General features: G+C 36.8%; 3 protein-coding genes and 1 long non-coding RNA gene across 14 annotated transcripts; 3 read left to right on the top strand and 1 right to left on the bottom strand.

The window, feature by feature from the left end:
- Positions 1-12,791: 12,791 nt before the first annotated feature.
- Positions 12,792-13,286, top strand: LOC145800206 (uncharacterized). Its single transcript, XM_082889855.1, has one exon. It carries the CDS (start codon positions 12,792-12,794, stop codon positions 13,284-13,286), a length of 495 nt encoding a protein of 164 aa, XP_082745981.1.
- An 8,407-nt stretch (positions 13,287-21,693) lies between these two features.
- LOC145801002 (uncharacterized) lies at positions 21,694-29,825 on the bottom strand. Of its 9 annotated transcripts, XR_014341771.1 has the most exons (7): positions 29,417-29,821; positions 28,765-29,276; positions 27,479-27,530; positions 26,202-26,323; positions 23,470-23,502; positions 23,172-23,315; positions 22,473-22,714 (listed from the first exon to the last, which is right to left on the bottom strand). It is a non-coding gene; the product is annotated as an uncharacterized LOC145801002 (long non-coding RNA). The 9 variants fall into 9 exon arrangements; XR_014341770.1 differs by having other exon boundaries at positions 28,765-29,820; XR_014341765.1 differs by having other exon boundaries at positions 23,470-26,323; positions 28,765-29,825.
- A 12,492-nt stretch (positions 29,826-42,317) lies between these two features.
- On the top strand, positions 42,318-45,755 carry LOC114274851 (disease resistance protein At4g27190-like). 2 transcript variants are annotated; one of them, XM_082891027.1, is made up of 2 exons: positions 42,318-42,525; positions 43,147-45,753. In XM_082891027.1, the coding sequence occupies exon 2, from the start codon at positions 43,165-43,167 to the stop codon at positions 45,655-45,657; it is 2,493 nt and encodes an 830-aa protein (XP_082747153.1). In that variant the 5' UTR covers positions 42,318-42,525; positions 43,147-43,164; the 3' UTR covers positions 45,658-45,753. The 2 variants fall into 2 exon arrangements, with proteins under 2 accessions (XP_082747153.1, XP_082747154.1); XM_082891028.1 differs by having other exon boundaries at positions 42,397-42,525; positions 43,193-45,755.
- Positions 45,756-48,628: 2,873 nt separating this feature from the next.
- Positions 48,629-103,760, top strand: LOC114274827 (uncharacterized). 2 transcript variants are annotated; one of them, XM_082891029.1, is made up of 6 exons: positions 48,629-49,379; positions 71,257-71,652; positions 93,245-93,979; positions 98,577-99,259; positions 101,595-101,663; positions 103,248-103,760. In XM_082891029.1, the coding sequence occupies exons 1-4, from the start codon at positions 48,765-48,767 to the stop codon at positions 99,126-99,128; spliced, it is 2,298 nt and encodes a 765-aa protein (XP_082747155.1). In that variant the 5' UTR covers positions 48,629-48,764; the 3' UTR covers positions 99,129-99,259; positions 101,595-101,663; positions 103,248-103,760. The 2 variants fall into 2 exon arrangements, with proteins under 2 accessions (XP_082747155.1, XP_082747156.1); XM_082891030.1 differs by lacking the exons at positions 98,577-99,259; positions 101,595-101,663; positions 103,248-103,760 and adding an exon at positions 95,362-95,888 and having other exon boundaries at positions 48,632-49,379.
- The last annotated feature ends 40,419 nt before the right edge of the window (positions 103,761-144,179 follow it).

Below are 144,179 nucleotides of genomic sequence, written 5' to 3' on the forward strand. Positions count from 1 at the left end.
TTTCATTTTCTTCTTGAGTCTTAGGACCCATATCAAGGCTTAGGCTCTTGCCTTTTGCAACAGGAGTGTCAATGGGTTTGCAGCTCTGCATCTGGAACCGCTCTAGAATAGTCTTAATGTAAGTCTCTTGAGACAAACCAAGAAGTCTCCTAGAGCGATCCCTAAGGATCTTAACACCGAGCACATAGCTCGCCTCACCCATGTCCTTCATTTCAAATGTAGAGAACAACCACATTTTAGTGGCGACAATCATCTCCTTGTCATTTCCAGCCAATAATATGTCATCTACATATAATGACAATATCAGAAAAATGTCATTGGACCGCTTAACATACACACAGTGATCTTCATCTGAGAGGGTGATTTATGATCTGGAGTTGGGCCGAGGTAGCGACCAAGCAGGTTGAGAGCCCAGCAGTGCATTGGGCCGAGATGATCGACTGTTCGCCCAGAGAAGGGCTGCCGGAACTTGAGCCGGGCAGAACTTGGGCCGAGTGCGTCCCGCCCCAGACCGTAAAGAAGCAGCTCGGTAAGACAGTGCTCGGTCGGACCATGATGCTCGGTCCGAGGTTAGTCGAAGCCAGACAAGCCGAGTGACCGGCGCCCGGAAAGGCGCGGTCGCCCGAGGTTACGTTTTGACCGGCATGAAAGCTGACCACGGGGTGCTTCGGGCTAGGCTTTGCCGAGATGCCGCCTAGCCCGATTCCCCCTTGGACTTTGCCAGGGAAGTGCTTGGGTATGAAGCACGGCACGGCGCAGCAACGCATAGGGCAGCTCGGCTGCCGAGCTCCAGCTGTGATGACAGGAAGTTGAGATTAGGTGATGATTGGCATGGTTTATGCTGACAGATGGGATAGCGGAGCCACGTGTCAAGAGATGACTGGGAGTGGATATGGGGCTCAGAAGGTATATAAGCATGTCTGCGCCCCCCATGCGCGACACACGAACATCTCTGTAAGGAATTCTTACACTCAAACACTCTCTCCCTTCTCTCTATCCATCCTAAGGTGTGCGCTAACTTGATCGTCGGAGGGTTTTTCCGGCCACACACCGCCGGGTAGCTCACCGTTACTTGCTCGCAGGTGATCGGACATCGACGGAGCTCGGAAGAAAGGAGTACGGGCTTGCCGGAATATTTGCTCCCCGTACATCATCAATCATCGTAAACCCATTTGAAACAATGGCTCAATGAAATCTCATATTCCACTGTCTGGATGATTGCTTTAAGCCATAAATAGATCGTTGAAGCTTGCAAACTTTGCGCTCCTGACCTACTGCCACAAAGCCTTCTGGTTGATCCATATAGATCTCTTCATCCAATTCTCCATTGAGAAATGCAGTTTTAACGTCCATCTGATATAGCTCTAAGTCCAACTGAGCTACTATGGCCAAGATTAGGCGAATAGAGGAAAACCTTACAACTGGTGAAAAAGTTTCCTCATAGTCCACACCCTCTCGTTGGGTGTAACCTTTCGCCACTAGGCGAGCCTTATACCTTTCTATGGAACCATCCGCCTTGCGCTTGATTTTGAGAACCCATTTGTTCCCAATAGTCTTGCGCCCTAGCGGCAAATCAACCAAGTCCCAGACATGATTTTTCTTCATAGACTCTATTTCTTCATCCATTGCAGTACTCCATTCTTTACTAGCAGGGGATGAGAGAGCCTCTTTGAGATTCTTAGGCTCCATCTCATCACTCGGAGCAATCATGAATGCTTCCCCTTCAATCTCAAAACGACGACGGGGTATAGCTCCACATTTGCTTCTACGTAGTTGAGAATCCTGAGAATCCTCATCCATTGGATCTAATCCATGGGTAGGTAGATCGCTCCCACTGTCCCTAGGAGCTTGAAGAATTATTTCCTCATTCTCTACTAAGCTACTAGGTGCGCCTTCAAGTAGATCCTCCATCTCGTAGAATTCTACTTCTCTAGTTACCTCACCTCTGATAGGGAAATCCTCCTCTAGGAAATCCACATCTCGCGACTCAATTTCAGTCACACTTCCATCCGGATGCTCCCCAACAAACACATAGCCCTTAGAATGCTTACTATAGCGAATGAAGATACACTTCTTTCCTCTAGGGCCCAACTTCCCAAACTTATGAGAAGCGTTGTGTATGTAAGCTGCCGAACCCCAAGGCCGCAAATTGCCCAAATCAGACTTTTTGCCAGTCCACATCTCATATGGGGTGGAAGGAACTGATTTGGAGGGCACACGGTTAAGGACGTAGGCAGCAGTCAACAAAGCATCTCCCCAATAAGAAATTGGAAGATTAGCTTGCGCCATCATTGATCTAACCATGTCAAGCAATGTGCGATTTCTTCTCTCCGCTACACCATTTTGTTGCGGAGTCCTAGGAATTGTCAATTGCCTGATAACTCCTTTTTTCTCACAGAGCACTTTAAATTGCTCAGATAGATACTCACGTGCTCGGTCAGTCCTTAGAGCTTTAATGCTCTTGTCTAATTGATTCTCAACCTCATTAACATACCGTCTAAAGCAATCCAATGCTTCTGACTTGTGAGAAATCAGATAGACATGACCAAAACGTATGCAATCATCTATAAATGTGATGAAATAAGGGGCTCCATGCCTTGCCCTCACATTCATTGGTCCACATATATCAGAATGAATAAGTTGCAATGGGATAGATGCCCTTATGGCTTTCCCAAATGGTTTTCTTATTGCCTTTCCAGCAAGACAGTGCTCACAAGTAGGCAAAGTGACTCTAGCGAGTGGGCCTAAAAGACCTTCTCTAGCCAATCTAGTCATCCTGTCATGCCCTATGAGGCCTAATCTAGCATGCCATCTCATAGAATCATTATCACAAAAAGATGCAATATTAGAAATAGAGCCATTGGCATTTTTATTAATACTAGAATCATCCACATCCAAAACTAAAAAACCATCTGAAAGATAACCAAAACCATAAAAAATTGTTCCCAAATAAATGCTAACACCATTATTCTCAAAACAAAAACTAAAACCAAGGCTCATCATGCTAATAACTGAAACTAAGTTTCGCCGAATATCCGGAGCATAAAGAACATCATGAAGATACAAGGTGCGCCCTCGTCGCATTTCCAGCTTGAATGTGCCAATGCCAAGCACCTTCACACTGGATTCGTTCCCCATGTAAACTTTTCTACTCCCAGCAGGTACTCGACGATACTCAACGAACCCTACTCTGTCCCTCGCGATGTGGTCTGTTGCTCTGGAGTCTACAACCTAAAAATGAGGAGAATGAGCAATTAATGCTTGACCAGACACAAAGCATTGAATGCGAGAAATTAAGTAAGGGAGTACCTTCTTCTGCTCAGGGCAATCCCGAGCGAAGTGTCCTTCTTTATTACAGTTAAAGCATGTCAATTTAGCCTTTGCCTTCTTACCACCTCTCTTGCCCCTACGCTTGAAATTTCTAGCACCATTGGGCTTAAGCGTAGCCGCTGCTTGCTTCTTAGGGGCACCTTTTGCTTTTCCACGTTTGAACTGAGAAGTCCTACGTGAGCTTGACTCAACCACCATAGCAGAACCATCAGACTTAGCCGCCTCAAGGCGCTCAGCCTCTAGCTCCAAATGACGAGATATGTCTTCGAATGTTTTCACACTCTCATTATGCATCATGTTCTGCTTCATCTGCTCCCAAGAATTTGGCAGAGAGCGTATCACAGCCTGTACTTGCTGCTCTTGAGTCAAATTATGCCCAGCAGCCGCAAGCTCACGTATCATGGCTGACATGACTCTCAAATGTTGCTTCATCGAGTGATGCGCCCTTTTCTGATATGAGTCAAACTTCATAGTCAGCCCATGTAGCTTTGCCAAAGAGGTAATACCAAACTTTTGCTTGAGAGCTTCCCACATCTCAAATGCAGTCAGGCAATGCTCAAACTCACTAATCAAGTCGTTGTGCATGCTGCTCAACATAGTAAAGCGCGCACACCGATCTTTGTTACGCCAAGTCTGAAAGGCTTCAAGATCACGACAATGTTGAGCTGTATTGCCCTGCTCTGGCTCAACCATCACTTGTTCAAGTGTGGTCAACACTTCTTGCTCATTGAGGAGGTATTGGATCTTACGGCGCCATATATCATAATTGTCGCCATCCAATTTCTCTCCCTTAGTTAAGTCTGCCACCACTGTCTCATGCTATATTTATTTAATGATGGAATTCAAATAAATAAATAATCATGCTTCTTTAATTGCAACATATTAAAAATCCAAAAAAAAAAAATGTTGTATTCAATATTCAGATTATGCCATAATTAAAGTGTACATCATTTCTGAAATTTTCTGAAATTTTCTGAAATTTTAAATAACTAATAAACACACATAAAATTAGAAATAAAAAATCCAGAAACTGATAAACAGAAACAATATTCAGATTATGCCATAATTAAAATGTACATCATTTTAAAATATTCTGAAATTTTTCTGAAATATTCTGGAATTTTAAATGACTAATAAATACACATAAAATTAGAAATAAAAAAAATTCAGAAACTGATAAAATGAGACAATATTACCAGTAAATAATAAAACCTTTCAGAAGTCTACAATAAATATTTCAACCCCAGAAAATTATTTATGCAATACCAGAAGTATTTTAAAGCATAAAACATGAATTATTAACACAGAAAAAATATTTTATATTTTCTGAAAATTTTCAAAATTTTACAGAATGTAGAAAAATTAATTCTGAGTCTAACAGTACAAGCCACGCATAAAACAAATATGTAATGAATTAATTATGACCATTTAACACGATTCAGAATTAAAAACAAAACAAACAGTGCCTAATACGCCAGCAGCCGAGCCGGCGGAGGAAAACGGCGCGGCTCAGAACGTGGCTCGGCGCGCGGCCCAGATCGCGGCTCAGCCCGCGGCTTAGAGCACGGCCCGCGTGCGTGGCGCGGAAGGCGCGCGCGTGGACAGCGCCGTTGACGCGCGCGTGAGGGCGCGTGCAGGCGCGTCGGTAGAGCATCTGGCGCGTGGGAGCGCGCGGCTGTGCGTGGGAGCGCATGGAAATGGCTCACGGCGTCAGGTGGCGCGTGCAGACCACGTGCCGCCTTCCAGGGTGTTTTCTGGTCCGATTTTTGTACTGTCGGACTCCTTTTTTCAAAATAAAACTATTTATGGTATGAAAAAAGACATTAAAGAACATAAAAATATTTATGCTCCTAATCTGATAAAAATAAATTCTTTTTCTTCTCTACAAATATTCATGTGTACAATGTATACATATACATATAAAAGTATACACATGATTAAAGGAAACACGAAAATATCCATTAACATGCTTTTATACCAATGTAAATCAAAGTACAAAACATGCAGCGGATAAAATGTTTAGATCATACCTTCTTGATGATAGAACCTCGTGGATAAATCACGTGCTTCCAGATATATAAACCAACGCAGCAGTGAAGTGATATCACAGATTGAATATCACCCACACAAATCACAGTGCAAAAGACTTGATCGTTGTTTTTGGAAGAGAGTCAGTATATGGGTAGAAACAGATCATACGTTGTTTCTCTCTTAATCACCCATAACCCATATTCCAGATATATAATAATGTTATTATTATCTATCCATATCAGTTAGAACTGATAATATCTGTATCCTGAGTGGTTATCCTAAATAGGTTTGAATTCAATTTCAAGACCTATTTGGATAAGGTTCAAATTCAAATTCAAATGGTCATGCCACATGGGTGCCCATTACTAACATCAACTGTTAGACATGTTGGACCTATCGAATAATTTCTATACTTATAATGTCTTGTAATTTAAAAATTATTATGCAGGCTAGGAAAACTATGTGACTGTGTGCCCATTCAATAATGTATTGTTATTTCTCTACCATTTTCTTATTTATAGGTTCATGTAATTGTTAGGCTCCTTATTATTAGTTGAGCACACCGCAATTTTGAAATTTTTGGAAGACAAAATCTAATATTATTTTTAGTAATTTTGCATTTGAAAAATAGACAAAAATAAAATTTAAATAAAAATATTGTAACGACATTAAGAATAAGAAAAAATGTAAAAGTTGTCATTCTCATTTATCAATATCGTTTGAATAATGATCTATGCACTAATTAATGTACTAACTAATATACCAATTGATGATGTGACATAATTTAAGAGATTTTTGATATTTATAATGTGATTAATGAGTGGAGTTAATAATAACGTCATGGAAAATGCTAGAAACCCCAAATAATACCAAATGTTTTATCAAACCTTTCACATGGGTGTGGGATCCACATGCATGTGAGTTTGTATGAGTTCCACACCCATGTGAAAGATTTGGTAAAACATTTAATAGATTATTTAGGGTCTCTAGCATTACTCTAATGTCATAACTAGTATTAATACATTAGGTAGTATATTAATTAGTGTTTGTAACACCACCGATATCATTTAAGTCTCTAATTATTTCGACCAACCACTGATTAATGAAAATGTCTGTGTGTTAGTCTTGCCATCCAAATCAAAATCGTAATTTAAAAATCTCCATATAAACGGTCAAAAAAATTAACACTAGTTAATATTTTTCACTATTCAAAAAAATCAAAATCGTATATCTTTAACACTATTTAATATTTTTCACCAAAACAAAGTGAGCCACTCACACCTCATAATGGACTTTTAAGAATGGCCCATGTGATGAAAACAAAATCAGCTACTCACATTGATTGGTATCTACAAATGTGATTGAAAATTCTAGGGCAAATTACATATACCTCATTCAAGATTTAGTTAAATTATAGATACTTTCTGAGATTTTAAAAATTACAGATATCTCCCTGAGATTTATATTTTCATAACAAATTATCCCTTGAAGTTTATATTTTCATAACAATTTGCCCCCTAATTTGTTATGCAAATAGTACATTCAGGGGGTATCTGTAATTTCTCAAATCTCAGGGGAGTATCTGTAATTTTGCTAAATCTCGAGAGGGTATATGTAATTTTCCCAAAATACTGCATAAATTAATAATTTTTTTTATATAATATGCAGCAATAAAAGCTTTGAATTATTGAACATGATATACATTAAATATAAATTAATAGTATGACAAGCAAGGCATAATAAAACATATTTATAAGATTTAAAAATATGATAGGGTCACTCACACATCATTGAGTTTAATAATTGACCAATGCGTAAACTGCAAAGTGGCCTATTCACATGGATTCGTGTCAGTAAAAATATCCCGTAGGAGGGATTTTTATTCAAAATTTTAATTAAAAGCATTAATATATTCATTTTGTATATAGATTTCACAATATATTAATTAAATCTCAATCATACTTCTTCATTCATAATAAAAAAAAAAAAAGTTAAAAAAAGATGGTAGGTAAAATGTGTTGAACCTTCTTCTATTACAAACCGGAGCACTGTTTAATGATTTGTAATTTTTGTGTTATTATAAATTTCATTTTCTTGAAAAAAATTAATTATGAATTTAAAATAAAAATATTGTAACGATATTAAAGGATAAGAAAAAATGTAAAAGTTGTCATTCCCGTTTATCAATATCGTTTAAGTCTCTAATTATTTCGACCAACCTCTGATATTAATGAAAATGTCTACGGGTTAGTCTTGCCATCCAAATCAAAATCGTAATTTAAAAATCTCCATATAATCATTAACGCTATTTAATATCTTTCACCAAAACAAAGTGGGCCACTCACACCTCATAATAGACTTTTAAGAATGGCCCATGCAATGAAAACAAAATGAGCCACTCATAGTGATTGGTATCGACAAAATGTGATTGAAAATATTATATAAATTAGCAATTTTTTTTAAAAAAAAAATTATATAATATGCGACAATAAAAGCTTTGAATTATTGAACAAGATATACATTAAATATGGATTAATAGTATGACAAACATGGCATAATAAAACATATTTATAAGATTTAAAAATATAATGGAGTCACTCACACGTCATCAAATTTAATAATTGACCCATGCGTAACTCATGCCTAGACTGCAAAGCGGTCTATTTACATGGGTTAGTATCGGCAAAATTATCCCATAGGAGGGGTTTTTATTCAGAATTTTAATTAAAAGCATTAATATGTGACATGGATAGGCCCACGAGGCATACGGCCCACAGCAAACCACCCCAAACCCATCGCTTGGGACCAATGGCATAACCCGGTTGGCAAAGCCCAGGACAGCTGGAGGCCATCTAGACATGGAGGGCCAATGGCATTTGGGCACATGGCAGGTGGGACACGGGCCACATCAGCAGACAAAGATCTGCAGAGTTATTATCACAACACATCACCATTAATGCATCCCATCACAGCATTTATTACGACAACACCCCCCGCCGGAACAGAGCCCCATCACCCTGAACAAGGTAAGCTACGGCACAGGCTTTCGGCGAAAGGAAGCACGTCACAAGAGACAGGGAAATGATGACCAAAGGATATAAGCAAGGATAGAAAGACAAGAACAAGGTTAAGTTATCTCTCTCTCGATCCCTCTCTCTACATTCCCTACTTCTTCCTCTACTAATTCTCACGCCGGAGGGTTCACTGGGGGACTGTCCCGTTCCCCTTTGGGCTTGCATGCAGGTCATTTGATGGAATCATCACCCTGAACCGGAACCTGAAGAGCCTGGACCAGTCCGACCCATCCACCCGGGAAGAAGAACATTATCAGTTGGCGCCGTCTGTGGGAAACTTAGTGTTTTATTCGTGCGCTAGTTGTGTTCACTACCACCGAAGCCCTCCCTTCTCACCATCACCTTTCCCTCTTGCCCGTCCAGGTGTATGGTCACGACTAGGTCCATGGCTTCACACCACAACGCCGCCGATCACCAAACAGATCCTTCCCACCCAACCAACCCACCACAATACATCATCGAGCTCACCAACAGCATTAACTGCATGGCCGAGCAAAACCAGGCCCTGATCAATGCGTTACTCCAAAGAAACCCCCCCGTCCCACCTCCAAATATCCCACCCAACCAAGGAACAACCCCAGGCCATACTGCTCCACAACCCCTTCCTCCGCCTAACCCAGAAGGTTCGCAGCTCCTTCCTCCCCAACATGAAAACCTACCACCTCCACCTCCACGCCCGCCAGTCGCAGCACTGGCTCCTGAGGGGGAAGCTAGCAGTGTCCAGCCTCCATTGACCGACCATGGCGACAACATTCCCCTCTGGGACGCTGAAATCCGAGCTATGAAACTCCAACTACAAGGGGTCATGCAGAACATTCAGCACAAGCCCTCAGTCACCACCAACTCGCCTTTTGTTGCCTCCATCCGCGACAAACCATTGCCTGCCAAGTTCAAGATGCCTACCGTTGACTCCTTCGATGGCACGACGGACCCAGTCGACCATCTGGAAAGCTACCGCACCCTCATGATCCTCCATGCCTTCCCTGACGAGATCATGTGCCGAGCTTTTCCAGTGACACTGAAGGGATCAGCTCGGCTGTGGTTTAGCCAGCTACCGGCGGACTCCGTCTCCACCTTTCAACACCTCAGTGACTCCTTCCTGAGCCATTTTATTGGAGCCCATCGTCAGAGACGCCCAGCCACCCAGCTCCTTAACATTCGTCAGACCGAGGGGGAGTCGCTCCGCAGCTTTGTCACCCGCTTCAACACCGAAGCCCTTCAAGTAGCGGAGAATGACGACAAGGTCATCCTCACCGCTTTCATGGCCGGCCTGCGGTCGTCTGATTTCCTTTTCTCCCTCTCCAAAAACCCTCCAACCACCATGGCAGCTCTACTATCCAAAACCCAGAAATACATGAATGCTGAAGATTCCCTGGCCGCTCGGCAAGAGTCGACCCCTAAAAATCCGACCCCCAGAGAAAAGAGGAAAGACTCCGAGCCCAGAACCGCCCAGTATAATAGCCAAACACCCCACTATAATGACCGACCCCCCCGAACCGACCGGTCGACTCCGACCAGACCGCCCGGTCGGTTTGAGCGGTACACACCTCTCAACTCCCCCATGGAGCACATCCTCAATCAAATCCAGCGGGACTACCCCCTCAAGTGGCCCCTACTGTCCCAAAACTCTTCCACCCGGAAAGATCAGTCCAAATACTGCCGCTTCCACCAAGACCATGGCCATACCACCGACGAGTGCATTAACCTCAAAGACCAGATCGAGACCTTCATACGCCGGGGCCGCCTCAGCCGATTCACAGACCCCCGCCCCCCACAGAGGCAAAGAATTGACCTTCCCAGGAACAATTGCCGACACACACCACCCCGCAATCAAGCCCCACCAAACGAAGGCCACGATCGCCCGCCACCACAACCTTGGCCTCCGGGCAATCCCCCGCCACCAGTCGGAGAAATCAGAGTCATTTCGGGGGGCCTTGCTTGCGGGGGGCCATCCCGCTCGGCTCAGAAGGCAGAACTCAGAAAAATCAGGCAAGGCTCAGACAAAACAGTGGCGACGGTGGACCGACCTCCCAAATAGTCAAAACAATGGATCGAACCCATCACCTTCACCGACACCGACTGTGCAGGAGTCCGTTACCCACATGATGACCCCCTTGTCATTTCCGCCATCCTCTCCAACTACAAGGTCAGACGAGTCCTCATAGACAACGGCAGCTCTTCAGACATCATTTTCCTCAATTGCTTCCGCCAACTCAAGATCGGGGAGGAGAGCTTGTCCCCTCTCCAAACCCCTCTGGTCGGCTTCACCGGCGACCGAGTGACCTCCATCGGCTCCATCGATCTGCTTATCACCATCGGCGAGCACCCGCGGCAGACCACTAAGTTGCTCACCTTCCTTGTGGTCGACTGCCCCTCCGCTTACAACATTATCCTTGGCCGCACAGCCCTAAATGCCTTTCAAGCCATCACATCCACATATCATCTGGCCATGAAATTTCCTACCGATCTCGTTGTCGGAACTATCAAAGGAGAACAAACCGTGGCCAGGGAGTGTTATGTCGCCTCACTCAAGGAAGTCAAGCTAAAAGAGGCCATAATCATCGAAGGGCTTGACGTTCGAGACGAGGACGAGCTGGTCAGAGGTGAACCTGTAGAGGAACTTGTTGAAGTCAACATCGACCCCACCAACCCAATCAGAACCGCCAAGATCGGCAGCCAATTACCTGCCCAAGCCAAGGCCAACCTTACTGCTCTCTTAACCGAGCACAGAGATGTATTCGCCTGGACCCATTCTGACATGCCAGGCATCGACCCCTCCTTCATAACCCATCGCCTCAGCATCGAACCCCACTTTCGACCCCACCGCCAGAAGCAACGCATTTTCCATCCGGAGCGCAACACCCTTATAGCCACCAAAGTTGACAAACTCCTCGAGGCCCAATTCATCAAAAATGTGGACTATCCTAGGTGGTTGTCCAATGTGGTCCTCGTCCGCAAACACAATGGCAAATGGCGGCTCTGTGTCGACTACTCTGACCTGAACCGAGCTTGTCCCAAAGACAGCTACCCCCTTCCTCGCATAGATCTGCTGGTCGACGCCACAGCCGGTCATCAAATGCTCAGCTTCATGGATGCCTTCTCTGGGTACAACCAAATCCTGATGCACACATCTGACCAGGAGCACACATCATTTATTACCGACCGAGGAACCTACCACTACTGTGTAATGCTGTTCGGATTGAAGAATGCTGGGGCCACTTATCAGCGGCTGGTTAACACCGTTTTCCATCACCAAATAGGCCGGAATATGGAAGTCTACATCGACGACATGCTAGTCAAAAGCAAATACTCCTCCGATCACCTTACTGATTTACGTGAGACCTTCGCCACCTTGCGCAAGTACCAGATGAAGCTCAACCCAGAGAAGTGCGCCTTCGGCGTAGAGTCTGGCAAATTTTTGGGCTTTATGGTCAGCCAGCGCGGCATCGAAGCTAACCCTGAGAAGATCAAGGCCTTGGTTGAGATGCAGTCGCCTAGGACAGTAAAAGAGGTTCAGAGACTTACCGGCCGAGTGGCGGCCCTCAACCGCTTCATCTCCCGTGCGACAGATAAGTGCTTGCCCTTCTTCAAAGTTCTTCGGCAGACTTTTGAATGGACAACTGAATCCGAAGAGGCCTTCTAACAGTTAAAGCAATGCATGGCCAACCCCCCCTTCTCTCCCAAGCTATCACGGGCGAACCCTTCTTCCTCTACCTAGCAGTATCGGGAACCGCAGTCAGCGCAACTCTCCTCAGAGAAGATGGCTCAATCCAACGGCCGGTCTATTACATCAGTCGGGCTCTCAGGGGCGCGAAGCAGAACTACCCTCTACTGGAAAAACTGTCCCTGGCCTTGGTCATTGCCTCCAGACGACTCCGCCCATACTTCCAAGCCCACTCCATAGTGGTCCTCACCGACCAGCCCCTGAAGAAGGTCATGCAGCAACCAGAACTCTCAGGTAGACTGATGCAGTGGTCCGTAGAACTCAGCCAGTTCGACATCTCTTACCGCCCTCGGACAGCAATCAAAGGGCAAGCTGTAGATGATTTCATCATGGAGTTCACCAAGCCGACCCCGACCACTACACCCCCGCTCCTACCAACTCCAACAGAGCCAGAAGATCCCCATTCTTGGACTCTTAACGTCGGCGGTTCGTCCCGAAGAGAAGGAAACGGTGCCGGCCTCATCCCCACCTCCCCTGAGGGCGGCTACTTCAAATGTGCCCTCCGTTTCTTGTTTGAAGCAAGCAACTATGAAGCCGAGTATGAGGCATTAATAGCAGGACTCCACCTTGCCAAGGACATAGGGGTCAGCCACCTCCGAGTATCCAGCGACTCCCAACTCGTCGTCGGCCAGATGACGGGGGACTTTGATGCCAAGGACGACATGATGCGAGCTTACAGAGATCTGGCACTCCCCCTTGCTCGCCTCTTCAATACTTTCCACATCAGGCACATTCCTCGGGGGGAAAACTCCAAAGCAGATGAGATGGCTCAGTTGGCCTCTGCTGACCACCCTACTCTCAGCCATGATGTCCGCGTCGAATATCTACACCACCCAGCCATCTCACCAGCTCTGCAAGCCGTACAATACATCCAAAATGAACCCATCCCTTGGGCATCCGACATTCTCCTATTCTTGACCACAGGAGCCCTCCCAGATGACCAGCAGCAGGCTGCCAAAGTCCGATCCCGAGCGTCCAATTACGTCATTCTGGACGGTATATTGTACAAGCGCGGTTTCTCCCGGCCGTATCTACGGTGCCTCAACCCCGCCCAAGCAACTTATGTAATGCAGGAGATCCATGAAGGAATTTGTGGTAATCACTCAGGTGGCAGGTCCCTTGCCTAGAAGATACTCCGTACGGGGTATTTTTGGCCAACTCTTAATCAGGATGCGACCGACTTCGTACTCAAATGCGACAAATGTCAACGCTTTGCCAACATCCCCCACGCCCTCCCTACAGAGCTAATCACACTCTACAGCCCCTATCCATTTGCCAAGTGGGGGATCGACCTGGTTGGTCCACTTCCCACCAGTCGAGGCCAGACCAAGTTCGCGATTGTTGCCATTGATTACTTTACCAAGTGGGTCGAAGCTGAACCCCTTGCCACAATCACCGAGCGGAACACCACCAGGTTTATCTGGCAATCGATCATTTGCCGATTTGGCATCCCTCAGGCCATCATCTCTGACAATGGCAAACAATTCGATAACGCAAAGTACAGAAAATTTTGTGCCGACCTCCAGATTCAACCATGCTTCTCCTCCAACGGTCACCCTCAAGCAAACGGCCAAGTTGAGGTCACCAACCATTCCCTCCTGAAAATCATCAAAACCAAGCTCGAAGCTGCTAAAGGCCTTTGGGCTGAGGAACTACCAAACGTACTCTGGGCTTACCGAACCACTGCTCGCACTCTCACTGGAGAAACCCCTTTTCGCTTAACATATGGCGCTGAGGCAGTTATTCCGGCAGAAGTCGGCTTGCCTACTTCCAGGGTTTTACATCCGGACCTGGCCGCAGCCGAAGAACTCCATCGGACAGACTTGGACCTCGTTGAAGAGCTCAGAGAGACCGCTGCTGTCAGATTGGCTTCATACCAACAGAAAATGCGAACACACTACAACCGCCGAGTCCGACCACGAGAGTTCTCCGTAGGGGACCTTGTCTTACGAGAAATGACTTCTGCCACAAAGAATCCAACCGAGGGCAAACTGGCAGCCAAATGGGAGGGGCCCTACGTTGTGAAAACCCGACCACGACCAGGCATTTACCGACTTCAAGACATGGAAAGCCGAGACCTGCCCCATCCCTGGAATGCGGAACATTTGAAGCGTTACTATCAATAATTTGTACTTTTGTATTGACAATATCGTTGTATTTCCCTTTTTATACATAATGCAAACTCCGCCTGGTGATTTCGGCTTTCATAATTCAACTGTCTCTATGTCGCTCCCATAACTTTTTCACTTGCAGCACTCCAAAAGCCTCGGCCAGACTGAGCACTTCGAAAGCCTCAGCCAGACTGAGCACTTCAAAAGCCTCGGCCAGACCGAGCACTTCAAAGCCTCGGCCAGACCGAGCACTGCAAAAGCCTCGGCCAGATCGAGCACTTCGAAAGCCTCCGCCAGACTGAGCACTTCAAAAGCCTCGGCCAGACCGAGCACTTCAAAGCCTCGGCCAGACCGAGCACTTCAAAGCCTCGGCCAGACCGAGCACTTCAAAGCCTCAGCCAGACTGAGCACTTCAAAAGCCTCAGCCAGACCGAGCACTTCAAAGCCTCAGCCAGACTGAGCACTTCACACGCCTCGGCCAGACCGAGCACTTCAAAGCCTCGGCCAGACCGATCACTTCAACGCCAAGCAGAACCACATTTTCAACACTTAGTCACATTCTGAAGCTTCTTCACAGTTCCAAGACCACGTCTTTACCTAGTTAAATTCTCCACATACTCTCACGTATTTCATTTACTGATCAGATTATTTGCCAACTATTTAGTTACAATTTACAACCTGCCTCTTACTCCAATTTTTCCATTATCTTTTCAATTTTCATACAACTCCAATCGCACTTCGCAGGGAAGAACTTTTAACTTTCACGTTGCACGATATTTTTATTGACCCAATCTTTATGACCAGTTTTAATCACAACATTTCATTCATGTTGGCAACATAAGCAAAATAAACAAAATTCAACTGGCTATACATTCATCCATTACAATTAAATAATCTTTGTACACAACTTCATTACAGTTAAATTCTCCATACCTTCATTCATTCACTCATTCCTTTACAATGTGTTCACAAGTTCAACAAAAAAAAAAAAAAAAAAACACAGAGCACACCCAGTTTTTCTTCTCCTTGGTTACTCATCGCTAGATGCCAGATCCTCTTTTTCAACGCCTTCTTCCAGGGGGGTCTAGGCCACATCATCTTCGCCTATTGTCACACTACTAAGGTCCAAGTGTGGGAACAGCTCTTCAGCTCTGCGCTTGAACATTTTCCAACCGCTGTCCCAGAACTCGGCCATTTCGTGCTTATAGAAGTCTGACTGCTGGAAGCTTTCAATCACCTCTGCCTCTGTCCTACCTCCAGCAGTCTTCCTTGATGGGCCCACCCCCCCAGACTCTTGACCAGCCAGACTCCTGGCGACAGCAGCGTCCACCACCATCTGAAATTCGGGGGACCCTTTATATTGCTCCACTGCTGCGACGCATAGATCAGGGTAGGCCGCATTTTCAGACGCCGCCTTCGCCCTCTCCTCGTCCAGCTCCCTTTGCAGGGCCCCCCTTTCAGCAGCTGCCGTCGCTCTCTCCTCTTCCACCCCCTTCCTCAGACTCTCCAGCTCCGCCGCCGCCTTCGCCTTCTCTATCTCCCACTCCCTCAGAAGCCTCCTCTTCTCCTCCTCTGCTCTGGCGCGCTCCTCCCCCAACTCCTTCAACAAATCTCCAATTCTGGAATCCGTTTCATCCTTTTGCCTAACCAGCTCTTCATTGCTGGTCATGGCCTCTTCATGCCGCTCGATTGCCACGGCGCAGGCCCTCTCAAACTCTTCCAATTTTTTCTGTTCACCAGCCAGCTGGAACTTGAGCGACACAACCTTACGGCGTGCGTTCTCTAGTTCCAACTTGACTGCTGGCAGATCGGCATGGGCAGTCTTCCAGTCGGCACTGTCCTTCCTTAATTTGGCCAACTGGGCCCTGGCCTCCTCAGCCTTCAACTTGGCAGCCCCAGCCTTCCTAAGAAGGGCCCCCGCCAAGGTAGTTACCTCCATTTGGGCGGAGCATAACCCCCTCAGCAGGTCGGCCTCATTATACCCAGATGCCGCGCGCAGAGCTGTCTCCTCCACAATCTTCACCAGGCGGTCTGCCCCCGCCCTGGCTGGGCCTTCTTCTCCCTCCAACCTTCCAGCTATCGCGCGCGCATGATAAATCGCCGTAGCCAGACGAACCCCTCCTTTCTGGGGGTCAGGCCTCTTCTGGACCTGTTCCCTCCCGCTCGGCGCCGCCTTACTCACCCCAGCCTCCACTTGCACTGATGGAGCAATCTCCACAACCTCCACCGTTGGAATGATCTCCACCACTTCTGGGGCGTCCTTTGCCACAGGGACCTCCACCTCCGTTGGGGCCACCTTCGCCCTCTTGGCCCCAGACTCCTCTGCAGCTTCCTCTGGGGCACTCCTCTTCTTCTTCTTCTTCTTTTTCAGAGCCTCCACCCCCTTTCTGGCCTGTTCTTTTACAAGGTCTACAGGCGGCGATCGCGGCTCAAAGCTGCTTAAGTCTTTTTCCCCCAACGGCCTGGGGCGCGGTCGGATCCTCTCCCGCACGATCGGTTGAGGCGGTCGGTCCCTCTGCGCCTCCATCAACTTCGCGGCCTTGGCCATAACGGCTCGATCCTCTACCTCTTGCGCTCTTCCCATCTCCTCCAACTCCGCCCGGCCGAGGTCTCCACCTTTCGGCTGCGGTCCCTGCCCCGCCTCAAACAGTGCAGACGGTTGGACAAGATCGTCCCATTTGGCCTTCTCTCTCTCTTTCCACTCCTTCACTCTCTTCACCATCTCTTCCGCCACCGCCCCCAGTCTCGACTCCATCGACCAGGTTGGCACCTTCCAGATGGTGCGCACCCCCATCCCCCCATTAACTGACACGAAGAACCACCGTGGCCGCCACCCCTTGATCCACGTAGGCAGCCCCGCCACCAATCCCCTCCCCATCACCGCCTGTAGGGTGACCCAAGTTTCTTGTTGCCCCGACGCCTTGTAACATGAGAAGAACTCGTCTATCGTCATGGCCTCCCCCCCATTCGCCTTAGGCCACGCACTCGCACAGGCCAGCAGAATCTTCCACGCATTGGGTATCAATTGCCCCGGCGCTACCTCCAGGCGATTTAGCACGTCAACCACCACTTGAGGCAGTGGCAGCCTCAGCCCCCCTTTTAGCGCCTCCTCGTACAGGGAAAACTCCCCTGGCCTCACAGTAGACGGCCTTTCCCCTGATGTTGGCAGCCGTAACTCTACCTCCGCCGGAATCTGGTACCGTTCCCTAATCACCTCCAAATCCGCCGCCGTGAGTGTGGATTTATCCGCCTTAGTGTGCCACTGATCTGGCTCTACCTGGCTTAGTGGCTTTGGCGCCAATACCAGGACCGACGCCTGCGGTTCTCCCACCGTTTCCCCCACCATTCGCGCCTCCATCCTGTATCGCGCTGCTAACTCCTCCGCATCATCATCCCCCAGCGGGTCCACCCTCACATTGACTACTTCTTCTTGTGCCATTTCTAGGGTTTGCTTACAAAACACTTCTGACGCAGACGCAAGGAAGTTGAGAGAATGCTACACAGATATGTCGTACGCAGTGAAGGAATTAACACTTGGATATTTTGAGTTTTTGTAAAAAGGTACGTGAAACGCATTATACCAAAAACCCACGGTTTTACCCGTATTCTATGGATCCACATTAATTTTCGCCCGTTTCAAAACCTTTCAAATCAACCACCAAAACCACCTTTTCAAAACCCCCTCGTGACCTATCGTTTCATTTCTACTTCAACGCTTCATTCCCCCCACGATATTGCCACGTGTATGGCCACGATGCACTGTCCCCTCCCCTTACCCTGTCCTTTCCATTTCACATCATCACATTTTTGAGCCCCGCTCCATCCTGGTCGGCACGCCTCACGGTCGCCCCCTCGCGCTCGGCCACCCTCACGGTCGGCACGCCGAGCGGGAGGGTGCCTCACGGTCGCCCCTTCCCGCTCGGCCACCCTCGCGGTCGGCACGCCTCACGGTCGACCCCTCCCGCTCGGCCACCCTCGCGGTCGACCCCTCTCGCTCGGCCACCCTCATGGTCAGCTTCTCCCGTTCAGTCACCCTTGCGGTCGTCACGGCTTCCGGTCGGCCTCTCCACTCGGTTCACACTTCTCTTCCTTATTACTATTCCCTTCATTGGGCTAAAGCTGCACTCGAAAATGGGGGACTACTGACATGGATAGGCCCACGAGGCATACGGCCCACAGCAAACCACCCCAAACCCATCGCTTGGGACCAATGGCATAACCCGGTTGGCAAAGCCCAGGACAGCTGCAGGCCATCTAGACATGGAGGGCCAATGGCATTTGGGCACATGGCAGGTGGGACACGGGCCACATCAGCAGACAAAGATCTGCAGAGTTATTATCACAACACATCACCATTAATGCATCCCATCACAGTATTTATTACGACAACACCCCCCCGCCGGAACAGAGCCCCATCACCCTGAACAAGGTAAGCTACGGCACAGGCTTTCGGCGAAAGGAAGCACGTCACAAGAGACAGGGAAATGATGACCAAAGGATATAAGCAAGGATAGAAAGACAAGAACAAGGTTAAGTTATCTCTCTCTCGATCCCTCTCTCTACATTCCCTACTTCTTCCTCTACTAATTCTCACGTCGGAGGGTTCACTGGGGGACTGTCCCGTTCCCCTTTGGGCTTGCATGCAGGTCATTTGACGGAATCATCACCCTGAACTAGAACCTGAAGAGCCTGGACCAGTCCGACCCATCCACCCGGGAAGAAGAACATTATCAATATGTATTCTAAATTCGTTTTGTATATGGATCTCACAATATATTAATAACCTCAATCATACTTCTTCATTCATAATAAAAAAAAACTTTTTAATAAAAAAGGATGGTAGATAAAATGTGTTGAACCTTCTTGTATTACAAATCAGAGCACTGTTCAATGATTTGTAATTTTCGTGTTATTACAAATTTCATTTTTTTGAAAAAAATTGATTATGAATTTAAAATAAAGACTATCTAATGTAAATCATTCGCAAATGGTACTCTATTCTATAAGTCATAATGAATCCATTGCTTAAAAGTTTTTCCTCTTTTCATTTTTATTTCATTTCTTTTATGTACTTCTCTGTTCAACTTGGCTTACCAAAAAATATTTCAAACAAACGTGATGAAAAAAAATAAATGATTTTAAAAAGTAGTCAAAAAGTTATTCGAAAACAAAATGTGTGACATAATTAGTGTAATGTAAGTTACACCAAAATGAATACGAGCTGCACACTTTATTTTCGGATAATTTTTTGAATAATTTTTTCAAATTCCATAATATTGCTATTGATACTTCATTTTTATTACTGTCAAAAAATAAATAAACAAATAATTTTTTTATTATATTTTTACTATTGACAGTTTTATTTTAAATTTTAAAATAAAGTTAAGTTCTACTTTCATATTGCATACACAAATTTCTTATCTGCGGAAATAAAGACAGAAAAATAGAATAACAAAATACAAACTTATTAATTTTAAATTAAATTAGTACAATCTCTAATGAAATTTCTAATTAAAGAAATTTCTCTGATTCTTCTCAATAAATTGATTTGGGAGTTTGATAGCTCGTTTCCGAATTGAGCGGCGAAATCTCCTCCAAGTAAAGCAAAGAAGATGGCAAATTTATAGAACTTTGATTTGAATGCTTGATATAGTTTGTCCAAATCAGATTTGTAGAATTCTCTCCAATTTAATAGAAGAAACCAAATTTGATTTGTAGATTTTGACAACGAATTTTGATTTGAATCCCGAACTTTATATTTTATGGAGATTGATTAGCTTTGGTGAAGAGACCTCGGGGCTTAGGCTTGAATCTGATGGAACTTTCTCTTACTTGATAGAGATTTTGGTCTCTACAACTTGATTTATGTACGTAGAACTTTTTGTCTCTGCAACTTGATTTATGTATGTAGAATTGTATAAAATTCTAGTAGAGATCACACCTATTTATACAAATGGATACAAGAGAGTGTTTATAGATTTTAACTTCTTTGACAATCATCTTTGATTTATTTAAAGATATATATCAAAATATCACTTTAATGGTGTGTCATAATTTTATTGGCTTAACCACCTCAATGTGATAAATGGCTTAATTTAATTTGCCAAAAAATTATTTGTCACATCACTATGGCTTACCAAGCATCATTTTAACATGTGGTAATATTTAATTTGACCATTATATAATCTTGATTTGAGACCAATTGGACACGTGGCAGGATTTGATTTGTCAATAATTATACCATATTTTCTAGGCATTTGTAGTACGTGGTAATTTGTAATTGGTTAAATTTTTACATGCTTACACATATGTAATTAGAATGGGAAAAACTATGGTGTACACCCCTCAAAGAGTGTATATCATATACATCTTATAATTACAGAAGAAAATGTAATAATTTCATAATTTTTGAGTCATAACTAAAAAAAATAAAATTTATAACCAAACACAAAAAAGTCATAACTAAAATCTTAAAATAATATTATAACTTAAGAAGAAAATTGATCATAATTAAAGAAGAAAATGACTAACTAAAAGTACATATAATATGGAGGGTGCATAGTAGAATTCTGCAATTATAATTTGTGTTGTAAGTGACTTTCATTTTGTTTCATTATAATTGAGATATATTGTAATAAAAAAAAATAAAAAGAGCATGAAGGATGGAATTATAATTGATTGATAATTTGATCGTTATACAAAAATAAAGTAGAAACAATAATTTTATTGACAAAAACAAAAGTGATTTTTTCTTTTTTGCGATTTTGAAAAAGAAATGGATTGGTCAGATTTTTTAAATATGAGTTGGCAAACCAAACCACACGCACAATCAACGAAAACCTTGTCACTTTTTTTTTGCGACAATGCTACGTAGCTCAAATTTTGTGGCTCAAAAGTGGCTCAAATGGCCAAAACGACGTCGTTTTAAGTACAGAACAACATAAAAATGGCCAAAACGACGTCGTTTTGGCTATTTGAGCCACTTTTGAGCCACAAAATTTGAGCTACGAGACATTTTCCTTTTTTTTGTCCTAAAGCAAGCACTACTACGGGAATGTTTGAGAAGTTAATTTTAATTTTAATTTTTTTAAAATTTAAAAGAATATAAATTTAAATAGTTAATGAGATAAAATTTTATATCATATATATAACTAGCGTATGCCCGTGCCTGAAGGCACGGCGTAAATAATGTTCGGTGTATATAATGTTCGGATTAAAATGTAGTTATAATTTCTACGTATAATGTCAATTAATTAATTAATTTAATGCATCCTCAACATTTAATTAATCATGGAAAACATGAATATCTTAGAAACAGTGTATGCTGTCACCACACATAAGCTAATTTTGTTTGAATATTTGTAGGTATCATTAAAATTTAGGAAAAATTAACCAAAAAAAAAAAAAACTTAAAATTTAATACTTGTAACAAAATAAACTATTGAGTTTTTAATTTTATAAATTTAAATATTAAATTTCTAATTTATTTTCAATCTAAACTATTTGCATGTTTTCAATCTAAACAATCTGAAATCTTTTAGTTATTTTACTAAATAATAAATTATAAATAAATAACATTAACAATCCAAGCAATTTGTCGGTAGGAAGAAGTAGCCATCAGTCCTTTGCGGGGTCCGTCTTTCAGATATTTTTTTTGCATTCCTATTGAAAAAAATAATAATATATCAACACATTTTGCATTCCTATTGAAAAAAAAAATAATATATCAACACAATTTGAATAGCACATAAAATAAATAAAGATGTGATAGTGACCAAGCATTTGAATGCGCAACACAATTAAGAAAACCGACCACTATCTCTTTTCTTACTCTGTTTATTTTCAATTTCTTCACTATGTCTTCAACAGGGATGAAGAAATAGTCCATGAATTATGAGTGAAAATTTAAATTGGGTTATAGAAATAAAATAAAATGAAACAAAAATAATGACCCATGAGAGACATGCGGGTTGAAGAAAAAAAAATAAAAAATAAAATGTTAAGACCCAAACCAATGTCAACAGCCCCCACAAACCAATGTCAAGACCCTCGTCTGACAACACAAAAAAGAAAAACAAATATATATCAGTTTAAGGTTTAGAAACACCAACCCAAATACATAACATAACTTAACACCAACCCATATAAATTGAAAGATGCATAAATAAAAAAAAATGAAAAAAGAAACAGAACACAAAAAAAGAAAGAGAAATCCAAATACATATCAGTTTAAGGTTTAAAAACACAAATCCAACACAAACACATCAGTTTTAAGGTTTAGAAAAACAAATACAAATCCAAATCTTAGAAACATAAACCCAAATTGATGGGTCTCTTTTGCTTTGATTGAAAAGAAACATAATGATTATCAATGCTCTGTTCTAATGCTTTGTGTCTCTTAAGCTTTGTTTCCAACTTTTTCTGTGGTTCCATTGAATGCATACCTAATCATACAAAACCAAACAGAAATCTTAGAAACACAAACACAAATCGAAACCGAAATCTTAGAAACACAACCTAATCAACAAAAATATATAAAACTGTCTGAAACTCTATCTCAAACTGTCTGAAACTCTCCTATTCTCCCTACCATCATTGACCACCTATCTCAAACTGTCTAAAACTCTCCTATTCTCCCTACCAATAATTGCAACAAAGCTATAGAAAAATTCAATTCAAGATTGCAATTAGAGAAACGCAGTCAACATCATTAAGCATATCACAGAATCATAATAATTCCATTCCACCGAGGCAATACAATCAAGTATTGACATAATTACCATACATGTAAAACAACTACAGTTTTCACTACCCAACTAATCAATCAGCAAAAATTAACAAATAAAACACAACAAAACAACACCAAATCAACACAACCGATCGAACAAAACTCAAATTTACCTAGCTAAAGCCAGTCGCTTTCGCTCCAGTTGGTCATCATCACCGCCCTCTAAATTCCGCTTCCCTCTACTCATAGAGTTCATCCTCTCCATTTACCTGGTCTGCATTACCCTCAATTTGCAGAACCCCTCAAAATTCACAGATCTGCAACACAAATTCTCTCCAAAAAAATCTCAAAACCCCTAACAATCAAACACACAAGTTTCCTGTTCACGGATCTACAAATTCAGCTAGAAAATGAAGGAAAGTAAGAGTAAGCAATAGTAATTGAGGGATTGGTGATGATCCAAACACATACCTGTATATGCGTGATTGAGAGTTTATAGGGTGTCTTCAAAAAAAATTGAAACCAAAATGAAATTAAAAAAAAAATAAAATTATTCAACAACAAAGAATAAAGGATTATTAGCTAAAAATACAAATATAATACAGATTGTGAACTGTATTATATAATACAAATTAGGTTTTTTTTAATCCTTTGTTCTGGATTATTAGCTAAAAATAAAAACAATAGATCTCATGAATTAAACAATGGGATAAAGGATTATATAATCCCAAAAATGGGATTGTAGATCTCATGTTTTCAAACAAAAATGGGATCCCACAAATATGTTTAGGCAAAAACAATGGGATTATAGATCTCATGTATATAACAAAGGATTATATACAAACAAAAATGGGATTAAAAATACAAACAATGGGATTATATAATATAGATTATTCAACAACAAAGAATAAAGGATTAAGAAGAGTTTACAATTCATGACATAACTAATAAAATTAAAAGAAGGTACAAAATTTGATATGAGCACAGAGTAAATTGGGCCTTTGGATTAAACAGTCTGAGAGTAATTAAAAATGTTCTATTATCTATAAAAACAAATTATATACATCCATGTGTTTACAGAATGCAATCTATGTGTTTACAAATTATATACAGAATGCAATTTATGTGTTTACAGAATGCAATCTATAATCAAAAACTAATAAAAACAAAATGCAATCTATGTGTTTACAGATTATATACATCCATTCTATATTGATATAATTATAGCTCGTATATATCCATTATATATAAACAATAGATCGTATATATGCATTATATATCCATTATAGATCGTATTTATGCAGTACCTCAAAAAAATGAAATCTGTGAATCTGATTTACAGTGTGTTTCACACACATCAAAATTAAATTTATATCTTACAATTTGGCTATATTTGTTTGGAAGGATATGACTTTAGGACAATTTGGCCATCATTTTACGTTCGGCTAAGAAAATTGGGGTTTGGACTAACGGACCAGGATCCTCTGCTCTGATGGATGTCGCTGTGGTCTTGGTGTGGTTAAACCACGGCATGAAACATCAGTAATAACATAAACCAATGGTTCAGATCTACTTTTAAATTATATAACGCAAAAACCCATCAAAATCCAAATTTTTAGAACGAAAATTGGAATAATTTTTTTAAAAACAAAAGCAGTAATTAGAAGGGTAAGAAGCTAAGGCTTGTTTGCTTGGGCAGATTATAGCATATGATTGGGATAATTAATCCATGGGACTCACATTTCAGAGTTTACAATTCATGACATAACTAATAAAATTAAAAGAATGTACAAAATTTGATATGAGCATAGAGTAAATTGGGCCTTTGGATTAAACAGTCTGAGAGTAATCAAAAATGTTCTATTATCTATAAAAACAAATTATATACATCCATGTGTTTACAGAATGCAATCTATGTGTTTACAGATTATATACAGAATGCAATTTATGTGTTTACAGAATGCAATCTATAATAAAAAACTATGATTCCGATAGACATTCTATTCTATCCAATAAAATTGGCAAATTTTAAAAACTACAACTAATAATGTAAAACAAACATAAAATTGATATTACATATTTCTATATCCATAGCAAAACAAACATGAACACCAATCCTACACTAATCCCCTAGATTGTTAATTTTCTCACTATTGATCCTACAAATCAAACAGGGCCTTAGAGTATAAAATCAGTTGGAGATGCTATTGAAATAACATACAAATGAAACTTTCCTAAACAAAAACTGAGAGTATCCAAAATCAATAGAAAGTCTTGAATCAAAATGCAAAATTATAAGCTGTGAAGCAACCAATTAAAGTCTAACATACAAATCAAATTCTATGTGAGATTTAAAATACAAATTGAGATGAGAAAACAGAGAAACTCAAAACTCCACCCATTTGAAAAAAGAAGATTCCAGTATCAGGATAAATTGAAATTAACATGAGATAAATTTTATTTCAGATGATCTTTAAATAATACCCTCACTTAAAATTTTCAAATACCCTTCTCCCTTAAAGAGTGGCTTTGTTTTAAATAATACCATCACTTCGCAGCTAGAGAAAGATCATGAAAGATCATTCTGAAATTTTCTGAGTTACACCGTGTGTTCCATTGTGTTCAAATTGTTATTATTTTACTCTATGACTACAGGAAGTCAAATTTGATTTCAGAATTTGATGACTACAGGAAGTCAAATTTTATTTTGTGATTTCAGAATTTGATGACTACAGGAAGTCAAATTTGATTTTGTGATTTCAGAATTTGATGACTACAGGAAGTCAAATTCATTCAACAACACTTTCTTTGTCTTTCTCTTAGCATGAGTTATTAACATGAGTACTCTTTAATTTTTACTCAAGGCACGGTGTAAAAAACAGGAAATCAGTCAACTTGAAATTCATGAGTACTCTTTAATTTTTAACATGAGTTATTAACATGAGTATTCATGAGTTATTAGCATGAGTACTCTTTAATTTTTATTCTGAAATTCATCTCTGGAGTGATAAACTAACCCAGCAGAATTTTAAGGCACAAAGTCAGAATTCAAGGCAGCAGAGTTTTAAGGCACAAAGTCACAAATGTATGAGTTTTAACCCAGCGGAAATTCATTCAGCAAAGCAATTTTGTTATTAACATGAGTCTTAACCCAGCAGAATTTTAAGGCACAAAATCAGAATTCAAGCTACAAAAAAACTAACCAGGTGCCAAAGTGATAAACTAACCCAGCAGCTGAAGTGATGTCGAGCCGGAGTGAACAACGGTGAAGAGTGGAACGGTGTAAGCTCTGATGAAGTACGGTGAGAGTGGAACGGTGTAAGCTCTGATGAACGCATGGTAACAGTAATTAAAGTACAACCATCATGTACTACAATTTAAAAGGGCTATAGAGAGGTGGAAAAGGGGAAAGAAAAAAATAATCAACATATGAGGTATAAGTAACATTTGTATTTTTACAGTTTTTCTTTTACATTCCACTAAAAACACACTTGCATCCCATATGTGGATAATTTTTTTCTCTTCTACCACCTGTATGTTGTTCTCCTAAATTAAATTAAATTAAACTAAAAAAAGAAGAAGAAACAACTTCTTTTATTTTATGATAAATTAGTAGGTGACCCGTGTAATGTAAGAAAATTTATTTTTAAAATAAAAAATTAATTTTGACACTTAATACTTTATGTGTAGACAATTTTAACAATTGAAAGTCAAATACAAATAGATTTGCTAATAGCTGATGGGAATTTTTGTTATTGCATATGATCCTATGTAAAATAGGCTCATAAAAATAATTTCTTTTAAAGTTTTTTAAAAAATAAACGTGTATTTTCAACCTGAAATCAAATCCTCATTTGTGTTAATCAAATTTACCAAAAATCATGAATTCCACTTGACTACAAATCAAATCCTCATTTTCTTATTTGTATAATCAATTTTACTTCCCAAAATTACTATATGTGAGAAAGATTTCATATTTAAAAAGTATAAAAGATTTCATATCATAAACTGAGAAAGATTAATAATATTCTCTGGTTTCTCTTTTATATTATTAGATTTCATATTATAATGAATACATTATAATATACTTCCCAAAATTACTATATGTGAGAGAGAGATTTCATTATGAATACATTATAATTCAAGATTCAGAATTCAAGAGTGGGAGTTCGAAGGGAGCCGAAGACAGCAGAATTTAACTATCACCTAAATTTTGAATTCAAGCTACAAACATATATAATTTTAACAAATTTCGATTAGTAGTATGTATAATTTTAGAAGAAGAAGACGTATAGCTATCAGTCAGAAGAAGTATAGCTATCTATCTGCTAGTGTAATCAATCAATCTGGAATTTTCTATCCAGCCGAAGGGAGCAGAATTTAGGTGAATTTATGGCCAAAATTCAGGATTCAAAATTAAAAATATTCAAAATTCAGAATTCAAAAAGGGAAAAACACAACAGCGAGTTTGAAGTCTTACCTTGCGAGTGGGAGTTCGAAGGGAGCCGAAGACAGCCAAAAACAGACAGAACCTTGAGCCAAAAACAAACCCAGTAAAATGAGATCATATACAGAATGTAGAGGAATAAAGGAACACAATGTATTTGACTAAAGGAATAAAGGAACACAATAATAGAGGAAAACTCAATAATAGAGGAGATAACACATTGTATCTGACTAAAAAAAATACAACAAAGAGTAATCAAGATAATTCGGAAAAAAATTATGAAATCAACAAAGAGTCAATATATGTAGATGTCAATGAAGGTGAGAATAAGGAGATAGCTTCCAAGGACTCACATGAGTTATTGAAATTCTGAAATTAACATGAGATAACACATGAGTTATTGAAATTCTGTTTCCTTTATTTTAGCATGAGTTATTAACATGAGTTATTTTAGCACTATATAGGAAATCAAATTGTTATATATAACAGATCATGTGTAGCATTTGATGAGTCCTACACCAACCAGATCACTTTGCAGCTAGAGAAAGATCATGAAAGATCATTCTGAAATTTTCTGAGTTACATTGTGTGTTCCATTGTGTTCAAATTGTTATTATTTTACTCGATGGCTACAGGAAGTCAAATTTGATTTTGTGATTTCAGAATTTGATGACTACAGGAAGTCAAATTTGTTTTTGTGATTTCAGAATTTGATGACTATAGGAAGTCAAATTCATTCAACAACACTTTCTTTGTCTTTCTCTTAGCATGAGTTATTAACATGAGTACTCCTTAATTTTTACTCAAGGCACGGTGTAAAAAACAGGAAATCAGTCAACCTAAAATTCATGAATACTCTTTAATTTTTAACATGAGTACTCTTTAAACATGAGTTATTAACATGAGTATTCATGAGTTATTAGCATGAGTGCTCTTTAATTTTTATTCTGAAATTCATCTCTGGAGTGATAAACTAACCCAGCAGAATTTTAAGGCACAAAGTCAGAATTCAAGGCAGCAGAGTTTTAAGGAAAAAAAGTCAGTACACAAATTATGACAAACTGTTTTAAACTAAGATCAGAAGAAAAAAATTGTCATAAAGCACAATCAAAAGTTTGGCAATCAGAACAATCTAAGTGATACTTGAGTTAATGTATAATAGAAGTCAAAACAGGACACAGATCAATGTCTTGCTTCCCATAGAAGAATAAAGCAAAATAATTAAAAATTTTTTGTCAATAATACCACAAAAAACAACAAATTCCATTAATATACAACAATCCCCTAAACAAAAAATGCATGCTTTATTAAGGACTCACCCGGACCTCACATCTTCACTTTTGCACTTATGTGATTACATGAAGGCTAGCAACAGAGGCGACTTCTCAACAGCTCAGAGCACCAAGTTCCCTCCACTGCTCTGGTCTGTCAGGTGCACAGCCTTCTTTCGTATGCATAAAGGTTGTTTCCATACACAACCTATGTAAAAAGGCATAACCACCATAACCAATCTAAAAACTAATTGTGTTCTTGAGAATCTGAAATATAGTTTGTATATCTAGCCTACTAAAAGTATGAGACTAAGGAAGCTCATAAGAGTTGAAGATCCAAAACTCTTAAATGGAGTTGAGATGTTGCTATTGCACGCCACTCCATTTCGCCCAATCTACAAATTGCATTCCACCATAGATATTATTGGCAAATCGCACTCCCACAGTAAAAGCCATTGCAATAGGTGGGACCCGCTTTGCCAAAGAAGATGCTTCGACCAGATGCACCAGCCCATTTAGGATTTGATAGCGAGTGTTGGAAGACACCGCAAGAAAAACACCTGATAACAAAATAAAATAACTTTGCCAAGAACAACTAAAACCAAAGTAAAATCTTTTTCATTTGCTCCCTGGTAAAATAACAGAGCACGTAAAATGGGACTACGTCAGGGAATAAAGATAAAATGGGACTAAAATTGACCTGGTATTTCACAATCAACTGTTGTAATCCCTGTCCATCTGAAGGATTCTAAATCTCAAACAGAAATCTGATAAATCTGAATAAAAAGCAAATGCCCATCAAAATAGAAGGTATGGGGTGGGCATTGGAGTTTGAAATCTTATAAATCGGAAAGAATTTTGAATAAATCTGAAATCTGATAAATCAGAAATCAGAAATCTGAATAAATCTGAAATCTGATAAATCGGAAAGAATTTTAGGGTTTGGATGCATTGGAGTTTGACACACAGAGGAGAGGCGTCGCGATGGTCGGTGGTCGTCGCATGGGATGGGCTCCGATGCAGGTAAAGAGAGAGAGAGACAGAGAGAAACAAAGTTCAAAATTGAAATGAGAGAGAGAGAGAGAGAGAGAGAGGAGATGAGTACCGTTGATGCTCAATAGCATTTGGGGGAGAAATAAAGACATCTCAACCATTGAAGTTGAGATGAGACAATTTAGACCATTAGATCAAAATATATCTCACATACATTTTAAGACATTTTTAAAAAACTTCTTGTTTTATTATATAGATTATTTCACATTTTTTTCTCACAAATATCTTATTTAATTATAAAAAAATTTAATCCTTTTTTCAAATATAAATATTTTAATTTATTAAAAAATAACTAAAAATTAAAATAATCAACTTTCCTACAAGACCTACATATCTCTATTGTCTATCCCAACTTGAATAAAGTAATCACTAATTATTATAGTCCAACATGGAAATCATACTTCAAATCGTATATAAAAAAGACATCATAGTTGGTAAATATCTCTATTGTCGGACCCAATTCAAATAAAGTAATCGTCAATTATCATAATCCAACATTGAAATCATATATCAAATCATATATAATAAAAAAAGAAAAAATAGTGTTAATTAGGGGTGTTTATGGGGGCAACCAATCCATAATTGGGCTGAGTTGTATTTAGTGAGAGAGTCAAAAAATTAAATTAAAAGAGACATTTATTAATTATAATATCGAAAATTTTTACAAAAATATTACACGTAAATTTTTACAATTGATTTCGAAAAATATCAAAAAATTAATATTATTTGTAACTAGTGTGTCATCGACAATACAAAAAAATATATGGATATAAATCTTAAAATAAATTATATAATCATAAATTATTTTTTTTATACAAAATTTGATTAAAAATTTAATATAATGGTAATACCACGTCATCATTGGTATGTGATATCACCCACTAATAATAAATAAACATATACTGAATGAACCTTACATGTCAAACGTAACTAATAATTCAATAAATTTCATATCTTTATAGTAAGATTACTTATACTTGCTTGTCACTAATAATGACATCACCGTTATATTTAAAAATTTTCATAGATAATATGGTTTATAGTAGTCTCTTCATTTTCAATCAAAATAACTATTATTGTTCTTATAATTTTTAAAATGTTATTAACATTTCACTCTAATACTATTTTTGTAATTTTTTTTACTTAAAATATTTTCTTTTTGTTTAAAAAAAAAAATTTAATCCCAAAATCCAAGAGGCACGTGACCCGCCTGATACCTTACTCCCTCTGCCACTGGTTGTATTCTCCCTTATTTCTTCTGACCCATTATCAATTGTTAAAAGCTTTTAAACTGTCTTTAAATCATAAATTTCGATAAAAATTTATCAAAATATATATATATATATATATATATGTGAAAAATATGTGAAATATAATTATATTTTATTTATTTTTTTTTTTCTAAATTCTTATATAAACTTATAATCCAAATATTATTATAGAAAATGTTTGGTATCTCAAAATTTTGTGGCTCAAATGGTTCAAATTTGTCAAAACGACGTCGTTTTACACTCAAAATCTGTTAAAACGACGTCGTTTTGACAGATTTAAGCCATTTGAGCTACAAAATTTTGAGCTACCTAACATTGTCGTATTATTATTCTCTATACCTCAATATAAAATCATAAATTTCACTTTTTTTTTTTATTTGTTTATTTTTTGACAAGCTCGAAGCACCACTTGATCGAGATAAGTAACTTATTGATCCCACTCACTGTTCTGTAGAACCCAATACTTTTCTTTGTTGGGTTGGGAGCCCCTCTGCAGTGACGGGCAGTGTCTTGCACCTTTTTCACAGAAATTCAGATAAATATTAATATCGGGAAGTTATAGAAGTTATAAGGGTAAATTAGACTGACACCTCCATTAAGGTTTTTGTCTAATATAATTTTTTTTTCATATTTAAAAAAATATATATATTTTTATAACCGAGTATTCGGGCCAACACCTCTTAGGAGTGACACACCTCGACTAATCTCGAAAGTAAGTATCTTGGAGGAAGCTGTGTACCTTTTTTAAACTGCTGCGAAGCGTGCACCCCGCGGAGAATCGAACCTGAGACGTGCGCCTAACCCACACCTTCCAGACCCAATCCCCGAGAGGGAACCCACTGGGCTGCACCCCTTTTAATTTTTTCATATTTAAAAAATTATACTTTTTTCATTATTAAATTAAAATAATGTATTTATAACTTAGCCATTATGCATATCTAAAAATAACATATCTAAAAAATAATAAAATAATATTAATATTTTATTCATGTCATGTCAAGAGAAATAACAATCATTTTTTTTTTTGTTTAAGTTACACAAAAAATTAATTTTTTTTTTTATTTTTCATGTTTTTTATTTTTACTGATTTTTTAAAAATATTTTAAGTAATTTTTTAATTTTTTAGATACACCAAATCTAGATATATTTACGAAGTATAATTTTTTTTATTTTTTACAAAAAAAATAAAAAAATTCAATAATACTGTAATAAATGTGAATGACGGTATTTAGTAATACTGCAATAAATGTTGATGAATAAACCACAAAGAAAAATAATGGTGGAGATAAAAATAAAAATTTCTATTCATATATAAAAATTTATACAAAAACTATCATAAAAATGTTGTGATAGTGATATAATTGTAAATATAAGTCATGTTTATGTGTGTTTTATTTTCAAGTGAAATGTCACCATTAAACCATATCATTGTGTTTGAAAATTTTATATGAAATTTATATTTGTGTATCATCACTCAATAATAATATGTTTAGGTAGAATTTAATGATGAAAAGTTATAGAATATAATCATGATGATAGAAAGAAAAAATTGTAGGAAAAAGGACAAAATGGTCATTTAGAAAATTTTTAGATATGACATAAGCAATCCAATGGAGAATTCGTAATGAGATTATAAACCTTAGGGAGAGAAATATAATTTTTAAAATGTGAAGGTAGATCTAAATTAATCAAAAACCTCAGGAGGTGTCTGTATAATTTACCCTAAAAAAAAGTAGTGTTTGGTAGAGATGTTTATGGGGGCCCTAAATTTAGAATTAAACCAATCACGTATTAGAATCCACCCAACCCAACCCAACTCAATGTGTACGGTTAGATTGGATTGGAATCATGGTTTTACTAAATTAAAATAATTAAATCAATCAATAATAAATAATTAAAATAAACAAGTTTTTAACATTTAAATATAACACAAACAAAAAACAAATATTAGTTAATGTAAGCAAATACAAGTTAAATCCAACTCAAGCTTAAATATAATAAATACAAAATAAATCTATTTATACAACCAATACAAATTAAACCAATTGCCAAATCTTACTCAAGTTTCTAGTACATCATTCTTTACCTAATAGTTCTTAAATGAAAAATTATTAGATGTAATCAAGTCTATTGTAATTGAGCAATATGGTGAAAATATGTTAATATAAATAATATTTTAATATTATATATATATATATAGGTTCAGTTTTAAGGTTAGTTCAGTCTAAGTAAGGCCTAAACCAAGAACTAATCCAATCTTATTAGTTTAATGATTTGAGGACCTAGAATCAAACCAATAAACTCAAAAATCAAACCAACCTAACCCAAAGAAATGGGTTTGGTTTGGTTCACTTGAACACCTCTAGTGTTTGGGTGTGCAACCCTTCTTATGAGTTCACTTACAGGAAGTTTGTGTTAACTTACACATTTTTATGAGATCACTTACGTGAATTCATGAAAACTTAAGTGATTTTGTAATTTTGAAAACTTTTATGAGATAACTTACACTAATTTGCTTTAAATTATGTGTTTTTGTGAAATTATTTACGTGAATTCGTGAGAACTTGCGTTATTTTTTGATTAAAGTTTTTAAGAAAATGATATTTAAGCCATTGTTTAGACCCAAATTCTAGACTTAGTGATGTGTTAAGAAGATAATTAATTGATAATTAAATAATAAATGAGAGAGTGAGTTGACTAGATATTTTAATAGAGTGCCACGTAATAGGCCAAACTTTTTTTTTTTTTTGATCAGAAAGGGGAAAATATATTAAGATGTAGGTATAATTACATCATTGTAAATCAAACAACTCAACTCATAGCAACCCACCTCCAGTTAACAGGTAAAAGTAAAAGAGCATTTGCATTAGCAATCCAATGTGCAACTTTGTTAGTATTTCGCCTGGTCCAGTAGAAAAACAAGGGCCAACTCTGGGAGATCCACCTGATATTACTAAATCAAATTCTGCAAGTTCCAGAGGGTATTATTCCTATTAAAGAGATGTGCGTGTTACCCTCCTTTCAATCAGATTAAAATACAAGGATTGCGGACAATATTCTTCCAAAAAAAAAAAAAAAAAGGATTAAGGACAATTGAAAGATAAAATTATCAAATTTTACTGGTAGCTCTTTATTCATTTTACCTACTAAGGTGGTTAAAGACATTGAAAATGTGGTTACAGATTTGAAACAAAGTGGGGAAAAAAATCGTTTGGAATACTGTTTGTACTCCAAAAATTAAACGGGATATAGGGATCAAACTTTTAAACTGTGTTTGGATTATGGATTTAAAAATGAAAACGAAAATGAAAAATGTGGGTCAAATGTAAGTGAAATGCAATTATATTTTATCCATAATTCACTTATATTTTTTCTTTCTCTTTTCAAATCCCTTTCAAAATCCATGATGTAAACATCCTTAAAGCTTTGGAATAAATGGATTGATACTTGTAATTAAATATTGTTGTTCCAACCCACATGCATGCAAAACCATGCAAGCAAGCAGAGGGTCAAAGAAGATGGCGTAGAAAGACCTCCACTGGAAGTGAAAGTCTATGCTGGGCATATCTGCAAGCTTCTCCCTCCCCCTTCCCTTCCCGCTGTTGCCTCTGTTGATTTTTACCGTTCACCATTAAAGAGGGTTGAAATTTTTTGGTGGGTTGGTGTATCTCTCTCTCCCACTCTTTGTGTATAAATAGAGACAGGAGAGAGAGGATGTTTTGTATCAAAAAATAGAGAGAGAGAGAGGTGTGAGTTGAGTGAGTATTTGATCTCCTCCTCTGTATTTGTATTTTTGCTCATTTTTAGTGAAATTCTCTTTTCTGCTCCATGGATGTAGGCATTGGGTCGAACCACGTAAATATTGTCTTCTATGTGTGTGTGAGATAATTTTCTGGGTGTGTTTGATCCTAACAAATATGTCATTGGTGATGAGCTGGACACTTTCCTCTGGATTGATAATTGTTATTTTCTTAAAGCCTCTCCATAAGAAATTTGCTGATAGAAACAAAGCAATTCAAGAATTTGTGACAAGCAATCCCACTAATTTCGGGCCTATGCCTAACATTGCTGATATAGTGGTTTGGATTCTATCTGCTGATAGGACATATGTTCCTCTATAATTGCCTGAGAATCTATCTGTATAATTCATTGGCCCAAAATTGTTTAGCTCCCTCAAAATATACATAAAAGTGTATTCTTCTTAGGGAAAAATTTATGGTAAAATTTATGAGTGGCAAATCAAATATACATAAAAGTGCATTCTTCTTAGGGAAAAATTTGTGGTAAAATTTGTAAGTGGAAATTTATGATGTGCACCATAAACTGAAAGTGTTGTAATTTTTGTGGGAAAAAAATTGAATTTTTTTATGATTTATGTTATAAATTTTTGTGATATTGTTATGAAGATATATCATATACATACTTTTAAGAGTGCAAATAGTAACATCTCCCTTCTTCTCATGGGCCCCTGTCATGGAAGAATGGTTTCAAAGAAAAGATTGCTAGAAAGAGGTGTGACAGTAGATTATATTTTCTTTTTTGTGACCAGTTTACCTCTCATAGTTAATTGTCACTTGTGGGCTTGCATTTAGGAGTGTAAAAATAACCCGTGGTTCGTGGGCAGCTTAAAGTCTGCCGGCAGTCTGGGGTGGGCCCGGCCTGTTTAGGTCTGTTTGGACCCGGGCTCGAGCCTAAGCCGAGTCTCAGGGCCTGGGTCTGGGCCATCATTTTGAAGTCTAGCTCGGCCTGCCTGCCTAGTGTCTTTTTTAATGAAAAATAATAAACTTTTGGTAGAAAAAAATTTTTAAAAAATAAAAATAAAAAATAATTAGGTCCGCTCAAGCCCGTTCCAAGCCAAAGGCCAGGCCCAGACCCACCAGACCGGCTCATCCTAGGCCCAAATACCCCTAGACTTGCGCTTGGGCCTAATTTTTTTGGCTTGTGGCTCGGCCTGGACCGATTCGAGCTGAATTTTGGCGGCAGCCTGTAAGGCCCGACATGGGCCGAGCCAAATTTACACCCGTACTTGCATCTTTTTGATGGGATGGGTAAAATTTAATTGGATTAATATTTTCAAAATCTTTAAATATGATATAAATTAGTTGTTAGTAAAATTTATGTTTGGTTTATAAATTTGGAGATGAATTTAGAAAGCGAAAGAAAAAAAAATGTGAAATTACGTAAAATGTAAATAAATTTTATTCATATTTTATCTTTTTTTTTTCTATTCTCTCTTTAAATTTAAGAATCAAACATAATTTTAAAAATTCTTGAATATGTAATATAGATTAATCGTTTTATTTATGCTTTTAAAATCATATGTATTTCTACTGTAAGAATTGTGTTTTTTTTTTTTGTTAGGTTGTCATATGATTATGGCTTCGTTTGAGAAGTGGGTTGACTTTTTGGTTTTTTTAGCTATTTTAACCTGGGGCTAAAAAGCTTAGTTTGGGAAGGGTTTTTAATTTTTTTTGGCTGTTTTGATTTTTTTGTAAGAGAAAGAATATAATGATTATGGATTGAATGTGATATTTTGTCTTATTAAACTAAAAAATCTATTTTATTTTTTATGACTATTTTAATCAAAAAAGTCCGAAAAACAACTTCCCAAACATAGGCTATATTTGTATCTTATATTTGTGATGGGAAAGAAAGAGGAGGTGAAAGGAGAGGGGCAAAAAAAACCAATTTATGTTACGTCTTAACTTTAATAATTGAGGCATAAGGCTGAGTCAAAAGCAAAAGCAAAAGCAAAGTGGGCTACACCTAGGGTTGGAAACGAACCGAGTCGAGTCGAGTCTTGCTGAGCTCGAACTCGGCTCGTTTACTTATCGAACTCGTTTATTGAGTTCGAGTTCGGCTCGATAAGGAACTGGGCTCGAGCTCGGCTCGGCTCGGCTCGGCTCGATAATTTTTTTTAATATTATTTATATTATTTAATATATAAAAAATGTATTTATATTATCATTTATATATATATATTTATATATTTTTAATATATAAATAATGTATTTATGTATATTTATATATTATTTAATATATAAATAATATATTTATTATATAATTTAAATAAAGATAAATGAGCCGAGCTTATGCAAGCTCGAGTTCGGTTCGTTTACTAAACGAGCCTAATATTCGAGTTCGAGCTCGGCTCGTTTACTAACGAGCCGAGCCAAGCCCTTAACGAGTCGAGCCGAGCCTGATTATAAACAGTTCAATTCATTTGCAACCTTAGCCACACATATCACATGGGTTGTGGGGTTGGGTCAATCGAAAGAGAAATGCACCTTCCATTGTCCGGTGGGTAGATACATACAAATTGTAGGAAAATGACAGCTATTTTTTATTTTTGTTATTTTTTTTCCAGCTTTAGAAAAGTAAAAATTAAATGGAAACAAAAAAAAAATTCTATTGTTGGACTCTGGAAATAAAATAGATTATGAATTTTATTTTCCTTAATTTTAATCATAATTTTTTGATTTATTTTGAATTTAAATTATTATCTATTTTCGGCAAGTAAAATTAAGGGAGACTTATTTATAAGTCATATTTCAGACACTTATGCTATGTTAAGTCCTTTGTAATTTCTTATAGAGTCTCAAATCCTATTTAGATAGGAATGTGTTCCACAAGATCCTATGAACTGTAAATAAATGGTATTAACATACTATTATACACTATAATGGCAAAATCATATATAGGAAATTTAATGTTACCATAGAAAATAACATTTTTACATTCAATTAAAAAAATAAAAAACCTAGTAAGTTTGCGAAACGTAACGTGACACGTTACGTTACGTTTATGTAGGTGTCACGTTACGTTTATGTAGGTGTCACGTTACGTTACGTTTATGTAGGTGTCACGTCACGTTACGTTTATGTAGGTGTCACGTCACGTTACGTTTATATAATGTCCCATCTGATTTGGTCACGTTACGTTACGTTACGTTTATGTAGGTGTCACGTAACGTTTCGCAAACTTAATCTATGGTAATATTTAATTTCCTATATATGGTTTTATCATTATTTATGATATTAACAACTAATATTGAGAGTAAATGTGTCAACAAACTTCACACAAGACTTATGGGAATATAAGTTTTTTAGTAGGACCATATGTTTTTTAGTAGAACCATATGTAGCATAAGTCTCCCTATTAGAACTTATAAATAATTTTTCCTAAAATTAATGAAAAATAATAATATTTTAGCTATTAAACTCAATAGTAATGCTATAAATACTAATTAATTTACTAATTAATATACTAACTAAATACAATATTATGCAGATCATGTTAAGTGGTGGAAACCATGGGGCTCGTTTGGTTTGATTTTCTGAAAAAAATTTGGGAAATTTTCTCTACAAATAAGTTTTCAAAAATAACCAAACCAAACAAATTTTCCCAAAAAAATTTCCCAAAACTTGTAAACCAAACAAGTTTTCCAAACAAATCTCTCTCTCACACACATCAAATCAATCACTTTTTCCAAAACTCTATCTCAAAATAATTTTCCAAAACATCTTTTAAAAAAAACCAAACCAAACATGTTTTCGTACTTTTTATCTCTAAAACACATCTCTCAAACACAAACCAAACATACCCCATATGTATGCCTTGTATTTTAGTTAGTGTGTTAGTACGCTAAGTGTTTCTGGCATTACTCTAAACTCAATGTAGGTTTACATAAGACGTTTAGAATATTTTTTTTCGTTGAGTTTAATAATTAAAAAAAAATTCATCAATTTTACTTAATAAAAATAGATAGTAAATTTTTTTTGAACCAAAAAATAGGCAATGATTTAGATTGAAAATAAATTAAAAGATTATGATTTAATTGATAGAATTAAAAAATTAAGATTTATTTTGTTATAAAGGTTAAACATTGAATGTTTTTTTTTTTCCTCTAGTAATTTTCCAAATTTAAATTTTGAATAGTTAAGCAAACAGGTGAATGGTATTGAAATTTTGTATAATGGATATATCATTAATTTACGCCTAATGTCATCTTCATCTCCCGACTTAAGATGTTTGGATTGGATTTTCAAAAATCTTGACCCGTTTATTTAATTATAATTTTATGGAAATACACTGTTTTTTATCATTAATCTGTAATTTTTTCTTGGGCAAGGCTTTTTTAGTTTACTTTGTGGATTAGACGGTATTGATGGATTCATGGGATTTATTATGAGTCATATTTTGATAATTTGAATAGTTTAATAAGTAAAACTAAATGAGTATTTCATCTTGATCAGATATCGATAGCTCCTCAATTAAAAAATATTTTTGTTGATAATTTATTTTTAAAATTATATTTACTATTGATAAAAAGGTGATTTGATCAAAGAATTATTAATAATCGATCAATTTAATTTTTTTTATAAATAAAATACTTAATAAATTTTACATATTAAATAATTTATATTACTAAAATAAACTCCGGAATAAATCCATGGATCCAGCTGCACTGGTCAGTCGTTTGTTTTTTTTTAATTTTTTAATTTTCATCTTTTCAACTGACATGCTATTCCTCATTTAATAATTGAGCTATGGTCCAAAAACAAAAGCAAAAGTAGAGTCGGCCAGTCCCCTCACATGGGTTGTTGTATTGGGGTTAGCATTAGGGTTAGGGTTGGGGTTGGGATTATAATTTGGGAATGGCTCGTTTGAATTTAGTTGATTTTATATTGTGCATAAATTTGTTAAAATTTTGTCGGCCACCCCCCTCACATGGGTTGTTGTATTGGGATTAGGATTAGGGTTAGGGTTAGGGTTGAGGTTGAGATTATAATTTGGGAATGGCTCGTTTGAATTTAGTTGATTAAATTTATATTGTGCATAAATTTGTTAAAATTTTAATAAATAAATTCAAATATTTAAAACTCAGCTTGTTAATTCGGCTCGTTAATTGTTTCGTTTAATGTTTATTTAAATAATATAAAAATAAGATAAAAATAGGAGTGGTCATTGGTTCAATGATAAAATCTTAATGTAATAACTTTGAAATTATGGATTTAAATCTTGGGACAACCACTTTGTACACTATTCCAAAGTTTAGGTGTGTACTCAATTTTTTTCCTCCTAAACACATATTAATGTGTACTAATTGTGTATTATTTTATATATTTAAATAATATAAATATAAATAATAGTTAAATTTATTTATATGTATATAATAGTTAACTATTGATAATATATATTTATATAATAGTAGTGGTAGATATTATTATTTTGGTAATATATTGACTTTTTTTTAATATATTTTTATATATCGTATATATAATTGTATAAGCGAAATTTCAATTGTAATTTTAGTCTCATACTTAAGTATGAATTTCTAATTTCTGTGACTCATTAAGACCCGTGAATAGGTTCAGGCTCGAGTCAAGTCTAAGCCAACTTAGCTCGCATTCATTAAAATCTTAATAATCAAGTCTAAACGTATTAAAATTCGGTTCAACTCGACTTATTTGCAACTCTTGTTGGGATCCATCAAAGCATAAATGCACCTTCCTTTAAATGGCCAGCACATTTTTAGATTTTAAAAAATAAGAACTAAATTTTGAATAATAAACAATATGAAAAAGTTATATCAAACAATTTAACATAGTCTCTTACAATATAAATATATATAAACAATTAAAAAATATTACACCAAATAATCCAAATTATAATAAATTGTGAAAGTTAATTTAGTCCATGTACAATTTACTCATCTCACATTTGAAAATAAACACATAATTTTTATAATTTGTCACAATTATTTATTGGCTAAAAAACTCATTTTACTTTTAAAAAAAACTTTAACTCTATCTATTTCCCATTAAAAAACTCATTTTAGCCATTATAAAGGCAATTAGAAAAGTAAAAACCCCCCCCTCCCAAAAAAAAAAAAAAAAAAAAACAATAGGCTCCAGTTGGATTGTGTTGTTTGGGCTATTGGCCTATTTGGTAGGTCTTATTTCTAACTTATTTCAACTTTTAGCTTAATTTAAGCTATTTTGATGTGTTTGGTTCAGCTTAACAATACAACTTATGACTTTTTGTAAGTTAAAAATCAACTTATTCTTTGAGTGGGTGAGGAGAAGCTTAATTTATAAGTCAAAAATCAGCTTATGTTCACAGCTATAAGCTATAAGCTGTTAGACTATAAATTATAATCACTTTCCCACAACTCTACCAAACGGGGCCATTGTGATTTGCCACAGCTCCATCTTAATGATTTGAGCTGTTTAAGGTCACTCTTGATCAAGGGGTGATCAATACTTTCTTTATCATGCTCCGAGCAGCACAAGCATTTGAATGCTAATCTGATACCTTTCGTCTGAATTTGATCCCCCTCCCTTAACTTATTCTGAAATTCCGGCATACAAAGTAAAATAAGAGCTTCCACGCAAAAATGCTAATTATTGTAGGAATGGCTTTACATTGAGACGTTTAGTTTTTAAATTACAGTATCGCAATTATTCATGAAAAAAAATCAGATCGATTAGATAATTATAATCACGCTAGTTCATGACAAAAATAAATGACAAACAATATTTAAAAACTTAATCATTCATTTTTTGAAAAACAAATGTAATGAACTAACAGTGATTATGGTTATTGAATTGACCTGATTTTTTTCATAAATAATTTACACATTATGATCTAAAAAAAGAATGATTCAAATCATTTGGATGGAACCCTAATAGACTTCCCCAATCAAAACAATACGATAGCTGAGCCCAAACTATAATATGTCAAAACAAACTAATTATTTCAGTATTAATTTTTTTATAGGCTTAATTTTTAGCTAGTAAATTAACTTTTTAGTTAACTCTAAAAAAAACTTTAAAAAAGTCACATATCATTATATAAATCACGAATACTTCCCTTATTTTTTAAGACAAAATACACTTTACGCTTTGCCCTTTGTTCTTTGTTCTATGTATGTAAAATAAATTATACTTACCTCTCATAAATTTTTTTTTTTAAAAAAAGTTAATCTTACATTTTTGACATAATTATATTGACTTTGTACAAAATTTTAATTCATATAACACTTAAGTTATTTTTCATCAATTACTTTTTTGTCATATAAATGAAAAAAATAATATTACAATATCTTTCATACTAAAATATTTATTTACCATTATTTATTTCAGTATCTAATTATCATTGGTATTAATTTTGATAGTTTTAATTATACAAAAAGATAAATTAATATAATTATATATTAATTTATCAACAGTATTATCTCAAAAGGGAAAACCTCAAAATAGGTGAGTGTAATTCAGTCTGCATCAACAGTTAAGAGTTCATTCCTTTCCGAAGTACCAAAAAAAAAAAAAAAAAAAACAGTTAAGAGTTCACTGTTTAGCTTTTGATACTCTCCTTCTATTTGATTTCGTTGTTGTTTTCCTGAAAAGCTTTACTCTTCACTGCCGGCGAATGATTATACAGTGCATTTTTCATCTGTAAGAGACGGAACAAAATCTCAAAGGTTTTTCTTTCTTCATTTCCTCCTTCAATTAATCATATCTTATTACTCTTATCTTTTTATCATTGCTTCTTATCTCTTCCCCCCCCAACAAACAAAAAAAAAATCTCTATAATTTTACTTTCTTCCTTCAATTTTATTCTGTGTTCTAGTGTTACTTACCAGAAAAAAAAAAAAAATTTCTGTATCCCATTTTGATTTTAGAGAGCTTTGTTATCCCCTCCACTTCAACTCTATTAGAACTCTTGTTGAACAATTATCAGAATAATATTCTGTTGTGTGTTCTGTTTTCATTTTACAAAGCTCCCTTCTTGGTTTCTATTTCTGTTATAGTACAAAAGCTCCCCTTTCTAGTCCCATTATATTACAATATAATTCTCTATATTCAACCCTGCTTGTCAAAAAAAAAAAAAGAAAAAAAAGAAAAACTATATTCCCTTTTGATTTTGTCAAGTGTCATCTAAGTGTTTCTTTCCTGTGTTCATATCCTCTGCAAAATAGTATTACTCTCTTTGTTCTATTTCGATTTGCAAAGCTCAGTTTCCTCATTTCTATTTTGATTGTAGTAGAAAACCCTTTTTGTTGTGTTATAGTCTTTTACATTTTAAGTTTCACTATCCTCAGAAGAAAAACGCGAGAGAAATGGTCGTGAACTTTGTTCTTCCTGTAGTAATGAAGATTGGAGAATATCTGGTTGCCCCAGTTGGCCGCCAGTTTGGTTATTTGATTTTCTATGACAGAAACATTAAGAATCTGGAGAAGCAGGTCCAAAAGCTGGAAGATAAAAGATTTGGAGTACAAAAATCAGTTGAAGAAGCAGAGGCAAAGAGAGAAACTATTGCACCAGGTGTCGAGCGGTGGTTGAAAACAGTGAACGACCTCAACGAAGAGGCTAAGAAATTCCTCGAGGTTGAAGTGAAAGCAAACAAAGGGTGTCTGAATGGGTGGTGTCCAAATTTGAAGTCACGCTATTCCTTGAGCAGAAAAGCTACAAAGAAAACTCAGAGTGTGGAAGAGCTACGTGGAGAAGGAGTTTTCTCTACAGTGTCCTATCCTACAGTTGTACCTTCTGTGGGGACAACATTTGCATTCACTGGAGGTTTTAAAGGGTTTGAATCTAGAAGATCGATTATGAATGGAGTTATGGAGGCACTGACAGATGATAGTATCTATGTGATCGGGATATGTGGGATTGGAGGTGTTGGTAAGACAACTATGGTGAATGAAGTTGCCAAGAAAGTGGAAGAAAAAAAAATGTTTGATGTTATTGTGATGGTAGTAGTGTCCCAAAACCCAAACTTGATTACTATTCAAGGCCAGATAGCCAAAATATTGGATTTACAAGATTTTGGGGGAAACAATTTACCAACCGGAGCAGGGAAGATACGATCAAAAATATTGAGCTTTGAAAGAGTCCTTGTAATATTGGATGATGTATGGAAGAGACTAGAATTGAATGACATTGGAATTCCATTTGGAGATAATCACAAGGGTTGCAAAATTGTGATGACTTCAAGAAATAAAGATGTATGCAACAGTATGGGCACACACGAGAATTTTGAGATTGGCGTCTTACATAAAGAAGAAGCATGGAATCTTTTCAAGGAGATGGCTGAAATTTCAGACGAAGGTACAAGTCACTCAACTGGTTTGCAGTTGACGCAGATGGCAGTTGCGAAGGAATGTGGAGGCTTGCCGATTGCTATTGCTACAGTCGGGAGGGCACTTAGATGCAAAAACAAGTATTCATGGGATTCTGCTCTTGAACAATTACGAAAGTCATTGGTCAAAAACATCAGCGGAGTGAATGAAAAGGTGTTTAAATCTCTAGAGTTGAGTTATGATTCCCTTGATAGTGATGAAGCCAAGAAATGCTTTCTGCTCTGTTCTTTATATCCGGAAGATTTTGATATTCCAATTGAAGATCTCGTTAGATATGCGATTGGGATAGAGTTGTTTGAGCGCATTGATAGTGTGCACCAAGCAAGAAACAGAGTACATTCCTTAGTTGATGACTTAAAAAAATGCTATCTATTGATGGAAAATAAAAATGAAGAGTATCTATTGATGGGAAGTAAAAATTTAGAGTGTATCAAAATGCATGATGTCGTACGTGATGTGGCTATATCAATTGCATCTAGGGAGGAGCATTCGATTGTTGTGAGATGTGATGAAGTATTGAAAGAATGGCCCAAGAAAGACCGACTCGAAAAAAAGGCTATAATTTCATTAAAAGTTGATGGCATGCATGGGCTTCCTGGTAATTTAGAATTTCCAAATCTCCATCTTCTAAAGCTAGATTGCAATGCTGGATTACTACCAATCTCATTACATGATCTCAACAAAGGAATGGAGGAAGTCAAAGTACAAGAGACCCAAGACAGTTTTTACCAAGGAATGAAAGAACTTAAAGTGCTAGCTTTATCCGATATGTACGGCTCATTGACGACATCACTTCGATGCTTGACCAACCTCCGAACCTTGTCATTTTTTCATTGCCGACTTATTGATGATGGTATCTCTGTTATCGGAGCATTAGAGAACCTGGAAATTTTGAGGTTTGGCGACTCTTATATCAAGGAATTGCCAAAAGAAATAATAGGTCACCTTGCTCACTTGAAGGTACTTGATTTGTTGGGATGTGTAGTGGAAAGGATTTGCCCAGGGGTTTTGTCAAGCTTATCAAAGCTAGAAGAGTTGTATGTTGGGTCTATCTTCAAAAGTTGGTGTGAAGTTGAAGAAAGCAAAGAAGGTGCTAAAGCAATTATTGATGAGCTGGCGTCCTTGTCCAATTTGGTGGCTTTGGATATTGCTGTAATAAACATTTCCTTCTGGCCGAGAGGTTTGGTCATTGAGAAGTTAAAAAAGTTCAATATACGTGTTGGCACTTCCCTTTGGAGCTACAATGCTGACCGTTGTTCTTCGTTATCAAATCAGTTGCAGCTTCGAGTTGAAAACATGAGTGACATTATTGAAACAAGGCTTAATTTTCTGTGGAAGAGCACTGAAATTCTGAATTTAACCTCAAGAGTAAAAGGTTTGAAAATTCTCTGTGATTTGGTCGGCGAAGGTGGTTTTGAATGCTTAACGTATTTTGTTGAATTCACCCCATGTGAAGGGGAAATTGTCTTGTGAACACACCTTGGTTGGTCAACAAGGAAGTAGGCTACCAACCATGTCAAAGAAGGAGGCTGCCGAAGTCAAGCATGGAGGCTACCCAAAGGCACTCCCACCTACTCCAATGTGTATAAATAGAGGGTGAGAGGAGAGGCCAAAAGGTGAGTAAGAGAGTGAGTGAGCAAACCGTGAACCAAAGAGTGCGAGAGATGTGAGGCGGAGAGACCGTCTCCCTCGGTGTGAGCGAGGGAGACGGGTGAATGGCTGAGTGAGGAGAGTGTGAGCTCCTCCTCTATTGTAATCTTTCTGTAATCTCCTCATTGGTATAGTGATAACCGGTTACTCTCCCGTGGACGTAGGCATTGGGCCGAACCACGTAAAATATTGTGTCTCCTTGAGTGTGGGTGTGTTTTTCTGCTTGCAATGATTTCTATAAGGTCTTGGGCGGGATCCCAGATCCCAACAAGTGGTATCAGAGCCTCGTCGGCGGCGTTTCGGAACAAAAACAGCGTGTTGTCCGAAACTGCCCAGAAATCAAGTTGCTCGAAATCAGGTTTTGAGCATACCAGGAGCAAGGGCTCGAGAAGAGGAGTCCAACCATATAAAGCAGACACCCAGGGGAGGTCCCACGCGCCCTCACGCGCTACCTGAAGAAGGAGAGTGAGGCCCAGTCACCGCACGCGCCGCCACGCGCCGTTCAGGCAACCGGCGCGTGGTCCCAGTCTCAAGCACGCGCTCCACGCGCGGCTGAAGGAAGAAGGCAAGTGGGGAGAGGCGCGTGTGTGGCACGCGCGTGCCACGTCAGCAGCCACGTCATCTGCCACGTCATCCACAGGAGGAGGAATCCTGTGTTTCGCGGCTACGGTGCAGCCGCAGATCTGAGGCGTACAACATGTTTTGGCTAGATCGAAGCCATTTGGAGTCCGTTTTTGGTGATCCAATAGTGGTTTCCGACTATTTGGAGTATTCCGGACACATCCGTACGGTCAGATTTTGGAGATGAAGTTTCTGTAAAAAGAAGGCAGATTAAAGTGGCAGACGGCGTTAGGGGCAGTGGACGGAATATTCTGTTGGAACACGGAATATTCCCTGAACTTCTGAAAATTGCAATTTGGCCCAGAATTTTCAGAAAATTGTGGTGTGGCCCAACTTTCGGGGATAGTTTTTCAGTGAGGTCCCTAGAAATGCAGCGAAGGTTGGTTCTAGCTAAACGGACCGCTCCGGACGCAACCGCGAGGACAGAATAGTGAAATTCTGAACGGTTTGGAAAGATTGTCAAAACATGGGTGTTTGCCATCTTCAATACTCGAAGGAAGGTTGCCGGATATTGTGGAACGCTGCGGATTCACTGAAGAGGTTAGAATGGGCAGATTCTGACCCGATTGGACAACCAGATACAGATTGAGATAGATCATTGAAGACCAGAGGAGATCAGGCTTGATCAAATGGCAGATCGAGGGAGATCAGGATTGGTCAGGGGCGATCAGAGGATTGCAAACATGATTATCTCAAGATCAAAGGTCTAGGAAAGTTCTGTCAAAAAAGACACTGTCTAAGGAGACTGGTTCTTAAGTGGGACCGGTTGTGACCCCACCAGTCTTTCCTGGGAACTTTCCTGGTTGTTGAGGTGATTGGAGGATCTGGTTCAATCAAAAGAGAAGACCATTCATCGACGGATAGATGATTTGGCAACCAGTACAGGCTCAGGGAAATACTGTGGCTGTTGGAGCTACTGTATACGAGAAGGTACTAATGGTATGTGGACATGTAGAACAATAGATGCAGAGGAGCATACTAAGCGCAGAAGTACAATTGCAGACGTGCAACAGTGCAAGGGTACGCTAGAGTGTCGTACAGAGGCGCGAGAAGAGTGTGCAGCAGCGGGTTGTTGACAGTTCACAGGAACTTCCAGACAGAGAAATTGAGACAGGTAAAACGTAAGAGTGCGTGCCAAAGAGTGACAAGTCTTATTTCTCTATGGTGGTTTCTTTAGTTCCATGGCAGCGGAGGATAGAGTTGATGCGGATCTCTCAGGCGAGCTCGACGCAAGGAGACCAGAAGCCATGGGTACGGGCACTATGCAAGGAATTGCATAGCTGACGATGCTTTGACAGATGGAGCTACTGTCAACCATCAATCTACTGGACAGCAAATCAGGGATTGCAAAGGCACAGACAACAAGCGTATGTGGAAACGCCAGGAGGTTGTTCAGAAGTGCAGAGGGCAAAGGCTGAAAGTTCAGAGGAAAAGCTCCGAGCAAAGAAGACAGAGGACGTTGATGAGATAAACAACGAGTTTTCTATTGCTCCAATGACTGGTCCTGCGAGGTAATGCATGATAGTCAAGGGCATCCCAGCAGGGGGTGCAGGACATCCAATCAGGGGTTGTCAGATATCTTGGTTGCGCAAGTTCAAGGATAGCAGGTATAGACATCCGAGACAGGAAGCATGGAAGAGATCTGTGGGAGATAGGAGCAGTGGCTCTCTCCAAATCAGAGAGTGGTGTGAGTTGAGTTGAGGATGTCGGATTCCCTCCTCCTCTTGTATCTCTGGTGTTTTATCTCTAGCTTCAGGGGATGCAGCGTCTCAGTGAGGAGATGCAGACTATGTTGAATTTGGGCGTGACAAGATTAGCAGCAGTGTGTGCAGTGGATCACCTCACATGGGTTGAGGGGGTGATTTGTTGAATTCACCCCATGTGAAGGGGAAATTGTCTTGTGAACACACCTTGGTTGGTCAACAAGGAAGTAGGCTACCAACCATGTCAAAGAAGGAGGCTGCCGAAGTCAAGCATGGAGGCTACCCAAAGGCACTCCCACCTACTCCAATGTGTATAAATAGAGGGTGAGAGGAGAGGCCAAAAGGTGAGTAAGAGAGTGAGTGAGCAAACCGTGAACCAAAGAGTGCGAGAGATGTGAGGCGGAGAGACCGTCTCCCTCGGTGTGAGCGAGGGAGACGGGTGAATGGCTGAGTGAGGAGAGTGTGAGCTCCTCCTCTATTGTAATCTTTCTGTAATCTCCTCATTGGTATAGTGATAACCGGTTACTCTCCCGTGGACGTAGGCATTGGGCCGAACCACGTAAAATATTGTGTCTCCTTGAGTGTGGGTGTGTTTTTCTGCTTGCAATGATTTCTATAAGGTCTTGGGCGGGATCCCAGATCCCAACATATTTGTCACTGGATATGTTGTATGATTTGGAATACCTCATCAATACAGCAGATGGGGTTCCACAGAGTGCTTTCCCTGTGTTAGAGAGTATACGTCTTTATTGTTTGGATAATTTCAAAGGGATTACTAGTCATGAATGCCGACTATCGAGCAAGGCTTTGTGGAAGGGTCCCACCCAACTTGTATGGCTCCGCAACTTGACGTCTCTAGAAGTGGTGTGTTGTCTTATACTAGAAAGTATGTTCTCACTTTCCATAGCTAGAGATCTAGTGCAACTGCAGTCCCTTAGGATAGTTGGTTGTCCCATGATGGAAGAAATTGTTTCGAGTGAAGGAGTAGAGCATGAAATAGCAGCAATAGCAACAAATAAAATCAAGTTTCCTAAACTAAAGGAATTGATTCTTGAAGACCTGCCAAGTTTGACTGCTATCTCCAAAGCTATGAATGCAATTGAGCTGCCACAACTGAGTTCCTTGAGACTCTGGAATATGCCAAAGCTGAAACGTCTCTGTCCTGCTTCAGATTCAGAGAGTAATTGTGATCCTATCATTCAACCCCTCTTCAACGACAAGGTATGCTTTTCTTATTTAAGAGCTTAATTAATTGCTAATTTGTGAACCACTTTTCATTTTATTTACTATTACATCTCTATTTTGAGTTTTAAATTTTTTCATAATTGGGTAATAAGATCATTTGCGTCACTTTTATGTCATATTCAATATAAATTGTGTGTTTACATACATATTTGTATTTATATATCTTTATTCATACCAAATAAAAATAAATAAAATTTACCAACAGAATTACTGTGCATAAAATTCATACAAAATGATGTGATAATTGTATTTTTACAACCTTGAACCACAATGGTGGGCTTTGCATTGAAATGAAAGGATCATATAAGGCCATGTTGTTCTATATGGAAAATTCTATTTAAAAAAACAAAAGTTTAGCTTGATCAGACACTAAGTGCTACTAGATCGGATTACATTTGTATAAAAAATAATTAACAAATAGTATAACTTTCAAATGTGGTCAATCAAATTTTTTTAGACAAATGAGATCTAAATAACTAAATTTTTGGTATGATTGATCTTTTAGGAGGGTTATACAAAATGAATGGTTCGGATCCCTACAACAAATGAACAGTGCGGTTTCCGTCACTACTATAACAAATGAATGGTTTGGATCACTACAACAAATTTTAGAGAAAAAAATTTAGAAACAAAATATTTTAGTTGACAAAAAATATATTGTTGTATTTTTAGCGATGAAACTAGACATTTAATAATAAATTGCTACCTTTTTGGAACAATTTTTTGTCAAAAAAATAAACCCTTTTAACACCAAATTATTTTATTTCTAAAAATACATTAATTAGTGATATTTTAAAATTTTATCACTAGCCATCATTTTTTTACTTTCTCGGACCACTTTTTCCTACCGATTGAATTTGCAGCCCAATATTTTTTTTTTTGGTAATAATATATTTTCACTTTTGAGGATAAAAATATTTGGTTGAAATTTGAATCTTAATATTTTTTGTAATAATATTTTCACTTTTGACAGCAAAAATGTTTGTTCCTAAAATATTTATGAGTATTGTTATTAAGGTCAAAAAATTATATTCACTTTGTAGATAGTAATGTGGTACTCTATTAAAATATCTAAATCAATTTTCTCTGAATTATTTTGTAATCATCGACCAATCATTTAATTGACAAATTATTAAATTAAAAAAATGAATTTAAAAAGTAACTTGTATATTAATGAAAAATACTTGGGACCCATTTTTTTTGAGACCCCATAACCCTCTTTGAATCTCAACCATTGATGTATGTGTGGAATTAATTTATGTATGTGTGAAACCCACACCATCAATGATTGAGATTCAAAAAGGTTATGAGATCTAAAAAAAAAAAAAAAAGTCTCAATCATTGATGTTATTATTTTAATATTTATATATTATAATAAATCATTGAGGTGGAGCCCACCCCATAAAACAAAAAGTTGAGAAAATTCATTATTTTTTTGTCAACCCACCAAGCTCAACAACTCCATAACGAGAGAGAAATAAATCAATTATCATAAAAGTATTAAGGTTATGTATGGTAGAATTTTTTAAATATGATTTGAGAATAGAGTTGTATTTTGAGTTTGTGAGTTTTGAAATTATGATTTGAGTGTGGAAAATTTGTGTGGTGAATGAATTTTGAAAAGAATTTTGAATTGAGTTGGGAATTTTTGATGTGACATATGATATTTGATACAAAAATTTACAACTCATAACCAAACAAACAACTCAAAATTTTATTCAAAACTCATAAATTTTTTTTAAAAATTTGGAAAATATTTTTTATTGAATATATAAAAATTAACATGTGTCAATTGTAAAAATATATATAAATAAATAAAAATTTATGTACTGCTCTAGTCAACAGGCTGAACGATCGGTTAGCCTAAATTTTCCCGCCTTATACCGGGTTTTCAAAAGTGAGTATGAAATTAATTTTTGAAAGCCACAACTAAGCATCATGTACAAACTAAGAGTTGAAATCACAATTCCAAAACTCTTCCAAATAGAGCCTAAATTTTTCTCTATAAAAATTGAGTTCGAAATTTTACACCATGAAAAGTGCTACTGTTGGCTTTTTGGTTATCGAAGGTTATTTCTGAAATTATGAGCGTGCCAGCAAGGATCAATCAGTCCTTACATAATTTTGATTGCCAACCAATTATCAAACGATTGTGTTGTAGTTCTTTCAGTCTCAATGAAGAGGACTTTTACTGGTGGCTTGATTTAGGAGAATCTAAGCATAAGAACAGTTAAATAAAGAGCAATTGAAGCATTTCATTAGTATGAAAAACTTACAATGATCCAAACTCAGCCTCGTAGAGGTTTACAGCGACAATCTAATTGAAACTACTCCTATGAATGAAGTGCAGTGCAGGAATAAAATACAGGAATGTAAAGAACCGGAAATATAAAAACTGGAACGAAATATGTAACGTAAGACTAGTTTCTTGGATCTGAGTCCGGGGGCATTTTCTAGGGTCTTCCCTGTTATTTATACTCCTCAAAGATGACCATCGAATTTCACTTCAAACCGTCGAGCTGCTCCTCCGTGGTCGCTGATCATGCTACCTTATAAGTAGTTCCACTACGCCATCACTTGCAGTTAGGCTTCCCTCATATATTTGAATTTGAATGTGAGTAACTGTTGAAGCCACGTCACCTTGCATCTCTTTGTTGATCCACTGCTACTCAGATCTCATAACAACCAATATTAACTGCCACGTGTACGATCAGGATCGAAGACTTGAATGGTCTCCCCATATTACCCTTACTTTGCCACGTGTTGAGTTGTAATTGGCTTGCACAAAATACGTAGCCAACATTACCCCCCGCACGAATATACTCAAGACTTGGTGATATTAGTGGATCAGGGTCTTTTCCCCACGTCTCAGAACGTGCATGGATTTTTCATCTTCCCAAAAATGCAACTGTCACTCACCATCTGTATTAAACTCTCGTTTAATCCTTTGAATACTTCCACCTTCTTAGCATTCGAACAGACTGATACATTTCATGGCCGAATTACTTTTTTCTTCCAGCAATCGAGCACATGAAGAGTCATACGTCGATGTTGTTTCTCCTCGAAAGAATGTCCATGCATTTATTAGCCACTCTTACCCACCTTTCTATATTCAGGTTATGGATGTCTTTGCCAATTATCAATCCTTGGACTTCGAACATATTGCACTCAATCCTTCGATCCAGAAACTCACAAATATGGACATGGGAGGCTCTTCTTCTGTATCACCCTTAGACTACGAACAAATTGCTCTTAATCCTTTAATTCAGAAAGTTACAAATATGGACATGGGAAATTCGTTATCACAATCCGCTGTATGGGGCAACGCTGCAACTTCTCCCTCTTCTGGGCGTTCTGACTGGATAAGCTGGTCAACACCTGAGACCTGTGATTTGAGGGAGCGAATCAACCATCATTTTGTTGAGTTCACTGACCCTTTAGAGTTCCCTTCCTATGCTCGAAGTTCAGTGGTTTATCCCTACGTGCCCATTGACCATCGACGTAGTCTGGAGGAGAATCTGCTTGTAGCGTGGTATACATCATCCATGCCTACAAAGATAGTGCATGCTGCCCGACGCCTAGAAGAAGCACAAGGGTACAACCCATCATTCTTAGCCCAGAAAGCGAAGATTTGTTCTTTTGACTGGCTCGATTATATTAATGTCTTTGTTCCTCCTGCTCCCGTGCCATCTCCCATAATAGAAGCATCCACACTTTCTACACCTTTCCCTCTATCAACTCTTTGCTGGGCAGAGAGACTGAAGCTTGCCCTTTCCATGGACAATGTCTTTCCACCTTACAAACCTCTACCTTCCCCTACTCCAACTGAGCGGAAACAAGCCCAACTTCTGCTTGCAGCTTTCTCTCACTTGTCCTTCAATGTTCTTAAGGGCGAAGTCCTTCTCAAAAACCTTCGATGGGCTTGTGATATTCTGACTAGGGGTCATGTCCTTAATCCCCTTGCCCAGGCAGAACTTCATATGTTCCTGGACCAACTTCCATTGCTCCTCTACTGGCATCGAAATTCTATGGCTACTACACAATCTTTAGACCAACTTTCGTCTCTTCGAGTTCATGCCCAGCACGAAGCAGAGAACTTCATTGAAGAATTTCAGTGATTTCAAGAATAAAGATTCTGCGTATTGGGATGACTTGGACATAGACGAATTGGAACAAGGATTAAGAGAGGCGGCTTTCGAAATAAAGGCTGAAGAGCTTTACTACGAAGTGAGAGCACATCAACTCTTGCAGCCAATGTTAGAAGACATAGAGGATAGAATAAAGAAGGAACAAAAATTCATTGACCATTGCTGGACTAAATTTCATGATCTTGTTATTTATTCCATTCCTTATTTTTATGAGCTAGAGTTTGTATCCAAATAGGGCCATTCGATGTAACTGCTTTTGTTTTAATACAAGATTTCTCTTTGTTTGATATGGTTTGATCTTGTCTCTTATTTTAAAAGCAATTACAGAGCTTCGAACTGAACAATCTTTCCCTTCGAACCTGGATTCGATCGTCTGAAATGAATACCAACAACACGACCATGAACTTTTCCAATTTAGGGAATTTAATCAGTTCTAATTTGATCTTTTCGTCTTAAACAATAGTCCATATTTTCAGGAATATGAACTTTTCTGAATATATATAAACCAACTGTGGGTTTCGATGTTTCGAATGCCAATTTCCCTTCCCAAGGAATTTCTAACTTTACTTCGAAGAACGTCACTGTCATTGAGAAACCTAAAACAGGCCTTTAGTCCTTTTGAAGTAAACGAATACTTGAGCATTCTTGTATCCATTGAGTATGGAATGCGCTTCGAAGCCGGCTTCTTAGTTTCGGAGCCGTTGTTATTGGCCTTTTGGCGCCGAAGAAATCTAGTGTGTTATGTTTTGAACACCAGTTTCCATCCTCACAGGGTTTCAAGTTTCACTTCGAAGGTCATTGTTTTCATTAAGAAGCCAAAAACAGGTCTTTAATCCCCCTTTAAGTGAACGAATACTTAAGTATTCTTACATTCTCAAGCATGGAATGTGCTTCGAAGCAGGCTTCTTAGTTTCGAAGCCGTTGTTATTTGACTTTTGGCGCCAAAATTTGGCTTCAAAACCAAACATTCTACTTCGAAGCTGGTATCCACATCTGGGATATGTTTTTCCCTCCAAGAGTGTCAATATTGAAGGAAATTCTTCGTATTCGTACTTTTAGCACTTAACGAATGTGCGCGATGTATCTTTCAGATATAAAGGCTTTTGAAATCCTTTTATTCCACATTCTGAAATCACTTGCTCGCTCAAAACCCTTTACCTCTATTTGTCTCTCACTTCTTTCTACTCCCTTCCCCAGCTTCGTCTTTTAAGAAAGCGTTTTATCAATGGCTTCCTCTTCATTGAAAGTGCCAATTATAGAGCGTGCGAGCCCATCTGTAGCCCTAAAAAGGCTCATTGATGCAGAATGTGAAAAGTACAAAGCTGGGGAGAAAAGTGCCATTGATGGACGCATCTTCATTCCTCATCGTCATATGCAGCATGACTATGTGCTTGGTCCTATATTCAAGGAGATTCCTATTGAGCTTCCAGTTCTATACCCTCGTCTGGAAGACCATTATCTCCTTTACGAAGGTGGTCTCGACTGGAGTAACTGGAAGACGAATCGCCCCCACCGATGCTGGCCCACGGTGAGACCGGAGTGGCAAGAATGGTATGATCGAGTTGTCCCTAGTAGGACCCTGGACCTTCAAGAACTCTGCCTCCTCGACGCCCTTCGGCTATCCAGGTTAACCATTTCAGAGGACCCTTTTTTAGTTTCTGCTGCTCTGTGCTTTTGGAATTCTGTTTTTAATTTCTTCCAATTTAGATGTGGGATGATGGCCCCTACTGTGCTTGACATTTGCCATCTTTTAGGATTATCTCCCATTGGAACCCCCATTGGACCAGATTATCCTGACCTAGCAGTCCCCTTTTCCCTCCCCTCTCTTAACTCATCCTATAGTGACTTTGTCAAGGCTGAGAATAGAAGGGAGGGTTTTGTGACCGATAGGGAATTCTTTTCTTTTTTACTATATTGGCTTTGCAAGTTCCTTTTCTGTACCTCTTCTCAAAGAATTATGCCTGAATTTGCCCCTTTTACCAAAGCCCTTGTTTTACAGAAGAGGGTGGCTCTAGCCCCATACGTTCTAGGTCACGTATACAGAGTCTGCTCTCTTTTTTGTGAGAAACCCTTGGATGTTAATCAAGGGGGACCGATTTGGATTCTTCAGCTTTGGCTTTTTGCTTATTTCCCCGAGTTACAATCCAAATGCCTTAAATTTTTTGAACCAGACCCTCCTACTCATGGCATGAGGCTAGCCAATGCTTCTCTTTATCCTTCTACTTTTGCTTTTTACTTCTCTTTCTTTCATCAACTTTCAGCCTCTCCTCTTTCCTACTGCTTTTGTCCCTTCAAACCCACTGCTATCGGCCCACTTTGGTTGAAGAATTTCCTAAGTGATAGGCTCTGTGCTTCACTTGTTCATAAGGATATATGGGCCTTCATTTTAATTCCCAGAGAATTATTCATCGGGACCATGAACCCCAGAGCTTACAAATGCATTGCTGAGCCATACTGCCCTGCACAATTTGCTAGACAATTTAGCTTCACTCAGGGGGTCCCAATACCTCTCTGTAGTAACACCAATCTAAGTCTTACCACAAGGGATGTGAAAGTTCGAAGGTCTAGACTGGAAGAGGCAACTTCCAAATTTATGCAGGACTTGATCGATTTTGAGTATATCCCATTCCTGCCCCCAAGGTAACATTTTGAAGAGATACCAAAATTGGTTGGTGACCAATATGGAAGTGCACCTGGCCATTCCCCCTCAAGACCTGTTGACGGTGTTAGACGTACCCAAGCCCAAAGGAGCTGGAGCTGCTACTTCTTCCACTATTCTGACCACTTCGGTTCCTGTGTCTGCCTCTATTCCTAGAGTTACTCGGGCCACCTCGAAGAAAGGTATATACTCTTATCTCTTCTCTTTTAGCTTTTTCATAATGCTTTCAGTCTTATCTTTAGTTCTTCCTTTTGTGAAGGTGGTGTAGGTACCTCACATGGAGATTCTCCTCAGAAGATTCAAGATCAACAAAAGAAGAGGAGACCTTTACTTGAGCTTGAGAATGAAGTTTTTGAGGTGCAAGCAGAAGAAGAAGAAGAAGAAGAAGAAGCAGAAGAAGAGTTAACCCAAGAGCAAGAGTCTCCCCTGAAAAGAAGGAAAAGAGTGGCCGTCCCTTCTTCTAGTTTGGCTCAGGATCCCATGCATGAGACAATGGTCAGAGTGGAGGAACTTACTTCGGAAGAATCTGAATCCCAAACTGGAGAGAAAGGAGTTGAGGAAGAACATTCAAGGCCTGCACAAAGAAAAAGGAGAAGGAAGATGACTGTCTCTCCTTCTGATTTTGTTGGAGACCCTATACATAAGGCAGCTGCTAAGGTAGTGGAACAAGAGCATTCCAAGGCCATAATTGTCTTTGAGAGAGCTGAGAAGAGACGGCAGCAACAATTTCTGAGAGATGAAGCTGCTGTTGCTGATGCATTACAAAGGGAAATTGCAAGAAGGCAACAAACTGCCAAACATTACTCTCTTCGTAGTTCTCCCATCATTGTCGCCACTTCTAGAGCGGGTAATTTCTTTCATTCTTCTGCTATTTTTCCTTTGTCAGCCTTTGGTATTGGAGTTTAACATTGCTTCACATTTCTTCCTCTTGTAGCAGTAACTACTGAGTTCATCTTTCCGGTGAGGCCTCCCTCAGCTTCACTTGAGGTTGATCAGATGCAGGATGTAAGGGTTATTCAGATCATACTTCCACTTCCAAGGTCTACACTTCCTGCATTTTCCCTGAGGCCAAGCATTCCTGCATTTCTTGCTCTTGGTTTGACTCCACATCTTTCCCACTTGACCCTTGACTTTCCTCAATTCACTTCTCTATCGAGCCTTGCTCCTCCTTCCAAGGAAATCCCAACCGCTACCCCATCTCTGATGGTAGTTGATTCCCCTATTGAGGGTGCTGGCAGCTCTCCAACCCGTGGTTTATCACCTTTACCTAGCTCCAGCCCTTCTTCACTTGATTCATTGGTGGCTAGGACCATGGAGACTGCTAAAGATGTCTCACCCATTTCTTCTATCCCTATGCAGTCTTCTGTGTCTTCCACCACAACTCTTTCTGCGCCCCTTATGTCTAATGATGAGGTTGATGTTTTCAAAGCAAGACTAGCTAGTCTCTTTGACATCCCCTCTACTTCTCCAGCATTCGATGAGGAAGCCGAGCCATTAGTTTTGGCTGACTCTTTACTGGAAATCTTTGAGAGCTTTTCTTCCTCCAGCAGCAAGCCCTCTGTACCTTTGATAGACTCAGACACCTGCCTGGAACTGTTAAATTCCTTTTCGAGGACTCCCTTCGAGGCTCTACAAAGGCCTATAATCAGAAATGAGTTTCTTCAGTGCTGCAAAATTGCTGAGCAGTCCAGCATGAATGTCTCAAGTCACCTATCCCAGGCAGCAGCTACTATCGACTTCTACATCAGCATTTGTCATGCTGCCAAGGCTGCGGATGAGAAATTGGTTAGAGACCAGAGTTTTGTTTCCCAAGTGCATACTGAAGTGTCAAAGCTTAAGGAACAACACTCCTCTGCCTCTCAATTTCGAATTCGGCTACTGGAGAGGAAAGCTCAACTTGAAGAGGAGCTTTCTGCAATGAATATCCAGACCTTAGTCCAAACTGACATCAAATTGCAAATCACCAACCAAGGACTGGCCGATCAAAAGAGAGACATGGCCGCAGCTATTCAACTATTTTCATCATTTACCACTAGGAAATCTGTTGTACAAAAACAATTAAAACATTGTAATGATTTTTGGGCCAATTTGTGGCACAATGTACTTGACTCTTTATGAAAAAACAAATTCTTGTTTATCATCTGAGTGATCTTGTGTTCTTGTACTTAGTGTTTATTTTATTCCTTGTGTTTCCCAAATAGTTGGAAAATAAGGCTTCAAATATCTGCCATTAATCTTTTTGGGATGCACATAACCATTCAGATTTCTTAAATGGTATGCTCCAAAAGGCAGAACTCTATGAATTTGATATGGTCCTTTCCAGTTAGGTGACCAATTACCAAACTTGTGGCTTTTAATTCCTACTGGAAGTATTGTCTTCCATACCAAATCACCTTCATCAAAGCCAATGTATTTGACTTTATTATTATAATTTTTGGCTGCTTTCTTCTTTTGCAAGAGAATGCTATTTAATACCAGAATTTTAGCTTCATCTATGCTTTCTAACTCCAAGCACATACCCTGATGGTACTGCTCAGGATCCAATTGGTCTTGGTATCTTACCCTCAGAGACTTAACATTGATCTCCATAGGTAATACTGCATCATGTCCATAAACTAAGGCATAAGGAGTGACTCCTGTGCTTGACCTTTGGGAAGTTCTGTAAGCCCATAATACATCCAACAATAAGTTATGCCAATCTCTAGGATTATCTTGCACAACCTTTTGTATTCCTTTTTTCAAAGACTTATTGGATGATTCAGTTTGTCCATTGGCTTGTGCATAGTATGGGATGGAATTAACAAGGCTAATTCCAAACTCGGCCACAAAAGCCTTCACCATTTTTCCATAAAAAATAGTCCCATTATCAACCGTTATAGTTTGTGGGATGCCAAACCTATGGATCAAATCTTTAATGAACCCAATAACCTCTGTCTGGTTTACAGCTTTGTATGGCTTAGCTTCGACCCACTTAGTAGAATAGTCGGTAGCCACTATAATGAAACAATGGTGCTTCGAAGAGGGTGGATGTATTTTCCTCATCATATCCATGGCCCATCCTCTAAATGGCCAAGGCTTTACTACTGCATGCAGGTCAGTTATGGGCACATGCCTTATTGTGCCATGCTTTTGACATGCCTGGCAACCCTTTGCATATTCTATGCAGTCTTTAAGGATAGTTGGCTAATAGTAGGAATGTCTTCGAAGCAGCCATCTCATTTTCACACCAGGCTGATGTGCACCACAGATGCCTTCATGAACCTCAGCCATAGCCGTTAATGCTTCTTTTGAGCCTAAACATTCCAGCAATAAACCATCTCCCCCTCTCTTGTAGAGGGCATTACCATATATCATATATTGCATAGACTGTAATTTAATTTTCCTGTTGGCCTTCGAAGATGGACCAGCCAAGTAATGCATTATTGGATACCTCCAATCTTGTTCTTGTAAGTCATTATTATTGACTTCTAAGACCACATTCCTTTTATTCAAAGGTGGGATTAACTTCTGGTATGTTGTTTGGCTTATGTCCCTTTGGGCATTATCCATTCTCTTGAAATTCGAAGCTTTCTGAGCCACATCATTAGCTCTATTATTCAAGAATCTTAGGACATGAGTTACATTTGCTATTTGAAATTGAGAAAGCAGATGTAATGCAACAACATAGTATGACAAAATGCTTATGCTTTGACACTTGAAAATCCCTTTCACTTGATTAACCACCAATTGAGAGTCTCCAAATATGTCGACTGCATGAACTTGTAATCCAATAAGAATTTCTAGTCCCACTACTAAGGCTTCATACTCAGCTTGGTTATTGGAACAGGTAGCTTCATCCACTCTAAAACCATGTGTGGTTTCTATCCCTTGTGGTGACCTAATCACAATATCAATTCCAGTTAAACCATTGGCTTTTGATCCATCGAACCACATTTGCCATGGCTCAACACTAGCTGTTTCGAGTTCCATTATTTCTTGGCTTTTTGTTTGAGATGGATGATCTGCCAGAAAATTGGCTAAAACTTGGCCTTTCACGGCCTTTTGGGGAACATACTCTAAATGAAATTCTGATAAGGCTAAGATCCACTTACCAATTTTTCCCCTCAACATGGGTCTAGATAACATGTACTTAACCAAATCTGTGGTTGCAATTACCAATATAGTTGTAGGTAAAAGATAATATGTTAATTTCATTGCAGCAAAATACAAAGCAAGACATAACTTTTCAACCGCTGAATATTTACATTCATAAGAGTTTAGAAACCTACTAAGGTAATAAATAGTTTACTCCTTGCCTTCTTCATTGTCTTGGGCCAAAAAGGCTCCCAATGAATCATCTGTTGCAGCTATGTACAACTTCAAGGGTTTATCATCATTTGGTGGTATCAGCACTAGAGGGTTGGCCAAGTAGGCTTTGATACCTTCAAAAGCAATTTGATGCTCCGCTGTCCACACAAATTCCTCTTCATCTTTCATCCTTAATAAGGAAGAAAATACTTTAGTTTTCCCTGCAGTGTTAGAAATGAATCTTCGAAGAAAATTAACCTGTCCAAGGAACTTTTGTAATTCTTTCTTACTTGATGGAGGTCTGGCTTCAATGATGGCTTTGGCTTTATTCTGGTCAATCTGTATTCCTTTCTTGTGTACTACATAGCCCAAGAAGTTTCCAGATGATACGCCAAAAGCACACTTAAGAGGATTAAGCTTCAATTTGAACTTTCTCATTCTTTCAAAGGCTGCTTCCAGATGAAACAAATGCTTCTCCATGGATTGGGATTTAATTACAATGTCATCAATATAACATTCTAAATACCCTCCAATAAGGTCATGAAAGATGGTGTTCATAGCCCTCTGATATGTGGCCCCAGCGTTTTTTAAGCCAAATGGCATTTTCACAAATTCGAAGGTCCAAATATTCCCAGGACATCTGAATGTTGTCTTGTGAACATCCTCCTCCGCAATGCAGATTTGGTTGTAACCAGAGTGCCCATCCATCATTGATAAAATTTGATGCCCTGCTGAACTGTCCACCAGCAAATCCACTATAGGCATGGGATATTCATCTTTTGGAGTCGCTAGATTTAGGTTTCTAAAATCGATGCATACTCTCATTTTGCCGTTCTTAACTACAGGTACAACATTGGATAGCCATTCAACATACCTGGCTGTCCTGATAAAGCCTGCCTTGAGTAGTCTAAGAATTTCTTCCTTAACTTTTTGGATCACTTCTGGACCCATTCTTCTTGGTTTTTGTTTGTATGGCTTGAAGTTAGGCTTCATAGGAAGCCTATGTTCCACTAATCCAAACCTGGTAGTTCATTATAAGACCATGCGACACAATCTTTATATCTCCTCAGAATAACCAACAACTGGTTCCTGTCAAGAGTACTCAACCAAGCACTTATATAAATGGGTTGTTGTACAGAACTTTCCCCTAAATTTATTTCTTCTAAGGGGTCTTGTATTTGAGTACTTACTGGGACTCCTTCTTTGATTACCTCTGGCTTCGAAGCAATCTCCTTGCTGCGTTCTATTCCCAGGTTCTTTGACTCAACCTCTTCACCCTCCTCCTCATAGACAAAGTCTGTCCACAAGGCTTCTTCTTCCTGTATTTCTTGGACTTTTGTTTCTATATCCAATGCACAGTATTTATCAAGGGTCAAAACTCTGGCTTGTTACTGTTCCTGCTTGTAGCCAATTATCATGACTTCTTTTTCTTGCTCCCGCACTTTTTGGACTATTGACTTCACATCTAATATTGAAAACTTAATTAAAGCCAAAGTCCTGGCCTCTGATGCTTCATCTTGCTGCCTATAACTAGGCATCATTGTCATCTTTAACAACCACTTCTTCATCAGCACTCTCCTGGACTAAGTACTTCAGGTGTGTCACTTCCTCATCAGTCGTTACTTCGGCTGAGCCATCAAATTTCATCCGTATACTGAGCGGTGTCACTCCCTCAATATACAGTTTGGCTTCTGCAAAGTCTGCGTAGGCTATGAAAGGTTGAGGATCTGCATCAATTTCCTCCGTCTCTCCATTGCCTAGAGCCATTATCATTTTCTGATGTAAAGAGGAAGGCACACATTTGTTAGTGTGGATCCAATCTCTACCAAGTAAAGCATTATACTTCGCATTGCTGTCGATGACGAAAAACGCCATCATACAGTCCCTGGTTCCCACACTCAGGTTGATGGGTAGAATTCCCTAGGCCATCTGTTTATCCCCAGCAAAACCAGCAATAGTTGTACTGGTTGGGATCAACCTGGGATTCTTTTTCCCTAATTTCTTCAAGGAAGATTTCAGTAGTAAGTTCACCGCTGCCCCATTATCCACTAAGACTCGGTTTAACTGTATCCCATCGAAGAAAGCCTTAATATACAAAGGCTTAACATGCTGTGTCATAGAATTCGATGGATATTCAAAAGGATACGAGAGGTTAATACTTACCTCTTTTTCACTCTCATACTCAGTTTCCATTGGGGTAACCATTCTGAAATTATCTTGTACCATACTCGCTTGTGAGTCTTCACTAGAGATTGGAATTTGGTCAATTTCTTACCCCTCTTAATTCTCATCTCCAACTTGGAATTCATGCGGTAGTATGTGTACCATGTTTACTGATACTGGAGGAAATGAGCCAAACTGGATGACTGGCTGTACCTGTTTCCCTTCTTGTCTACCTTGGTCAGTTACCTCAGAAGCATCCTGCATACTGCATTCTGGCACTTTATTGCTAACAAGTTCCTTTAAATGGTTTTCCTCGACTGGTTTTTCAACCAAAAATGTTTGCTTGGCCATGAAGGCTTCGAACATTTCTTCCTCCACCATTTCTTTCTTTTGGCTCATACCAATTTCTTCTTCTGTCTCGCTACCACTCTCCATTAGAGCTTTCTCTAATCCTGCTAAGCTAGCCTTCTCTCTGACTCTTAGTTCAGAATGAACCTTAGCCAACTGTTCTCTGCTGCAACCCACCTTGCTTTGTAAAGTTGGCTTTGGAGTATGGTCTGACTTTGGATTCTTCTTTCCTTCGGCCTGGATCAATGAAGAACCCTCTTCACTTTCTTTCAGGTCTTGCTGGTACTGGGTGTACTTACGCTGAATTTTCCTCCTTTGTGATCTGGAAATTACGGGGACCATATCTGGTTCCTTCGTTCTTGGGTGTTTCAGCAATACCCAATTGTTGGGGGCCACCAAAGGAGGTTTAACCATTCTACCTTGATTTCCAACATTCCTTTGGGTAGGCACTTCTCTAGGTTTGTTCTGCATCACAAACCAATCTGGAACTCCAGGTACCCACGAACTTACTGACCCAGATGTTGAGCTGCCCTTTTCTTCCTTCGAGGCTACCTTCGAAGCTTGCTGTGAAGACAATTGCTTGGCCCTGACCCCAAGCTTTGAGCCTGATTCAGGCCCTCGATGAAAGTGATGATTTTCTATTCTCCGTGAGGCTGGTCTAGGGGGCCAATCTCTGGCTTTGATCCTCAAACCTGAACTCTTCTCCAGTCTTCTTTCAGAATGACTACTCTCCATTCTGTGATAGTTAGGTGTCCTGGACTCATATAAGGGCCTCTTGCCTTTAGCATGCATTCTATCAACTGTAGGCTCAACCACTAATGGTTGTTGCCTAACCCTAGCCGGATACTGTCTTTTATTATAAGCATTGGTTGGTTTGTGACGCCTCTGCACATCCCTGTAATATTGCTTCCCATCGACTGGAAGGCCTTTCAACCACTTATAACTCAGTCTACACCTGGGATACATCCTCTGCATTACGGCTGCCTCTAGGGAGCCATCATCCAGTGCTTCTTCATCAGAGTCTTCCCTCTAGTGTGAGAAATCTTGTCCAATAGCTGGTAGATTTCTAGTGTCTTTTTTGATTGCTGTCTGGTTGGCCACATGCATCTGTACGTTGACTTCTTCCAATTCTTTCAAAGACAGGTTCTGAAAATCTAGCATAACGACATTGGCTGCCACCTCTCCAATTTCTGGAAATGGATCACTGTCGATCCCCATGGCCTTTTCAGCTTTGGCTGGGAATTTCAAACTTCCTTTCCGAATTTGTTCTTGGATCCTGTCTCGAAAAACAACACAGGTTTTTGTCGAGTGAGACCAAGAATTATGCCATTTACAATATACTTTTCCTTTAAGTTCATCAAGAGATGGAATTTTAACCCCTTTTGGTAACTTAAGGAAGTTGGCCGCAAGCAAATGATCAAAAATGTCATCTGCCTTAGTCAAATCGAAAGAATACTTCCTGTGGAGATCTTTCTTTTTAAACTGCTGGTCAATTGTCGTATCCTTATGAATTAATGCTTCACAGATCATGGGCTCTTTTCCTACAATCTGCTGCATCAATCTCATAGTTAGGATCTTTGTAGTATGTCTTGTATGATGCATTATTTCGATCTTGCTCCTCTTCTAGTAATGCTTCATATCGAGATACTTTGTAAGTCATTTCCACAAAGTCTTTGAACTCTGCTGAGTCAAACTTCTTTCGAAGCCTGAACTCTAAGCCATTTTGGGCCAATCTTACGAATTCTGGCTCTGGCAAGGTTATCCTACATTTATTTTGAGCCCTTTTAAATCTGGCAATAAACTGAATAGCCTTCTCTTCAGGCCTTTGACTCAATTTTGCCAAGTCTGCCATGGAAACTTCTGGCTCTGATTGGAAGAATTGGGCATGAAATGCCTCTTCCATTTGTTGCCAAGTCTGGATAGAGCCAGGTGGAAGGTTAATATACCATACAAATGCTCCCCCAGTTAGAGAGTTTGGGAATAGTCTCAACTTCATATAGTCATGATTGGCAAATTCACCACATTGAGCAGCAAACCTAGCAATATGCTCTACTATTGATTGGTTTCCGTTCCCATAAAAAAGGACAAAATCTGGTATCCTGAAACCCCTTGGGTATTCATGTATCCTGTCGACCCATTCTGGGTATGGTTTTCTGTACACAGGAGTCTGGACACCCCGAGCCATTGGTCCACATATCTCCCTAACTATATCAGCAATTTGGTCCCTAGGGACCATATTTTGTGCCTGCTGAACCACTACTGGGGGAACAAACACAGGATTTGGTGGACAACCTTGTGCTTGTGGTCCTCTTGGTCCATAAGGTGGTACATTCGGGACTGGTTGTCCCTGTGGTACAGGTTGCTGTTGAGGGTGTGGGTAACCTCTTTGAGCTTGTCCTACGAAGGGACCTACGAAAGGTGCCGGAACAAGCGTTGTGTCCCTTCCATTTGTGGGAAAACCTTCCAACCCCCCGGGTATAAATTCGAATAAGGGATTATTGTACCCCCTAGTGCCAGGTATGGCTTCGAACGTGGGATTTGGAACCATTCTTATGCCATTTTCTTGTACTGGGCCAGATCCACCAACTTGCATGGCTTCACTATTGAATATCGCGGCATTTTGGCCTGCTATAGGCCTCGAAATGGGTTCGTACCAAGACTGAGGTGGTGGTCTTTCATGACTCTGATTACTAGTTTGACCATTAGAATGTCCATTAACTTGCATAGGTTGTTTATCTCTAGCCAATCTTTGCTGAGGGACATTTACTTCCTCCATGTGTCTTGCATTTGTTGGTTGGTGGTTATTCATTCGATCCAAAAAGGATGTTGCCTACCTTTCCATTGTGTTTATTAATTGCTGTCCCATGGCATCTACTAGGCCACCCCATGGATTCACTGGCTGGGTAGATGGGACAGTGGATGGTCCAATTCCTTGGTCTCGTCCAATATTACGAACAAATGGTATTTGTTCTGAAGTGCTGGTCTGTTCGACCATAGGTTCCGATAAAATAAGAGTTTCCACAGGATGTGTTATCACATTATCCTCTGGATTAGGTATCTCTACCTCTCCTTCCACGCCTTCTTCCAAGCGTTCATTTTCTCCTTGTCTCCTACGTCTAGCCATTTTAAATGGGTCCCACTGGGCGTGCCAAAAATATATGTTGGCTTTTTGGTTATCGAAGGTCATTTATGAAATTATGAGCGTGCCAGCAAGGATCAATCAGTCCTTACAGAATTTTGATTGCCAACCAATTATCAGACGATTGTGTTGTAGTTCTTTCAGCCTCAATGAAGAGGACTTTTACTGGTGGCTTGATTTAGGAGAATTTAAGCATAAGAACAGTTAAATAAAGAGCAATTGAAGCATTTCATTAGTATGAAAAACTTACAATAATCCAAACTCAGCCTCGTAGAGGTTTACAGCGACAATCTACTTGAAACTACTCCTATGAATGAAGTGCAGTGCAGGAGTAAAATACAAGAATGTAAAGAACAGGAAATATAAAAACTGGAACGAAATATGTAAAGTAAGACTGGTTTCTTGGATCTGAGTCCGAGGGCATTTTCTAGGGTCTTCCCTGTTATTTATACTCCTCAAAGATGACCATCGAATTTCACTTCAAACCGTCGAACTGCTCCTCCGTGGTCGCTGATCATGCTACCTTATAAGTAGTTCCACTACGCCATCACTTGCAGTTAGGCTTCCCTCCTATATTTGAATTTGAATGTGAGTAACTGTTGAAGCCACGTCACCTTGCATCTCTTTGTTGATCCACTGCTACTCAGATCTCATAACAACCAATATTAACTGCCACGTGTACGATCAGGATCGAAGACTTGAATGGTCTCCCCATATTACCCTTACTTTGCCACGTGTTGAGTTGTAATTGGCTTGCACAAAATACGTAGCCAACAACTACATAATTAGTAAGTCAAATTCTCTGCTGATCAATTTAAAAATGATATATTTGAGTAGTTTCAATTTTAAAATATTTACTCAAAATATGTTTTTAACTTTGATAAACTAACTTAATCGTTCATTCATTTGTCCAGATCATAAATGAATAAATAGAGATTTAATTAAACATTATAAATTTAATGTAAATTGGGTTTTAATTTATTTTGTTCTAATAATAACTTGAGATATTAAACTTCATAAAATAATAAGGGGAAACACTATAGAGCACATTCTTTAAAAGGTGTGCATCATATGCATCTTATAACACTACAAAAAATCGCACCTTTGGCGATCATTTTTGGCGACTACACAAATTTTAGTTCTATATTTATTTCCTATATTTATTAATCGGATGACTCTAAAATATGTAACAAACAATTCATATCTTAAATGAAAAAAAATTATAACATATAATCATATATATTAATAGAATGAATCTAAAATATGTAACAAAAAATACATATCTTAAATGGAGAAAAAAATCATATTAGTCTAACTTGTTAATTTGGTGTAAGGTTTAAGTTATATTGAAAATTCTCACCTAGCCCTAACTATTTTAGGAAACTGAAAAATAAGAATTTAATTCAACTAATCTAAGCTCACAATCTAATCATAGTAAATTATGAATGCTTATTAGTTCTATATTTAAAAAGGGTCTAGCTTCCTTCCGGTCTGTGATCGGACTGCAGGGTGTTGTTGGGTCTGTCAGGCCTTACCACGGGTCCCGTTTTGATAATCCGAACCGTTCAATATGTAGAACTCGTCGAGTACTATATATCTGTTAAAAAATCACGCTGATCGGATATTGATAGCTATCTCATCGGATTAGATTTATGTCAACCGTTTTTTTTTTACCGTCCATTTTTTTATATATTAAACTGATTTGATCACATAACTGTCGATATCCGATCAAAGTGAGTTTTTACAAGTTTATAGTACTCGACAAATTCTATACATTAATGATTTGGATTATCAAAACGAGACTCGTGGTAGGCCCCCACGGGCTCATCAACACCCTCCAGTTTGATCACAGACTGGAGAGAAGCCAGACCCATTTAAAAATACAATAAAAGTACTATTTAATTAATAATTTTTTGTAATTGTTTAAGTTTCATTTTGTATTATAAGTGTAATATTTTTTTCTTTTGTTGTAATCTAGATTTGTTAAATCATAAAGCAGTAAGACTATTTTTAATTTTTTTGTTGTTGTTGTAATGATTCTTCATATCCTGAAATATATAAATAAATCTTAGTAGTGTTAGTTATAACTCATTAATATGATGTTTGTTATGACTTGGTTATACACATTGTCATATTGATTATGATATTGTTTTGGCTATGACTCAAAATGTGTTTAGTTATGAATTTTTTTTTTTTTAGTTATGACTGAAAAATAATGTCATAACTTGCATATAGTTTACACTTTTGAGAGTGTCTATAATAGTATGACTTGCACCTTCTAAAACGACATATGATATGCAACTATTGTGTGATCCATATTATGTCGCATCACAAAAAGTGACTTGTTAAATTGGTGATCCAACAGGTTACATGAAAGAATCATAAATTTTTCTAAATATCATAACAATTACAATGAATCATAACAATATCATAATATATACAACGGTGTCATAACAGATACTATCAATCATAACAATACGACAATGACTCATAACAAATATAATTATTTCTAACAAATTATCATAATATTTTTTTTATTATGATTCACCATAACAAATCATAACTTTTACTAATGAATCATAACCATAGCACATTGATTGTAACTTTTTCTCCAAAATCATAACAATATTCACAAAATATCATGACTCTTAAAATTTCAAACACAATTGATTGTGTAATCAATCGTATAACATATAACACAAATATCATGACACTGTCCTAACTTTTGCCATTATAGCACAAGCAATCATATATTCAATTGGCATGAAAGCGTGAATACAAAATCATAATTGATTGCAAAATCGATTGGGTTGAAAGACCACAATTGATCATACAATTGATTAGTAGCCATTGTAAATAAAAGGTGGATTGAACAATCACAATTGAATGTATAATCGATTGGTATGGGTTTATATTATTGTTATTTAATCGATTGTACCATCCATTTGAATTAGAGAGATTCAATGATCACAATTAATTATACAATTGATTGTGAGTTTTTGGAGAGAGAGTCTTTAGTAAAGAAAATTATAACCGGTTGTGAAGGTACTCAATTTTTCTAATTAAATTATTTAATGGTTCAAATTAACTTCTTGATATCTATTGGTTAAAAAGTAAGGTGCACATTATGTGCACATGTTGATGATGTACACACCCTAACAGTTCCCATGAATTTATAGCAAATAATATCAATCAATATGCATGACAAAGATCAATCTAAACAGTTCTGAAGATTAATCTAACAACACTAATGATTTGCTAAACAAAAGTTAACCCCTACAATTCAGGAAATAGAGACTTGAACTAACTGTTCAATGGGACTTCAGGAATTATACGAAAATATATGAGAATTATAATTGTACGAAGGATTTTCTATTGAAAAGCCCTACTTATAAAATTTGAATTTGATAAAGCTTTTTACAATGTTCTTATTATGAATTAAGGCTAATCCATAGAGATTTGAAAAACATTGATAAAAAAAACTATAAGTTAAGGCACTTTTAATTTTTAAGGTAAATCAACTTTGTGCCCCTAAAGTATTACCAATTCATTTTTTGGCCCTAAACTTTATTTCCCAATTTACTCCTTACACCAGTGAAGTTTTTTGGTGTGGTGTCTTTGGAAGATTCTACTTTTAATACAAATTAAAATTAAAAATTATTGATAACGAAAATGTATGTTACATAATTTTGAAATCATTAAAGAAAAATAGTAAATTTAATATAATATAGGGCAAATTACGACGATAATCTCTGTATTTTACTCCTTGTGTCATTTTAGTTTATGTATTTTCAATTGGTTCAATTTTGATTCTGAATTTATGATTTTGTTTCAATTAATTATTATTCTTAGCATTTTTTTTTATGGAAAACACATACATAAGTGTCATGTGCCATATTTTTTAGGGCAAAATTATAAACTTAACTCAATTAGTTAATCTCAACCAATTTAGTAATAATTTTTCTTGAAAAACACCAACTATATTATTAATTGGACCAAATTGAAATAAAATTTAAAATTTAAAATTAAGGATCAAATTGAGCTAATTGAAAGTGTAGGGATCAAAATGAGACAAGGAATAAAATATAGGGACCACTGGCGTAATTTGCCTTATAATATATTTTCAAAAAGAATTTTATTGTACACACCCATACTATATGCACCTTTAGTTACGCAATTTTCTTCTTTAGTTATGACATTATTTTGAGATTTTGGTTATGAGTTTTTTTTTTATATTTTAAATTTTGACTCAAAAAGTATAAAATTATGTCATTTTCTTCTATAGTAATAAAGTACATATGTTACACACCTCTCAAAGAGTGTGTATTGTAGTATTTTCCTATTTTCAAAGTTAACATAAATTAGAAGAGACGTGTGAAATAAGTTTATAGTCAAATTTATAGATATACACATATAGATATAAGAAATAAATAATAAGATTTTTTTTTTGGTAGGATTGAGATTGTAGTAAAAGCAGGATCATAGTATTAATAGAATCAGAATTATAATGTGATTCTATACGATTTTATAACTATAATTATAGTCACTTCAGGATCTTAGGCTTTTTTTGGAAATTGTCAAAAAAGTAAGGTTATTGACATATTAGGATCATATTATTTTTTTACTTTTTGCATGTCTTTTTGTAATTTTTTGCACTTGCCAAAACAACCCTTAATATATTTAAGATTTTACTGTGATTCGAATCATTTAACCCAACTAAAATTTTAAAATCACGAGATCATCATCTTGCAATCTAAATTAAGGTTTGGTAGCCATGAAAAAAATCCTTGTAGCTCATTTATCTTCCGATTCATTCGACGCGCCATCACCTTGAATTTAATGTGTACTTTTATATTTGGAAAATTAATGAATCTATGGTGTATAAGATTCTGATGGATTAAGAATGTAGATTAAGGCCCAATTTGGAAAGTTGAATTTAAATTAAAATAGTTAATAAAGATAAAATAGACTAAAATAGTCAATAAGACAAAATTTAACATTTAAACCATAATCATTTAACTTTTTCTCTCACAACCATCAAATCAATTACAAAAAAAAGTCAATTATTTTCCTAAACACAACTTTAAGATTCTGATGGCTTTGTGGCAGGGTCTCACCAAACTTGTATGGCTCGGCAACCTGACGTCTGTAGGAGTGGAGGGATGTCTTATACTAGAAAGTATGTTCTCACTTTCCATAGCTACAGATCGAGCGCAACTGCAGTACCTTAGGATAGGTAATTGTCCTATGATGGAAGAAATTGTTTCGAGTGAAGGAGTAGAGCATGAAACAGCAACAAATAAAATCGAGTTTCCTAAACTAAAGGAATTGCGTCTTGGATCCCTGCCAAGTTTGACTGGTATCTGCAAAGCTATGAATGCAATTGAGCTACCACAACTGAGTTCCTTGTCACTGTCGAATATGCCAAAGCTGAAGCGTCTCTGTCCTGCTTCAGATTCAGAGAGTAATTGTGATCCCATCATTCAACCCCTCTTCAACGACAAGGTATGCTTTTCTTATTTAAGAGCTTAATTAATTGCTAATTTGTGAACCACTTTTCATTTTATTTACTATTACATCTCTATTTTGAGTTTTAAATTTTTTCATAATCGGGTAATAAGATCATCTGCGTCACTTTTATGCCATATTTAATATAAATTGTGTGTTTACATACATATTTGTATTTGTATATCTTTATTCATACCAAATAAAAATAAATAAAATTTACCAACAGAATTACTATGCATAAAATTCATACAAAATGATGTGATAATTGTATTTTTACAATCTTGAACCACAATGGTGGGCTTTGCATTGAAGTGAGAGGATCATATAAGGCCATGTTGTTCTGTATGGACAATTTTATTTTAAAAAACAAAAAATTAGCTTGATCGGACACTAAGGCCCCGTTTGTTTTCAGGGATAGAATGGAGGGAATTCGTAGTGAGGGGATTAATAGTGAGGAGATTGTTAGTGAGGGGATTGATAGTGAGGAATTGTTAAATTATTTTTATATAAAATAATAAAACAAATAAAAAAAATATAAAAAATTAAACATTATATTTAAAAAAAAATTCCCAATATATAAAAAATAAAAAAAATAAAAAAATTTCTAACCCCCTCACTATTTTTCTAATACCATCCCTACCTCCTCCTTATCAATCCCCCTTCCTCCTCCTAACTAATACCAAGGGATTACTAATCCCCTCCCTATCTCTCAAAACAAACACCCCATTCTCAATCCCCTCCTCACTATCAAACCCAATCCCCTCCCTATAACCACAAACAAACGGGGCCTAAGTGCCACTGGATCAGATTACATTTGTATAAAAATAATTAACAAATAGTATAACTTTCAAATGTAGTCAATCAAATTTTTTTAGACAAATGAAATCTAAATAACTAAATTTTTGGTATGAATGATCTTTTAGGAGGGTCATACAAAATGAATGGTTCGAATCCCTACAACAAACGAACAGTGCGTGTCACGCCCTCAAAATAAACCCATAATATTATACATTCAAGATATCGAAAAGAGATATTATATTACAATCATCAAAGTATTCTTGCAAAATGTATTACATATTGACTATAAAAGTAAACGCCCTATGGGCTTACAACTTTCCAAGTGAACGCTTGGTTACAGAAAGAGAGTACTAACTCCATACAAAAGAAGCCCTTGGCTTGATATACATGTAATATAACAAACAACAAAAGATAGTCTAACAGCCTCAAGCCTCCCAAGCTACGTCCTTGGAGGTGGCATAACACCTGTACCTGAAAATGATGTCCCATATAGGGTGAGCCAACGCCTAGTAGAGATGTGCTAAACATAGTATGAACAGTAACTAAAACGTTAGCAATTGATAAACTTTAACTCATATACAACAACTTATAACACATTTCAATCCCATGACTAGTATGTCCATGTTCTATTCCAGTTTCCATTTCTTATCAAATTCTCATTTCATAATCGTAACTTAGAACTTGGCCAATCAATTTAAATGAGATCACTTCTCATGTCAACGGTATTCCTATTTCAAGTGAGATAATAACTCATTTTAAACATTTCATACTTCATAATAGATACACATTTTGGTACTGTATCAAAGTCAAACAAAAACATTTCCATACTTCTCAAATGATATACATTTTAGTGCTATATCAAATCAAACAAACACTTCCATACTTCACAAACGATAATGATATACATTTTAGTGCTATATCAAATCAAATAAACACTTCCATACTTCACAAATGATAATGATATAGTGCTATATCAAATCAAACGAACACTTCCATACTTCACAAATGATACATATTTTAGTGCTGTATCAGTCTCAAACAAAATCCGGTTTAGAGGTCCATCCCCCATCTTTCAATAAACCGTGGAGTACATCCCCCATCTCCTCCCACATAAAACAATGTATATAAGCAATTATCATATACAAATTCAATCAATCAATACAAATTTTTGATGTATTATACCAACCGCCATGTTCAATAGCATACTCAATTGATTAGTTTTAGTTTGCCTAATCATCATGCATTGTCTACAACAATCAAGACTACCCTCCACCGGTAGCCCAAAACAATTATTTAAGCAAGTAATAATTGCAATAACAGATAAATTGCCGATATCTTCAAAAGTGAATGATTAATATAGTCTGACTCCACCGTACCATCTCATAATGAGCCAATTTCATTATATTCAACTCAATTTCATATTTCCACAACAAAAGCCATTAATTATACTAATGACCCTAATATACCCGAACATGGCATTTTTTCCCTTTTTCTCAATATTGGCCCAGAGGCCCAAATAATACTAACGACATCAACAATCTCTATTTTAGACCAAAAACACGTATGGATGAGTCAAATAAACAAAACCCCTCTTTTCAATCTTAGACATTTAAAACCCTAACTTCCCAAATCCAAAACCATCTATACAAAAGCTCAATATCTATGTTAAAGCTCATAAAGATGAGTAGGAATCCCTACCTTAAGAGATGGAACCCAAAGGAGATGATGGAGAAATCTCGAAATGCTCCAAACCAAGAAATTTTCGGATCAAAATGTAGCCCCCAAAGATCAACACACTTTTTACAAAGGCCAAAGGGTAAAGGGTCACTCCTACTAGATCAATCCCTAGAGAGAAGGTAAGTTTTTAGAGAGAGAAACTCTCCAATGGAGTTTTTTTGAAAAGTAAGAGAGAGAGTGTGAATGTAAAAATTGATCCAAAAAGGTGAAGTCCCGAAGTGAGATACAAACAGGTCCGCTCGAGCGGAGAATAGGACGCTCGAGCGTCAAGCACAAAAACTGAACCCGCTCGAGCGCAATGAAGCCCGCTCGAGCGCTAAGGCACAGAAACAAAATACACCCGCTCGAGTGCGAAAGCAAGTCCGCTCGAGCGTAGATTCTTCCTCCCCAGTATTTTCACAGACCAAGAACACCCGCTCGAGTGCAAAGAAGCCCGCTCGAGCGCTACCCGCTCGAGCGTAAAGAAACCCGCTCGAGCGTGAAAAACGAACTTGCAGTACTTTTGCAGAGGCACGAAATATTGAGAGCATGCAAACTCCGCTCGAGCGCAAAGGTACCCGCTCGAGCGGACCACCAACAAAAACAACTCCGCTCGAGCGCAAGAAGGCCCGCTCAAGCGTACGACCAAAAACCTGGGCAACAAGGAATGGGACTAAGGCTCAACCAACCTGTAACAACTCTGCCCAAAACATCCTAAAACTCAAATACAAAGTATTGAAGGACGGAAACAAGATATAATCAACAGTCAATACTACAGAACCCAAGTCCGGGACACTGTACATAAAGGGGTAAAACTCGGGATCGCTATAGTGCGGTTTGCATCACTACTACAACAAATGAATGGTTTGGATCACTACAACAAATTTTTGAGAAAAAATTTAGAAACAAAATATTTTAGTTGTCAAAAAATTCATTGTTGTATTTTTAGCGCTGAAACAAGACATTTAATAATAAATTGCTACCTTTTTGGAACAATTTTTTGTCAAAAAATAAACCTTTTTAACGCCAAATTATTTTATTTCTAAAAATACATTAACCAGTGATATTTTAAAATTTTCTCAATAGCCGTCATTTTTTTTACTTTTGGGACCATCTTTTCCTACCGATTGAATTTGCAGCCCAATATTTTTTTGTAATAATATATTTTCACTTTTGAGGATAAAAAAATTTTGTTGAAATTTGAATCTTAATATTTTTTGTAATAATATTTTCACTTTTTGACTGCAAAAATGTTTATTCCTAAAATATTTATGAGTATTACTATATATCCAGGTCAAAAAATTACCTTCACTTTGTATATTTAGTAATGTGAAATTCTATTAAAATATCTAAATCAACTTTCTCTTAATTATTTTTTAATTATCAACTAATTATCTTATTGACAAATTATTAAATTTAAAAAATGAATTTAAAATGTAGGCTTATATATTATTTTTTTTAATATTTATATATTGTAATAAATCATTGAGGTGGAGCAAAAAGTTGAGAAAATTCTTCATTCTTTTTTTTTTTTTTTCTTTGTCAACCCACCAAGCTCAACAACCACATGAAGAAATAAATCAATTATCATAAAAGTATTAAATTGCTCTCTATAAGAATTGAGTTTGAAATTTTACATCATGAAAAGTGTTACATAATTACTAAGTCAAATTTTCTACTGATCAATTTAAAAATGATATATTTGAGTAGTTTCAATTTTAAAATATTTCTCAAAATATCTTTGTAACTTTGGTAAATTAACTTAATCGTTCATTCATTTTGTCTAGATCATAATGAATAAATAGAGATTTAATTAAACATTATAAATTTAATTTAAACTGGGTTTTAATTTATTTTGTTCTAATAATAACTTGAGATATTAAACTTTATAAAATAATAAGAGGAAACACTATGGAGCACACTCTTTAAAGGGTATGCACCATATGCATCTTATAACTAAAAAGAAAAATGATATAATTTCATATTTTATGAGTCATAACTAAAAAAAAAAAAAAAATCATAACTAAACCCAACATGAGACATAACTAAAATAATGTCATAACTTAAGAAAAAAATTGATTAAAACCGAAAATGACATAACTAAGGGTGTACATGATACACCCTTTTAAAGGGGGTGTATATTAGAATTCCCAATAAATGAAGTGTAAATTGGGTTATGTAGGCTGCAATTAAGTTAGCATCTATGCCATTTTTTAGTTAATCACTATATATAGTCAATGTAATTATATAAGAAAAGATTTAGGGAAAATTATGTTTGTCGTTTTTGTATTTTAGTCTTTTTGACATTTTAGTTTTTATAATTTTTATTAGCTCGATTTAGGCCGGTCAACAGTTGCCTCGGCCTCCAAATTTTGATAAAATTTAGGGCTCACAATTAGGAATAAGTATCATGTGGTTTTATTTTAAATTTATGTCATAATTACTTCAATACTAATTTAATCTATTTATTTTTTTATTTTATTGTACCAGGTCATTTTTGGTTTGTGTCTATTTAATGTTTCATGTTAAAACTTTCGCTCTTAGTTAAAAGTACCAGGTGTATGGAGAAGTTTAATTTTTTTTTTTTTTTTTTGCAAGTTAAATTTTATGAAATTAATCTCTACTAAATAAAATTATTCATAAAATATTTGATTTCAACTCAATTATATTTCCTTATTTAAAAAAAATATATAACATATAATTATTATATATTTTTTAATATGACTCTAAAATATGTAACAAACAATTCATATCGTAAATGAAAAAAATTATAACATATAATTATATATATTAATAGAATGAATCTAAATATGTAACAAAAAATACAAATCTTAAATGGAAAAAAAATAAAATCATATTACTCTAACTTGTTAATTTGGTGTAAGGTTTAAGTTATATGGAAAATTCTCACCTAGCCCTAACTATTTTAGGAAACTGAAAAATAAGAATTTAATTCAATTAATCTAAGTTCACAATCAAAACTGAAACGTCACAGTAAATTATGAATGCTTATTAGTTCTATATTTAAAAAGGGTCTGGCTTCCCTTTCCGTCCGTGATCGGACTGGAGGGTGTTGTTGGTTCGTGGGGACTCACCACAGGTCTCGTTTCGATAATCTGAATCGTTCAATATGTAGAATTCATCGAATACTATATGTCTGTTAAAAAATCACATTGATCGAATATCGATAGCTGTAGCGCCCTCAAAATAAACCCATAAATCATATATTCAAGACATCCATAAACTTAGGAGAATAAAGCATAATTCTATTTATCAGAGTATTCATTACAAAAGTATTACATGTAGACAACAAAAGTAAATGCCCTATAGGCTTACAACTTTCCAAGTCAACACTTGGGTTCAACAAAAATAGAGTTCTAACTCTTTACACAAAATAACCCTTGGCTTGATATACATGTAATACAAGAAAGGTAATCACAAAAAAAAAAAAGAAGCCTTCAACTTCTACAACCTCCCAAGCTAAGACCTTGAAGGCGGCATATCACCTGTACCTGAAAATAATGTCCCATATAGGATGAGCCAACGCCCAGTAGGGATATGCTAAACATAATATGAGCAATGACTAAAACATTAGCATTTGATAAATGTTTAACTCATACAAATTAACTCATAACCCATGACACATATGACCATGCTTCATTCCATTTTCCTTTACTCAACAATTTTGATTTACAAACATGGCTCAGAACCTAGCCAAACAATCCCCATGAGACTACGACTCATGTTAAAAACCTTTCCAATACCAACAATTCAAATGAATTAAAATTCATAACAAATACTTCCATACTTCACAATAGATACACAAATTTGCTGTATCAATAACATATTAAAACACTTCCATACTTCACAATAGATACACAGATTTGCTGTATCAATGGAGTCCATCCCCTATCTTCTCCCAAACAATATCCGGTTCAGGAGTTCATCCCTTATCTCCTCCCAAACCGTGGAGTACATCCCCTATCTCCTCTCACACAATACAATGTACATAAATAATTATCATATACATGATCAATCAATACACATATTTGATATATTATTCCAACCGTCATATTCAATGACATATTCAACCGATTAGTTTTAATTCACTTAATCATCATGCAGTGTCTACAATAATCAAGACTATCCTCCACCGATAGCCCAAAGCAATTATTTCTAAATAGATAATAATTACATCCAACAGATAAATTATCAACATTTCCAAGGTGGGTGATTAATAAATCCAACTCCACCATTCTACCTCATAATGAGCCAATTTCATTATTTCCAACTCAATTTCATATTCCCATAACTTTTCCAAATTAATTATATAAATTAATTCATAACAAAAGTTAGGGCTTTTCTCCCCCTTTTTCCAACGTTGACCCCAAGGATTCAAATATTAACAATAAACATCAATAACCTCATTTAAGATCCAAAACATACATGTATTGGTCAAAAGAACAAAACCCCCTTTTATACATTTTGAAACCCTAACACCCAAAATTACCCAACTTCAACACTATATCAAAATGACTACAAGTTTATGTCAAAGACCATAAATGTGAGTAGTTATCCCTACCTTAAAAGATGAGACCAAATGGAGAAGATGGAAAACTTCGAAATGCTCCAAAACTCGAGATTTTCGGATGGAAAGGTAGCCCAAGCCAAGCTCTATACTTTTTACAAAGGGACAAGGGTGGAAGATCGCTCAAACTTGATCAATCCTTACAGAGAAGTTGTATTCTAGAGAGAGAGGCTCTCAAAATAAGGTTTTGAAAAGTAAGAGAGAGAGAGTGTGTGTAAAAAGTGATTTAAATATCACAGTCCAGATCTGATATACGTATGACCCGCTCGAGCGAAGAATAGGACGCTCGAGCGTTAAGCACAAAAACTTAACCCGCTCGAGCGCAAAAATACCCGCTCGAGCGCCAAGGCACAAAACAAAACACCACCCACTCGAGCGCAAGAAGGAACCCGCTCGAGCGTAGATTATACTCTTTCAGTACTTTTACAGACATCGAACACCCGCTCGAGCGCAAGGATACCCGCTCGAGCGCAAGGAAGTCCGCTCGAGCGTGAAAAACACATCTGTAGTATTTTTGCAGACGGACAAACTACTGAAGGGATGTAAACTCCGCTCGAGTGGATCACTAAAAATCTGGGCAACAAGAGTTGGGACAAAAGCTCAACCAACCTGTTCGAAACACGCCCAAGACAACTCTAAACTCAAATACAAAGAGTTAAAGGACGGAAATGAAATACAGACAACAACAACTATCAACGGAACCGAGTCTGGAATACAATAAGCATGAGAGGAAAACCGGGATCGCTATAACCTTCCCCCCTTAAAGAATTTCGTCCCCGAAATTAGATACAAGTTTCAAAAACATGTTTTCTCAATTCTTAACAATATTATAACTTAATATTCAACAACCTGACCCATTACCGGTCATCTCAACTCTTTTCAAGAGGCAAATCACAATATATTACTCAATATGCATTATCAACATGCTTTCCCTTGAAATTTACCAATTTCAACACGTATTCCACCATTCAATTACATATTCAATACCAATAATATATTTGCATTTCTAAATCAGAATTAACACATGCAATGTTAAAATAAACTTCCATTTCCGAACCATATTCAACAATTTCCATAAATCAAAACATATACAATGTTTTACAACTTAAGATATATTCAATACTCTTAAAGTTTATTAAATACAATAAAATTCCCAATACATAATTACACATGAATGAACAAGTCCGGATATTTCTCACGGACCTCCAACTCATGTTCCCAAGTGGCTTCCTCCACTCCGTGATGTTTCCACAAAACCTTCACCAAGGGAATGGTCTTACCTCGCAGGACTTGATCCCGCTTATCCAAGACCTGTACCCGTCTCTTCTTATATGAGGCATTCTCGTCTACCTCTAAGTCGGTCTAGTCCAATACATGCGACAGATCCAGCTCGTACTTCCGAAGCATACTAACATGAAACACGTCATGCGCTTCGGACAACTGCGGCGGTAAAGCTAAACGATAAGCAACCTCCCCAATCCTCTCAAGGATCTCAAGGGGACCGATGAACCGAGGGGGCAACTTCCCACTCTTCCCAAACCTCATCAAACCCCGCCTAGGTGATATTTTTAGAAAGACATGATCAGCCGTCTCAAATGCCAAAGGCCTTCTCCTACGGTCAGCATAACTCTTTTGGCGACTCTGGGCTGTAACAAGCCTTCTACGGATAAGCTCAACTTTCTCTATCGTTTCCCTTACCAACTCTGGGCCCAACAAAGGTGCATTACTCACCTCGGCCCAACATACTGGAGACCTATACGGTCGGCCATACAAGGTCTCAAACGGTGCCATACCGATACTCGACTGAAAACTGTTGTTGTAGGCTAACTCCACCAAGGGCAAGTGCCTCTCCCACGACCCACTAAACTCAAGGACACAACCTCGAAGCATATCCTCAAGGATCTGAATAGTACGCTCGGACTGCCCGTCAGTCTGAGGATGATAAGCCGTGCTAAAGGTCAACCTAGTGCCCAAGGCACTCTGCAAACTCTGTCACAACCTAGTAATAAAACGTGGATCTCTATCTGAGACGATCGACACTGGGACCCCGTGCAACCTCACTATGTCCCGTATATACAAGTCGACAAGATGATCTACCAAATCTCTTACGCACTGTCACGACCCAAACCCGCCCCTATGGGTTTAGCACCGTAACCAGCCAATAATCCGAGATTACTGAAGGCCTGCTTAACAGTAATACAGTAATACAGAGTACAGGGATTGGCGGAAGCCAATACAGTAAATAAACAATGTCCAATGAGCTGTGACAGTCTGTATGCAAAAAGACTTTTCATGCATATATTCAAACAGTGCAAAATAGTATATACAACATTTACAGTCGCTCAGAACGGGGACCTAACCCCTGTTAAACAGTACAATAACAGTCTATACAGATTACAAAACAGATACGGGTACAGACGGGGAAATTAAAACACCCCTAAGCCATAGGTTGGCAGGCTCGGAACCTCGCAGTGAGGCATAGTAGTTGGCTTGACAAAAAGGGGAGTTTATCCCACGCTCCTAGCTCCGGTCTGGTGCCTGTACACCTACATATATATATATATATGAGCAGTGAGCTATAGCCCAATGAATAACACAATGCGTAAAGAGGTTAAGAATGAATGTCCTTACAGTAATGAAAACAGTTCATTGATTCAGTATAACAATCATTCAGTCATAACAGTCATATGTGGTACATCCATTAGCATAGCAGTACAGTAAGTAGTAGGTCTTAAAAGACCAGGTCTTAACAGACCAAACAGTGAATGATGGCCATCATAACAGTAAACAGTAGTGGTTCCAACATGGGAACCGACAGAGATCTCTGTAGCAGTAACAGTCAGTACAGTAACAGTGGTTGCTATGGATGCCACAATACAGTTCAGAATAGAGGACATACATTCATTCAGTAAACAGTATCAGTTCAGAAACAGTACAGTTCAATTGTTCAGAAGATAATCATTTTTGAACATATCTTTACACATTTGTTACTCACAGAGTTCTGGGCTACAGTAAGCTAGAGCGCGTCTCCAGTCGCCAACCCTACACAGTTTACAGATTGAACACACACTAAGCTACACAGTTGGGAAAATAATAACTTAATCCCTAATTTGCCTCGGTGTAGTTCTACCTCAGTATCCTCACTAAAATACCTTTAACTAGGCTTAAGAATGCCTAGGATGGAATGAGGATGCAACAATGCACTTTAAGCAAAATTTTCAGAAAAACAGAGTCCCGCTCGAGCGTATCTTTCCCCGCTCGAGCAGACATGCAGGCAAAGGTCTCCGCTCGAGCGGACTGTAAACTACAGTAAAAGTACTGGATGTGTGAAAATCACGCTCGATGGGCGCTCGACACCCGCTCGAGCATAACACACAAGTCCTCGCTCGAGCGGCAAATACCCCGCTCGAGCGGACTTTAAAACAGTGCAAAGTACTGGATGCTCGAATTTCACGCTCGAGCGCCAATTTCCCCGTTCGAGCGTGAGTTCAAAATCTGGAATTCCCAGATTTGAACCTCAAGCTCAAATTCAACTTCAAATGTATCAAATTCAATTCCTTTGAGCCCATTTCCTGGAAAACACTTGTAAATACATAGAACAACATGATTTAAAGCTCAATTTGTAAAATCAAGGCCCAAAGGTAGTTCAATTAAACCCAAATTCAAACCAATTTTCATGAACATAATTCAAACATGACATGCATGAGTTAATCCATTTTCAAGCTTCAAATACTTGCTCTATTGAGCTCATTTCTTTTCAAAACAAGATGAAATCATGGTCTACTCTCAAAACATGGACATGCATGTGAGGAATTATGAACTACAATCACAAAACTTCAATATATATACATGCATGCAACAATTAAGCTTCAACACCACAATTTGAGCCATAAATTGGCTCTAGACTTCAACCTTGCTCTAAACCATGCAAGAATCAACTTAAACACAAGAATGAGAAGATGAAACACCAACCTTAAATCTTTAAACTCAATAATATAAGCTCAATTTTGCAATCCTCTCATCAATTTTTTCAATTTCAAGCAAATCTCCAAGTTTGAACTCAATTCTCTCACTCTTGGTCAGCAATAACAAGAAAATGGCTGAAGAAAATGTTTTGGTCAAGTGTGTATAAGGCTCAAAGTGTTTAGTTAGTGGCCACTCACAATGGCATTAAGGTAAATATGTCAAACTATGTAATTTAGCTTATTTTAATCTAATTTAATCATACCAAATCACTTTTCAAATAAATATACCATAAAATCACATAAATTCTAATTAGCACAAAACATCAATCAATTTCAGATTCAGCCGCTGATAAGGCCTTTAATTTGCAGTTTGAAACATAAAGCATGAACAGATAAGTTGACAGTCAACAGATAGAAATGCAATTTAACTAACATACTCAGTCAATCGGTTCTAGATTTTAGTCAGTTAGTCAATTAACATATTTAGTTTCAGTTTAGCAGTAATCAGTGATTAATCAGTAAACAGTGGTGGGAGTTATTACACGCGCATAGGGATGAAGTGCGCCAATTTAGTCAACCGGTCTACAACCACCCAAATAGCATCACTACCCCGCTGAGTCCTCGGAAGACCTACAACGAAGTCCATAGTGACATGCTCCCACTTCTACTCGGCAATAGGCAAGGGTTGCAGCAAACCCGCTGGCCTCTGATGTTCGACCTTCACTTGCTGACAAGTAAGGCACTTGGACACGAAAACTGCCACATCTCTCTTTATACCCCGCCACCAAAACTGGCGACCCAGATCACGATATATCTTAGTGCCTTCCGGATGCACCGCAAGGCGTGAATAGTAAAACTCTCGGAGTACCTCATCTCGGCAAGACTCCGGTACAAACAGACTGTCTCGGTATCTCACACTCAGGTCGGGATACACAGTCAAACCCTTCTCAACCTTCCCACTGGAGATCTTCTCCCGAAGGGATTCTACCTCAAGGTCACCTCTCTGTGCCTCTAACACTCGACTCACAAGTGTAGGCTGCGCAACTACGGAAAACAAGGCCGCAGCCTCAACATATTCACCCAAAAGCAAATCAAACTCGCCAAGTGCACCCAACATCTCCCACTCCCGGATGGCTATATAAGCTACAACACTAATGAATTTTCTACTAAGGGCATCGGCCACAACGCTGGCCTTTCCCGGGTGATAGTGCAACTCAAAGTCGTAATCCTTAATAAACTCCATCCATCTCCTTTGCCTCAAGTTCAAGTCTCTCTAAGTAAACAGATACTTCAGACTCTTATGATCCGAGAACACCTCGAATCTCTCACCATAAAGGTAGTGCCTCCAAATCTTCAAGGCAAAAATCACAGCTGCTAACTCAAGGTCATGTGTAGGGTAGTTCCTCTCGTGTATTTTCAACTAACGTAAGCCATAGGCTACCACTTTCCCCTCTTGCATCAACACATAACCCAAACCCTCTCATGAGGCATCACAATAAACCGCATAACCCAAAGCCTTCTCCGGAATAATCAAAATCGGAGCGGTGGTAAGTCTAACTTTCAACTCTTGGAACAACTTTTCACAAGTCTCACTCCATACAAACTTGACCCATTTCCGCGTCAATCTAGTCAACGGCGAAGCTAGCCTGGAGAAATCCTTCACAAACCGGCGGTAATACCCAGCTAATCCCAGAAAATTGCGGATCTCAAAAACACTCTTAGGCTGTGCCCAATCTTGCACTGCCTCAATCTTAGATGTATCAACAGACACCCCTTCTTCGGAGACTACATGGCCTAAGAACTTAACCTCTCTTAGCCAGAACTCACACTTCTCAAACTTAGCATATAGCTTATGGGCTCTAAGCAACTCAAGCACCACTCTCAAATGTTCCTCGTGCTCCTCCTTAGAAGGTGAATAAATTAGAATGTCGTCTACAAAAATGACCACAAAATGATCTAAGAATTCTCGAAATATCCGGTTCATCAAATCCATAAACACTGTCGGTGCATTGGTGAGTCCAAAAGGCATCACCAAAAACTCATAGTGGCCATACCGCGTACGGAATGCCGTCTTCGGATATCCTCCTCTCTGACCCTCCACTGGTGGTAACCCTATCTCAAGTCTATCTTAGAGAAACAACAGGGCCCCTTCAACTGGTCAAACAGATCATCTATACGAGGCATGGGGTATTTATTCTTAACCGTAGCCCGATTCAATTTTCGGTAATCAATACAAAGTCTTAAGGCACCATCTTTTTTTTTAGCAAAGAGGGTCGGTGCTCCCCACGGCGAAACACTAGGGCGGACAAAACCCTTATCTAGCAACTCCTGGAGTTGAATCTTCAACTTACTCAACTCGGCTGGGGCAAAACGATAAGGTGCCATGGAAATCGGTGCCGTGCCAGGCACTAAGTCAATAGAGAACTCAATCTCTCGATGAGGTGGTAAACTAACAAGGTCCTCGGGAAAGACATCCAAATACTCGCAAACCACTCTCGGTAATTCAATCTGGGTCTCATCACACGCACCACTCATAAAGCTAGCGAGATGGCCACTAAGCTCACTCCGCCCTCGCGAACCATACACCGGTTGCAACACACTGCCAACCCGATCCCCCAAGAAATGGAAACAATCCTCGCTCAAGGTACATACAGTGACCCTCTGGCGGTAACAGTCAATAACAGCCCGGTATGACGATAACCAGTCCATACCCAAAATTACATCAAAACCCGACATAGCCATAACTACAAAAGAAAATGGAAGTCGGCGATCAGCTACCTCTATATCACAGCCCCGACACCTTGTTTCAGAATCAACTCACCCCTAACAGGTGATACCACACAAATAGGAGATGCTAACTGCGCCAACTCCAACCCCAAAACAGATGCAAATGCAGCAGATATAAAGGAATGGGATGCACCCGTATCAATCAACACATTGGCAACCGAGTTGCAAAACAAAAAGGTACCTCTCACAACAGACGGAGCCGGTACAAGATCCTGCGCGGTAACAGCATACACGCGCCCGGAAGGTCTCTCGTCTACCTGCTCACCCCTAGGAGCAAAAGGCTGCTGCACAGATTGAGACGATGAAGCCCCCTGATTGGCCCTCGAGGCCTGAACTGACTGTGCGGGCTGAAAACTCTGCGTCTGCCTTGAACCAAACGCACCAGATGTGCCACCTAACTGGGGGTAATACCTCTTCAGGTGCCCCATCTGACCACACTGGTAACAAGAGAGCGGCTGGCCTCTGCCCTGACTCTGGCTCTGAGGTCGAGCCGAAGATGAAGCTGCTCTTTGCCCTCCTCTCCTCTGCGGGCAAGCTAGAGACTTGTGGCCCAGCTGACCACATTTGTAACAGGTAACGTCTCCCTGACTGCCTCTCCCAGAGCCTGTACTCGGCACTGGAAAGGTCGATCTAGCAAATGCACCCTAGGACTGTTGAGGGTTAGAACCCCTCTGTCTCCTGCCATCCCCGTGGCCATCCTGACTCCTCTTGGAGCCCCTCATCATCTCCTCCTGTATCATAATCTCCATATAGGCCGCAGCATCCACAAGACGCCCATACTCCCGGGTCATGGATCCCCCAACTCTGGTCTTGAGCCCATGCCTCAACTTCTTCTCAAACTCAAGGCACCGACGCTCCTCAGATGCCACAAGCTCAGGTGCAAACCTGGATAAACTGGTAAATGCGGCCTCAAACTCGGCCAATGGCATACTCAGCTGCTTGAGCTGACAAAACTGGTCTCTCAACTTCTCCCTAACAGCGGGAGACAAATACTTCTCCTGAAAAGCATCTACAAAGGCCTCCCAAGTGCCACCAATACGACCTCGCACAAACTTCCACCACTAACCCGCGTCTCTCTTCAGCTAGAAAGACGCCAAGGTCACCTTCAAAGCCCCGTCTTCGATGCCAAGGCATCTCAAACGCCTTCGCCATCTGCTCAAGCCACTCGTCAGCCTTTAGTGGCTCTTTCGGATCCCCCACAAACTGGTTCGGATTAGACCGAAAAAACTCCCTCTTCAGAAAGGAAGGCCCTGCCTCAACCACATGGGCCTGGGCTTGATTCTCAGACCTGAGAATGCCCATAGATTCCCTCAACGCTCCTACCATCTCGAGGGCTAAGGCGTCCATGGCCTGTTGACCTACTAGCTCGACCACATTGGCCTGACCAACACCCTCCTACTGCGTCGGAATCTCATCCGGTATAGGCATCTCCTGCCTACCACGCCTACCACGCTACCTCCACGTCCTCGTCTTGACATCCTAATGAAGGTAACGAAAACATTAGCACATTCACAAATATGCCGAAGCTAACTCACTCGCGTCCTAAAGCAATGGACAACTGTAATTCACTCCACGTAAGCACATAATCACATAAGCACTTACGAATTTCATTTCCGGATAATGACAGTCCCGAGGCGTTGCTAGAGTTCCAGTTAGAAACAGCATTGATCAAGTGCCTTTCCAATAGAACTCCCAGAAACCCAAGGATCCAATCAATATCCTAGAACTAAATCCCATACTCATATAGTCACATAAACATGTTATCACATAAGCACATAACATTACATCTAAGTCTCTAACAAGCGAGACAAACTCATTGTGGTACTAACCACTTCCTATGTACCCAAAGTATTCAAACCCGGTACGCTCTGATACCAAGTTGTAGCGCCATCAAAATAAACTCATAAATCAAACATTCAAGACATCCATAAATTTAGGAGAATAAAGCATAATTATATTTATCAGAGTATTCATTACAAAAGTATTACATGTTGACAGTAAAAGTAAATGCCGTATATGCTTACAACTTTCCAAGTCAACACTTGGGTTCAACAAAAATAAAGTTCTAACTCTTTACACAAAATAACCCTTGGCTTGATATACATGTAATAAAAGAAAGGTAATCACAAAAAAAAAAAGAAGCCTTCAACTTCTACAACCTTCCAAGCTAAGACCTTGGAGGCGGCATATCACCTGTACCTGAAAATAATGTCCCATATAGGGTGAGCCAACGCCCAGTAGGGATATACTAAACATAATATGAGCAATGACTAAAATATTAGCATTTGATAAATGTTTAACTCATACAAATTAACTCATAACACATTTCAGTTCCATGACACATAGGACCATGCTTCATTCCATTTTCCTTTACTCAACAATTTCGATTTACAAACATGGCTCAGAACCTGGCCAAACAATCCCCATGAGACTACGGCTCATGTTAAAAACCTTTCCAATACCAACAATTCAAATGAATTAAAATTCATAACAAACACTTCCGTACTTCACAATAGATACACAAATTTGCTGTATCAATAACATATTAAAACACTTCCATACTTCACAATAGATACACAGATTTGCTGTATCAATGGAGTCCATCCCCTATCTCCTCCCAAATCGTGGAGTACATCCCCTATCTCCTCTCACACAATACAATGTACATAAACAATTATCATATACATGATCAATCAATACACATATTTGATGTATTATTCCAACCGTCATATTCAATGACATATTCAACCGATTAGTTTTAATTCACCTAATCATCATGTAGTGTCTACAATAATCAAGACTATCCTCCACCGATAGCCCAAAGCAATTATTTCTAAACAGATAATAATTACATCCAACAGATAAATTATCAACATTTCCAAGGTGGGTGATTAATAAATCCAACTCCACCATTCTACCTCATAATGAGCCAATTTTATTATTTCCAGCTCAATTTCATATTCCCATAACTTTTCCAAATTAATTATATAAATTAATTCATAACAAAAATTAGGGCTTTTCTTCCCCTTTTTCCAACGTTGACCCCAAGGGTTCAAATATTAACAATAAACATCAATAACCTCATTTAAGACCCAAAACATACATGTATTGGTCAAAAGAATAAAACCCCCTTTTATACATTTTGAAACCCTAACACCCAAAATTACCCAACTTCAACACTACATCAAAATGACTACAAGTTTATGTCAAAGACCATAAATGTGAGTAGTTATCCCTACCTCAAAAGATAAGACCAAATGGAGAAGATGGAAAACTTCGAAATGCTCCAAAACTCGAGATTTTCGGATGGAAAGGTAACCCAAGCCAAGCTCTACACTTTTTACAAAGGGACAAGGGTGGAAAATCACTCAAACTAGATCAATCCTTAGAGAGAAGTTATATTCTAGAGAGAGAGGCTCTCAAAATAAGGTTTTGAAAAGTAAGAGAGAGAGAGAGAGAGAGCGAGTGTGTAAAAAGTGATTTAAAATATCACAGTCTAGATCCGATATACGTATGACCCGCTCGAGCGGAGAATAGGACGCTCGAGTGTCAAGCACAAAAACTTAACCCGCTCGAGCGCCAAGCCACAAAACAAAACACCACCCGCTCGAGCGCTAGAAGGAACCCGCTCGAGCGTATATTACACTCTTCTAGTACTTTTACAGACATCGAACACCCGCTCGAGCGCAAGGATACCCACTCGAGCGTGACCCGCTCGAGTGTGAAAAACACATCTGCAGTATTTTTGCAGACGGACAAACTACCGAAGGGATGCAAACTCCGCTCGAGCACAAGAAGACTCGCTCGAGCGGATCACTAAAAATCTGGGCAACAAGAGTTGGGACAAAAACTCAACCAACCTGTTCGAAACACGCCCAAGACAACTTTAAACTCAAATACAAAGAGTTAAAGGACGAAAATGAAATACAGACAACAACAACTATCAACGGAACCGAGTCCGGAATACAATAAGCATGAGAGGAAAACCGGGATTGCTATAATAGCTATCTCATCAGATTAGATTTCTGTCAACTGTTTATTTTTTCACCGCCCATTTTTTTATATACAAAACTGATTTGATCACGTAGCTATCAATAGCCGATCAACGTGATTTTTTGTAGGTATATAGTACTCGATAAGTTTACACATTGAATGATTTGGATTATCAAAACGGGACCCGTGGTAAGCCTCCACGGGCCCAACAGCACCCTCCAGTTCCATCACAAACTAGAGAGAAGCCAGACCCATTTAAAAATACAATAAAAGTACTATTTGATTAATACTTTTCCGTAATTGTTTAAATTTTATTTTATATTATAAGTTTAATATTTTTTTCTCTTGTTGTAATCTAGATTTGTTAAATCATAAAGCAGTAAAACTATATTTTTATTTTATTTTTTGTTATTGTAATGATTCTTCATATCTTGAAATATATAAATAAATTTTAGTGGTGTTAGTTATAACTCATTAGTGTGATATTTGTTATGACTTGGTTATACACATTGTCATATTGATTATGACATTGTTTTGGCTATGACTCAAAATGTGTTTAGTTATGATTTTTTTTTTATAAATTTTTTATAGTTATGACTGAGAAATAATAAGTTATGACATTTGTGGTAATCAACTCCACAAATGTCATACCTTGCAAATAGTTTACACTTTTGAGGGTGTATACAATAGTATGACATGCACCTTCTCAAATGACATATGATATGCAACTAATGTGTGATCCATATTGTGTCGCATCATAACAAGTGACTTGTTAAACCGGTCATCCAACAGGTTATATGAAATAATCATAATTTTTTCCAAATATCATAACAATTACAATGAATTATAACAATGTCATAATATATACAACGGTGTCATAACAAAGACACTATCAATCATAACAATACGACAATGACTCATAACAAATATAATTATTTCTAACAAATTATCATAACATTTTTTTTTTTATAATTCACCATAACAAATCATAACTTTTACTAATAAATCATAACCATAGCATGTTGATTATAACTTTTTCTCCAAAATCATAACAATATTCACAAAATATCAGAAATTTTAAAATTTCAAACACAATTGATTGTGTAATCAATTGTATAACATATAACACAAATATCATAACGCTGCCCTAAGTTTTGTCGTTATAGCACAAGTAATTGTTTATTCAATTGGCATGAAAGAGTGAATGGAAAATCATAATTGATTGCAAAATCTGTTGGGTTGAAAGACTACAATTGATCGTACAATCGATTAGTAGCCATTGCAAATGAAAGGTGGATTGAACAATCACAATTGAATGTACAATCGACTGGTATGGGTTTATATTATTGTTATTTAATCGATTGTACCATTCATTAGAATAAGAGATTCAATGACCACAATTGATTGTACAATTGATTGTGAGTTTTTAAAGAGAGAGTCTTCAGTAAAGAAAATGATATATAACCGGTTGAGAAGGTCCTCAATTTTTCTAATTAAATTATTTAATGGTTCAAATTAAATTTCTTGATATCTATTGGTTAAAAAGTAAGGTGCACATGATGTGCATATTTGGATGATGTACACACCCTAACAGTTCCCATGAATTTATAACAAAAAATATCAATCAATATGTATGACAAAGGTCAATCTAAACAGTTTTGAAGATTAATCTAACGACACTAATGATTTTCTAAACAAAAGTTAACACCTACAATTCATAAAATAGAGATTTGAACTAATTGTTCAATGGGACTTCAGGGATTGTACGAATTCAATATGGGTTTTTCTATTGAAAAACCCTACTTACAAAATCTGAATTTGTTAAAGCTTTTTACAATGTTCTTAAAATTATTATTATGAATTAAGGCTAATCCATATAGATTTGAAAAACATTGATAAAAAAAACTATAAGTTAATACACTTTTGATTTTTAAGGTAAATCAACTTTGTGCCCCTGAAGTATTACCAATTCATTTTTTGGCCCTAAACTTTATTTCCCAATTTACTCCTTACACCAGTGAATTTTTTTAGTGTGGTGTCTTTGGAAGATTCTACTTTTAATACCAATTAAAATTAAAAATTATTGATAACGAAAATGCATGTTACATAATTTTGAAATCATTAAAGAAAAATGGTAAATTTATATAATATAGGACAAATTACGACGGTAATCTGTGTATTTTACTCCTTGTGTCATTTTAGTTTATGTACTTTCAATTGGTTCGATTTTGATCCTGAATTTATGATTTTTTAAAAATTAATTATCATTCTTAGCATTTTTTTTATGGAAAACATACACATAAGTGTCATGTGCCATATTTTAAATTGAAATAAATTTTAAAATTTAGAGTCAAAATTGAGCCAATTGAAAGTGTAGGGATCAAAATGACACAAGAGATAAAATATAGGGACCACCGGTGTAATTTGCCTTACAATATGTTTTCAAGAAGAATTTTGTTATACACACCTCATACCATATGCACCTTTAGTTACGCTATTTTCTTCTTTAGTTATGACCAATTTTCTTCTTTAGTTATGACGTTATTTTGAGATTTTGGTTATGAATTTTTTTTTTTAATTACGACTCAGAAAGTATGAAATTATATCATTTTCTTCTATTGTTATAAAGTGCATATGGTACACACCTTTCAAACGGTGTGTATTGTAGTATTTTCCTATTTTAAAAGTTAACATAAATTAGAAGAGACGTGTGAAATAAGTTTATAGTCAAATTTATAGATACACACAAAGATATAAGAAATAAATAATAAGAAAAAAAATTGGTAGGATTGAGATTGTAGTAAAAGCAGATCATAGAGCTTGTAGAATCGGAATTATAATGTGATTCTATACGATTTTATAACTATAATTATAGTCACTTCAAGATCTTAGGCTTCTTTTGAAAATTGTCAAAAAAGTCAGGTTATTGACATATTTTGGTTATATCATTTTTTTAATTTTTTTATGTTTTTTCGTAAAAAGTAAAAAAGTTAATTTTTTTTTTGCATTTGCCAAAACAACCCTTAATAAATTTAAGATTTTACTTTGATTCGAATCATTTAACCCAATTGAAATTGTAAAATCATAAGATCTTACCATCTACATTGAGATTATGATAAGCATGAAAAAATATCCTTGTACCTCATTATCACTGATTGATTCGACGCCCCATCACCTTGAATTTAATGTGTATTTTTATGTTTGGAAAATTTATGAATCTATGGTGTATTAAGATTATGATGGATTAAGAATCTAGATTAAGGCCTATTTGGAAAGTTGAATTTGGATTAAAATAGTTAATAAAGATAAAATAGATTAAAATAGTCAATAAGACAAAATGTCACATCTAAACCATAATTATTTCATTTTTTTTCTGACAACCATCTAATCAATTACAAAAAAAAAAGCCATTATTTTCCTAAACATAACTTTCTTAGACGACTAAAATAGTAAAAAAGCCAAGTAAAATAAGTTATTCCCAAATGGGGCCTAAGACTCTCAGTATACCAAAAATAAATTTAATGTGTATTTTTATATTTGGAAAATTCAAGAATCTAATAAAATGGGTTAGGTTTTTTAGGTCAATGATCTAAAAATGTATTGCAATAGATTTGTAAGAACTGTTTACATTTAATTATTCAAATATGAAGTATATTAATTTGAAAACTAAATGGATGATGTTTAATGGAATCAAGTTTTTGTGCTTAGTTATGTTTGTAACACCATGTGAATGAACTCACAGGATAAATTGGCTACCATTGAAGAATTGACCATCTCTGGCATGGAGAATCTTACGGAAATTTGGCCTGGGGAACTTGAAGCTAAACTAAGAAAGATGACAGTTGAATTCAATAATGGGCTCTCAAGTATTCTTTTCCCATCCAATTCAATTAAGGGCATGCAAAATCTTGAAGTACTTGAAGTGAAGGACTGTCGATCAATTGGAGTAGCCTTTGACCTTAAAGGACTTGTTTGGGAAGGCATATTAGATATGGCACTCCCTTCATTAAAAAATGTGAAACTAAGTTGTCTGCCAAAGTTGACACATGTTTGGAAGGACAATTCACCAGGAATTCAAGGCTTTCAGAATCTAAGATCCTTAATAGTAAATGAGTGCAACAGTTTGAGAAATCTATTCTCATACTCTCTAGCCAAATTTCTTGTAAAACTACAAGAAATAGAGGTAAATGACTGTGGTATGATAGAATCAATCATTGGAAATGAACCAAATGCAGATGATGCAGTGATAACAAATATGATCATGTTCCCTCAACTGAGTAGTCTCAAACTCGGTGATTTGCCAAACCTTAGGAGTTTCTGCTCTGAGACTTGTACATTTGAGGGATCGTTGTTGAAAACAATAAAAGTAATCAATTGTCCCAAAATGAAGATACTCCCATCAGTATTTCAGCGCAAGCTAGACCAACAAAGGGCAGACTTTTCAACCTCATCTCAACACCATCTCTTGGATGGAAAGGTATGTTAATGAACTTTAAAATATAGCATTCACCGTTAATTAATTATCAATTCTTACAAAGAAAAATTGGTGGCAAATGTATGTTTTTAAAATAGACCAACCATTTTTTTGGAGTGTCAAACATGACAAATTGAACAGGTTACAATTATGAGATAATTTGTTTTGTTTGGAAGATTTACACGAAAGACCTTACAAAACAAATAGTCTGGATATTTTGATAATCTAAATTGTTTATTTTGCAAATTTTGTGCATAAATTATCAAAAACAAATCATATTGATATGATAATCATAATAATGTAATTTTGTCATATTTGTGTTAAAAAAAAATGAAAGACCTTCCAAATTTTTGAATCCATTTTTTGAAGTCGAAGATCGTAAAATCATATTGTTTTAATTATCGAATCAATATGATTAGTTTATTTATTTTTTTTGATGATCTATACATAAAGACTTTTATAAGAAAAAAAAATGATATAAATTACAAAGTGGGACTTGTGATAAAGGTGCCCAGCCCCACCTTCTTTCAAATTTTTTGACAAAGATTTATTAGGATAACAAATTTGTAAACATCAATTCTTGGAATTCTCTACTTTACTGATGAACAATAAATGGACGAATAGGCGGACACGTGGACAAATTGACAAATATGTGAATAAATAGATAAATAGGTAAGAGTTATATGATATTTCAAATTGTTGCTATCTTTGTGGATAAAAAAAAGAGAAAATTAGTCTAAGGTCCCTCTCCCATTTTTAGTAATGGAAGAGATTCACGATATTATTTTTTAATGTCTAAGGTCCCTCAACCCACACCTATCTATCACAGAGAAATTTGATATATCTCACTCCATATGAAATTGATTGCTCTCCAAATCTTTCTTTAGAGCAAAATCTCTCTCCATCCTCAGAAAATTTGATCTAGTAGTGATGCTGTGGAGTTTTTGATCTCATGTTTCCGACGACGATCTCATGTTTCCGGCGATCTCATGTTTCCGGCGCTGGAATCCGACGCTACCGGAACGCTTACAGATCTCGATCTCATCATCATCACCTGGTGTGCGTAATTCTCCTCCGCCTCGATCTCGATCTTTGATTTTCCATCTCTCTCTTCTTTGCATTCCTTGCTCTTTTGCGTCCTGAACACCGACTAGAACGATGATTTCCTCCGATTAACCGGCAGCAAAGCTTTGGCGAATCGAGAATGTCACAATCTGAGCCGAAGTTGCTGGACTTTGTTATGCTCTTGAAGTTGCAAATCACCACAGCTTGGTATGAAAAGCTAGCACGCAACACAAACAATTCATGAATTGAAGACCAAAACAGTTCAAAAGCAAAGAAAACAACCCATTTCTTAATATTTAACCATGTCTTCTTTGTTGCAGAGATTTGAGGCGCAATCTATAAGTATGATATTACTTTCTTAAAAACAGTTTATGAAAGCGTCCAGCAACCAAAAACATCCCAAGAAAGTAGGGATAATTGACTTTTATTCTCCCAAGTCACGCATCCTCTCTCGACCTTGCTTTCTGGTAACACCAACAAAAAAATCACACAACGATTCTCTCCAACAATTCAAAGCACCCAATTTGGATATTTAACAGTTCAAGCTGCTTCAGAGGAAAAATGGACAGTGTTGTAGTGATTACCAAGGCTATGCATCCAAATCACTGAAGCCATCAAACTATAGACAATACAAGTAAATTTCTCTGGTTAGAGGGAGATTTTCTCTGGGTTTGAGTAAATTTCTCTGGGCTGAAGAAGGGAATTTCTCTGGTTTTGAAGAATTTCTCTGAGTTGAATCCAGAGAAATTCTTTGAATCCAGAGAAAATAACCGAATTTTATTTCTTGGTTGTACTCAGTGCAATAATTTTGTATATGATCTGTTTGGTGTGCACATTTCTTTTTGTATCAGTGCTAGTGTTGTTGTTGTTGTTGTTTTGCTTCCCTTTTTTTTTTTTTTTTTTTTGAGTTAAAAACCATAGCTGTTAGTTCTTCACATAATTTGGAAATTTCTCTGGTACATGATTTTAAATTTTCTCTGGTAAATGATCTGAATTTTCTCTGGTTTCATAGAGAAAGGATTCTACAGAAGTAAACAAATAATTGTGAATTTCTCTGGGCAATTCCCAGAATTTCTCTAGGCAAAGAAAAATTTCAAAACATAGAAAATCAAAAAAATTGAACAAACCAGAGAAATTTCAAATTTCTCTAGATGAAAATTTCTCTGGGTTGAAATTTCTCTAGATCGAATTTTCTCTGGATTGATGTTGAGGGACCTTAGACATTATAAAAATATTGAGTGTCCTTTATGCTATAAAATCATAATACCAGGGACCTTAAAAAAAACCCCTAAAAAAAATATAATTTGAGACAATTGCTCCCAAAATTTTAATTTAAAATTTAAATGATTGACCCGAGTTTTATTTATTAAACTAATATATTGATAATATATGAGATGATAAATTGTGTTAATTCCACACCATGATTTGATCAGAATTCTGATTGACCCGAGTATTCTTTATTAAACTAATATATTGATAATATATGAGATGATAAATTGTGTTAATTCCACACCATGATTTGATCATGATTCCCACTTGATTTGAACGGTTTAAGATGTCCAATTAGCCAATCAATACCCATTCAGTCTAATTTTGTTAATATTTAATTGGTGCATAAATTATTATTTTGCGTGAGATCATTACACATTCCTTAATTTGTTTTAATTTTGTTTAACGTATAAAATGTGTCCTATGGTATTTCTGTCAAACGCGGTTTGCCGTAGTCATTAGAATTATGGCTCGTTGAGAAGATCATACTTGTAAAAAATTAAATTGATTTAAATACTATAGACATGTTAGTAGATTACATTTATCTTCAAAATAATAAACATTCTATCATCTAAAATATAATTATTGTCCATTTCTATATACAAATGTGATCTAACCATGTAATTATAGTTGTTCAAACAATTTGATTTTTTTTTTGTAAGAATGGTATTCTAACATGTTCTTAGCTATGAACGGCTCATAATTGAGGTGGCCCCGTGGGGAGCCCACAAAAACCCAACAACATCTTCAGTTAATTTTGCCAACTAAAGGAAAACGTTACCCTAATTTAATAAATTATTAAGGATTTTTAAGTGTCTTTAGTCTTACTGATTTATCCCTACTCAAATTCTCCCTTCAATGTTCATAATATATATATATATATATATATATTTTAATTTTCTGTAGTCCATAATTTTATATTGTTACTCGTGATAATGTGACAATATCACTTTTTGGATGTTTTTTCTTAATGAGTGGAGCTTTCTTTAGAAAAAAAGAAAAGATAAGCTATATAAGCCTTACCTATGATATTAAAAAAATAAAAACAATTTACAAATAGAATTTAGTTATATATATATATATATATAACTTATAAAAACTTTGGTGGCCGGAACATTTTACAGTTATGAACTACCACAAGATGGATGCTTTTTTGTTTGAAATAAAAAGACTATAAAATGACATATTATTTGTATAAAAGTTTTTAAATTTATTTTATTTTGTTTTGTTTTGTTTTATTTTTATGTAGCATTAGCGTAAACAAATGTAGAGCATGCAAAAAAAGAAACCTAAAGCCTTTGCTTAGGTGGCTTTATATTAAAGAGGTGAGGGTTGTAGTTGTGATAAAGTGGTGGTAGTGTTAGGATAGCATTGATAGGTGATAGGTGATAGGTGGGTGGTGGTGGCAATGAGTGCTGATGGTAGTAGAGTGCTGGGGGTTGGTGGTGGTGTTAAGATTTTAGTATGAGAAATGCTTTTAATTTTATAAAATAGAAAATCGTTTTTACACAAATTAATTCATTTTTCAATGTCTTTCACACAAATTAAGTCACTTTTTGTAATGCTTGTCGTTCTTGTATTTTGATTCTTGAGTAATTTTGGTTCCTATAATTTTAATTGGTTCAATTTTGATTATAAATTTATGATTTTATCTCAATTTAAACCAATTGATTACAATTATTATCATTTTTTAATAAAAAAATGCACACATAAGTGACATGTGTCATACTTTTAGGTTCACAATTATGAACTTGCTCAACTCAATAAGTTATCTCGATCAATTCAGTAATCATTTTATGTAAAAATAAAAAATAATAAAAAAACACTAAAGGTGTTATTAATTTGACTATATTGGCATAAAATCTAAAATTAAATATCAAAATTGAACCAATCAAAACTATAAGAATTAAAATGGCACAAAAGGCAAAATTTAGATGGCAATTGTTAACAGATGTTAGGGGAGAGAGTTGGATGTGTCAAATTTAATTAGAAAAGGCTATCTCCCTATTTAATTTTTGGCTCGATGCACTGCTTACAACAGTTTTTTTTAATAATATTAATCGATTTTGCATTAATTTTACCCCACTGTCAATTGTTGTTCATGATCAAATGAAAGTTGTTGATATAACATCTAAATTTCAATTAAAATTTTATTTTATCCTCAAATTATCTCCAAAATATCTATTACACCCCTGAATAAAATGAAATTTTGAGTAAAATAATTATGTCATTAACACTAACACAGTTAAGTTTAATGGTCTTGCAGTTTATTTTCAATGACTGGCTTCACTACGACTTTGGAAAACTTACTATCACAGACATAAATGGATCAATAGAGATGTGGCACAACCAACTTGAAGTTGACCTCCTTTACCAAGTGAGATTCATGTTGGTCCAATTTTGCGGGAAATTATCAAATGTGATCTTGTTGAATTTAATGCAAAGACTACCATATCTAGAACGGCTGAAGGTATGGTGGTGTGATTCACTGGAAACAATATTTGACTTCCAAGGGTCGGTAAGCGCTAGTATTACTGTTGTGAGACGAACATCAATCGTTCAGTTAGAAGATTTGAAATTGATGTATTTGCCCAAGTTGACGCATATATGGAAGAATGTTTCTCAACAAACTCATTATTTCAAAAAGCTAAGGTCACTAGAAGTGGAGAGGTGTGACAACTTGAGATATATATTCACGATTTCCATGGTCAAGGTTCTTGTGTATCTAAATTATGTAGGAATTTGGAAATTGCGAGAAAATAGAAAAGATTGTTACCACGGAAGAAGGAGGAGGAGGAGGAGGAGGAGGATATGGTGATGATGAAAGGGGCAAAATCCGTTTTGTCAGTGTGGAACTTGAAAATCTTCCGAATCTTGTGTGTATTGGAGTTCCAAAATCACAAATTCATATCTCCAAATTGCGTGTAAATTTCTGCCCCAAGTATCGAGGTAACCAATTATACTTCCACACAAATATGCTTCTTTCATTCTCGTTGTTTTCAAAAAATAAAACTTTCTCAGAAAGCAACTTCACTACCCCATATATTTGCCACATCGACATCTCCCAAAATGGGAACGGTTTAAGGAAGAAGATTCTCTCCAGCATTTTCTTCATTCGTTCATCATTTAATAGTTGATCCAAAAGCCACAGTTGGTAATAATGATTAATTGTTGAATTGTTTGATGAAGAAAGTGTTGGAAAGAATTCGAATACACGATTTAGCTGTTGTCATTCATGGTTTGTTTACATCCAGTCGTACTTGTTGGCTTCATTCACCATAAAACATGTGATGATTGAAGCTAGAACCTCCAGAAACCACTTTCATTTTGTTTTTCCTTCTAACTCAAGAAAGTGACTTCACTTCACTGTACTTGCCACATGGTTATCTAAAATAATAATAGGATAAAAGACAATTTTGTTTTTCATTTTAGTCCCTTAATTTCAATTTTGTTATTTTGGTTCTTAAAATTGTCAATTTGAGTCAATTTAGTTCTACGTCTAACGTCCTTCTACGTTGATAACAAGAATATGATAAAACATAATTTTGGTCCTTAAAATATGCATTTCTTGTCATTTTAGTCCCTCAAATTTTAATTTTTTTCATTTTGGTCATCAAAATCGTCAATTTGAGTCGATTTAGTCCTGGTTCAAATTGACAACTTTGAGAACCAAAATGAAAAAATTTAAAATTTAAGGAACTAAAATGATGAGACACATATTTTAAGGACCAAAACTATCTTTTACCCAAGTATAAAATATTTTTTCCGTTATCAATGTAAATAGATGTTAGAGAACTAAACTGACTCAAATTGATAACTTTGAAGACCAAAATGACAAAATTGAAACTTTGAGAGATTAAAATGACAAAATGCATACTTCAAGGAGTAAAATTGTCTTTTATCCATAATAATAATAATAAGAAGAAGAAAAACAGACACAAATAAATTGGTCCTATAAGCATTTGTGAATATATTAATCCTATTATTTTGTTTCTAGGAATGATAAAAAGAGGTAAGAAATGAAATTACATATAGCATTGCTCTAATAATAATAATAAGATCTCCAAAAATACTTATCCTTAATAAACTGTGTGCATGTTTTTAATCTTAAGATATATAATTATTGTCTCCAACAATTTGTATATTTCAGAAATTAGTAGTATACCCTCCAGATTTTGAGCATTGTCTGTACACTAATTTCTTACAACGTCACAACGTGATTGTCACTAATATAGTATTGGTTAGCAATAGATTAATTCATTAACTTATGCTTTGTTTGGATATTTGGAAAGGGATTTAGAAACGAAAAGTGCCGCACAAAAAAAAAAAAAAAAAAAAAAAAAAATCCCCATATTTCATTCCCATTATTCTCACATTTTTCAATTTTCTTGTCAAATCTTTACTCAAATTCGTAATTTGAACCTAGATCATGATTTTGGGTAAGGATTTAGAATGGAAAAGAAAAAAAGAGAATGAAATATGAATGAAAATATAAGTTAATTTTTTTTTTCTATTTTCATTTACCTTTTCTATTTTTTTCTCTATCCAAATTTATTATTCAAACACAATGCAAAGTATTTACTTGGTTATCTTTATTTATTTTTTATTTTTTATATTTTTTTGGCCAATAGGTGAAAGGCTAATTACAAATTACAAATCTATCTATCTATCTATCAATACGATTATATAAGCAAAGATACCGATACCGTGTAGTGATTGAAGCTCAAAGTCTCAATTTATTTTTAAAAAGGTAAATTACAAATATATCCATTGAGATTTACTAAAAATACGAATCGTCCCCCGTGGTTTGAAAAATTACAAATACCTCTCTGTCAGAATTTTTTATTTAACAGAATTAATTGAAAAAGTAAAATTTCCAACTGGTCACCTATATAATAATAAAATTATCTGAATTATTAATTAAAGTAAAATTTTAACATTATTAAAAACTGTTAATTAACTTGATGATTTATTAATAAAAGGACATATTTGTTATGAAATTAGAAACTTTAAGAGGCATAATGTAATTTCTAAAATCACAGGGGGTAATTTATAATTTAAGTAAATCTGAAGGGATGTGTTTGTAATTTATCCTTTTTAAAAAGTTGAGTCTTTAGATAATTTTAATAAATGATATTTGCAAGTGACAGTTTAAATAACCTAATAGTTGAGTGATCTTTAATAAATGATATTTGAAAGCAGAGGTGGTGTTGACGATAATGATGAATCAAGTTATTAGCTATATTTTTAGTTTTAGTAATCATTTGATACTTGCCACATGCAGGCTATAATGTGGAAGGGGAGTAATATTTACCATTTACTGCGGTGGGTCGCCAATCTCTTCACAGAAAAGGTATGCATTATTGCTATACACACCAAAACAAAATAATAATAATAATAATAATAATAATAATAACAATAATAATAATAAAGTATAGAAAAAAACTATTACACCAAATGCCTCTTCATCTTGTTTGTGGGTTTATCTGTTTATGCTCATATCCTTTAATTTTTAGTGTATATATTTATATTTCGTTTGAGGCCTTCCAAATAATATTTTTTTGGATAAATTGTACTAATAATCTCTGTATTTAGGTGCTTGTGCCATCTTGGTCTTTATAATTCAACTAATTTGATTTTTATCCAGAATTTATGATTTTGTCTTAATTTGGTCCAATTGATTATAATTGCTAGCATATGTGCAAATGAAAGGCATGTGTCTTTCTTTTAGGGTGAAATTGTAAACTAGATTAACTTAGCAAGTTAACATCAACCAACTCGGTGATAATTCTCCGTTAAAAAAATCTAATGACATTATCAATTGAACCAAATTGATCCAAAAAAAAAAATTAAATATAAATATTGAGCCAATTAAAACTGTATCTAAAATGACTCAAGGGGCAGAATATAGAGACTATCATTATAATTCACCCTATTTTATTTTAAGAATCTAAACACTTTGCTAAACTGTTTCATTGTGTTAAGTAAGAGTTGTATTTTTTGTTCGTTGGTTGTTTACAGAATTCGTTTGTGTGAATTAGAGAAATAGTTTTTTTCATTTATAGCAAAGAAAAAAAAAATTGTATTAAAGAGAGAGAAATTTCCTCTACAGTCTATATGCAATTCTCCTAAAATTGCTTGGGGGATCTTGAACAAGGATAAATTAGTAGCTGTTAGGTTGGCCAAAGTTTAGACAGACTTCATCAATTTTTATTTTCATGTAGTACAATTTTCATGTTATTATATACAAAATTCATTTCATTGGCCGAGTACATTCAAAATAAACTGATCTTATACTCCTTCCGTCCCAAAATAATAGTCCTTTTTGGGAAATTCAACTTTTTTTGGTAGTACAATTATTGCATTTGAAAAAAGTTAATTTACCAAAATTATCCTTTTGATAGTACATTTTTTGGGAATATCAATGTCATAATTGTACTTTTTATATTGTTTATTAATTTAAAAGAATGGCAAAATAGGAAATTTATATTATTTTTGTACTTGATTTTTGAAGAGGGACTAATATTTTGGGATAATGAAAAGTGGAATAAGGGACTAATATTTTGGAACGGAGGGAATAGTAAATACAAGAGTTTAATATTATTCTCTAATGTAAGTTTATCTTGTTCAACTTTATTTTGATGATTTAATTATCACAAATAATTCTCTAACCAATATGTCCCTACTAGTTATTTCTTTCTTTCTTCCCCAACATCCTACCATCACCACTACCACTGCCACCACCACTACAGCACACCTTGACTATTAGTAACCATTATTTCAAGGTTCTAACTAAATATTGGAGAATATTTTCTATGTATTACATTTTTTAAAACAAAAAAATACTTTTCACATTGCACCCATTAGACACAAGCACATTGAATGTAATAGCTTTTAGCTAGTCTTTACTGTCTTTCATTTCAAAATTTGATTGCAGGTGATTTATTGGGTATGCTTTTCTTTATAAAGAAGTTGGAGAAATAGATATTGGCCATATTTATGAAGAAACCAAGGCTACAAGGTGTTCTTATATATGAAGAACTGTTTAGTTATTATGATTACATTGAGTCATGATAGAGAACTCCTCTAATCACCACCCTCACAATCCCCCACAGACACGTGGTGGGTAGTGATTGGAGGAGCAGAAAAAAAAAAAAAAAAAAAATGTAACCAATGAGAGAGAGAGGGGGTCAAAGGGGTGGGGGAAAAGGGGCATGAAACATTTTTGTGATTACATTTTGTCTTTGTATAAGTTACGTGTCATCTCATTGGTTGGGTTGATTGTGCTGGCATAGCTTTCTGTGTGTGGTATAACTTGGATTGACTTTATTATAATTATAAACCATGTAATAATTTGTGTGTGAATTTGATTAGTGTTCTTTGTGTCACTACTACAATAATGGTAAAAGGTCACAGTTTTTAACTGTGATTTAGGCCTCATTTGAAAATAGATTTTTTTAGTAATTTTTTGATTTTTTAGCTAAAATATGATGTAAAAAAAATTAATTTGTTTGGGATGACTTTTTAGTTTTTTACGAAAAGATGTACAAAAAATAGAGAAAAAAAAAATAATCATGGATTTTTTAGTATAAGTTGTTAGCTTTTAAATTTTTTTAGTGATTTTTGGATTTTTTTGACTAAAAAAGACACTTGCCAAGCCTCGTTTGGGAACAGGCTAATTTAATAACTTTTTGGCTATTTGGTTAAAATATGAGCTAAAAAAAACTAGTATGTTTGGGATAACTTTTTAACTTTTTACGAAAAGATGTGCAAAAAGTAGAGAGAAAAAAGAATTTTTGATTTTTTGATATGATTGTTGACTTTTTGACTTTTTTAATAATTTTTTAACTTTTTATTAAACCGACTAAGTCCCAAACGAGGCCTAGTCTCAATTTTTATAATAGAAAAAGCGTGATGAGAGTGTGACTGTTTGTCTGCAAAAGATCTTGCTTTTTGTTAGAAAGCGTGATTGTTTAAGGGGAAACTTGGGAGCTTGAAAAAAAAATTACAAATACATTTGGTACAAGTGTATTTGTAGGGGTACAAATGAAAAACTATGAGAGTAAGTGTTACTTGTATTTCTCCATATGTTGGTAATAATTTTTTTCAATTCCTATCTACATATATAGTTTCCCCATTGTTTAAAGTTATAATCTTGCTTTTTAATAGAAAAACGCGACCGATTTTAACCTACAATCTCACCATTTTATAAAAGCGTGATATATCTTTTGCTAAAAAATCTCATTTTTTTGAATTGTGATGATTTATAGAACTCAATTCTTTTCCTATAAATTTTATTTACTATTTCTTCAATCAAACAAATGCATCAGACAAGAATAACTCCAATGAAACAAATACATTAAATAAGAATAGCTTAAATCAAACAAATTAAATCCACTAAATCCAGTATCAATACTACAGTTGCAACTACCACAACCATCATCAGCATGTGCACAATAGTGATTCAACTCAACCAACTTCCCATCAGTTTTGGATTGAATCAAACGGTGAACACAGTTGTGTCCGACATATAGTCTTCAGCACCAACTTTGGCTTCCCACAGGCAAAGATTAATAGTGTTCCTAGTTTTGTATTCTAGAATGGGGCACATCATATGCTGCAAAAAATTTATTTCTGAAATAATCGAAAAACAATATTCTCATCCTCACAGCAGCACAGAGAAGAAAGAATAAAAAATGCTTCCATACACATGTAACAAAACAATTCTCATTACCATCCATTTGGTTGATGAGAAAATATAGGCAAACCATTGAAATCAATAGCTTTAAGGGCGTGAAAGAAACAAAAAAGATGACAGATAAACCAAAGTCTAAAGTAGAATTGCTTCAGCTTATACAATGTGGGTGTTTGGGAAGTTACTATTTTAGTACGCTATTTTAGTTTTGGACTACTCCCTCCATCCCAAAATATTAGTCCCTTATTCTATTTTTCATTATCCCAAAATATTAGTCCCTCTTCAAAAATCAAGTACAAAAATAATATAAATTTCCTATTTTGCCCTTCTTTTAAATTAATAAACAATATAAAAAGTACAATTATAACATTGATATTTCCAAAAAATGTACTATCAAAAGGGTAATTTTGAAAAATTAACTTTTTCAAATGTAATAATTGTACTATCAAAAAAAGTTAGATTCCCCAAAAAGGACCATTATTTTGGGATGGAGGGAGTATTTTATTAGGTTAAAATTTTTGTGTTTGAGAAGATGATTAAATTTTTTTATAGTTAGATATATGTTTGTGAGAGAAAAAATAAAATAATTATAAATTTGATATGACATTTTATCTTATCAATATCAGGAGAAATAAGTCCTAATTTGGTCAAGTGATCGTACCTGAAACCTATGAAACTCTACAAATCTCTCATCATCCCATATCAGTATCAAGAGAAACAAGTCCATATTCCAGCTGCACAAAACAAAGTGAATTTGGTCAAGTGATCAACATATTCAATTGTAACCAAGAAGTTCAGAAAGAAAAAATAAAATAAAATAAAATAAATTTTCCTACATTTCTAGATTTAATTCAATGGCCTCGATTGTAAAATATACATTTTAATCAAAAAACTTAAAAATTATTATAAATTGTCATATCATTCTATTTACTTTGTTATATATCATTCGTAAAAAATCAATATATTACTAAAATAGCCTGTCGGTTAAATCCCAACCATGAGGTTGGTATTGCCAGTTGCACTTTTCCAAAGAAAGGGTAGGCAACAAACCAGCTTAACCTGACAAAGTTTTCATCAAATTAGAACTGAACATTGTCTGGTGGAAGAAGATAAATAAAGATCGCGTTTGGATCCTCTAGAGTGGTAAAGGTGGAGCGCCACGTGTCCCGTTTTTGAAGTGAATGGTCAAGATTAGTCTTCATCAAAACAACGTAATTTTGGTAGAGGGAAAAAAAAAAACTTTGTTTGTTTCAGCTTAGAGAGAGAGAGACAGAGACAGAGACAGAGGAAAGGCTAAGGAAGAAGCGCCCTCCTCGCCGGCGCCGGCAGAACCATCTCCGGCCAGCTAAGCTCCTTGTTTTCAATTGAAACTCAAACCCAATTTATCCAACTCAAACTCAATTACTCAAACCCAGCTTATGCAACTCAAACTCAATTCCTCCTCTTCGATCTTTAATTTATCGAACCCCATCCAACCATAACTCCCATATCAAGAAAAACTTATTAAGATAAAAATTAAAAAATCCAAATCCAAACACAACAATAATTTTCAACCTTCCCTACAAACCCATAGGAAAATAATCCCAAAGAAAAAAAAAGGGCTAACCAGACCCAAAAAACACAAAGTGCACAAAAATCCTTAATTCTCAAATTCCCATTTCAAAGAAAATAAATAAATTTTCTAGTGGTGCTACCAAAATCTATCGATTTCCCAAGATCTGCCGAATGTGTTGTTCGTGAGCGACACCAGACTTGATCTCGACGGCATAAGGTGGGATCGATTGGAGTATAGAACGTAGTTGGTGTTGAATTGGCTACAGATTCTGGAGGTCACCCCATGTGAAAGGGGTGATCCTCATGTCAACAATGGAAGGCCACCAACCTCATGTCAACAATGGAAGGCCACCAACCATGTCAAAAGTCAAAGAATGAGGGCTCTCCCACCTACTCCTTTGTGTATAAATAGAGACGGGAGGGAGAGGATATAGATATCAGATGTGGAGCTGAGAGGTGTGAGTTGAGAGCAAAGAGAGAGAGAATTACAGAGAGTGTTGTAATTCACCATTTTGTTCAATATAGTGAATCCGCTGCCCGTGGACGTAGGCGACTTGCCGAACCACGTTAAAACTTGTGTGTTATTGCTTGTTTGAGTTCCCTGGTGTGCCCCCGATCCTCAACAATTGGTATCAGAGCTCGGGTTGCGAAAAATCGAATTTTTCCCGAAAGTGTCCAGATTTCGAAGTGCTCAAAATCCACTTTTGACCATACCAGGAGGAAGAACTCCCCGAGAGGAGTCCAAAACAGCAAAAACAGAGCCCAGAAGCTTCGCAACGCGCCCTCACGCGCTCTCTGAACAAAGCGCGTCACCCACAGTCTCAGCACGCGCCCACACGCGCCGTTCAGACAACCGGCGCGTGATACCACTCTCACGCACGCGCCCCACGCGCTGACGGAGGAAGAAGACGAGTGGGGGAAGGCGCGTGTAATACACGCGCGTGCCACGTCATCCGACACGTCAGCCACGTGTCAGCCACGTGTCAGCCACGTGTCAGCCACGTGTCCTGCCCAGTCAGCCGGAGCCGCGTTGACCGAGCCGGAGCCTCGTTGACCGCGCCGCCTGCGCTGCCGTTGACCGCGCCGCCTGCGCCGTTGACTGAGCCGTTGACCAGCCGTTGACGGGAGAAAGTATCCGGTGCATCTCAGCGCACCAGATTCTGTAGATCTGACCCGTCCAAAGTGTTTTTGCCAGATCGGAGCCATTCGGAGTCCGTTTTTGACGATCCAATAGTGCTTCCCAACTATTTGGAGTATTCCGGACACATCTGTACGGTCAGTTTTTTGAATTGAAGTTTCTAAAAAATGGCAGAATCTAGAGCATCCGAGTCCGTAAGTAATCCAGCCAGTACAAGCACTTCTAGGCATTGGACCCCGGTGTCCCATGCCAAGTTCGAGGTAGAGAAGTTCGATGGAAGCAGCAACTTCGGCATGTGGAGATGCGAAGTTAAGGATATGCTTGTCCAAATGAACCTGCACTTCACTCTGGGAGACAAACCAGATGACATGGACGAGATAGAATGGGAGAGGGTGAATCTCCTGGCCTGTAGTTCCATCCGACTTTGCCTTGCAAAAGAGGAGAAGTATGCCTTTACAGAATATGATATTGCGAAGAAGCTTTGGAAGGCGCTGGAAGATAAGTTCATGACAAAGAGCATTGAGAACCGGCTCTACTTGAGGAAGAGGTTGTTTCGTTTCGACTACATTAAAGGTATTTCGATGAACGAACACCTAAATAACTTCAACAAAATTATTACGGATTTGAAGAATTTGGATGATCATGTTGGTGATGAAGATAAAGCACTGTTATTGTTAAATTCCTTGCCTGACTCGTATGATCATCTCACTACTACTTTACTGTACGGTAAAGAGAAGATCAAGTATATTGATGTTGCAAACGCCTTGGTGAACAATGAGTTCAGAAGGAAAGATAAGTCTGCAAACAGGGACTCAACATCCGAGGCATTAACAGTCAGAGGCAGAACAAATAACAGAAGAAATACAGGGCGAGGAAAGTCTCGCTCAAAATCCAGGGGGAAACCTTCAGACAAAAGACGTCTTGCAAAAGACGAGTGTGCAGCTTGTCGCCAGAAGGGGCATTGGGCAAAAGATTGTCCAAATAAAGACAAGACAGAAGAGAAGGTGAATATTGCACGAGATGGAGATAATGATGAAGGAGGAGCCTTCACAGTTTCATCATATGGCCAGTCGGATGAATGGATAATAGATTCCGGATGTTCATTCCATATGTGTCCTAACAAGCAGTGGTTCTCGAGCTTACGAGAGTTCGATGGAGGAGTTGTGCTGATGGGCAACGACCAAGCTTGCCAGACAAAGGGGATTGGAACAATTAAACTGAAGAGCCATGATGGAACAATCAGAATTCTTGAAGATGTACGGTATGTACCAGATCTAACCAAGAATCTCATCTCAGTGGGAGTTTTAGACTCCAAAGGTTACAGAATAACCATGGAAGGTGGAGTCCTTAAAGTTGTTCGAGGAGCATTGGTTGTAATGAAGGGTACTCGACAGGGAAATTTATATTTCCTAGATGGCTCTACAGTCACAGGGAGAGTGGCTGTCTCCACCAGTTCCAGCTCAGAAGATGATGCATCAGACACTTCCAAACTTTGGCACATGCGCCTAGGGCATGTCGGTGAGAAGGCTTTACAAGGATTGGTAAAGCAAGGCCTGTTGAAAGGCGCCAAGACGGGGAAGCTTGAGTTCTGCGAGCATTGTGTATTGGGCAAGCAAACAAGAATCAAGTTTGGTACTGCAATTCACCGTACCAAAGGGATTCTAGACTACGTCCACACTGATGTATGGGGTCCTTCCAAGACTGCTTCGTTGGGAGGTAAACACTACTTTGTGTCGTTCATTGATGATTTCTCTAGAAGAGTTTGGATTTATACAATGAAACACAAAGATGAAGTCTTAGACATCTTTCTTACGTGGAAGAAGATGATTGAGACCCAGACAGGCAGACGGATCAAGAAGCTCAGATCTGACAATGGTGGAGAATATACATCAGATCCCTTCTTTGAGGTTTGCCAGAATGCAGGGATAGTGAGACATTTCACAGTTCCTGGAACACCGCAGCAGAATGGAGTTGCAGAACGCATGAACCGCACTTTGGTGGAGAAAGTCCGGTGTATGCTGTCACAGTCTGGATTGAGCAAGGCATTTTGGGGCGAGGCATTGAACTATGCTCGTCATCTTGTCAACAGACTACCTACTACAGTATTAGATGGGAAGACTCCCATGGAGGTATGGTCAGGAGTCCCAGTTACTGATTATGATCAGTTACGTATCTTTGGATGTCCAGCATATTTTCATGTTACAGAATCTAAGTTGGATCCAAGAGCCAAGAAAGCCATCTTATTGGGCTTCGGTGACGGTGTCAAGGGATACAGACTGTGGTGCCCTGAATCAAAGAAAGTTCTCATCAGAAGAGACGTTACCTTTGATGAGTCTGTAATGCTGAAGCAATCAGATCCTCAACAGAATGAGGAAGCATTGAAGAAGTCAGTGCAGGTGGAGTTTGAGACTCCAACAAAGACTAGTCAGCCAATCAACCATCCTGAAGAAGTCTCAGAGGATAGCTCTGAAGAGAGTTCAGATGAAAATGAAGATCCAGAGGCTCCGCATCAATCAGAACCCATTGCAATCAGGAAAGGGAAAAGGGTGACTAAGAAACCCAGTTGGATGACCGATATGGTAGCCTATGCACTTCCAATCATTGAAGACAATATTCCTTGCACTTTCAAAGAAGCCGTGCATAATGTAGAAAGTGTCAAATGGAAGGAGGCTATGGATGAAGAGATCGGGTCACTTCACAAGAACCAGACTTGGGAGTTGGTGCAACTTCCAAAAGGCAAGAAAGCAATTGGGTGTAAGTGGGTTTACACCAAGAAGGAAGGCATTCCAGGCAGAGACAACATCAGATTCAAAGCTAGATTGGTAGCTAAAGGCTATGCTCAGAAGGAAGGAATAGACTACAATGAGGTATTCTCACCTGTTGTGAAGCACACGTCTATTCGCATCTTGTTAGCTTTGGTTGCACAGTTTGATCTCGAGCTCGCCCAACTCGACGTCAAAACTGCCTTCTTACATGGAGATCTTGAAGAGGAGATATACATGTCCCAGCCAGATGGTTTCAAAATTGCTGGAAAAGAGAATTGGGCCTGTAAGCTGAACAAATCGTTGTACGGATTGAAGCAATCCCCGAGACAGTGGTACAAGCGATTTGATCGGTTCATGATAGAGACAGAATACACAAGAAGTCAATTTGATCATTGTGTATATTTCCGTAAGCTTCCCGACGGTTCCTTCATCTATTTGCTCTTATATGTAGATGATATGCTGATTGCATCTACGAGCAAGGTGGAGATTGACAAACTCAAGGCACAGTTAGCAAGGGAGTTTGAAATGAAGGATTTGGGAGAAGCAAAGAAAGTTCTTGGCATGGAGATCAAGAGGGACAGGAAGAAGGGCACGGTTTGTCTGACACAAACCCAGTATCTGAAAAAGGTGTTAGACAGATTTGGCATCAATGGGAAAACCAAAGCTGTAAGTACACCATTGGCCCCTCATTTCAAGCTTAGTGCCTCGTTGTCTCCACGCACAGAAGAAGAACGGAAGCATATGGCACAGGTTCCATATGCAAATGCAGTTGGTGCATTAATGTATGCTATGGTTTGTACACGGCCTGACATCTCGCATGCTGTGAGTATGGTAAGCAGGTATATGCATGATCCAGGAAAAGATCACTGGCAGGCAGTGAAATGGATCCTAAGGTACATACATGGCACGGTCAATCTGGGATTGAAGTTCGAGAGAGATAACCGACTCGGGCAGAATTTGGAAGGATATGTGGACTCAGATTATGCTGGTGACTTAGACAAACGCCGGTCAACAACAGGGTATTTATTTACGCTTGCTAAAGGGCCGGTAAGTTGGAGGTCAACGCTTCAGTCAACGGTGGCTTTGTCTACTACAGAGGCAGAGTACATGGCAGTAACGGAAGCCTTTAAGGAAGCTATTTGGCTACATGGATTGATTGAAGACTTGGGAATTGTTCAGAAGCACGTTGAGGTGTTTTGTGACAGTCAGAGTGCCATTTGTTTGGCAAAGAACCAGGTTCATCATGCCCGCACCAAGCACATTGATGTCCGTTTCCATTTCATCCGAGAAATAGTGAATGAAGGGGATATTCTGCTTCAAAAGATTGGTACTGCAGATAATCCGGCCGATATGCTCACAAAGGTAGTTTCTGGGATCAAGTTCCAACATTGTTTGGACTTGGTCAACATCTCTCGGAACTGAGCACCTTCGGGTACATGGCAGTGTTGATCGATCACTATGTTGGATAAGAGAATCCTCGCCAAGGTGGAGATTTGTTGAATTGGCTACAGATTCTGGAGGTCACCCCATGTGAAAGGGGTGATCCTCATGTCAACAATGGAAGGCCACCAACCTCATGTCAACAATGGAAGGCCACCAACCATGTCAAAAGTCAAAGAATGAGGGCTCTCCCACCTACTCCTTTGTGTATAAATAGAGACGGGAGGGAGAGGATATAGATATCAGATGTGGAGCTGAGAGGTGTGAGTTGAGAGCAAAGAGAGAGAGAATTACAGAGAGTGTTGTAATTCACCATTTTGTTCAATATAGTGAATCCGCTGCCCGTGGACGTAGGCGACTTGCCGAACCACGTTAAAACTTGTGTGTTATTGCTTGTTTGAGTTCCCTGGTGTGCCCCCGATCCTCAACAGTTGGCCGCAACAAGGTTGATCGGCGAAGGCAGCGTTGCCTTTGGCATTCTTCCTCAGCCCCTCCTCTCTTTCTCCTTTTCCCTCTCCCTGAGTCACTGAACTGAAACAAACAAACAGTTTTTTTTTTCTTCACCAAAACGATCTCAGCCATTCACTTCAAAAATGGGACACGTGGCGCTCCACCATTACCACTCTAGAGGATCACTGTACCATTACCACTCTAGAGGATCCGAATCCACAAAGATCAGTGATCAAGAATGCAATCCAATTCAATGGTGGGCCGAGCTTTTCAGAAGCTGCTTACAATTCAACAAGCTTAGCTTCAAGATTTCTTGTCTTATCTTATCTTCTTCTCTCTCACTTAAAGGGCAATCTCAAGAAAATGAAGTAGCTTGGCCTGTTGATCCTGTACGCCTTGTCCTTCCATGGTCTATAATTGAGGCAGCCAGAAATGAAGCATCAGGTTTAGGTATTTCAAAAGTAAATTAATGGTGACTGGCATCAGTTGACAAGAAGCTGAAAAATGAGTTGGAGAAAGGATTTATGACATTAAGGCCATGTTTGTTTGGGCGGACTGGATTAGCATTCCCATGACTAATAGTCCTAGGACTACGAATCCGTTGGATTATGTATCCTATCTTAACTAATAGTCAAGTTTAAAATAATTAATCCATACTTCAATTGTTTAACCAAACATCGGATTAATAATTTTATTGGACTATTAGTCCAATCCCAAGCTCATGTCCACCCAAACAAACATGACCTAAGTTCACACTTTAATTTGCAGAACAAATACTCTCCATATACAAGACTTTTTCTACCAATAATATTTTTTGCCAGAGACAACTCAATCTACAATGGGCATACATGAACCAAAATTTCCTGTGTTTGGTTTCAATTTTTGAATTTAATTTTTTAAAAATTGAATTTTTTATTTTTTGTATTTTTTTTTATTTTTAGTGAATATTTTTAAAATTTAAACCATTTTTTTACTTTTTTAGATATACCTTACTTAAATGTATGTAAAAAGTAAAATATTTATAAAAAATAATTTTAAAAATTCAGGCTCTGTTTGTTTGTGTTTTCAAAATATGATTCTACACTGTGTTTTCAGTATGGTGTTTGGAACGTGTTTTGGAAACACATTTCCAAGACTTTGCAGAGTTCTCTGCAGCAGCCGCGCTTTTTAGATTTTTTTTTTTCAAAATTTGGCCTAACGGGACGTCCGGCCGATTGACCGGAATAGTGATTTTTTTTTTTTTTACAATTGATATGTTAATTTTTATATAATCGAAAAAAACATTTTCTGAAATTTTTAAAATTTTTTTTGTGCTTTAAAATAATTTTGAGTTGTATGTTTAGTTATGAGTTGTAAATTTTTGTATCAAATATCAAATGTCACATCAACAATTCCCCACTCAAATCAAAACTCTTCTCAAAACTATTTTCAAAACTCTTTACCAAACAAATTTTCTACACTCAAATCATAATTCCAAACCCCACAAACTCAAAATACAACTCATATTCTCAAATCATAATTACAAAACACAACCAAACACAGGCTCAATAAATACACAAGAATACGAAAATGTATTAAATTATCTTATTTTTTAAATATTTTTGGTATTTAATGATTTTTTTAAAGATTTTTTTTTAAAAAATATTATACTTTTTAAGTGTATTTATGTTAGATGTATCTAAGAATTTAAAAAAAAAAAAAATTTGCTTAAAATATTAAAAAAAAAATCAGTGAAAAAAAAAAATACAGAAAACAAAAATTTCAAATTTTTGAAAATTGTTTCAAAGAAGCTACCAACTTGCAGCCTGTACACCTTCGGAAGATCAAGATTGACAACATGAGCAACTCCAGTGACATCCAATCCACGAGATGCAACATCAGTGGCAACCTGCACCAAAACGAAGAAACAAATGAGACGAATAAAATCATTTTATAAAACCTTTCCTGAATCAAGTCAAGTAGAAATAAGACCAAAACATGACAAGCAAGATGACAAAACATGAGAATGAAAAAAGTGCATGATCAAGAAGGTTTGGTTGCCACACAAAATTGTGGAAATGGGCCACTTCTATCAATTGGAAAACTCACATCTTGGCTCTAGCTCAATTTTGTAAAATATACAAATATTTCATATTACTCTACCAAGGCCTCTATATAAACTTGCTCAACATTAAAGGAAAATATTTATTACATACAGAAATTGAATAGCTCCATATCATTTCACATATTGTTCAAAGAGAAATTCATCATTATAAATACAATTAAAAAGTATAATATTTGAATTTTTTTTTTTAAAAAAAAACTTCACTAAATACCAAAAATACAAAAAAAAATATAAAAATTTTGCACATTTTCGTATTCTTGTATATTTATTAATTTTTAAAAATATTTTGTACAAATATTTTACTTTTTAAGTATATCTAGATTAGGTGTATCTAAAAAGTAAAAAAAAAATAATAATTAAAATATTAAAAAAATTCACTAAAAATAAAAAATGCAAAAAACAAAAAACTCGAGTTTTAGAAACTTAAATTTAAAAATTATAACCAAACAAATTTGTTTGAACCATGCATTTACAATTCTCAATAATATTAAAAAAATTATTTCATAAATACATTATTTTTTGGTAGTATATTATTTTAATATATTGTTTTTTCTGGGTATAAAATGTTTAGTATTATATTGTTATATTTTAATATATAAATTATTTTGATATAAAGAATGGTAGAAGTAAAAAATGGTGAGAATTAAAAAAAAATAATAATGGAGGAAAGACCACAGTAACCAAGTGGAGTAAGTAAATTAGATAGTACAAGGCAAAACAATCTTTTTCAAGCTTCTAAGGGATTAAAATTTTAATACCAAGTCTCCTTGGCCTTTGCTAATATCCTCATTTGACTATGGATCTGGAGATTCATTTCAAAAACAAATATGATAATTGTTATCCTTTCCTCAGTATTATTTTCAACATCTATTTTTAAAAACAAACGGGCCGGGTTTAGGATTTTTATTTTTTTCTAAGGAAAACATCATGTTAATATGTAGCACTTTGTGCTTCCTATTATAATGGAACTATATTTAACTCTTTAATTACCTTGATTGAGAACCTTCTTAGTTGTTATTTGAGCTTCGGTTGAGGTGTTACCATAGTGGTTGGGTGAGATTGAATAAAAAACTCCAAATTTGAATAATTGCTATTGAGTAGTTTTCACTATTTCATCATTTTCTCTCTCCATACTTTGAATCTTAATGTGATGTTAGAACTATTGGAAATCTTACTTCCGGGGCTTCAATTTGGGTACAAGAACGACCCTAAACGGAGTCCGGACGAGAGAGTTATACCTATTTGAATTTTTGTATTTTTGTGTTGGAAGTATGCTCGCTTGAGCGAGCTTTTCTTCGCTCGAGCAAACTGTGCAATTTTCAGAGATTCTAGGAGCTTCTTTTGTACGCTCGAGCCAAGCTTTCTTCACTCGAGCGACTACGTCGCTAACAAACATTATAAAGTGACTTTTGGCCCAAAAACTTTATTTTTCTCCCTCTCTTCTCCTCTCATCCTCCAAACCGGAAACCCTAACCTTCCAAACTCTTGATTTCTCTTCTATTTACCCAAGATTCACCCCAAATCTTTTAAGAATGTTGAAGAGCAAGAATAGATCAAGACTTCTATCGCTTGTTTTGCGATTTCATTAGAGTTTCAAGTTGGGTCTTCATCTTGAACTTCAAATCTTGAGCTTCGAATCTTGAGGTAAGGGTTTCTTTACTCCTTTCCAATACCTGATCTATAGATAGATATGTGGAAGATTTTATTGCATAAAAATCATTTCCATTATGGATTTCTTTGAAAATCATGAAAAAGGATCTAGGGTTTGTCATTTGGGAATGAGATTGTTAAATTAATTGTTGTTTGGGTTAATTGGGGAGTAATCTAGCGTGTTTATGTTGAAAGAAGAAAAAGCCCTAATTTAATGTTTTGACTTGGTAAATTAAAAAGGGGCAAAGTTAAATAATGTTTATAAATTGTTATTATGGTTTGTGCAAATGTGTTAATAGCTAAAAGGGAGAATTAACTATAGCATTGGAATTATTTTGGATTGATTATATTAAGTTGAGTTGGGTTGTGGCTTTGATATCCATGGATTTAATTTTGTGAAATGAAAAGAATGGATTGGGATAAATGGTGGAGTATGTTAACTAGGAAAATAAGAGAATTGATCTTTGAAATGGAAGAATGAAAATGATAACACTATGTGAATTTCAGAAATTAACTTGAGGTTGAATTATGAATATTTTATTTTACTATTGTTGTTGTTGGATTTAAAATCTCATGAGAGTTGGATTATTATAATACGTGTGTTGAATACATACATTTAGAGGTTTTGTCCTTGGTCATCGGTGGATGATGATATTATTGTGTTGAATAGTTTATGTGTATGGATTACACTTGTTGGTTGTACTCTGTCATGTTGTGATGATTGGTAACATATACTGCGCTAGGGCTGTGCAAAATACCGCCTAATCCGCTAAAACCGCACCGATCCGCACCGCTCTAACCGCTAACCGCGGTTTAAACTTTAAAATTTATAATCCGCCAACTGAACAGCTCCGCTCCGCTAAAGTTAAAACATATAGCGATCCCGGGTTTACCCTTGTTGTACGGTGATCCGGACACGTGTCCGTGGATGTTGGTAGTTGTTTATTATCTAGTTTGCATCCTCTTTACTTTGTATATTGAGTTATAGGATGTGTTGGGTAGGTTTGTTACAGGTTGGTTGTGTTTGGGAGCCTAGTGCTGCTGCCCAGATTTTTGGACCTTCGCTCGAGCGAGGAGTTGGTCGCCCGAGCGAGAGTTGAGTTTGTGTCTGGTGGGTCGAGCCAGAGTGGCTTCGCTCGAGCGAGCGATGGCGTCTGGTTCTGGACCTGAGGGTTGTATTTCTTGGCTCGAGCGAGCTATTCTTGGCTCGAGCGGTCTGGGTTTGTTCTTCGCTCGAGCGAGAGGTTTGTCGCTCGAGCGTGCTTCTGGTTGCAGACCTGAAGGTTTGAGTTTTTGGCTCGAGTGAGAGCTTCTTGGCTCGAGCGAGAGTTTTCTGTGTCTGGTCGCTTGAGCGACCAAGTCTTCGCTCGAGCGAGCGTGTTTTATATCAGCAGGCAGTAGCGATTTTGAACTTCAGTTTTTCACTTCTTTTTTTGATCAAACCCTAGATCCGAGACCCTCTCTCTCTAAACTTACACTCTCTCTAAGATTTGATCTCCCTAGAGTGTGAATCTAGCCTAGAGCCTTTGTTAAAAAGATAGAGGGCGTTGAGAGCTTTGATTTAATCTGAAAAATGTGGGATTTGGAACACGTTGATCTTCGAGTCTTCATCTCCGTCTTGGCTCAAACTTCGAGGTAGGGATATCCTACTCCTCTCTATGGATTTTGTCTTTAAATTTTGGTATTTTGAGATGTTGGGGTTGGTTTGGTAATTTCGTGAAAGTTTGGGGCTTTTGTGTAATTTTACAAAAGTTGGGGTTTTATTCATAATAAACCTAGATGCATGTTTGGCATAGAGGAATGGAATAAATGTTAAATCATTGATGAAAATGAGACCTAAGGGTTGAAATGTTAATTATGGGAATTGACCTAATTACATTGTTTAATTAATTGGGATAATTAATTGTGAGAAATGAGGAAATGAAATGTTGATTGAATATCCATTGTGCATTTATTTTCTGTTTAGAAATAACTGCTTTGGGCTATCGGTGGAGGATAGTCGTGATTGTTGTAGACAATGCATGATGATTAGGCAAACGAAAACTAATCAACGGAATGTGTCATGGAACTTGACGGTTAATAGAATACATTAATTGTATGTATTGAATGATTGTATATAGAACCAATGTGTTTGTATACGTTGTGTGTAGAGGAGGAGATGGGGGATGTACTCCGCGGTTTAGGGAAAGATAGGGGATGTACCTCTAAACCGGATAGTGTTGGGAGAAGATAGGGGATGAACTCCGTAGATACAGCTCATATGCTTGTCTAGAGAAGTGAAGATAGAGCTTATATGCTTATCTTTGTGAAGTGTGGATATAGCTTATATGCTTATCTGTGGATATTGTGGTTATACATATCTGTTGTAGAATGTGGATATAGCTTATATGCTTATCTGTGAATGTGGGATATAGTTTTTATACATATCTATTGAAACGATGATAGAGCTATTATGCTTATCTGTTGAAAAAGGGAAAATGAAAGGTAACTTGGACTCATAAGTCGTAAGACATAAATATGTGATTTATGTGAATGTATCAGTGTTGACCATCTATCAATTGCTAATCTTTTAGTCATTGTTCATGGTTGGTTTAGTGTATTTCTACTGGGCTGTGGCTCACCCTATATGGGAATATCATTTTCAGGTACAGGTAGCATGCCACCTCTAAGGACATAGCTTGGGAGGCTAGAGGCGGACATACTTTTGTCGTATCTTTTGATGTATTACATGTAACTTCAAGCCAAGGGCTTTATGTGTAAACGAGTTAGAACTCTTTTGTTGTAACCAAGTGTTGACTTGGAAAGCTGTAAGCCTGTAAGGCATTTTGCTTTTGTTGTTAACATGTAATACTTTTGTATGAGACTCCGATGTATAAGAGAATGTGGGTATTTTAATATATCAATGCATGTCTTATTTGATGGGTTTAATGTTACTATTTTTGAGGGCGTTACAACTTGGTATCAGAGCGTACCGGGTTCGAATACTTTGGGTACGTGGGAAGTGATTAGGATCACAATGGGTTTGTCTCGCTTGACAGAGACTTAGATGTAGTATCATATGCTATGTGCTTGATTGATAACATGCTTATGTGACTATATGGGTATGGGATTTAACTTCTAGGATGTTGATTGGATCCTTGGGTTTCTGGGAGTCTTGTTGGAAAAGCACTTGATCAATGCTATTTCTAACCGGAACTCTAGTAACGCCTCGGGACTATCACTATCCGGAAATGAAATTCGTAAGTGCTTATGTGTTTATGTGCTTACGTGGAGTGAATTACAATTGTCCATGCACTAGGACGTGAGTGTTTAGTTTTGGCACATTTGTGAATGTGCTAACGTTCTGTATTACCTTTATTAGGATGTCAGGACGAGGAAGAGGTACTAGGCGTGGTAGACCTGCGAGGCAGGAAGTACCGTTACCGGGTGAGATTCCGGCAGTACAGGAGGGAGTTGGTCAGGCCAATGTGGCCGAGCCAGCGGGTCAGCAGGCTATGGGTGCGTTGGCCAGAGAGATAGCAGGAGCTTTGGGTATTCTTAGAGCTGAGAATCAGGCAGCCGAGGCAGGGCCTTCCTTCTTGAAGAGGGAGTTTTTCCGGTCTAATCCGGACGAGTTTATTGGGGATCCGAAGGAGCCACTGAAGGCTGATGAGTGGCTAGAGCAAATGAGTAAGACGTTCGAGATGCTTGGCATCGAGGACGGAGCACTGAAAGTGACCCTGGCATCTTTCCAACTGAAGGGAGATGCGGGTCAATGGTGGAAGTACGAGAAGGCTCGTGTTGGTGGTACTTGGGAGGCGTTTGTGAATGCTTTCCAGGAGAGGTTTTTATCGGCAGTGGCTAGGGAGAAGCTAAGGGATCAGTTTAGCCGGCTTAATCAGCAGGGCTTGTCAGTGGCCGAGTTTGAGGCTACCTTTACTAGTCTGTCCAGGTTCACACCTGAACTGGTGGCGTCTGAAGAACGCCGTTGCTATGAGTTTGAGCGGAAGTTGAGGCGGGGCCTCAAGCTGAGAGTTGGTGGGTCTTACATCCGAGAGTATAGACACCTAGTGGATGCTGCTGCTCATATGGAGATTATGATGCAGGAGGAGGATAAGGGGCAGAGAGGCTCCAAGAGGAGCCAAGATGGCCAGGGTGATGGTAGGAGGCAGAGGGGTTCTAACCCTCAGCAGTCGCAGGGTGGTGTTGCTAGATCGACCTTCCCAGTGCCGAGTGCAGGCTCCGGGAGAGGTGGTCAGGGGGATTTCACCTGTTACAAGTGTGGCCAGCTGGGTCACAAGGTTTCTGTTTGCCCGCTGAAGGGTGGGGGTCAGAGAGCTGCTTCTTCTTCAGCTAGACCGCAGAGTCAGAGTTTGGGCAGGGGGCAGCCCTTGTCTTGTTATCAGTGTGGACAGTCTGGGCACTTGAAGAGGTTTTGCCCACAGTTGAGTGCCACTTCGGGAGTGTCTGGTTCTAGGCAGACGCAGGATTTTCAGCCAGCTCAGTCTGTGCAGGCCTCGAGGGCCAATCCGGGAGCTTCGTCATCCCAGTCTGTGCGGCAGTCTTTTGCTCCGAGAGGTGAGCAGGTAGACCAGGGGCCTACGGGGCGCGTGTATGCTGTTACCGCGCCGGATTTAGTACCGGCTCCATCGGTAGTGAGAGGTACTTTTCTGTTTTGCAACTCGGTTGCTAATGTGTTGGTAGACACGGGTGCATCTCATTCTTTTGTATCTGCTGCATTTGCATCTGTTTTGGAATTGGAGTTAGCACAGTTAGCTTCTCCTATTTGTGTAGTATCGCCTTTGGGTGGTGAGTTGATCCTGAAACAAGGTGTTAGAGGTTGTGATATAGAGGTCGCCGACTATAGGCTTTCTTTTCCGTTTGTTGTCATGCCCATGAAGGGTTTTGATGTTATTTTGGGTATGGACTGGCTATCGTCATACCGGGCTGTTATCGATTGCTACCGCCAGAGGGTCACGTTATGTACCTTGAGCGGGGAGTGGTTCCATTTCTTGGGAGACCGGGTTGGTTGTGTTTTACCACCAGGGTATGATTCGCGAGGGCGAAGTGAGCTTAGTAGTCTACTTGCCAGCTTTGAGAGTGGTGAGAGTGGTGAGACCCAGCTTGTGTTGCCGAGGGTGGTTTGTGAGTATTCGGATGTGTTTCCCGAAGATCTTGTTAGTTTGCCACCTCACCGAGAGATAGAGTTCTCTATTGATTTAGTGCCCGGCACGGCGCCGATTTCTATGGTACCTTACCGTTTTGCTCCAGCAGAGTTGGTTGAGTTGAAAGTTCAGCTCCAGGAATTGCTCGATAAGGGCTTTGTTCGCCCTAGTGTTTCGCCGTGGGGAGCACCGGCCCTCTTTGTTAAAAAGAAAGATGGTGCCTTGAGATTGTGTATAGACTACCGGAAGTTGAATCGGGCTACGGTTAAGAATAAGTACCCTATGCCCCGTATAGATGATTTGTTTGACCAGTTGAAGGGTTCCCGTTGTTTCTCTAAGATAGACTTGAGATCGGGTTACCACCAGTTGAGGGTCAGGGAAGAGGATATTCCGAAAATGGTATTCCGTACGCGGTATGGCCATTATGAGTTTCTGGTAATGCCATTTGGGCTTACCAATGCACCGGCAGTCTTTATGGACTTGATGAACCGGATTTTCCGGGAGTTCTTAGACCGATTTGTAGTCGTTTTTGTGGACGACATCCTTATCTATTCACCTTCAGAGGAGGAGCACGAGGAACACTTACGAGTAGTGCTTGAGTTGCTTAGAGCCCATAGGCTGTATGCCAAGTTTAGGAAGTGTGAGTTCTGGCTGAGGGAAGTCAAATTCTTAGGCCACGTGGTATCCGGGGAAGGGGTGTCTGTTGATACATCCAAGGTTGAGGCAGTGCAAGATTGGGCACAGCCTAAGAGTGTGTTTGAGATCCGCAGTTTTCTGGGATTGGCTGGGTATTATCGTCGGTTTGTGAAAGATTTCTCCAGGTTAGCGTCACCGTTGACTAGACTGACTCGGAAGGGAGTCAAGTTTGTGTGGAGTGAGACTTGTGAAAAGTCGTTCCAAGAGCTGAAAGTTAGACTGACCACCGCTCCGGTATTGATTATTCCGGAGAGAGGGTTGGGTTATGCGGTTTATTGTGATGCCTCACGACAGGGTTTGGGTTGTGTGTTGATGCAAGAAGGGAAAGTGGTAGCTTATGGCTCACGTCAGTTGAAAATACACGAGAAGAATTACCCCACACACGACCTAGAGTTAGCGGCTGTGATCTTTGCCTTGAAAATCTGAAGGCACTACCTTTATGGTGAGAGGTTCGAGGTGTTCTCGGACCACAAGAGTTTGAAGTATCTGTTTACACAGAAAGACTTGAATTTGAGGCAGAGAAGGTGGATGGAGTTCATCGAGGATTATGATTTTGAGTTGCACTATCATCCGGGAAAGGCCAATGTTGTGGCCGATGCCCTCAGTAGGAAATCCATTAGTGATGTAGCTTGTATAGCCATCCGGGAATGGGAGATGTTAGGAGCACTTGGTGAGTTTGATTTGCTACTGGGCGAATCTGTTGAGGCTGCGGCCTTGTTTCTGTTGTTGTGCAGCCTACACTTGTGACTAGAGTGTTAGAGGCACAGAGAGGTGACCTTGAGGTAGAATCCATCCGAGAGAAGATTTCCAGTGGGAAAGTTGAAAAGGGCTTGACGGTGTATCCCGACCTGAGTGTGAGATACCGAGACCGTTTGTTTGTACCGGAGTCTTGCCGAGAGGAAGTACTCCGAGAGTTTCACCATTCGCGCCTTGCGGTGCATCCGGGAGGTACTAAGATGTATCAGGATTTGGGTCGCCAGTTTTGGTGGCGGGGTATGAAGAGAGATGTGGCTGTTTTCGTATCGAAGTGCCTTACTTGCCAGCAAGTGAAGGCCGAGCATCAGAGGCCAGCGGGTTTGTTGCAACCCTTGCCTATTGCCGAGTGGAAGTGGGAGCATGTCACTATAGACTTCGTTGTGGGTCTTCCGAGGACTCAGCGGGGTAGTGATGCTATTTGGGTGGTTGTAGACCGGTTGACTAAATCGGCGCACTTTATTCCTATGCGCGTGAGAGATTCGGTGGATCATCTCGCCGATTTGTATATTCGGGACGTAGTGAGATTGCACGGGGTCCCAGTGACGATCGTCTCAGATAGAGATCCTCGTTTTACTGCTAGGTTGTGGCAGAGTTTGCAGAGTGCCTTGGGCACTAAGTTGACCTTTAGTACGGCTTATCATCCTCAGACTGACGGGCAGTCCGAGCGTACTATTCAGATCCTTGAGGATATGCTTCGGGGTTGTGTCCTGGACTTTAGTGGGACGTGGGAGAGGCACTTGCCATTGGTAGAGTTTGCCTACAACAACAGTTTTCAGTCTAGCATCGGTATGGCACCGTTTGAGGCCTTGTATGGCCGACCGTGTAGGTCTCCAGTTTGTTGGGCCGAGGTGGGTGATACACCTTTGTTGGGTCCGGAGTTGGTTAGGGAGACGACGGAGAAAGTTAAGCTTATCCGTAGGAGGCTTGTTACAGCCCAGAGTCGACAAAAGAGTTATGCCGACCGTAGGAGGAGGCCTTTGGCGTTTGAGGTAGGTGATCATGTCTTTTTGAAGATATCACCTAGGCGAGGCCTGATGAGGTTTGGGAAGAGTGGGAAGCTATCCCCTCGGTTTATTGGTCCTTTTGAGATCCTTGAAAGGATTGGCGAGGTTGCTTATCGGTTAGCCTTACCGCCGCAGTTGTCCGGAGTGCATGACGTGTTTCATGTGAGTATGCTTCGGAAGTATGAGCCAGATCCATCACATGTGTTGGATTGGACTGATTTAGAGGTAGATGAGGATGCCTCGTATGAGGAGAGACCGGTTTGGGTCTTGGATAGGCGGGATCAGGTCCTGCGTGGCAAGACCATTCCTTTGGTGAAAGTCTTGTGGAAACATCACGGAGTGGAGGAGGCCACTTGGAAACGTGAGTTGGAATTCCGTGAGAAATATCCGGACTTGTTTGTTGATATGTAATTTTGTATTTAATTTTTAAACAATTGTTGAACTTAAGAGCTTTCATATATGTCTTAAGTTGTGAAACATTGAAAATGTTTTGGTTTATTGGAAGTATGTTTTAGAACTTGCCTCATATGGAAGTTGGATGTAACATTATATATGTTGATTATATTGTTGAAATTGGAAAGATAATGCATAATGTTGATGCAGGTTGAAAGTACATATGTTGTTTACATATTGTGAGATGCCTCTTGTTAAATGGAGGGGGTGACCGGTAATGGGTCGAATTGTTGAATGTTAGTATAACATTGTTTAAAATGGAGAAAAACTTGTTTTTGCAAACTTATGCTTAATTTCGGGGACGAAATTCTTTAAGGGGGGGAGGTTATAGCGATCCCGGGTTTACCCTTGTTTTACAGTGATCCGGACACGTGTCCGTGGATGTTGGTAGTTGTTTATTATCTAGTTTGCATCCTCTTTACTTTGTATATTGAGTTATAGGATGTGTTGGGTAGGTTTGTTACAGGTTGGTTGTGTTTGGGAGCCTAGTGCTGCTGCCCAGATTTTTGGACCTTCGCTCGAGCGAGGAGTTGGTCGCTCGAGCGAGAGTTGAGTTTGTGTCTGGTGGGTCGAGCCAGAGTGGCTTCGCTCGAGCGAGCGATGGCGTCTGCTTCTGGACCTGAGGGTTGTATTTCTTGGCTCGAGCGAGCTATTCTTGGCTCGAGCGGTCTGGGTTTGTTCTTCGCTCGAGCGAGAGGTTTGTCGCTCGAGCGTGCTTCTGGTTGCAGACCTGAAGGTTTGAGTTTTTGGTTCTTGGCTCGAGCGAGAGTTTTCTGTGTCTGGTCGCTTGAGCGACCAAGTCTTCGCTCGAGCGAGCGTGTTTTATATCAGCAGGCAGTAGCGATTTTGAACTTCAGTTTTTCACTTCTTTTTTTGATCAAACCCTAGATCCGAGACCCTCTCTCTCTAAACTTACACTCTCTCTAAGATTTGATCTCCCTAGAGTGTGAATCTAGCCTAGAGCCTTTGTTAAAAAGATAGAGGGCGTTGAGAGCTTTGATTTAATCTGAAAAATGTGGGATTTGGAACACGTTGATCTTCGAGTCTTCATCTCCGTCTTGGCTCAAACTTCGAGGTAGGGATATCCTACTCCTCTCTATGGATTTTGTCTTTAAATTTTGGTATTTTGAGATGTTGGGGTTTGTTTGGTAATTTCGTGAAAGTTTGGGGCTTCTGTGTAATTTTACAAAAGTTGGGGTTTTATTCATAATAAACCTAGATGCATGTTTGGCATAGAGGAATGGAATAAATGTTAAATCATTGATGAAAATGAGACCTAAGGGTTGAAATGTTAATTATGGGAATTGACCTAATTACATTGTTTAATTAATTGGGATAATTAATTGTGAGAAATGAGGAAATGAAATGTTGATTGAATATCCATTGTGCATTTATTTTCTGTTTAGAAATAACTGCTTTGGGCTATCGGTGGAGGATAGTCGTGATTGTTGTAGACAATGCATGATGATTAGGCAAACGAAAACTAATCAACGGAATGTGTCATGGAACTTGACGGTTAATAGAATACATTAATTGTATGTATTGAATGATTGTATATAGAACCAATGTGTTTGTATACGTTGTGTGTAGAGGAGGAGATGGGGGATGTACTCCGCGGTTTAGGGGAAGATAGGGGATGTACCTCTAAACCGGATAGTGTTGGGAGAAGATAGGGGATGAACTCCGTAGATACAGCTCATATGCTTGTCTAGAGAAGTGAAGATAGAGCTCATATGCTTATCTTTGTGAAGTGTGGATATAGCTTATATGCTTATCTGTGGATATTGTGGTTATACATATCTGTTGTAGAATGTGGATATAGCTTATATGCTTATCTGTGAATGTGGGATATAGTTTTTATACATATCTATTGAAACGATGATAGAGCTATTATGCTTATCTGTTGAAAAAGGGAAAATGAAAGGTAACTTGGACTCATAAGTCGTAAGACATAAATATGTGATTTATGTGAATGTATCAGTGTTGACCATCTATCAATTGCTAATCTTTTAGTCATTGTTCATGGTTGGTTTAGTGTATTTCTACTGGGCTGTGGCTCACCCTATATGGGAATATCATTTTCAGGTACAGGTAGCATGCCACCTCTAAGGACATAGCTTGGGAGGCTAGAGGCGGACATACTTTTGTCGTATCTTTTGATGTATTACATGTAACTTCAAGCCAAGGGCTTTATGTGTAAACGAGTTAGAACTCTTTTGTTGTAACCAAGTGTTGACTTGGAAAGCTGTAAGCCTGTAAGGCATTTTGCTTTTGTTGTTAACATGTAATACTTTTGTATGAGACTCCGATGTATAAGAGAATGTGGGTATTTTAATATATCAATGCATGTCTTATTTGATGGGTTTAATGTTACTATTTTTGAGGGCGTTACAAAACACATATATTTTTTAACTTTCAATGAAATATCAATGTACAAATGAGTGTGAAAAAGATTTAAAATATGAAATTTATTACAAATTATTGGTTATATATATGAAACATATTTTGTAAAATTACTTTGTGTTATGTATCTAAAAAATATTATACAAATTAGTATTATATATTATGCAAATGTATGATAATTAGTTAGAATATTCTTCAATCTGCCAATCCGCCAAAAACCGCACAAATCGCTATTTGTCAATCCGCCAATTCGCTAACCCGACATTCGGTTTGTAATTTTACTCTCAAACCGCTCGAACCGCACCGCGCACACCCCTATACTGCGCTGAAAATGGGAGATGCCATTACCTTCTAGCTAGCACCTAGCGAATTGGCTGCGTTTAGAATGAGAGGTACCAGTACCTTCCAGCTAGCGCCTGGAGAACTTGGCAGAGGTACCATTACCTTTTACCCGATGTCTGGTAAATTAGCATTTCATTGTAGAAAGATGTATCATTAGCTTACCGTGCTTAAGGTAGGTAGAGCAGAACTTATTTATCATTATTGTCTCAGTGTATCTAAGTATATTATGGGTTATGATGGTTATGGTTTTGGAAGGCCGAGTTGCCTCATTTGTTGAGTAGATAGTTGTTGGTTGCTTGTTGTTTCTTTTTGTACTAAAGGTATACATGTATAGATATGAATGTGTTGGAAACAGACATAAGTACTGTATTGAGATTGTGAATAATGTGAAGGACATCAGATACTTGTGAACATGTTTTGAAAAAGCAAATCAGGTGTAAAACCGAAAAATGAGAGAAAACGTAATGGGCTTTGTGAAATTGTTTTTAGGAATTTGTTATTGTCATATGAATCTTGGAAAAAGGTAACAAGAAGAAAGAAAAGTGAATCGCTTACGTTATTGAATGAAATGAATGATTTTGAGAAAAGTTCTTATGTACGTATATTTTTGTATAAACCGTCACATTATTTATATAGTATGAGACTAACCATTCATGATCATAGCTATCTATAAGTTGTTATTGTTTAGGATCATGTTGAGATCCCTACTGGACTTTATGTTCATCCCATGTTGCCAATCCTTTTTCAGGTGAACGTTGAGAAGTGTTTCAAGGTCATGGATCTTCTTTACCTGTTGGCTACGGGGTCTTTTATTTGTGGACGGAATGCCATTGATGTAAAAGGGTTAAATCCTTCCTCTTAGTTTAAAAGATGTAAGCCTACGGGCAATTTATTTAATTATAACTCTTGTTGCATTCATCTTATATTCGGATGAAAGAATCTTTATTCATGTGTTCTTGTAAATATAAAGAGTTTTCATATGTTATTTTTGAAATTGAATATATAATAATGGTTTGGTAATGGAATCCGAGTAATAAAAAGGCGGGGTGTTACATAATATCACTTAAGATGTAAATTTTAATGTAAAATTTTATATAAAATTTATGATAAAAATGATGTAGTAATGATATTTTTTTAAAAAATAATGGGTAAATTACAAATACATCCCTTGAGGTTTACTTAAATTATAAATTACTCCTTGTAGTTTTAGAAATTACATTATACCCTTCAAGATTTCTAATTTCATAACAAATAGGTCCTTTTATTAATAAATCATCAAGTTAATTAATAGTTTTTAGTAATGTTAAAATTTTATTTCAATTGATAATTCAGATAATTTTATTATTGTATAGGTGAACAGTTAGAAATTTCACTTTTTCAATTAATTCTGTTAAATAAAAAATTCTGATAGGGAGGTATTTGTAATTTTTCAAACTACAGGGGGCAATTCATATTTTAAGCAAATCTCAGGAGTGTATTTGTAATTTACCCAAAAATAATCATCTTAATAATTTTTTTGCTTTACTAATAAAATCAAAATTTGTCATATCCTTTTCTATTCATTTTTGGGCAAATTATCAACACCCCTCGAGGTTTAAACAAAGGTTATGTTTCGACATGGGTTTTTTTAAGTTATTTTAGTTACAAAAAGATAAAATAAACTAAAAAATTAATAAGACAAAATGTCATATCCAAATCATAATCATTTTATTTTTTTCTCTCATAAAAGTTAAGAAAAAACTAAAAAATCTATCTCAAACGAAATTTTTTAGTCTCAGACTAATAGCCAAAAAATCAAAAAATTAAAATGTCAAGTCACATCTCAAACGAATGTAACATATAACATACTTTTTAATTTTAAAAATTATATCGCATCCACGACGTTTACAGTCGCATTTCAATTAACCCGTACTATGAAGTAGCTGTCAAATTGTTTAAAAAAATCTTGTTGACAAATGTTTTGTAGCTCGAAAGTTTGGGCTCGAATAGGGCTGCAAATGAACCGAGCTGTTCATCAACAAGCTCAGCTCGACTCGTTAAGGGCTTGACTCGGCTCGACTCGTTTAGTAAATGAGCCGAGCTCGAGCTTGAATATTAGGCTCGTTTAGTAAATGAGCCGAGCTCGAGCTCGCATAAGCTCGGCTCGTTTATTTTTATTTAAATTATATAACAAATAGATATATATATATATATATAAATAATACATTATTTATATATTAAATAATATAAATAATATTTTAAAAATATCTATCAAGCCGAGCCGAGCTTGAGCTCAACAAAGCTCGGCTTGACTCGGCTCGGTTCGTTTGCAGTCCTAGGCTCGAATGGCCCCAATCCGTGGGACTCACGTGCCTACATATATTAATATCAATATCTCCTCTACTCTGTCTCTCATACCCAAATATTGTTCTCTCTCATTTTCGGAACCCTATCGCTCTCATCATCTTCGACGCAAACGACGGCCTTTCAACTCATCTCCGACGCGGATATTCGATTCGACGCATCCGACTCATCTGACAGCCAAAAAACTCCTTTCATCCAACGCAGAAACTCCTCTCAACCGGAATGAAGGAAAACCACCACCACCATGCGTCCTGTAATGAAGAAAAACAGAGTATGGTATTAAAGAGACAACTTGGTTCCTTTTCCTCATGTGTAGTTAGACATTTAACTTCAAATGTATCTCTAAGTACATATGCCTATTAAAGTTCAACTAGAATAAAAGAAAAAGCAAAGAAAAAAAAAAAAAAAAAAGCTGTTATGGATTCAAAAGGTTCCTCGCACTTAATTGCATTATAATTTCAATATTCTAAGTATGGCTATATGTCATTTGAAATTAAATTTGAATAAAAATAGAAACAATAAACTCATCATGAACTATGGAACCTATGATTTATGAAAATTATAGTTTTGGGGGATTGAATTCAACAAAGGGGAAGATGAGTGATCATCTCCTCATAGACACATTCATCTTTCTCAGTCAACTGAACAATGCCATTAAGCACAAGAACTTTCCCATATGGCAAGTCATGAAATTCATTCAGTAATACAAAATATGGCAGAGATGATGAAATTCATTCATTCAGTAATTCTTTATGCTAGGTCTTGTTCATGGTACTAATATCTTTTGCTTTATAATGAAATGTCAATATGTGAGTATAGGATATGGTCTTGGGTGAAACAAAAACAACCTCCAATGCTATGGAATTTGCCATGGCAGAGATGATGGTGGAGATTCCGAACAGAGTGGACGGTGGTCTTGATGGTCAGCGACTTTCGTCGGTGAACACCCAGGTTGGTGGTTGTCGTGGTCGTCAATGAAGATTCCAACTGGAGGAGTGCTCTGCTCTGTGCTAGGTCTAGTTCCCCTCTCTTTCCCTCCTTTCCTCCCTCTTTTCTTTTGTTTTTGTTTAACAAGTGCCTGGGTTTCACGAAAATATTTCGAGTCATTCAGGGTTGTAAGTTTCGAGCTACCCAGCAGAGTTGTTATCCAAAAGAGCTTTATAGCTGTCATAGACTCATTTACCCTCAGATGTTCTAAATAAGTATACTTTTTAACTTTTTATAAAAAGATGTGTAGAAAAATAAAGAGGAGATATTGATTGATGTAACCCAAATAAGTGCACTTATGCAAAAAAAAATGCACTTATATAGTTTAACCCAAACAAGGCTTAAAGTTTACTTAAATTATGAATTATTTTTTATAATTTTGAAAATTATATTATGTACCTTAAAGTTTTTAATTTCATAATAAATAGACATTTTTATTAATAAATTATAAAGTTAATTAACAGTTTGTAATGATATTAAAATTTTATTTCAATTAATAATTCAAATAATTTTATTATTATATAGGAGAATAATTAGAAATTTTATTTTTTCAGTTAATTCTATTAAATAAAAAAATTCTGACATGATGGCATTTGTAATTTTTCAAACACTAGGAAGTAATTTGTATTTTAAGCAAATCTCAAAGGATATATTTATAATTTACCTTAAATTTAACAGCAATGCTACGTAGCTCGAAAGCTACCCCCCCGGTGGAATCCCCCTAATCAAAAACGACGCCGTTTTTGTTTTTTTTTTTGTTTTTTTTTTGTTTTTTTTTTTGCAGAAGAAGAAGGAAGATCAGAGAAGAAGGAGGAGGAGGAGGAGGAAGGAGGAGGAGGAGGAGGAGGAGGAGGGACTGGAGAGGGCATAATATTCGGGGAAGGAGGAGGCGGGGGGCGGAGGCGACAAGCTGCTGCTGCGACGATCGGCGACGGCGGAGGCATACGCGACGATCGGCGGCGAGCTTTCTCCCTCTCTCCTCCTCTTCCCCTCTCTTCTCTTTCTCTCTTCTCTTTCTCTCCCTCTGCAAACTCGAAAATGGAAGGAAGAAGACTCGAAAATGGAAGGGAAAAAAGAAAAAAAGAAAAAAAAAAGGCTAATGCCCAAAACGACGTCGTTTTGGGCATTAGGGGGATTCGGAGGGGGCAAACTCTCGAGCTACCAAACATTATTCTAAATTTAAATAACCTAACTTAAGATTTATCACCTTTAAAAATGACTTTGGATCCTCTGTTTCTATATCTTGTCTCCATTTTCTGTACTAATTTTTCTTAAATTACCACGTGTCTATAGTTAAATCTCAATCCTTGGTTTAACTCCCTGTCTCTCTCTATACTTTTCTGGTGAACCCATTCCATTCTTCAGCTCCTAACATCGTTGCCGACGAACTATCATCACTTTCATCTCCTTTGAAATCTCAGTCCCAAGTGAAAAACAATCTCCAAGAATCATAGTAAAAGAATTGATCATAAATAAGAGTATATAAGCATCAGATTGAACAATAATATAAACTCCATCATTACTAAGTACCAACGCGTACCCTCCGAACTCGTTAAGCCCAATGAATACAAATGAAATTTTATATTTTCATCACCAATCACAATCTGGTAATGTAGATGTTGGAAAACTGTGTAAATGTTTTTGTTCAACGAAATTTAGATAGAGATAGAAGGAACTAGAAGAGAGTGACTCCCAGTAGAGGGATATTTCTAGAGTGAGGTAGGACGAAGGTCTGGTTGGTGAGAGTGGTGGTGACAGGTCAGCCAAAGTTTGCCCACGGCTACTTAGAGAAGTCGAAGATGAAGTCTGGTTCACTAGATATACATGTAGAGAGAGTGTGTATTCACTTTAATGGTTGAGATTTAACTATATACACGTGGCAGTCTAAGAGAAATTGGTACAGAAGATGGGAACATGTATAGGAATAGAAGATCCCAAGCCCTTAAAAGTCACTCTTAATAATGTGTCAAATTTTAATTTATTAAATATTTAATCATGTAGAGGTATAATTTCAATATCACATCAATAATAATCATTTAAAAATAATAAATTAAAGAATATAATATTGGTGTTTACCTGAGTTGTCAATGAATTTAAAAATGGACCTAACACATAAAAATAGCTGGTGGACCTGGAGTCCGAATCCTCGGCCGTGTTAACCTGCAGTAATTCCTGCAACACTTTCAAAACGACGTCATTTTGATTTTGATTTTATTTTTTTTCAGTCTTCTCTTTTCTCTATCATCTCTCAAATTTTAGAGAGACCACAATCCTAACAAACAGAGAGATGAAGAGCAGCGGCGATGCGACGGCGGCGAGGCAGCAGTGGCGATGCGACGACAGCGAGCATGAGTTGGATAAGATGTTAAATATACCTCTTCAATGACCAAACCAACCACTAGTGAAAATTTTTAAGAAATTTCCTAAGCTCATTTTCTTGTATGTAACTTGTAAGACACCAAGATGAAGTCCTCTTCTGGAGTCCATGGCTGGACCTTTATCACAGGAAGGTGGTCTACCCATCTATCTTACTCTCTCTCTCTCTCTGTCTTCAACTATTTCACACTTAAATCTTTTGGTCTATCAACAAAGATCCACTCTTTTTCTCTTTTTTCTTTCCAAGATTTTCTTATTTTCTTGTCCATTTTCATTTAATTTGAAAACAAAAACAGTAAATTACTCATTAATAAGCAAGCTTTGTGCTGTTCAAAAAAAATTTAATAATGCTGTTCAAAAAAAATAATAAGCAAGCTTTGTTCCTGGTTTCCATGGAAACCAAATAGATTCTGGGTTTTCTCTTTCCCTTTCAGAGTTGATCTTGAGAATGACCTCGTCGCCGCCTCTCCTCGCGTCGCCGTCGGAGTGACCATCGGCCGCCCTCTGCGTTTTGTCTCCGCCTCCGCCCTCCTTTGTTTGTCTCTCTCAAAGATGGGTTAGGTTCTAGAACAAATGAGAGAGAGAAAAACTGAAGGGAAATTGGGGAGGGGAAAAAAAATTATCAAACGACGTCGTTTTGAAATCACCATAGGAAACCCCGACAGAGGATCTGAACTTGTGGACGTGTAGCCGTTGGAGCTGATTCTTACATATATCAAAAACCTCATTTCCATTGTTTTCCATTATCAAAGAAAAGCACAAGTAAAAAAGTGTAGACGAAACAAATTTATAAGGAGGTTGAATAAACAGGTGGAGTGTTTCTGTTTCTCTGAAAAAAATTTCAGAATTTTTTTAAAAAAATAAAAATTAATTTGATAAAAATAAATATTAAAAAAATATTTTAAAATTTATTTTTAACCTCTCAAAAGATAAAATAATATAAAAATTATAAGTATTTTTTATTTTTTTCACCAAATTAATTTTTTATTTTTTAGAAAAATTTTCTAAAATAAGAATTTGAAAATCAAACAAAACATAGCCATTCTTTTTTAAGAAGCAATTTATGTTATTAATTTGTTATTTGATTAATTTGAATATTTGCAGTACATTCTCTTCCTTTCGAGAATTTAATGGTTGGTCTTGGAGCACTGCCAGGTGATATTCCAAGGGTGATGTGATTGGCAGAGGAAGTGTGACTCACGATTTTGTGTTAAATTATTAGAAAATATGAGGTGGCATGAGAATTTTTTATTGGTAAAGAGTATCATCACGTGACGTTCCAGGAGCACCAAATAATCTTTCCTTCTCGTTTGTCATCTTCTCCTGAATAGTTTAGAGATGAAATGTATAAACGTAAATTACACTGACACCCTATGATGTTTGGTCCAATTACATTTCGCCCCTAACGTTCTGGAAATTACATTTCCACCCTTATGATTTATAGTCTCATTTCACAAACCTCCTGTTTATATTAAAAGCAACAACTCCTAGTAGAAAAATAGAGGAAATTACATTGATAAAAAAATAAAAATAAAAATAAAAATAAAAAACAAAAGAAGTAAAACAAAGCAATAAAAGAGAGAGTGCATGAGTTTAATGTCTTTTATTCCGTCTAAATAATTACAATGACAGGGGGCTAGTGTAATTTCTCAAATATCAAGGGATGATATGTATTAAATCCAAACCTCAAGGGTATAAGTGTAATTTACCCAATGTAGAATGATCTGGAATATCATGAGAATGTAATATAGATTCAAAGTTAATGGACAAAAGTGTAATTTTGTCATTCAAAGTACAATTTGTTATTAGGGAATTACATACCGGTGGAAGTTAGATTTTTTACATAAATATGGACGGGCTGCAACTTTTTATTTGCACCATATCATAGAGTGACTTACACCTTCATATTTTTATAATTTTTTTTTTCTTTATGCCATCCACATGTAATTCCCCCTTTGTTTTTTCAAAGGGGAACGAACGTGACATCACTTCTTTTCACAGATTGTCATTTGTTTAGTTTGAATTTTTAGGATTCATTATTTAGAAAATTAAATTTTTTTATTTTTCTTTTTTTTTTTACTGAATTTTTTTTAATATTTTAAGTAATTTTTTTTTTTAATTTTTAGATATACTTGACATAAAATACACTTGAAAAGTAAAATATTTGTAAAAAAAATCTTTAGAAAATTCACTAAATACTAAAAATATATTAAAAAAAATTACGAGAATTCAGTACATTTTTCGTATTCTTGTGTATTTATTGATTTTTTTACAAATATTTTTACTTTTTAGATATATCTAAATAAGGTGCATCTAAAAAAGTAAAAAAAAATGCTTAAAATTTTAAAATGTTCACTAAAAATAAAAAAACACGAAAAATACAAAAACTTAATTTCTAGAAAATTGAATCCACAAAATTGAAACTAAACACCCCTTTGCTAAATTTACTACTCTGTTAATGTAGTTATTTGATGGGAGGTATTTTGTAATTTTTGAAAACACAAGAGATATTTTATATGAGGGCTGCTATTAACACTTTCCTTATTTCTTTGGACCCCTCTCTTCTATTTTTTTAATTCCAATTTTGCCCAATAATAAAATTCCATTTTAACCCTCATTTCTAACCCACTAACCCTAATTTCCGAAACCCCAACCCTAATTCTATCAATACTCCCGCATCTTTTATCGGCGTCACCCCGCTCATTTGGCACTGTCTCCTTCACCTTCGACTAGTTCTCCTAGCCCAAAACCCTAGCAAGTCTACATCCACAAACCCTAGTAGATCCGAACAAGTTTGTAGTCAAAGGCGACCCAAACAAACTAGGAGTCCCAAATGGCGATGAAGCGACGATGGTAGTAGGGGCGGAGGAGGAAGAGTCGAAACCAAAGGGAAACGATGGGGTAGAGGCTAGGGGTGGAAGCGGGTCGGTTGCGGCCACGGAAGCTCCAATCCGCCATCCATCTGCTAGATTGGCGGATTGGAGAAAATCAATTTGCATTCGTCCGCTAATCTGGCGGATTAGCGGTTTGGCGGTTTAAAATTTTATAAATTTTAAATATAATTCAACTTGTCCACTTCCTCAAAAAAAAAAAAAAAAAAAAATATTACAGTGAATGACTTAAAAAAATATTACAATCACTGCATGCCTCATCCAAAAAAAGAAAGTTTAAAATTTTAGAATATCACAATCACTGCATCCATCACTCACATATTACAATCACAACATGCCTCATCCACATCAAGTATTACAATCTGTGGTTCTTAAAATATAAAAACAATTCAAACCACCAAAACTATGAACAGAACAATAGTAGAGATTGTATGTTGTATTGTTACATCTATATCTATTTTTGAAAACAAAAACCAACCAGCATATATCATATTTTTCATTTATTATTTTTAGAGTTAGATTTAAAAACCAAAAAATATAGATACATAATACGTTTATTTTTTTCAATTCAAAAAATATATTCAAGTTGAATTATTTTTTTTTAACAGAATATTTAAACTCTTTTTCTATTGAAAACACAAACTGAATATTTAAACAAATTGAAAACATAAAGTCTTATAAATTATTAAGGGTGCTAGCGGTTTGGCGGTTCGGTTGCGGCCAAAGGAACCTCAAATCCGCCATCCGTCCGCCAGATTGGCGGATTGGAGAAAATCAATCTACAACCGTCCGCTCGTCATCACGCATCCGTTCAAAATGCGGCGGTTCGGTTCGGTTCGGTTCGGTCAGTTTTGGCGGATCAATATATCCGCTGCTCACCCCTAGAGGCAACAAAATTGAGCAATTCGAAGCCGAAGGAAGGGATGGAAGCAGTGACGGAAAAGAAGGCCGCAATGAAGAGAGAGGGGGTAGTTTATGATTTCAAATTCACAGTCAAAACCCTAAAATAGCTTAAAAAGAATGATCGAAAAAACTGAAAAGCGAGATTAGCAAAATGAGTTGTTACCGATCGACTACTGTTTCAAGTTCAAACCATTGGATGGGACAATGACGAAGCAAAATCGAGCGAAGAATTGAAGCGTACAAGTAAAATTGATGATTGCGAAGACAAAGATGACTATGGAGGATTAGCTGAGAGAGAGAGAGAGAGAGAGAGAGAGAATTGCTGGCAGGAAGGGCCTACCCGCAGTAAGAACATTACAAAGAAAAGTTGGGATTCAAAAGATAAGGGGTATAGTTGGAATTAAGGTAGGGATTCAAAAAGAAAATGGAGAGGCTCATTTAGGTGGATGGGGGTTCAAATAAATGGAGAGTCTAAAGAAATTAGTTAAGTACTAATAGTAACCTTTTTTTATATTTTGTTTAAACCTTGGGGAGTGTTTTGTAATTTGACCTTAATTTTTTGTGTAACTACCGTTTAAAGTTCGGATTGAATTTCTAAAAATCTAAAACCGTTACTTTAATTATTATTCTATAGAGATCTAATATTTAGGGTAAATTACACTGATTTGTTTTTCAGATTTGGAAAAATATATAATAACATCCATAATTTTGACATAATTACACAATTTTAATTATTAGGGGTACTTATGTGTAAGTCCTAATAAGTGAATTTATTGTCTAATAGGTCTTATGAGAAAAATTTGTCATTAAAAAACGTTACTAATTGTAAGTTTTAGCGACAATTTTTAAAAATCATGATAAAAAAAGCCACTAATTGTCAATTTTTAGCGACATATATAAAAAATTATCACAAAAAAATTATTTTTAGCAACAATTTTACCAAGACTTATTTTTAATAAAACTTGATGAGAATTAAGTCAAACTATTATAACCTATTGGTAGTTTACCCTAATTATTAATATTTAAGGTTAAAGAGGCAAAAAATAATGCAGATGGTGTGAAAATATAACAATAATGCATATTTCTTATAAAAGAAACGACATTATTATTTTTTTATTCATACGATTAATGAATTTCTAATTAAATTGACACCAATTGTTATATAAATTAAAATCTTAAAAGAACTCAATGTAATTATATCAAAGTTGTAAGACTTAGCCTCTGTTTGAGAAGATGGGTTGGGTTGAGTTTGGAATTATTTTAGCCACAAAAAGACAAAATAGATTTTTTTAGCTCAATAAGACAAAACATCACATTCAACTCATAATTATTACATTTTTTCTTTCACAAAAAGTCAAAAAAGCTAAAATGCCCTTCCCAAATGAGGCTTTTTAGCTCCAGGCTAAAATAATCAAAAAGTCAAAAAATTAACCCAGTTCCCAAACGAACACTTATTGTATTTTTTATTTATTTTTTTTTTTAAATCTGAAAGATGGTCAATGTATTTACCACAATATTTATCATCGAATTAATTTATTTTATTTTATTTTATAATATATTTATAGAATAAAAATTATATCATATATATAATTCACTATATTTAAAATATAATAAGACTCATCATACATACCATATAAAAATCTACATTATTATTAAAAGTAAACAAGTCAGTTTTCATGAATTTTCTTATCTTCCTGTATCCTTGTTTGAAGTGTCAATTTTTCCATCTGACAAAAAAAATAATAATTACAAGAAAGTCACAAGACTTGAACTTATGACTACTGACTTAATAAAAAATACTTTCACCACTTAAATAATATAAAACATAAATTTTCAATTTAAAATTAAAATTTATATTTTAAACACACTTATTGGGTGGGCTCACACCCCATACTGTGTACAAGAGTTGTTAATGATAAAAAAATTTATATAAAAAATAGCCAACAAAAATATATAAAAAATATAAAATATGGGATTAATTTGATTTTTTTCATAAATGATGTATACGTTGTGATATAAAGAAAGTGGTTTGAATTATCAAGTTAGGATTCGTGGTAAATTCTACGAGCCTTTACAGTACGATTGCTTTTTAAACTGGAGACAATATGCTGCAATTAAAATATATATTAGGATCATAAATATTTTTACATTGTAATTTTTATTGATAGCATGCCATTAGTAAGATTTTTTTTTTTTTTAAAAAAGGGAAAAAATTGCATCAGTGAATTTTTTTTATATATTAGGATGATAAAGATTTTTTTTTTTAAAAAAAGGAAAAAATTACATCAGTGGTATATTAAAAAAATAATTATAAATCAATGAAAAAATTTATAAATATTAATAATTATAATTATAATTTTTTTATTAATTTATATTTTTTCCTGACATCAATCGATGTAATTATTCCAGCCCAAAAAAAAAAAAAAAATGGCAAAGCAAATCTCTGAAAGGATAGTTTCAACGACACAAGCAGTCAACGAAAAATTTTCTAAAGGTATTTTCAAAAATTATTATAAAATAATAAAAAGCTTTATAATTTTAATTATTAATATTTATTATTTTTTGTATTTTTTTTTAATCCCTCTCTACATGTAATTATTACTCTGGTGGTGTTTTTGAAGTTAATTATTTTAGTAAGTTAAAATAATTGGGTGTGTTTAGTTTTTGTTTTGAGATAAATTTTCAAAAAAATTTGGGGAGAAAGTTTAGAAATTTTTTTAGTTTGTTTGATTATATATTTTGAAAATAGTTTTAAAGTTTGGAATGATTTGATATTTTGTCGTAGTTGAGTATATATCTGTAAGAGAAAAAATGATTGAGAAGAAGAGAGCAGTGAAAAAAAGTAATTGATTGATGCATAAGAAAGAGAAAGTGATTTTGGAATTTTTTTTCAAAAATTGTGTTTTGAGAGTTAAATCAAATAAGGCCATTATATTTGGGAAGATGATTGAATTTTTTTATAATTAAATATGATATTTGTAAAAAAAAATTAAAATAATTATAAATTTGCTGTGATATTTTATTTAATTATTTTAACTTACTTTTTATTTTAATGCTATTTTAGCCAGAAAAAAAGAAAACCCAAAACGTGACTTCCCCAACACGCCATGTAATTTTATTGTAAGAGCATCACATGGTGTAGGTATTGTTAGGGGTGTGCGCGGTGCGGGTCGGTGCGGTTTGAGAGAAAAATAGAAATTGTATGGCGGGTGGCGGATTGATAAAAGTGTTACTAGAATTTGCCATTTTTCTTATTAAAAATCGGCGGTTCGGTTGGCAAATAATGGCGGATTTGCCATGGCAGTTCGGGCGGATTGGCGGTTTATAAAAAATATAATTCGAATTACAAAACTTAAATCAAAGAGTAAAAAAAAGACTAGAGATACCGTGATGTTAAGCATCTTGAAAAGTGAATTGGAATCCAACTTTATTTTGGATTACTGACATCTTGAATTCCCCTCGAGCAGAAATGTAATACTATATTCTAAGGTATAGAACAACAAGCAAACTTAAGTAAAAAAAATTTTTAGAATCTTATAAAACATGATTTAATAGCGGTGCGGGTCGGTGCGATTTGGAAGAAAAATAGAAACCGGCGGATTGATAAAAGTGTCACTAGAATTTGCCATTTTTCTTACCAAAAACTGGCGGTTCGATTGACAAATAATAACGAATTTGCCTTGGCGGTGCGGTTCGGTGCGGCTTTAGCGGTTTCGGCGGTTTCGGCGATATTATGCACACCCCTAGGTATTGTACTGATCTCAAAATTATTACTCTCTCCTCAAACTCTTTGATTGTTTCTCTTTGATAAGATTCTGCTTGATTTGGTTGGTATTCATCCGATTTGGTTTCATTTTTTTAATTATTTAAAAAAAAAGTGATTTGAAGATTATATTTTAAAAATAGATATATGTTTGATTTTTAAAAAATTTTGGTCTTGTTTGGTTTATTTTTCAAAAAAATATTTTGGAAAAAATTCTCTATAAACAAATTTTCAAAAGTAATCAAACTAAACAATTTTTTTTAAAAAAAATCTCCAAATTTTGTTTGGTTACCTGCTTTCTAAAATTACTCTCTCTCATACACATCAAATCAATCACTTTTTTTAAAACTCTCTCCCCAAAATATTTTTCCAAAATCATTTCTGAAAAAAAGGCAAATCAAATAAGTTTTCGTACTTTTTATCTCAAAAACTATTCTACAAACACAAACCAAACACACCCTTTATAATTGCAAATTCAAATTTCCCTCTATAAGTGGAGAGGGGGGGGGGGGGGTTAACAATAATAAAAAAAAAAAAAATCACATCAAAATATTATCATATTTATTTTATGTATATATATGTACATAACAAAACATAATTTGATATGTACCCATTCGAAAATACTATAAACTTCAAATGAATTATCAAATTTTTTAATAAACCTCTCACATGGGTGTGGAACCCACACACGTGTGATTTGTGTGGGTCCCGCACTCATATGAGAAGTTTGTAGAAAATTTAGTAATTTATTTGGAGTCCCTAACATAATTCGTATCCATTTATGGGTGCATATCCTACCATTAAATGTGTAATTTTATTATAAAATTTCGAGATATCAATCATAAAATACGTAATTTCGTCACAAATTGCTATTAAAAAAATGGGATTTTTACAAGCCAGTCCTATTTTCAAGGGTTATTATCCAACAAGTCCTTAATGGAGACTCTTTTACCTATAGGTCCTAAACATTTTTGTTTATTCCATTTTTGGTCCTTCAAGGGTTATTACTCTCTCTCTCTCTCTCTCTCTCTCTCTCTCTCTGCGTGTTTGTGTGTGCACATTTCTCCACCAACAACTATCGGCATCTCTACCGTTGCCGACCACCGCCGTCTGCATTGTTGTCATTGTCGGCGACCTCAATCGGCATTTTCCTCCACTTTTACCATTGCTTCCACCTCCATCGACGTCTTTGCCTCCACCGCCACTGACGTCTTCATCTCCACTTCCACCATTGTTGCCAACCATTGCCGCCTCCACCTCCATAGTAGTCGTCGTCTCCACCTCTAGATCTAGGATCTAGGCTCTTTGCCGCCGGGTCTTCTCTCTTTCTCTCTTTGTATATTGGGAAAGATCCCAGTGATAAATCTATTGAAATTAGTGATAAATTTGTTTAAATTAGTGATAAAATTGTTTAAACCAGTGATAAACTAGTGAAAAATGTGTTTAAACCAGTAATAAATTTGTTTTAACTAGTGATAAATTTGTTTAAACTAGTGATAAACCAGTAATATATTTTGTTTAAACCAGTGACAAATCAGTGATAAATTTGTTTAAACCAGTGATAAATTTGCAGTGTTGAGTCTAAGGGTAAAAATGAAAAATAATATTTGATTTTTTTAGTAGGACCTGTTGGGTAATAAGACCGGTCCACAAGACTGGCGCGTAACTCCCCCTCAAAAAAATCGTAATTAACTTACAAACTTTTACAACATCAAATACAAAAGTTTAGGCAGTTTTTTACGTCAAATATTTTTGGGGTGTTTTGGGAAGGGAAAAAAAAAAAGTTTGCTTTTAGTTTTTTATCCAATTTGGGTCACATCATCTCTCATATTTTTTATCCACAAAAAGATAATAGACTAAAAAAGTCAAAAAGTTCACTTTTTACTTGTTTGGAAACAAGCTAATTTAGTAACTTTTTGACAATTGGGCTAAAATATAAGTTAAAAAAAACTAGGCCCTGTTTGTTTGGGGCTATAGGGATGAGATTGGGATTGATAGTGAGGTGGGACTACTATATGAGGTGTTTGTTTTGAGAGATGGGGAAGGGACTCCTAATCCCTTGGTATTAGTAAAGGCCTTGGAAGGGGGATTGGGATGGAGGAGGTAGAGATGGTATTAGAAAAATAGTGAGGGATTAGAAATTTTTTTATTTATTTTTATTTTTTATATATTGGGAATTTTTTTTAAAATATTAATGTTTAATTTTTTATATTTTTTTATTATTTTATATAAAAATAATTTAACAATTCCTACACTAACAACTATTATCAAAACAAACACAATTTTACTTAATCCCCTCACTGTCAATCCCCTCACTAACAATCCCTTCACTATGAATCTCCTTCATTCTACCTCTGAAAACAAACGGGGCCCTAGTATGTTTGGAGTGACTTTTGAGCTTTTTACGAAAAGATATGCAAAAAGTAGAGAGAAAAAAGAATCTTTGACTTTTTGGTATGGGCTGTTGACTTTTTGGCTTTTTTATATTAATGTTACAAAATTTTGTGACAAAATAAATTTTCTGATATATATTTATGAAAATTTATAAATATAATTTTTCACTGCTTACAACGTAATTTTAAAGTTATTGAAATTCATAAATTTATATTTGAAATTTGTCTTCATAAATTGTTAAAGTTAATATAATTTTTTCTTTATATTTAAAAATGTAAATATATATTTAAAAATTTTATCATAATTTTTTGAAATTCATTAATACACTAAATATCTATATAATAAGGAAGCTCTGTTTTTCAAACCAGATGGGACATCTATCTTAGGTGGCAATAAAATTGAAAGGCTGAGATTAATTTGAGGGTTGTGTCTTTTTATCTTTACCGTTGGATATTTCAAACACATTTCAGCCTTTTCGTCATATCTCTCTTCAAACCCATTTCACTGTTTCTCTTCACCGTTGGATATACCCTTCAATTTTGAAACCCATTTCAAACACATTTCAGCCATTTCATCATCTCTCTCTTCAAACCCATTTCACTGTTTCTCTCTTCAAACCCATCTTTCTCTCTCTCTCTCTCTCTACAGTGGAAAGCCACAGACAAAGCATCGATCGAACGAATTGGGGCAACGATTACACTGAAGATCTCCTTGAATCAGGTCCATTTCTCTCTCTAATGCTCAATATACTTATTGGGTTTTCACTTCTCATCAAAATCACATAAGCTTTCTCAATATATAATTCTTGGTAAGTATTCCATCTCACACTAATCACCCAACATCTTCTTAAGTCCTCCATTTTCCCTATCCTCAAATGGAAAACAGAGTTGATATTAATGATGAAGAAGTTCTTCACATAGTCATGTTCCCGTGGGTAGCCATGGGTCACCTCATCCCATTCCTCCACCTCTCCACCACCTTAGCCACCAAGGGCCACCGCATCTTCTTCATCTCTACTGCCGGAAACCTTCGCCGCCTCCCCCAAATCCCTCCCCGCCTCTCCCCTCTCATCACCTTCATCCCCCTCCCCTTCTCCGCCATCCCCAACTTACCACCCAACGCCGAATCCTCCATGGACGCACCACACTACCAAGCTCAGTTTCGATTTTCTCAAACAACCACTCTCGGATTTTCTCGAGAAAATTAGCCTAAACCCAGATTGGATTATCTATGATTACGCCTCTCACTGGCTGCCGGGACTTGCGGCGGAGATGGGTGTTTCGTGTGCTTTTTTCAGCCTTTTTAATGCTGCGACAATGGTGTTTTTTGGGCCTCCGGCGAAGGTGTTGAGCGGGGATTGTGTGAGGAGCAGTGCAGAGGATTTTACGGTGGTGCCGAAGTGGGTGAAGATGGAATCAGAAATCGTGTATAGAGTTCATGAGTTGACCAAGTATATGGAGGGCTCACTTTTTGTTATTGCTCACTTTTTCAAATTTTGTTTGTTGTAGTTGGTAATTATCTTCTAAACCAATAGGATATTCTTGATACTATGGCTTTAATTTGTGATACTCTGTGAAAGTTTCTTAGATCTATCTTTAATTATCTTCTGAACCAATAG

This window comes from Camellia sinensis, chromosome 10 (assembly GCF_055761805.1).
Source record: "Camellia sinensis isolate YWXY chromosome 10, ASM5576180v1, whole genome shotgun sequence".
NCBI lineage: Eukaryota > Viridiplantae > Streptophyta > Magnoliopsida > Ericales > Theaceae > Camellia > Camellia sinensis.

Excerpts from the sequence above, each read along its gene's own strand:
- LOC114274827 (XM_082891029.1), top strand. The coding sequence starts at position 48,765 with ATGATTTCTATAAGGTCTTGGGCGGGATCCCAGATCCCAACATATTTG. Across the intron at positions 71,653-93,244 it reads AACCCCTCTTCAACGACAAG|GATAAATTGGCTACCATTGA; the intron begins GTATGCTTTTCT and ends ATGAACTCACAG. Across the intron at positions 93,980-98,576 it reads ACCATCTCTTGGATGGAAAG|TTTATTTTCAATGACTGGCT; the intron begins GTATGTTAATGA and ends ATGGTCTTGCAG.
- LOC114274851 (XM_082891027.1), top strand. The coding sequence starts at position 43,165 with ATGGTCGTGAACTTTGTTCTTCCTGTAGTAATGAAGATTGGAGAATAT.
- LOC145800206 (XM_082889855.1), top strand. The coding sequence starts at position 12,792 with ATGACGGGGGACTTTGATGCCAAGGACGACATGATGCGAGCTTACAGA.